The 121,896-nt window shown below is 45.4% G+C and overlaps 3 protein-coding genes and 1 pseudogene across 8 annotated transcripts in view; 1 reads left to right on the top strand and 3 right to left on the bottom strand.

Annotated features, from left to right (window-relative positions):
* Positions 1–1,019: 1,019 nt before the first annotated feature.
* Positions 1,020–21,968, bottom strand: Smim19 (small integral membrane protein 19). Of its 2 annotated transcripts, NM_001399377.1 has the most exons (4): positions 13,621–13,836; positions 10,675–10,813; positions 8,811–8,935; positions 1,020–1,798 (listed from the first exon to the last, which is right to left on the bottom strand). In NM_001399377.1, the coding sequence occupies exons 2-4, from the start codon at positions 10,806–10,808 to the stop codon at positions 1,734–1,736; spliced, it is 324 nt and encodes a 107-aa protein (NP_001386306.1). In that variant the 5' UTR covers positions 10,809–10,813; positions 13,621–13,836; the 3' UTR covers positions 1,020–1,733. The 2 variants fall into 2 exon arrangements, with proteins under 2 accessions (NP_001386306.1, XP_063131037.1); XM_063274967.1 differs by lacking the exons at positions 1,020–1,798; positions 8,811–8,935 and having other exon boundaries at positions 10,674–10,813; positions 13,621–21,968.
* Slc20a2 (solute carrier family 20 member 2) lies at positions 13,925–104,491 on the top strand. Of its 5 annotated transcripts, none has more exons than NM_017223.2 (11): positions 13,925–14,072; positions 70,713–71,267; positions 74,866–75,006; positions 76,366–76,451; positions 81,985–82,081; positions 91,335–91,451; positions 93,868–94,071; positions 94,188–94,779; positions 97,915–98,100; positions 99,515–99,599; positions 103,073–104,491. In NM_017223.2, the coding sequence occupies exons 2-11, from the start codon at positions 70,979–70,981 to the stop codon at positions 103,244–103,246; spliced, it is 1,971 nt and encodes a 656-aa protein (NP_058919.1). In that variant the 5' UTR covers positions 13,925–14,072; positions 70,713–70,978; the 3' UTR covers positions 103,247–104,491. The 5 variants fall into 5 exon arrangements, with proteins under 5 accessions (NP_058919.1, XP_038950356.1, XP_008769574.1 ...); XM_039094428.2 differs by lacking the exon at positions 13,925–14,072 and adding an exon at positions 27,623–27,851; XM_008771352.4 differs by lacking the exon at positions 13,925–14,072 and adding an exon at positions 41,110–43,623.
* LOC120097400 (uncharacterized) lies at positions 28,952–32,729 on the bottom strand (annotated as a pseudogene).
* A 9,381-nt stretch (positions 104,492–113,872) lies between the features above and the next one.
* The window catches only part of Vdac3 (voltage-dependent anion channel 3), a 16,445-nt gene continuing 8,421 nt past the window's right edge, over positions 113,873–121,896 (bottom strand). The window contains exons 4-9 of the mRNA NM_031355.2: positions 120,601–120,753; positions 119,101–119,153; positions 117,043–117,270; positions 115,750–115,900; positions 114,818–114,875; positions 113,873–114,384 (exon numbers count right to left, since the gene is read on the bottom strand). Coding sequence (NP_112645.2) covers positions 114,293–114,384; positions 114,818–114,875; positions 115,750–115,900; positions 117,043–117,270; positions 119,101–119,153; positions 120,601–120,753 — 735 coding nt within the window. The 3' untranslated portion in view covers positions 113,873–114,292. The remainder of the gene's footprint in view (positions 114,385–114,817; positions 114,876–115,749; positions 115,901–117,042; positions 117,271–119,100; positions 119,154–120,600; positions 120,754–121,896) is intronic.

Raw genomic sequence — 121,896 nt, 5'->3', positions numbered from 1 at the left:
TAAAAACAACAAAAACCACTCTTGTGGATCTGTGTCTTGTCAGCCCTCTCTGTATAGTTAATATAGGTTAGTTTCTCAAGGTGAACTGTGAGACGCAAGCATGTCTGGACGAGATCACTGATATTTAGACAGAAGTCTACCTGGTCCCAGCTCATGCTCTCAAATCTTCCATGTACCTACGGACCTCCGGGTCCCTGAGTTCTGAGACCAGAACTTCTAGGTCTTTTTATTTAACTTGGATTTTTTTAAGAAACTGCTTCTCTAATCTTTCTTATCTATGCGTGCACACACATGCTGTATGAATATGTGTGGGCAGGTGCTTCTGTCCTAAATCTCCCTCTATTTAAACCTAAAGTTAATGCTAGTACCCCTGAAGATTGCACTCCCTAGTGTCACTACATTTCTTAAGTTCCGGGATGTCACTTTAATCCTAACCTGCCATGTAGTGGCTGCTTCAGGCCTCTGCCTGTTCCTTCACAGAGGGGACATTGTGAAGCCCCATTCATATTAACTGCTTTTCCTTTTCAACATGGGCCAGCTTTTCCTCTTGACCATGGGTCTCATTCTCCTACTTGTTTCATCCAGGCCACGAAGAACACTACAGTGCAGATTCCCTTGCTCTGTTGTCTGCTGGGATACCGACTTTTGTTCTATTGGACAATCAGATTGGCAGGAATCAAACTATAATGTTGTGGTGGGCCACAGCAGAAGGCTGTTCAGCGAGTGCTTGTCTCTTAGCTGTTTGCTTCCTAACAGGCTGCAGGCAGTCTGCCTTATAGAGTCATAGTTCAGAGATCATCCGTTCACTCAGTAACACTTACAGCAGACTGTGACTGTGTCCTCCTGTGCTGTCTCCCTGTGCTCTGGTTTCTCTGGAGACTCTGGTATTCAAGGCAGTAGGACTGTGTCTTCCAGCCAGAGTTCCAACTTGCTTCTACCCCTATCTCCAACCAGCTTTACATGATTAGACACAGAACACTAGGTCTGCCACTGTATAGTGCAAAATGATGCACAGGAGCTGGGCTTTCACAAAGCTTTAAGCAGCAGAAGACACTGCTGTAACCGTCAACAGCGACAGGGAAACCATGGAAAGTAAGGGGCCAACAGCAAGACAGAGACATCTCCTTGTCTAACAGCTTGTCCTCAAGGAGCCCTAAGGAGACCAGGGGAATCTGGCATCAGAAACAAAATAACAACTTTTGGGAATACAATTAAAGGGAGACAAAGCCAGTTACACAAGGTATCCACAAGTAGGGGATGGGATGTGCTTCATGATGTAGAAGAGACTACAAGGTCCACGGTGTGTCATACAAGTCTTGAAGTAAAGGTCACTCAAGGAGCCAGTAACAGTCGTGGAAGCAACACAGATTAGACTGCTACCAGTGTTAAATATCATCACAGACCACATCCTAACAGCAAACTACCCCAACAGCTAGGATTTCAAGTTTTAACTCTGTAACATTACTCTAAAGAACAGTAACTCTAGGATTCTTGCTTCCAAAGACATGTTGAATGTTCTACTGTATCCTGGAGACACTGTTGATCCTCAACAGGGAGAGTCCCCTTCTCTAGTCACAAAGCACTTCCTTCTGAGCATGTCTGCACTCATGCAGGCTTGGGGAGGGCACAGCGGGATGAGCTTCTCTGCGGGTTTCCTAACTGCAGCGCCTGTTTTACAGAGAGCTTGTTTCTCCTTCTGCACCACATTCACTCCTGTTGCTCAGTCTGAAGTTTCACTCCAACGAGAGCTGCACGCTGTCAGCCTGGCTTTGTGGCTGTTGATACTCGTACTTTCTTGCTGTGAAAAATAATGATGGGAAAGGTGAAGCATAAAATAATTACGTGCTAATGTCATTAATCACATTAAATCACAATGCTTGGTAAGAACTTGAAATTAGAAGGTCTTAGAACATAATTAACTTCCTGTAGAGAAAAGAAAGCAGGCATTTAATTCTAATCTAACACTATAGATATATATCTTATAATTATTATTTATAATTATCATTTAAATATCAGGATCACTCTGAATTTTAAAATATAAGAAATAACTGAATAACCTATCAACATTTTTAATTTCCTTCTTTCTCACTACTTTTTAAAACTACATTTATTTATACTTTGAGACTTTCATCCATCCATCCATCCATCCATATGCATGCATACAATGTATTCTGAACACAGCTTTTTATTCCTCCACACCATCTTCTCCCAGAATCCTCCATCACTGCACACTTTCCCTTACAACTGCACGTCTTTTATTTTTAAACTCACAGAGTCCAACTAGTACTTTCAGTGTGTGCATGGTAGCGGGGCCACCCACTGAACCATAGGCAACCAACCAGGGGCCATTTCTCTGAAAGAGACTGACTCTCCCTCAGCAACCGGTAACTGTCACACCTCCTCTGCCAGAGCTGGGGTTCTGCACCCTTGACCCATCCAGCCTGGAAGTTTGACTGGCTACTTCTTGTACAGTGACTGCAGTCGCGCATGTGCGACATCCTGTCACATCTGGAAAACCGTACTTTGCAGTTCTTCTCTAGCTGGCTCCTATCATCTTTCAGACTCTTCCTTCCTTCCTCAGTGACCCTGAGCCTTGTGGGACAGAGATGTCCCCGCAGGACTGAGTTCTCGATAATAACTTTTCAGCACTTTGACATTAACCCCTTTCTTACTGCATGTAATGTAGAAGCCTGCAGACGAATGGAACATAAAGGCCTCCCTATTAACTAGAGGCCAAAACAAATACACAGTCTTCTTACTAAAAGCTGCTTAGTGAAAAGAATGATCTTAAGGTGAACCTGGAGATGATAAAGCTAAAAAGATCTGCGAATGTCATCTGACTACTTAGCTTTAAAACTTGCAATGTCTTCCTTCAAGCTCTGCTGGCCCAGAGAGACATTATTCTTGTTTATGCTATTAGGGTAAACACAGATTCTTATGCCCTGCATGTTCGGAGTACAAAAAAGGGTACTGCAGGACATAGTACCATATCTAACTTCAAATTAAACTAGGGGCATAGTAATAAAAACAGTGTGCTATCTGGGCACAAAAACAGATGCATAGACCAAGGGAACAGAACTGAGTGCACACACCTACAGCCACTGAATATTTGACAATAAATGCCAAAAATATACAACAGCTGTGGTGGTTTGTGTACGCTTGGCCCAGGGAGTGGCACTATTAGGAGGTGTGGCCTTGTTGGAGGCAGTGTGTCACTGTGGGCATGGGCTTTGAGATCCTCCTCCTAGCTGTCTGGAAGCCAGTCTTCTCCCGTCTGCCTTTGGAACAAGATGAAACTCTGCCAGGCTTCCCACCATGAGGATGGACTGAACTCAGAACTCGTAAGCCAGCCCCAGGAAATGTTGTCCTTTAGAAGAACCGCCGTGGCCCTGGTGTCTGTTCACATGGCAACCCTACCTAAGATAACGAGATCCTCTGCAGATGGCGCTGAGAAACCTAGCTTTCGATATGTAGAAAAGTAAAACTGTCCTTAATTCCGGCCCTCAGACCTTCAAGGTCCTCGGCATGAGACACGATGTCCTGAACCTGCTAGAGGAGGAGTGCGCTTCAGCTAACAGACGCAGATGGCGACTCTGAGTCGGACTCCACAGCACTAGAGAGAAGAGCAACAGTGGACAAAGGTGGCCTCATGGGACTTTTATACAGCAAAGGAAACTGCCAATCAAGTGCAAAGGCACCCCACGGAATGAGAGGAAACAACTGAAGGAACATAGAAAACATTAGGAAAATCAAGAATCCAATGTAAACACAGGGTATGAGACTGAACAGAATGCATAAAAGAATACAAATAGCTAGTAAATGTTTACTTTAAAAAGTGCTCAATATCAAGGGATTGAAAATTTAAATTACTTTAAGATTCTGTCTCACCCCAGTCAGAGTGGCCACCATCAGGGCTACCAACGACAAATGGATGTGGCTAAAGGACTCTTATACACAGTTGGCGGGAGCATAAACTATTGCCACCACTCTCAAAGAAGCTAGAAATAGAACTGTCACACGACCTAGCTACAGCCCTCCTGGGCATGCACCCAAGGGACTTTATAGCCTACTACGGACACACGATCCCATCCCTGCTACTCTACTGCGAATAGCTATGAAACAAATCTACTACACATCCATCAACAGGTGGACATGGGGACACCTACAAGGCCATGTCCATCAACAGATGGACATGGGGACACTTATCCCCAGGTTAATAGCGAAGAAAAATGAAGTCATGAAATCTCCAGGGAAATGGATAGACATGGGAAAAGTATATTCAGAGAGGGAACTCAGACGCAGTAAGACACATGTCACGTGTTCACTGTCATATGTGGAGTTCAGCTTCAAATGCTTTCCTTTGTGTGTTTACTCGGAACACAGGTAGAAGCAGTGAACCACAAAGTCTCTTCTGGGGACGACGCATTAAGGGGTGAGAGATGGGATGGAGAAGGGTTAACATAGGAAGAGAATGTGAAAAGCTGCACGGAAACCTCATGTCTCACAGTCCAAACAGGACTGGATGTAAAGCAGAACACGTAGAAAGGAGGTGGAGAAGTGGGGCAGAGCAGTGGAGGAGAGAAGGGGATGGTGGGTGGGCTGGCCAACTCTAAGGATGTGACAGACACCATGACCAAGGCAACTCCTCTAAGGACAACATTTAATCGGGGCTGCTTATAGATTTAGTCCATTACCATCATGGTGGGAACTTGGCGGCAACGGGCAACATGGTGCAGGAGGAGTTGAGAGTTCTACAACTTGTTCCAAAGGCAATGAGGAGAAGACTGGTTGACTTGTGTGAAGCAACCACTTTCTGGTTGGATTTGAGGTCTACTCGACAGGTGCCTACTTCATGCCTGGTACTGTTAACCTGATCAAAAGCCCATGGCTGTGGAGACCAAAGGCCCTAAGGAACCTGATTCTGGTTTTGCTAACTGCTCAGGGTGTCATATTGCCTTCTAACAATTTATGTCTACAGTCAGCCTTGGTTACAGAATCTTCGTGTGGCAGTAGCAGCAGACTACGAAGGAACTCACACCTGCTCAAAGAACTGAGAATGACTAACTGGCGCTTAGGTAGAACATTCTGAACATTCATCTATTTAATATGTATGGATATTTTACCTACATGTGTGTGTGAACTATGTGCGCCTGAGGCCAAAAGAACCACCATGTGGGTCCTGGGGATCAAACTTGAGTCTTCCGGAAAGAGCAGCCAGTGCTCATAACACTGTCTCTCTGGCCCCTAAATAAGACATCTTTACCAAATAACACATTTCCCATTGCTGCCAAGGCTCAGAGAACATCACAGAAGACAGAAGGAACATAAGACACAGGGGGTGGGGAGAAGCACTACCCAATACTGTCTTCTGGAAATAACATGGCCACTGAACTCATGAACTCAGTGGCAGGGGTTACCTGCCCAGAAGGTACACAGATCACATCAACTAAAATTCAAGCACACGTGGGGCAGGAGCTCTCAAGGTCCTCCATTCAGTGAAGAGCTGTTGCAGTTAACAGCCGGTTGGCTGAGGGAGAATCATTCTTTGAGAGCGTGGCCTCTGGAAGGTTACCTATGCTGTAATGGACAGCCCCAAGCCCATGTATGTGTACACAGTCAGCAGTAACTGAACTTAGTGGGGTTTGTTGGGGTTTTGTATTTGAGAGGAGAATTTGAGGCTGTAGTAGGAGGTGTTAAGGGAGATCTATGGGAGTTGGAGAGGAATGGGAGGTACACAGTGAGAGAAACTAGTTATGGTCCATTTTCAGTCTGTGGTGTGTTTAGACATCACCAGAGAACCAACACCTACCTTTCCTAGCTGCTGGCTTGCACATTTGTGTGTAGGGTTGAAAGTTATAGGGAGACTGCGGCTTGACTGAGCCCAGATACAAAAAGAGGAGAGGATTAAGAACGCCCCAAGATATTCACTAGATAAGGCTGTGCCGAGAACCAATCCAACGGGGAAGTCGGGTAGAGAGCAATAGGAAGGCACTAGGAACATCTTATTTCTCTAAAGTGCTCAGCCAATGAGAATTAAAAGGGCACAGAACCACAACACAGGACACACGCTGTTTTGTGCCAACTAGGAGCCACGGCCACCTTTGCCTTCTGTGCAGGCTGGCTCGCGGTTTCTACAAACTAAAAATAGATATGCCTTGCTTTTGCTACTGGAGATTCCACTGTCCTTATTATGGAGTACAGGAGACTGTCTCTCCCAGTGTGGGAGAGACTCCATCTCCCAGGACTGCTCCATGTGGAAAGAGAAGCCCTTGGTCTCTGGAGTAGAAGATGCATCTTGCCCCGCTTTGGGTGGACTTCTGCCATTCCTCCGCCCCTCCTCAACACTTCGAATAAGGCCTAAGAGGATTTTTAAAAGAAGTGAAGCTAAGTTAACTCCTGTGTTCCCTGGAAAAGTGACGAGGAGGATGCGGTTTAAAAGTCAGGGACACCCTTTCTTGTTTACCACCTCCCATGACAAATGAAGACTTGGAGCAGCAGTATGCAGGGTTCTGGGATTGTCTTGCGATGGCTTCCCATTGCTGCGATAAACACTATGACTAAAAGCGACTCTGTAAGGAAGGGTGTACTCAGCTTAGTCTACAGTCTATCACAGAGGAAAGTCAGGTGTGATCTTGGAGTCAGCAACTGAAAGCAGAGACCAGGGAGGTTAATTACCCTTGTCGAAGAATTAACCGAAAGCTCAGAAGTTGAAGGTCCATTACAGACTTTAGAGATAGAAAGGGTTGATGGCTTCGTTTCCAAGTTCCCTTTGTAACTGTACCTACAACCATAATTAGCTAATTATAGTTAATATGCACGAAGAAATATTAACTACAGTACAGTGATGCATTCCCTGTGTATGGGTGCTAACAAAAACCCATTAAAACAACAATTAACAAACGAATGCCCCAAAATCAGCAACATAATCTAATGCTTCACATACCAGACCAGACCATCAGTCTACGAGAGTCAAAAATGTCAGAGCAATTTAGAAAGTTAAAATAAATCTAAAAATAAGGCCAATAAATTTTTTTAAATAGGGAGAATGGAATTTAAGAAATGAATCATTATGGTCCATTTTCAGCAGAAGATGCATTTAGAGCACATCAGAGAACAGACAGGCAAAAGGCCCAAGGCCCATCTTCCCTCCCTAGCAGCTAGTGCCTGCTTGTCTAGGAGCGCCAGGGTCATCTAAGAGCTGAAATATCTGGTGGCCTGCTACATAACGGAGCCCATGAATCAAAAGAGAGGGAAGCTTGAGCCTCAGATGTTAGATATGGCTCTATGTCCTGAACTAACAGGATGGGAATTTGGTGAGGGGAACTATTCTATCCTGGAAAGACTGTACCTCCCTAAAGAATTCATCCAATAAAAACTAAAAGCACAATTGGAGACATGGAAATCTCTGTTTTGTGACAAGTCAGGGTGCCAGCCATTTCCCCTGTCTGCTCAGCCTACTACCTTGCCTCTATAGTATCAAAAGCAAGCCTGTCTCACTTCCAGTATTTACTCTGCAAGCTCAATATTCTTATAAAGTGAGGATTATTGTGTCTCATAAAATGATCACATTTCATTGTATACACAAATAAAATTCTCAAGAAAGAATTTTTAAAAAGTAAAAGAATATAAAACCACAATATACCATCCCAACAAGAAAGCAACTGTCCAGTATTTCTACATAAAACTCCAAACGGCGACCAACAGGTGTGTGAGCTCAACAGCGGGCGCACACCTCTGTGCCTGTACCACCATTGGGAGCACGGACACTGGACATACGTGTATATACTTTGGAGCACGTACATGGTACATACATGTATATACTTAGACGACATAGAGATAACAGAAGTGCTGTTTGCTTGGCTTTACAGCCATGTATCACTTCTTTGATACAGCAAACACTGGACAAAATAATGTAAGAAAAGCAGAGTTTATTTTGGTTTACAGTTCTGGGATAGGGTCCATCGAGGCAGGGAAACAGGTGAGAGTACTGACAAGCAGGGAGGCACACTGCGTCCTCAGTCTGAAATAGGTGGACGCTCCTACCCAGACAGCTTTCTCCTTCCTCACTCTGTCCTTGACTTCAGCGCATGCCCTGATACCAAGCTACCTTTAGACCAAATCTTCCCAGGTCAGTTAACCTAATCCAGAAACTCCCTCATGACCCACCCAGAGCTCTGTTTCCTTCGTGACTCTAGACTCTGTCAGGTGGACAGTTGAAAGGAACCCAGCATTCTAATATAAGCATCGTGTTGCTTCTCCTCCATAATGTACCATGGAGGCCACGCCTTCATCTCTTAAATACCACAAAAGGCTTCAATGTACATATAGTTGATTCCGGACCTATATGGCTTAAAGTCTGTTTCTTCTTTCTGGTGTACATGTTACATTAGGGAGATTTTCCATTTGTTCTGACAGTGACATAGGGTGTAGTAATAGTGTTTAACTATAACTTCTGGCCTTGCGCCTTGATTTCACAGTTCCTGAAAGCCATTTGTATGCTACTTTGGTGTTCAGTTGTTTGACCATTTCAGTGTCATCCCAAGTGAGTACACAGGAGGAAATATTAGACGAGAAAGAAGTGGAGGTAACAACTGGCGATTATAATCTCCATTACTACAAAGCTTCTAACAGTATGGTCACCTCTCGAGGCCACAGACAACAGGAAGGCAAGGATTTAACAGCCATAGTGTTGGGATAAATCTGTGTCAGAAAAGGTCTACAGTTTTCTAAACAGCCATGTTTTATAAACTTTTCTTAACTAATCTGTGTTCAACACGTTACATACACAGCTTGGTGCAGAACACACTTACAAACGGGATGCGCCTCCACTTGCTGTCTTAAGCGGATTCTGTTCATTGTGTCATAAAAGCTGGGTTCTGACAGCATCTCTCCTGCAGGAGGCACGCTGAATATTCTCATAATCTTCCTCTTATTCCTAAAACACAAAAACAAAGCGGGTTTGTTTCAATACATATATGATTATCTCCTGATCCACTAAAAGTATGAATCAAAACTTTCTTGTAAAGTACTCTAATTTTCACTAACATAGAAAGCTCTCTGTGTAGAGCTATGGCGCCATAAAGGAAGGGGGCCAGGAAATAAGGCCCTTTCCTTGTGATTCCCCTCAGCTCCTAGGGAAAATGGTGTTAAATCGGTACACAGACAAGGAGATATGCCATTTTCCTTCCTTCCACGACACCGGGGTAAAGACAAACCACTGGAGTGGGGAATATCCCTGGTGTGAGCAGACCTTACTTCGGGAAATCTGTGAATAAAAATGTTCTTTAATGGCGCGGTTTCGTGGGGTATTGTTTTAGAAACAAGAGCATCTCTGCTTTTAAGAGAAGTGAGAAGGAGGCGGCAGCTCTTTTGAGAGAAAAGTCACATGCAAGTGGATCCGTGATGACATGTGGCGCCTTCTTCCACCCACGCCACACCCACAGGCCAGCCACTGAGAGAGAGCGACACAGCAGCAAGGGCCAGCACAAGTAGGTGAGGGATAGCCAAGGCCAAACGGAAACCATTTCTGGAGTTCGAATTAATGACCATTTTAAACCTCAGTAGAGAATGTCCTGAGTATATACCCACAAACAGAATCCTGATTTTCCTCTTTAAAATACACCCTAACTGTCATCATCACCACCACCATCACCATCATCATCGCTGCCCCTATCATCACTGTCATCATCATAGTTGATCCCACTACTGTTTTGCTGGATTCGGGAGAAAGAAGCCAAGAAGAATTAAAACTGTATTTAAAGTAAGCTACACTAGAACTAAGGCAGAAAAAAAAATGTCTCTTAAGAATTTGGACTAAGTGGCATGTCAGTAATACAAAGAGAAAAGACCCATTTCTTATTCTCAAGGAACTGGCACTTTTATAAACAAAGAACAGAGAAGTAGTGTGCTGGTTTCTTGTCCACTTGATCTATAGCTGGGGCCATCAGGGAAGACAGAACCCTAGTGGAGGAAGTGGCTCTCTCAGACCGGCCCGTAGGTTAAGTCGTGGTGCATTTCCCGATCCACAGCTGATGTGAGATGGCCCAGCTTACTGTGGGCTGGCAGTCTCAGGTTGCATAAGAAAGCAAAGTGGACAAATCTTGGAGAACAAGCCAGAAGCAGTGTTCCTCATGGTCTCTGCCTCAGTTTCTGCCTCTAGGTTCCTATCTCGGGTTCCGGTGCTGTGTGCCCACTCAGACTGTGGCCTGTAGGCTGAAACTGCTGCTTTCCTCTGCAAGCTGCTTTCCGTCTTGGTCTTGATCAAAGCAACAGGACACAAATTCATACAAGCGCCATGCATAAGAAGCAAGGGAAAGGTCAAACGGGTGAGGAGAGGTTTGCTGACTACATGGGCATCAAAGTATTTTTGCACTTCAGACCCTTGGCTGAAAAATACTTTAAAGTGTGCTCATTCCAAGGGGGCAGCGTACCAAGGCTGTTACAGAGTCAGGTGTTTTAGAAGTGATAGCATCAAATTGTAGAGCAACAGCTCTGTTACTCAGAACTGAATATGGGGATTTTCAGATCAAACCTCAGTCACCAGTGCCAACCTGGACAGCACCTCTCAGTCCAGGAACAAGACTTCTGAAGAAATATTTTTATGCATTTAATTCAGCTAAAATGAAACAACGGCAAAACAGCTTCTGTGAGCAGTATCTTCTACACCCTTATTACCTCTTGGCATACATGAAGAGACCAAAGCTAACAAGGATAACTATCAAGTAAACATTGGTGGCTTCGTTCCAGGCTTCATGGACTGTGTAGTCAATAGAACCGTCGTCAGCCATCATACCATAACTTCCGGCCATGGGATCTGTAAAAAGAAGAGAAGGTGGGGTTGGCTAAGCCGTGGTCACAAACTGTTGTACGGCCTAGAGCTAAGAATACTTTTGTCTTTTTAAATAGATGCATGCTGTTCATTCCTTGCATGTATTTTTGGGCTCTGGGGGGGGGGGTGTCAAACTCGGGTTATACATACACTAAGCACGCTCTTTACCCTAAGCTAGCCTGGGGCTCCTAAATCAGCACACTAAGATCCCAAATACTTATGTGCTTCAAATTTCCTCCGTATTTATAGAGTCTAAAAAAAACACCGTCAGTTTGCCTCTTTTAGGAAAAGGTAGACTGACTCCAGATTTAGGTCCTAAAGGTACAAAACACAAGATTCCTCCCACTTTTTAGTTTGAAATACTATAGCTCTTACACAATGTTAAGGTGTAAGATTAAAAAAAAAAAAGTATTGCTGAAAACTAAATTTGAAATGCCAATACAGTTTCCAAACTGTAGCTGTCACTGAGAGGAGAACAACGGGAAACTTCAGAACATAGGCCCGAACAATGGCTGGGATTCTGAGGGCAGCCTCTCTCGTGACATCAACCTAGAAAAGAGCACGAGCACGCTAGCTGCTCCTCACGCGCCCCCCAACACCCCTGCACATCAGCGGCTGGACCAAGCTTTGCCTGTTCCCCGAATTTGGCTTTAAAAAAAAAAAGTGAGGAGATTAAAAAGTTCCTTCGCTACGTAGACATAATCATGCATTCTTTGGACATTCCCACAGAAAGCAGGGGTGATGTTCACAAGTGTATCATTCTTTGGACATTCCCACAGAAAGCAGGGGTGATGTTCACAAGTGTATCATTCTTTGGACATTCCCACAGAAAGCAGGGGTGATGTTCACAAGTGTATCATTCTTTGGACATTCCCACAGAAAGCAGGGGTGATGTTCACAAGTGTATCAAACAGTAAGCAAAAGGATAAAGGCTTCTTATTTGTGTCTGAGAACTGAATTTCCCCCTGAGGACAAAGTTCTCCCCTGTGTTGACATAAAAGGGATGTCTGAGAGCAATGCAGAAGTGTTTCAGGCAGTCTACACGTGTTGGTAAAATCTTGTAAAAATCTTTTGGTCAAGGAACAGTAAACAGAATTTAGCTATGAAAGACTTAAAACTTTAAGATCTAAATATGAGGGCAGACCTAACTCCTAAATATTAACGACTGGAGTCATGGGCTTTTGGTAGAGTGGGGAGAACAGGATAGGTGACAGAGTCACATGTTCAAATCTTATTATTTTTTAAAAATTCAATTCCAGGGGTTCTCTGAATTTTTTGATTTATAGTAAGTAGTCAGTCTATTTTAGATGGAAACTTCCGGAAGACCAAACACTAGAATTGCTTTTAATTTGTGGCATTTTAGACCAAGATACTTGGCGAATGCCAAGATACTAAGACAGCAATAGCTATGATCGTGTTTGGAAAAACATAAGCGTGTGACTGGAAACGCTACAGACTGGAAACGAGCACAGATGATAGAGCACTAACAGCCACAGTCCTCAGAACTGCGAGTTAACCAATGAGGAAGGACTCAGTGATCAATAAGGCCACTAGGATAAGGACTGCCATTTATTTACCTGACAAATTAACACAATGTTTCCTAATGCCACGTGGATCTGAACCCAATCAACTTCTTGCTAAAACTTTCGACAAGACCCTGTCCATGTGCCACCTTATGAATAACGTTACTTTTACCCAGAGCTTGATTGCTTCCTACCATGTTACTCTTTAATCGTATTTAGAAAAAGGTTTTCTAACCATTGCTGACCCAGAGTGGCAAAATGCTAACTGAGATATACAACAGATACTATAAAACCATCCATAGAACGCAATAATACTGTAACTCCACAGGTCCCGGGATGTAGGAGTTATCTTTGACCCACAGTTGTAAGGGATCTGCACTGAAGCTAGGCCTCTCCTGCTAGTCCTGACACCACCAACGCCATGCTTTCTAAGTCAGGAATGGAGAACTCAGAGTCACCGTGCAGACACGGTACTTTAACCACTCCTCCCACGCACTTGTGTAATCCAACCAAGTGTGTGGATGCGTGCCCTTCCTCTTCAGTCTAAAGTAAAATGTCCAGGAGTTCATTTCAGGAAGGTTAATGCTCCCAGGTAGATGTTGGGAATGACATTGCAGGCTCTTTTGGGAAAACCGACTCCTTCCCTCAGCTGTCCTGTGATGTAATGTTTAAACTATTATTGCATTAGAAAGACGCTAGCTAGAATGAGCTGATTTAAGCTCTTAGGTAAATACGAGCATTAAGAGATAATGCCGTCAAAAAATGCATCCATCCGGGTTTAGTTTAAGGCTGACCTACTTTTAGGTGACAAGATCAAATTAATCACGAGGCATTATCGTTAAGTTTTAAAGTTGGTCCGCTCCGTTCTAGAACTAAGCATTACCTGCCACCTCGCTTGGAATGTTATTGCTGCCTCTCATGTGGAACTTTGTTACTTTCTCACGGAAATGCAGCCTAAAATGTTAATTCCTAACAACCAAACCCCAACACCGGGAGGGGACGCTTCTTTCTCCTGACTCCGAAGCACTGCGAAGTTTGAGGTCCTAAAGCAGGAGGTAACAAGCTCACAGGCTTCCACCCTTTCCTGGAGGAAGGAGCACAGCTGAGGCCTGCGGACTGCGCAGTCCACGTTCGAGTAAAAAATTTTTTTCTTTGCACCCATTCTGTTTTGACGCACTGCAACTCTGTAACAGGTGACAGTGTGATCCCAAGGCCACAGGGACCCGGGAACGGAGGGGCAGAGGCGGCACATAGATCAGACGCCCAAACCTGGCCTCCTCCAGCCGCGTCCCCGAGCCTGTGCAATCTGCTCCAGGTGGCATACAGGACAGTCCTCCCGCGACGGGCGGTGGCACGTTCCCGCCGGCGTCTCTGCGGCCTCCCGCACCCCGGGACCCTTGGCACGCGGCAGCCGCCCCGCTCGCTCCGTTTGCAGAAGACACCCAGGCCCAGGGTACGACCCGCAGCTCGCGGCTGGGCCCGGCCGGGGCGGGGCGGGGCCGGGGGCGGGGCGGTGACGCGACCGCGCGCGGGCGGGCGGGCGAGCGGGCGGGCGCTCAGCGGCTGCTGAGGTGCGGAGGCCGCCGCGCCGCGCCGGTCCGCTCCGCTCGGACTGTTCCGGGAGTCGGGCGGGGAGCGCAGGCCGAGACCCAGCGGACCGGACGACCTCTCCTTCGTCACTTCCTGCCGGCCCGCGGTTTCCGGAGGGAACGAGAAGCCAGGTTTTGTTATTGGTTTTTCTTCCTTCCCTCTTTCGGAATCGGAGCCGGGCGCCGTGGCGGCCCGCGTGCCGCGTGTGGCGGGAGCGCGGCGCGGCGCGGCGGTGCGCCTCTCCGTGCGCCGCGACCCGGGTCGGCGCGGGCGGGAAGCGGCGGGCTCAGGCCGGAGGGCGCCGAGGCTCCTCCGCGGTGGGGCGGTCTCGGGGTGTCTGCGCGTGCTCCCGAGAGGAAGCTGGCTGGCTGGGTTCTCGGTCTCCTCATCTTCCCGGCTGCGAGGCCAAGGCGATTGCTCTCGCATCTTTGCGTGAATGGCTAGGGTATTTTTCAAAGAAGAAAAGACAACAAAAACTTTGCCTAGTGACTTGAATGGTTAAGGTTTTCCAGCGTGAGGCAGGTGATGATTGTTCTGTGGGGTTGCAGTTTCGCCATTAAACCGATCAGTCTGTCCCCAGGTTAGTGCGGCCATGCAAATAAAGCGGCCCATTGTCCACGTGCTTAAGGGCTTAGCTATTCCAGCAGGGCAAGTTCTCTGGGATCATCTGACTTCTTGTTACAGTTCTTGCTCGCAGTGTAGCGGTTCTGTTGAATTGGTATGCAGATATACGAGTAAATAATACTGTAACTTTTAGCAAGTTGTCTTGCCTTATCACAAACTCACCTTCCCCTAGGTACAGAAACATACCAGCCTACTTTATACTATCACTATATGTGCATTTACGTATATCATATACACAACCATTTATATAATGTTTAACCATTGAGTTTAAAGTTAAGAAATTAGAAACAGTAGTAGTGGGCTGTTTGCTAGGACAGTGCCAGATGTTCATAGATGTTTTATATCAGTTCATTTTCAAGGGTAGCTTCTTGCTTAAGAGAAGATTGTTCCCTTTTTTCAGCGCTTGAGTTCGGTTTGCATGCACCACTGTGTATAAAACGTTTGCTTTAAAGAGTTGTTTCTTTTGTGAAATTAAGGGTGTTGATCACAGAGTAGCTCAGCAAATTAGTGCGGCTTTAAAAGTAGAATTGCACCTAATCCATTTGGGTGTTTAGTACTTTAAAAACCCTTGTGACTCTTACTCATGAGTGCCCATTATATAACATGATTCAGAAGTTGATCAAGATAAGGTGGGCACTAAGGTACTAACAATACTTGAAGGGACCCCCTGTGTGTTTCTTAGTACAGTTCCTAACTAAAGGAAAACATGTGAAATTATTTTTTCAACACCAAACTAAGAAAATTAAAACAAACAGCAGGCTGTTAAGATTTGCTGGAGTGTGTCTTTTTTCCCTCCCTCTCATCTTTTAGATAAGGTTTCACTGACTGGCCTGGATTTATGTAGACCAGGATATCTCTGAACTCAAGAGACCTACCTGCCTCTGCTTCCTGAATGCTGGGATCACTCAGCTAGGAGTGTTGGGGTTTCACTGAGCCTTTGAATATTAAGAATGGTAGATTTTTCTGTATTGTGACTAGTTGTGCATACCTTTTAAATTAGGGTTTAAGTATTTTAAACACATATTCAATATTATATCCAGTATAAGACTAGACTATAAAGATGCCATTTAATGATTTAGGTAGCCATAACAGTTCAAAAACTGATTTGTGAGGGTGATAGAGTCTCGTATCATGAGAGAGTAGAAAGATTTGACAAACTGAGGGACATGGTTGGAAGCTTGTGCCTGTGGCTAAATTAGCATATTGGAACTTACCTATCAGATAATTCTAATGGGTACGTTACTGGGAAGAAATAAATGTTGGCAAAGCTTTGTTAGTTGGTATTTACCAAAGGGTTTCTTTCTTTACCTGAGGACATTGCCTTTGTTGAAGGAGGCAAATACAGAAGAGAAAGTTACAAATTGACTTTCTGAGTGAATATTTCTCTGTAAATAACTCTTGCTACCGCATACAGATCTCCTCAAGCACGTTGCAAGCTTTGAGATGTGCCAGTAGTTGATGGTAGATGAAAGAAAGAAAAGGGGAAGAGAGAATAGTGTTAGGAATCCCCTTCTGTCCTTTGGGAAAAATTTTGGAACTATGAACAAAATCTATCCCAATAATAGTAACAACAAGATATAAATCATACCATTTGTTATTAAGAAGTAGGGAAATATATTCCCTTAATATAATCTACACCCAATTGAGTAGATTTAAAATAACCTGTAGTACATGAAGAGTTACTAAATTATTCATATGCACCATTTCTATGTTTGTGACAGCTGTAGTGACCATAGCACAGACTTAGCTCCTGTCTGTAAGTGGTGATAGGAAGGCAAGCCTGTCTCATCTTCACTTCAAAACTGGGCTTCTGGGCTGGGGAGGCAATTCAGTGTGAGAATTTGCCTAGAATGCTTGGAGTCCTGGGTCCTGTTCCCACATTGCCAAAACTGAAATGGGAAAAGTTGTCTCTGGTGTAAGTGTCCTTTAGCCCACAGACTCCAAGTCAGTTTGTGCTGCAAGTGAGTTGTTGCTTGTCCCCAGGGCCTAGAACAGAGCCTGGGCAGGGAAAGTATCTATGAAATGAACAATGTAGCAAGTGCGTCTGTTTCCTTCTTAGGTCTGTCTTGCCCTTATTTAAGGGCTATTCCAGGCTACCTCTATAGTTTAATCCTACACTAGTTTTTCATGGAGTTTGTTTCCTCACTTCAAATGCAATGTTGGTTAAGGCTGTTCCTATTTATACAGCACTATATTTGAGAATTGCCCTGGCATCTGTTATGTCTATACACAGCTGGCTTGTGTGTACCTATTGAATAAATACTGGTTATCATGGGAAAACATCAAATGTATCTTAACCCATAGGTAATATGTTAGTTGGGCAAGCTTTGTATACATTTATGAAACATTGTAAAAACCGAGTGCCAAGAAATAATAGGGGATACTTAATGTAGCACTTAAAACATGCCAGCTGCTGGGCCCTTTGCAAGTTCATTTATTTGTGTCTCAACAGTTTTTGCTGGGGGTACTTATTATCCTATTTTTTTTAAAGATTTATTTATTTATTTATTTATTTTAAAGATTTATTTATTATATATGAGTTCACTGTCACTGTCTTCAGACACAACAGAAGAGGGCATCTGATTTACAAGTAGTTGTGAGCCACCATGTGGTTGCTGGGATTTGAACTCAGGACCTCTGTAAGAGCAGTCAGTGCTCTTAACCACTGAGCCATCTCTCCAGCCACTATTTATTTATTTTATTTTATATGAGTACACTGTCCCTGTCTTCAGACACACCAGAAGAGGGCATCTGATCCTATTACAGATGGCTGTGAGCCACTATGTGGTTCACATGTGGGATTTGAACTCAGGACCTCTGGAAGAGCAGTCAGTGCTCTTAACCACTGAGCCATCTCTCCAGCTCCTTTTGTCATGTTTTTATCTCTTTACTGAATTCCTTTTTCAGTGACAGTATTCAGCATTTCCTTCAGCTTTATGTGTGTTTCCTTGGGAGCCAGTCATGCATTTGCTCTCTTGAAGCTCTCTGTTTGATTTCATGTGTCTTTCTTAAATTCCTTGGCTATTTTTATGAAATTTATGACTTTTCTTTTAATAACCACGGAGCCATCTCTCCAACCCTATTCTATTTTTCAAGGAGGAAATGGATACACAACAAAGTTTCTAACCAAGATTATGATGTGCATAGTTAAGAAGCCAAGCTTCTCTGTGGATTGTTTGTGTGGTTGGTGTAAGGGACAGGGTCAGGGTGGGGGCGGTAGTGATGGAAGGGATGGGAGTGGGATAGAGGGGTTGGGGTGGATACAAGTACAAAGAAAGATGTCAAGTAACCTACTCTGTCACTGCCTGCCTTATTTCCTGGAGACAGGGTCTCTGAGCCTGGAGCTGTGTTGATGACTCTCGAGCCCCAATGATCCCACAGAACAGGGGCTTTTACCGTGGTACTGGGGATTAGAACTCATGTTTGTGTAGCAATTGCTTATGCTTGTGTAACACTGAGCCATCTCTGCAGCCTAGGAATATTATTGTATCATTTGAAAGAACTAGATATTCATACTTTCTTCTGTAGTTATAAGAGGTGCTCTTGGCTGGGGCGGAGGGCGGCTGGAGAGATGCTCGGTGGTTAGAGCCTTGCTGTTCTGGCAGAGAACCTGAGTGGTTCTCAGCACCCGCTTAGCAGCTTATAACCATCCACAGCATCTCCAGTTCCGGGGGTCTGCTCCTGTCTTCTGTGGCACCAAGCGTGTAAACAACCACGTGCATAAAATAAAAACAGACGCTCTATTTAGTTAATCGTGGTGCTAGTGGTCTGGGCCTCACGCATGCTAACTGAGTGGTCTGCCACATCTCCTTCCCAACCCTAAGGATGTTCCTTTTAAAAGTTTCAAGTGGGACTAGCAAGATGGCCCAGCAGGTAAAAGGTACTTGCCACCAAGCCTGTTGACCGACCCGAGTTCCATTTCTAGAATTTATGATGGAAACAGACAACCAGCTCTCAAAAGTTATCCACCGACTTATACACGAACATAAAAATGTATTATTATTTTTTTTAATCCTTAAAAGTTCAGGGTAGAAAGAACAAAGTACAGTGACTACGCTATCTTTGTGAGTTTTCCAGGTAGAGGGGGGGGTACTGAAGTGGTCAAAGACCATTACAGGGGCAGAGGATGAGGGAGAAGAAACTGAATTTTGACTCACAGCTGAGTAAAGTTTTGGTGTTGGCTGTCGGATTCTCGGATAATGATTTACCAGGACAATGACTTGTTAGTTCTTGCCCTGGGTGTTAGAACACTTTTGCCAAACAAGACAGTGCTGAGTGACACATGACAGTTCGCTGGCTACTTTTCACAAGCGCTTGTTAGATTTAAATCACTGTGTGGGAATCTCGATAGTGGTGTGGGTATGACTGACATTGCCCTTGGGTTGTCTGCCCTCCGTGGAATTCTGACCCCACTTTGTCAGCCCGTGTTGAGCAATAGATAACTCCCTTAGAAAAGGTCAGGTCCTCCTCTGACCAAGTACTTTTTTTCCCCTTCTTTTTTTAAATGGCGGACCAAGATGTAAAATTTTATGTTGATTGGGTATAAACCTGGAATAGAGTCAGAAGTGTAGGATCAGATGAGGACCTAACAAATCCAGCAATGTAAAGATAAACAGTATTCTCCCCAAATCTAGATGCTTCCCCTTTCTGTCAGCACTCGGTGGTGTTTCAGGGGCACTGGATGTCAGCAGTCTTTGAGTGTCAATCGCTGTACAGATAGGGAATTCTACCTCACCTGGCCACTCTCTAGGAACCACGAAGACGTCCCTTTAAATGAAGCATGGGCCACCAACCTGGTCAGCAGCCAGGCTGCACACACCTGTGAAGGTACAGTATTCTGTGTTATTTTCCTGGGACCTATGTCATTTATCTGAGGGTCACTTTGGGAGGCAGCGAAGGCACGTCACGTGCTGCTACTATTTTAACACTGTTCACTTCGGGACGTCCTGGGTAGTGACTTACACATTTCGCCTCACAGCTCGTGTTCTATTTAAATGTTTTAGAAACTAACTTGGGACAGTTGAGTTGAAATAATCTATATTGAAGTGCTTGCCAAGGGGCTGGCGAAATGGCTCAGAGGTTCAGGGAAGCCGGGTTTGTCTCCCAGCACCCACATGGCAGCTCACAGCTGTCTGTTACCTCCACAGTGTGCACAGCACACTGCTCTGATCTCCATGGGTGCTGGCACACCTGTGGCGCCCAGGCAGACACCCACCAAAGACAGACAGAAAGGCTTCTCCAGCCGGCGCGTTAGGCTTACTTTCAGGCTCTTCACTGAGTGGATTTTAGAGTAAGAAGTTGTGATGCACTAAGTCATTTAGTGAACCTAAGATGTGCAAAAATTAAAACGCCATCAGAACGTCCACGAGCTTTATCTGGGGCTTGTGTTCATTTCAGGGAATTATATTTACAATATTGTTATTGTATGCCCTGTGATACCCGTCTAAAAACTTGTTAAAAAAGTTGAAGTGAAAAATTAAAATTTCTTATTGACATTACTTTTCACCTTAGCTAAAATACCATTTTTGTATGAGAATTTGCACTGTGTTAAGTAAGAGCTTGGGGTTTAACCTGGTTGATTTTTAACTTCTTTTTTTAAGGACCCTTACCTTGAAAGCGGCATGACTGGCTTCCATATCATCTTTGAATATGAGCGATATTCCCAGTTTCAGCATGTCCTCACAGAGACCAGCACACCAGGTTTATTTCAGGAAGCCTCTCAACTCCGCAAGTACTGTGCTGTCTGTCTGCACATGGACTGGATTGCCCACTGACTCATACAAACATCGGGAAAATGGTGAAGGACTGATGGAAGGCGGGTTTCAGGAAGCAACTCCAGCCCACTTACAGCTTCAAGCAGCTTGAAAGAAGATAATTCTAGAACTGAGTGACGAGATCCCAGTCATTTCTACATTTGTAAAGACGTTCATCGTCTTTATTAACCCATCTGCTTGGGGAATGGTATTTGAGCCATTGTCCATCACTGTAGCAGCTACAATCTACTTGTGATCAGAGTTTTATCTGTGGGTACAGAAATCTCATCAGTAGTATATGGAATAGAAACCGTTCATCAGGACAGTGAGGCACACCCCTCCCTCCCCCTCCCACACACACTGGTGGAAGTTCACCTTCATTAAACAGTCACTGAAGAGTGTGGTGCCCACTGAGTGTCAGTTGTTTCTAATCCACAGTTTCAGTGGGAGTTCTGGTTTTCTTTGTCTACTCAGGGCATTCTCGAACAAGTTATAGCACTGAAGAGCTGATAATCATATTTGGAGGTGTTAAAATAAGAATTGAGCTGGGTGAGGTGGGTACACCTTTAATCCCAAAATTCAGGAAGCAGAGACAGGTGGATCTCTGAGTTCGAAGCCATCCTGGTCTACAGAGTGAGCTCCAGGACAGCCAGGACTACACAGAGAAACCCTGTCTGGGGTGGAGGGGCAAGGGGTCCATCTTTGTAAATAGAATTTTAATATACTTACTCTTCTACCTTATGTTTTCTAGAATGAACAACAATTTCTAATGATGCTGACACACGCCAGTAATCTTAGCACGTGGGAGGGGGAGGCAGGAGAATCACGAATTTAAAGTCATCTTCTGCTTTGTAGTTAGCTGAAGCCATTCTAAGCTAAGTAAGACCCTGCCTCCTAACATTAGGACGGGAAAAAGTAGCTTCCGTTCTTTTCAGGATTGGTCTTCTTTTTTCTTATCCACTGTTTAGTTGTTACTCTCATTCATTGGTGCTACTTGGTAACCTGAGTGTCCTGGAAGTAGCAGACAGTAGAACTTTCTAATCTTAAACTTCGTGTTACGTTTCAGACCAGTTTTTAGTCTGTTGCTATGACATCGCCCTCTTACCCTTCCCACATAGTATATTGGGAAAGGCATGCAAAAGAAAGAAAACACATTCGTGTAGATATCTAAGTGAAAATCAGTCTTGAGGTCATTAATGCCCCGTATGCATTCAGATAGGAATTAGTTTGTTGTTTAGAATTAAGACCCTTGGTGCTGTAAGTTGTATTTTCAGCTCTTTCTATTATGACCCTATCCTAACTGAAGATGACTTGATTTCTTAAGTACATTCTTGTAACTTAAGGGACATTTTTGTGCTTACAATTCATGTTTTACCCAACAAGGACAAATAAAAGAAAAAGAACAAGTTTTTAATGTAGTGAAGCAAAATTCCATAAAGCATTTGGTTCACTTTAATATTTTCCCCTGTGGGAGGCCTGCTTTCCTTTCTTCCTCTTCTGCCTGATATCCATCAGCCACTTATTCTCAGTCATACATTCTTTTTACCACCTATCACCATCTATTTAATTTCTAGGTGTTTTGTCTCTCCCATGGGTCAACTTTCTGTTTTAAATCTTTGTGGGTTTTTTTTTTTTAATTAAAACATTTATTTCAATTATGCGTGTAGATGTATCTGTGTGTATGTGCACATGAGTACAGTACTGTTGGAGGCCAGAAGAGGGCAGCACATCCTCAAGCTGGAGTCATGGGCAATTGTGGACTGTTAGGAACCACACAGGTTCTCTGCAAGAGCAGCATAAGCAATTAACTGCAGAGTCTCTAGTCCCTTTCTCTGTTTTCTCCCTCTTTACCTGGCTGTGCCTTCCTCCTAGTCTGCCACCAGCAGACTAGCTTCCTCCCTTGTTCATCTTGTCAGTATTTTGGTCCAGTCTGGTATTTTGGCATTTGGTCTGTGTTTCAGCTCCAAACAAATGCTGTTTCTGTTTGCTCCAGGGGCCCTTGCTTCTTTGTTCTTAGGAGACAGGCATTACTAGATATATTTGCTATCAGGCTTTGCCCAGAACACAGACCCTCTTTATGTGTTTTCTGAGTATTTTAGATAAATCAGTTACCGACTTTTCCTGGGAACATTGAGGTTTCTGTGTTCTTCGAGTCCAAGAGTTAAGATTGGTGCTTTAGATAACCAATGTTACTTCAGAATTAGTCAACATAGACGAATGGAGCTGTGACTCTTAACTAGTCACAGGTGTCGACATTTATTACTCCTTTGCCTTAAAGGTTTTGTCATAAGCACACCATATCAGAACCATAGACAAATATGTGTGTGTCTTTCCACGGTGACGGAACTAATTTCCAAGGCACTGCCGTTTCTCTGGCAGCAGTTTCCAGATGATTCCATTTTCCTTGGTAATTTGCTGAGGTGACCAGCAAATTACCTTTTTTTTAAAAAAGACTGATTAATTTGTGGGTAAATAAAAATGAATCCATGTGCTCTGTTGTGCATAGAACCCCTTACACTCTTGCCCAGATAAGGAGACCAGTCGAAATGCCTGAAATTCCTAGTACAGGCAGGTGTGAGTCCCCAGTGTAGGTGCTGGGAACCAAACCCAGGTCCTCTGCAAGATCAGGGTCCCTAAGCTCAGAGGCCCCTCTCCCATCTTAATCTAATCTTTACTAAAACTAACTCATTGTTACAGAGGTTAGAACAAAAAAATGCACGGTTGGGAAAAGCTGACTTGAAGTTCTTCCTCAGAATGAGCTTTGCTAGGAGAGAGGGAGAACACAAACAAGTGCTTCAGGACCATGGGGTAGCAGGGTGCACATCAGGCCTTGAAGTGAAACAGCAGTTAGAGTCATGATGGGTTCGGGAGGGAGGGAGGGAGGGAGGATGGGAGGGAGATCTGAGGAGGAAGAGCAAGCCTTGAGGTCTGGAACAGAGTAACAGGAGAGATAGCTGCCCTATATAGTGAGAAGGAAAGCTCGAACTCAGCAGTTTCAAAACTAAGTGTGTGAGCCTTTCAAGTGGGGAGGGCGTGGGGTGTTCCCCATCACCTTAGCATCTTTAGCAGGGAGCCAAGCACTAGATAGGACCATAATCTTAACAGTCGCCTGTGTGTGTGTGTGTGTGTGTGAGTGGGGGGGGGGTGTAGTCATCTTAGCAGGGGCTAAGTAGGGCAAGAGATGCGGCCTGATAGACTGGAAGACAAAGGCCAGCAGAGAGGGTCACAGAGTAGAGGCTTCTCTGTCTGCAGATTACAGAACGGATACAAAAGGCTGAGTTCCTGGAGATTTCAAAAGTAAGCTGATAGAAAGCACAAGTGGATCTACACTGGTAATAACGGACCCAGATCAGCTGCAGCTTCCTCCCTGCAGCTATGGAGCCAGACCTCTGCCTTATGGGGCGGGAAGGGGAGGCTGCAGAGCTGACTCCAGTCACAGTGGTTCCGGCACAGGAAAGGTCAGAAGGGTGGGAGTCAGCAGTCAGTAGGTTGTCTGAATGGGAGGTGCTGAGCTAAGTGGAAGCCCAGAGACAGTCATTCCTGTTGGTCTTGATTTGTACAGGAGGTGCCAGGAGATGGATAGAGGTCACTGTCATTGCATGCTGACCTCTCCGGGGTCCTCAGTCTGGTATGTACAATAAGTTCTTGGACCTGGTAGGGGTTTTTGTTGTTCTTTCGTTTTTTGCTTTTTGTTTCAGTCAGGGTTTCTCTGTGTATAGCCTTGCTGGAACTCTGATACGTAGACCAGGCTGGCCTCGAACTCACAGAGATCCGCCTACCTTTGCCTCCTGAGTGCTGGGATTAAAGGAGTGCAACTGGCTTCCAGGTTGAATTTTAAAAGAGCCCACTTTCCCATATAATCACAATTCACTCAGATAGTGTGGCACCCATTTTCTCTTCAGGAATAAGTCATTTTGTTAGTCTGGGCAACTTGGGTGGTACTGGACGGACTGTGATGTTTGTGAAACCATCCAAGAGTTGCCAAGGAAACTGAATTTCCCTACTGGGGCTTTTAGTCTTCTTAATAAAACCAATTAGAAATGGAAGGTAACTTGAGACCAGTTTTACTAAAGTTTGAAAAGCGTAGTAGAAGGGAGGTGACAACCCTGGTTGCCACAGGGAGGAGAGATGGAGAAAAAGCCATTCCCTTTAAGTCCAGCACGGAACAGAAATGGGATCGCTCATTAAGCGAGAAGAAAACATCCCCTAGAACGGAAGAATAAAGCTTATCTGAGGGATAATGGAGGCTCCCAGTCACACCAAATTTTGTTTTGTAGCCCTCGCCCAGCTCCTGTGGGCCTCTCAGGGGCTGTGCTGTCTTGTGTACTCTGTTCATATGCTCTGAGAGAGAGCGCTTTCTGGGCTCTCTCTTGATGTATCTTTTCCCAGTTGTTACTCTAGATAAGATAGAGTCCCTCAGCATACCGCCCAGTCGAAAGGGTACCATTTCACACACTATGGAGTAAGTTAGAACGAGGCACAGCGTGAGCACAACAATTTTACAGCAAAAACATGAGTGAAGTCAACACGGAGTCAGGAAGAGAAAGTAAATATTATTGAAAAGGACTTGCATAAGCAGTCAGTTTCTAGAAATGGAGAGAGTGAACTCAACAGATTTCAACATTTATTAGATAGAAGCCCTGCACCCAAATAAAAGTATCTATAATTTTAGTAGCTAGATTTACTAGTGCATTGTGGGTATTTTTTCATCTCCTTTTTAAAGCTCTAAAACTGTTTATTTTTTTTAACTTACTGGTTCTTTGTGAATTTCATGTCATGCACCCCAATCCCAGTCATCTCTCCCTCCTCTCATACACACCCTCCACCCTTGACACCACCCCTCCCTCCAAGAAGAAAAGAAATCTTGTTGTGGAAGCTGTAGTGTGTCTCAGGATATACCAATTTTTTTCACACTTCTTTGCTTACACACACTCATTGCAATGACACCTTGGTCTGGTTTGAGGCCTCTGCTACTCTTTCAATACTAGAACCTCACTGAGACTCTTCTAGAATAGGCTATTGTTACCCTGTGACGTGGAGATCATGTAGTCTTAGATCTGTAGGACTGGCCCCTTTTTATACTCCCAATAGTTCATCCATTGATGGGGTAGATATTAGGGTAAGCCAACTCAAAAGCCCTGGCGTCTGGACCTGAGAGGTATCTACAGATATTTTATTTTGAAAGACCACTTGTCTCCTTAAAATTAGCCTAGGTTAGTTTGTAACTACATTGTAACATTATGCAAATGTTTTGAACAATTGACACATTAGTTTCTTATATAGGAAAGTTTATAAATTGTGTGGTCTGCCACTCTAGTTGCATTATAACAGAACCATGGCTTATAGCTAGCTAAACTTTATCTTAAATGCTAGGCACACCCCTTAATCCCAGCACTCAGGAGGCAGGGGCAAGCAGCTCTCTGGGACATCCAAGATAGCCTGGTTTACAGAGTGAGTTCCAGACCAGCCTGGTTTACATAGCTCCAGGCCAGCCAGGAACAAGACAAAACTCTGTCTCAGGAAGGGAGGGAGGGAAGGAGGAAACGGATGGAAAGAAAGGTAGTTTGTTGTTATTAATTACAAAAGAAAATGGGCTTCATTATGATGTTTTTATACAGGCATAGAATGTACAGGAAAAGCCCGTGTATCACATGTGGTGGTGTGAAACTAGGAACAACCCCATAATGTGGGATTTGTCTCACTGATTGTTTTTCTGCCTGAGCCCTTTCTGACCACAATGGTGGTTGTTCGGTATTTTAGAGCTGAAGAAACTTTAATGGCCACTAGTAAAAAGTGGTCCCAACGCTATAATTGGGCTGCTAACAAGGAATTTACATAAATATGCTGTTATAATTGAGTAGGGAATATTAGTAAGCAATGGGTTATGGTACATTGTGGCAAATAGCAAAATACAAGCATGAGGCAGAGAGAGCATGGACTGTTGAAACCTCAAAGCCACACCCAGCAACACTTGCTCAAACAAGGCCACACTTCCTAATCCTTCCCAAGCAGTTCTGCCAACTGAGGATCAAGCATTCAAATATATTAGCTTTTGGAGGCCATTCTCATTAAAACTAGCACATAGTTCTTTAGACTAAGGGAGAGTTAAGATTTAGAAACTCTTTGTGTGTGTGTGTGTGTGTGTGTGTGTGTGTACACATATATAATAGGTGTTATATGTATGTATATATGTTTATGTATATATTCAGATACTCTATATATAAATTCTAACTACGGTAATTTGTCTCTTTTCTACCTATATGAACTGGGCAAGTTATAAGACATTCAGCAGCTTTCATTTCTTTGCCTATGAAATGTTAATAATATCTAGGATTTATATAAATTAAATTTATTGCTATATAAGATTCCTGTATGTCCCTGTTTTTTATTGTTGGTTTTTTATTTTTGAGACAGATTGGCCTTGACCTCATAAGAGAAGAGATCTAACCCTGTCTCTCAAGGGCAGGGATTAAAAGCACAAACCATCATAACCAGTACAGCTTCTTACTGGGTAGGAGAAATGAGAGTTTATTTGGATTTTAGCTTCAGGCCACAGTCAGGGACTGACATTTTTCCATTTTGAAAGATAATTTTGATAAGTATAGTATTCTTGCTTCATGCTTATTTATTTTCAGGGTTTAAAATATTTTACTCTGAGTTTCTCTGGCTTGTATGTGCATTGACATTTTCTCATGCCCCTTCTAGTGCTGGGCAAAAGTCTTTATTCTGTATTTTAACATCCTGACTGTGCTGTGTTGTGGAAAGCTTCTTCCCTGGTCATGTCTTTTGGAGTTCTGTATGCCTCTGGTGTTCGAGTTTTCCAAATTGACTCTAGATCCTCTGGGAGAGCAGCACTGATCATTCTTTTAAAAAATGAGACTGAATTCTTTTCAGACACTTCAGCATCCTCTGATTCTGGAACCCGCTGGAGGGAGTCAGCCAGCTGTGTTCGGGTCATAGCTGATAGTTAGGTCCTATTCTTTGAGTTACTTTGTCTTATTTTGCACTTCTATCGAAGTGGACCTGCTTTCAGGTTTTGACTTCCCCTTCCAAAACCACACGAATGCCTCGTTTTCTCTGAATCTTTTTCTCTGAATGGCTGTCTGCATGAAGTTCAACCTCGGGGACTTGTGAAAATTAGAGTTGATTGTAAAGTAAAATCATTGAGGTGGTCTGTATGAGGCAGGAACGGAACTTAAAGAAAAAATATATATATATATATTCATTCATTCGTTCACTCATTCATTCGTTCACTCATTCATTCATTCACTCATTCATTCATCAGAATGGATTAAAGGCTATGATCTCGCTAGTTCATCAGTGGCTGTTTACCAACAGAAGGTCTAGCAATCCAGTATTGCATGTCAGAAGAAGTAGGCTCTAATGCCAGTGAAGGAATGGACTTGCCAGTGAGCACCAGCAAGCAGACAAAGAGCAAGCCTCCTTCTTGCGTGCCCTTTATCTAGGCTACCAGCAGAAAGTGTTGCCCGGTTTAAAGATGGCTCTTCCCACCTCAAAAGATCTGGATTAAAGGTGGGTCTTCCTATTTCAAATGGTTTGATTAAGAAAGAATCTGCTGGGTGGTGGTGGCATACACTTTTGATCCCAGCACTGCAGGGGTAGAGACAAGCGGATCTCTGAGTTCAAGACCAGTCTGGCTTACTGAGTTCCAGGACAGTGCTACACAGAGAAAACCCTGTCACAACCTCCCACCCTATTCCATCCCCCAAGCCCCCAGAAAGAGAGAGAGACAGAGACAGAGACAGACACAGAGAGATATAGAGAGACAGACAGAGACAGACAGAGACACACACAGAGAGGGGGAGTGTGTGGGGAGAGATCCCTCACAGCCATATCCACCTGCTTGGGTTTTAGTTAACTCCAGATACAGTAAGTTGACATCACAAGTCTACCCCTTGTCACCTTGGCACACAATCCTATCTCCTTAGGTCATTCCTAATTTCCAAACGAAAACAATAACCAGGCCGTAATCACACCTAACATAATATAGCTATCCCATGTACAGTCACAAACATTATATATTTAACCAGGTCATAATCATGTCTAACATGATTTAACCCTCATACAACCACAAATGCATTATACATTTTAGAATAGGTGGCAATATCCCTTGAGGGACGTTCTTTTGGTATCTCAAATATGGTGACCACCTATACTCTCCTAATTGATACCACATTGCATGAAAAAGAAACCCACAAATACCCGTGCCAGTGCATTCTTACCAGAGTATGACACAAATGCTCGTGTCAGTATAACCCTTGTTTCTGTGACTGGTCATGTGGCTTTAGCTGGTATTTATAACTGTCCCCCACTACCTACCCACTCTGTATTTGATCCACCCTCAGCAAGCACTTAAGCAGGTCTTGGGTTTTTTCCTGGAGGAGTGACTCATCCCTCCATTCCTGAGGGGTCTGTGCCCTTTGTCATCCTGCCTGGATTAGGATGTTGCAGTTTCCTGTTGACTAATCGCAGGGCGTGGTCACACCAGGAGACTGCACTAAAGGGTCTCACGCACTCCAGATTGTAATCTCTCTTAACCTCCATTGGAAGAAGCGATCTAATTTCCCCTGGCCATCTGGGATCAGCCACTCCTCCTAACACTGTTACTCCTTTCTTAGCCTCTTAGTTTAAGGGCATCCGAAGCCCAAAGAGGACTGGGAATAGTCTGAGCTCCCAGCTCAATGGAATGTGTGCTCTGACTCGGGGCAGAAGCACTCCCCCATCTGGAACCAGCAAAATTTAAGGTCATGGAAACAGGAAGCAAAACTTTTCCTAATGGATCACTAGGGGTGACAGTAAGTGGAGCCATTACCTTTTCCACCCCTTGATTCCTGCATCTGTGGGTCCTGGCTGAGAAACCATACCATATATTAAACACTGATTCAAAGTCTATAGCATCTTTTGTAGAACCGTGCCCCAGCCCTGCAGGCTGCTGCCACCTGACTTGAGCTGTAACTGTGTCCTCAGAAGGCCACTACATCTTTGTGTTAGGCTGCCTGCTTCTGGATAGAAGCACATGTTAATATCAGTGGATTTCACAATTGTGGGCCCACTGTCACACGTCTCTGGCTGTGAAGTGAGTTACTTGGTCAGAAGCAATGCTGTGTGGAATACCATCACAATGGATACAGCATTTTCTAAGTCCATGGATGGTAGTCTTGCAGAAACATGTTCAGGAAAGAAAAACCACAACCAGAATAACTACTCTAGCCTGCCACCAGGTCACTGGCATGTCACCCCCAGGAATGATGCCATATATGGGGCTCAGCATTGGTCTCTGCTGTTGGCAGATCTGGCACTCACCAACAACTGTAGCCAAGTGGCAGTCCATGTTGTCCCGCCCATGTATAACCTCTGTCTCCACCATCATGGCCCATTGAGCAATGACAGGAACGACTGGGAAAAGAGGCGGACTGTCCACAGAACAGTTCACCCTATCTACTTAATTATTGAGCTCCTCTGCTGGTCTCTTCTTGATGAGCATTTACGTGGGACACAGGTATCTTCACGTCCTTTACCATTCGCAGCAATCTGCCCACACTCCTTCCTGAGAGGTCTTTCTCTCCAATCACGCTCATTCCACATCCCTGACCATCCAGCCGACCCACTGGCTGCAGCCCATCAGCAACCGTATTATCCGGCCATCTCTCCTTCAGGACAAAATGCACGTCCGTGTGTGCTGCCTGAAGTTCTGCCCACTGTGAAGTTTTCCTCTCACTGGTATTTCTCAGGGCTGTCCCGGAGACAGGTTGTAACGCTGCAGCTGTCCACTTCTGGGTGGCGTCTGTGTAGCATGCAGAAGCATTGGTAAAGCAAGCCCTCGTCTTCTCTTCCAATCGCAAGGTGCACCCCATGAGGCTGTAGGCGCATGCTTCGCAGCGCATGGCATTGAAACAGGAGTAGAAGACATAGATAGGCATTTAGACAACTTCTTCATGTAACTAGGTCGTGCCTTCAGGACCTGCTTGGGCCTGAGTCTGTGTATACCACTTCCATTTGATAATGGATTGCCACTGTGTACGTAGTACTTGACTTGGTGGGTCAGAGAACACTTAGCTCGTGATGGGCAGCTCAGGTCACATGACTGATGGCTTGGTGGCCTGTTGTCAAACATTCAGTTTCCACTGAGGCCCAAGAGCAGGCCAAGATGGGTCTCCCAAAAGGAGAATAATTGTATGCAGACTATGGAAGAGCCTTGCTGCAGAAGGCTCCAAACAGCCTTCCTCTCTGCTGCTGACACCTCAGGTAGTGAGTCTGCTGGGTCATACGGTCCAGTGTTCGAGCAGCTGGGACTCGTTGAAGAGCCTCCTCCTGTTCCTGGCTCCACTTAAACCTGGTCACTTGGTATAAGGGCTGGAGTCACACTCCAGTAAAGAATGTGCTGGCTACTAAACATAGTGCTTCTTTCCTGGTGGTGAAAGGGGCCAAATGCTTTAACTTACCTTTCACATTAAAAGGAATATCTTTGCATACGCCACACCACTATCAATTTTATGGACGTAGCTTGAATTTTGGTTGCATTTATTTCCAGTCCTCTGAGTTACAAGTTACCTGGTAACATATGAGTTACTAACAAGTCCAGAATGGTTGCTGTCTCCTGCTAACTTGATCCAGTCAGCATAATGTCATCAATATGTGAACCAATGTGATATTCTGGGGAAGAGACAGATAATCAAGATCCCTTCGAACTAAGTTATGACAGAGTGCTGGAGACCTGATATATCCTTATATGTTTCTCCAGGAGTGCCTCTGGTATCGAAATGTATATAAGTCAGGGTTCTCTAGAAAACCAACCTAGAGTGTGTGTGTGTGTGTGTGTGTGTGTGTGTGTGTGTGTGTGTGTGCAACTCCTATATATTTTATCTATCTGTCTGTCTATGTATCTATGTATCTATCTATATCTTTATATCTATGTATCTATCTCTATCCATCCATCCGTCCATCCATCCATCCATACATACATTCATCCATCAGAATAGCTTATAGACTAAAAAGACCTGGATTACAGGTATATCTTACCACCTCAGAAGATCCATATTAAAAGTTGGTCTCCCCACTTCAAATGGTTTAATTAAGAAAACCCTCCTGGGTGTACCTAGCAGCTTGGATTTTAGTTAATTCTAGATGGAGTCTTGTTGACAACTTAGAACAGCCATCACAGGATTCCGTCATGGCTAGACTAGGTGCCAACACAGCACCTAGGGTGAGTGGTACACTGCACACAAAGGTAACCAGGGGGAGCAAAAACCTGGTCCCGTTTTGAGTTGTGTGAATCTTCGAAGGGCTCTGGTCAGAATTTCTGGTCTCGTTTGACCCGTGGGAACACTGGAGTAGAACATGGTGGCCCCAAGGAGCCAGAGTCAGGCAAAGCCTGGTACCAAGTTACTCCCTGGATCCACCAGAGACTGCCACTGGGATTTGTGTTAATTGTGTATCCTGGCCTTCAGGGGAGGTGTTTTCAGATGTCAGAGTTTTCTGGTCAGTCTTTATGGTCTCTTGTCTGTACAGTCCTAACATCTACAAATAAGGACACTTCTTTTCCTATCTGTGTTCAACTCATGTCTTATTACTGCTCCAGCTAAGACTAGACTGAATAGCACTGAACAAAGGGGACACCATTCATGTCTCACTTGGAGGAAATGTTTGAGTTTTGCCTTCTTCAGTGTGGTATTGGCTGTACGTTTGTGATGTGGAGCCCTTACTATATGAGATGTTCTCTTCCTATTTCTGCTGTCTTCAAGGGTTTTTGTCAAAAGCCTCGTCACATCTAATAAGATGATCATGTGATTTCCGTTCTGGAATCCATTTACCAGATGGGTTTACTGATTTGCTTATATTGAACTATCCCTGCATCTCTAGAATAAAGCCAACTTGGTGGTGGTGAAATTGGTAAGCATTTTATTGAATTTTTTTTGTTGGTGATGGTGGTATATGTGTGCGTAGTGTATGGTGTAGGTGTGTGTGTGTGTTCATCAGAAAAATTGCTCTATAATTTTTTAAATTATTGTTCTTTTATCTGGCTTAGGTATCAGGATAATAAATAACTAGCTTCGCAAGAGGAGTTTGGCAATACTCTTCCCTTTCTGTTTTATAGAACTGTTTTAGAGATATTGATGGTAATTCATCTCAAAAGGCATCAGTTCAGACAAGGGACTAATATCTAAAATTTACAAAGAATTGCAGAAATTAAATACCAAGGGAATAAAACCACTAATCAACCAATGAACAGTTGTATTGAAATAGGCAGTTTTCCAAAAACCAAAGTGCAAATGGCCAATGACTGGCTTGAAGGTATGTGTTATCCCTAGACACCAGGGAAATGCAAAATTAAAACTACTTCAAATACTACCTTACCCCATTCTGAATGGCTGTCATCAAGAAATCTGCCATCGATGTTAGAGAGAATAGAAAGAGAGAGGAACCTTATTCATGATTGCAGGAGGTAAAAATTAATACAGCCATTGTGGTCTTCAGTTTGGGGATTTCCTCAAAAATTCAAGATAGAACTACTGTGTGCCCCAGCTATTTCCCTCCAGGGCATGAACCAGAGATCTCCATTTCCTGCCATAGAGATAACTGGACCTCTGTGATTGTTGCTGTAGTCACCATAGCAAACAATTGGGATCAACCTATTTGGAAATGAAGTTTTGGTGTATATGAGTACTGTTCAGCCCTAAGGAATGAAGTTTAAAAGTCTGTAGTAAAATGGTTACACTTAGACTTTATACCACTGAAGCTGCAAGGCTCAAAGTGAGTCTTAACTACTGGGAGACCCCCCAAGTAAGACACGAGAACGGAGTTTGATGCAAACGCAAGAGGTTTATTTTCTGGTACGTAGGGGTTGACCTTCAACTCCCTCTTGGTGAGTGTAAGGCAACCCCGAATGGCTATAACAAGCAGTTTTTATACTTTTTAGGGGTACAGGTTACATCAGCAGCAAGGTTACAGTTCAAACGTATCGGCTTAGCATATTGACCTTTGAATCTATTGGTTAGCAAGCATATGACATGCATTCGAACTCCATCTGGGACCAGAGGGTCAGGTGACTATCAGTCAGTATATTCTGTGGTTTTTCAAGAATGTCCCTGTTCTTCCTGAGAACTGTGGGTGGAGAATGGAACTTGGCCTACCCTTGACCCATGGCAGGAGGTAGGTATTTGGCCTAATCTTAACCTGAGGGGGTGGGTGTAAAGCTGACAAAACCCCTTGGGTCCTCAAAACCTACCTAGTTTCTACCAGGCCAAGCCTCTTAATAGCTCTTACACTTCAGTAAGAACTAGGGTCCTTCAGAGCCAAACTCTTTCAGTAGATGCCTTTAGTGAGTATTACCTGTCCCTTGCATATTCCCTCCTTACCCTTTCCCCACACCCTCCTATGTTGCTACTTTCCCCTTTACTTCTCCATGATACTATATTCTAGTTTCCCTTCCTTGGTAGATCCTCTCCTCTAACCCCCACCCCCAAGTGCCTGTACTAGGTATCTAACCTCCGTGGGTATTTGAATTGTAGCACAATTGAAAGCTTAAATGTGTCGACCTCTCTCAGGATGATTGTTTCTAATTTCATCCATTTACTTGCAAATAAACTCACTTTTCTTAACAGCTGAATACTATTCTATTGTGTAGATGCACCACATTTTCATTATCTGTTCATCTGTTGAACTGTTTCCAGTTTTTGGCTGTTATGATTAGAGTAAGAAAGTATCTCTGTAGGACGATGTTCCTTGGGAATATCCCTGACTTAGTCAGGGTTCTGTTGCTGTGAAAAGACACCGTGGCCATGGCAACTCATTAAAAAGGAAGCATTTAATGGGGCTGGCTTACTGTTTAAGTCTTAGTTCACTGTCATCATGGTGGGAAGCATGGTGGCATGAACATAGGTGTTAGAGTGGCATCAGAGACCTTTACATCCTGATTCAGAGGCAGAAGTGAGTGGGGAGCGTGGGTAGGGAGGTAGGGGGAAGAGTTTAAGCCTAGGCCTGGGCTTTTATAACCTCAAAGCCAACCCGAAAAGACACTTCCTCCAACAAAGCCACACCTACTTCAACAAGGCCACAACTTGTAACCTTTCTAATCTTTTCAAACACAGGTTTCTCTCCCGGTGGAACTGTTCATCTAAATAGATAATATTAGGCCCTATGGGGGCCATTATTATTCAAACCACTGCAACACCTAAGACTGCCATAGCTGGATCTTGAGGCAGAGCAAGTCACAGTTTTGTGAGGAAGCTCCACACTGATTTCTGTAAAATTTGAACTATTACACTCCTGCCAGCAGTGAATAAGTGTTCCCCTTTCACTGTGTCCTCACCAGCGCCTGCTCTGTCATTGGTTTTACTGATCTTGGCCGTGAGTAGTTTAGTTTGTAATTCCCTCGTGGCTAAGGATTTTTTTTTAAGTGTTTCTCCACTATTTATGCCTATACTTTTGAAATCTCTCTGTTTGGATCAATACCCCCATTTTTAATTGAATTATTTGTTTGAATTTTGCTTTTTAGTTCTTTATTCTAGGTACAAACACTCCTATCAGATAGGTAATTGGTAAAGATATTTCTGCATTCTTTAGCCTGCTTTGTTTGCTGCCTGAATCATGGTGTCCTTTGCCTACAGAAGGTTTTGAGCTTTGCAACGTCACGTTTATGAATTGGTAGCCTTAGTGCCTTCTGTGTGCCAGCGAGTCCCAGCGCTTCCCCAGTGTTTGCGGAGGGGGCGGGGGTTACGTTAAGGTCCTCGGTCCATTTGGAATTGAGTTGTGTGCATGCACGGTGATAGATACTATGGAGCTGTAGACGATGGAATGGCAGTGGACGGAGAGGTACACAGGCTCATCATAAGGACTGCTGTGGTGTGCACTTACCCAGCTGACACATCAGTCCTTTACTGACGTGAGGCTCTGCAAGGGGTGCCTGTTAAAAGCTCCTGGGAAACCGTCCCCAGAACACAGTCTCCTGCCTCAGCCTTTACCTGGACTAACAGCTCTTCCAGAATGCCTTCCACTTCCTCTTTTATCTGAGAATTTGTGATGCCCTCTCCACACTGTGGAGAGAGTTGCATCCCTTACTTTGGCTCTGTATTAATACTTACTCATTTCCCTGGTGGGCACATAAATGAGAAAAGGAACAGGCAGCATCTGGCCTGGAGTGGAGGAAGATGCATGTGTGTGAGAGTAAATACAGGAAGTGGAGCAGGCCCAGAGTCTTCTGTTATTTTTCATCCTTCTGCAAAAAGGGAAGACCAGGGCCCATAAGGTGACTCAGCGGGCAACAGTGCTAGCCCCGTGCCAGCCTCATGACCTGAGTTTGAGCTCTAGAACCATCTCCTAATTCTCCTCTGACTACACACACGCACAGGCATGTACATGCAAATAAATAAATAAATAATAATAATAATAATAATAATTTTTCAATTAGGAAGGATCAAAGTATATGAAGTTTATTATCTGTGACTAAAACAATTAAGACAGTGTCCCAAGGATTGTGAGCTAGGGAATCTAAAAGCAGAGTCATACTTCCTGAGACTCTCAGAGGGTTTTGAATGTGATCAGGATACTGCCAGCTGTTTCCTTGGCTCAGCAGAGTAGTCCAATTTAGTTACTGGGGTAGCCAAATATAGACAGGCTGTAGATGTGCGTTGGGAATTTTAATCTCATCCCTGGCCTTTGTGACTGTTGTTTAATCCTTGGCTGTTTCTAATTCCCTTTTTTCTATGTATTCTAAAAAATTAGTAGCTTAAATGTGATTTTTTTCTTCCATTTTTTTTTCAGAACCCATGATTAGTTTAAGTTGATTTTGAAAGAAATTGCCTTCTGGGATGTCTGGAGTTGTTATTTTCCCATCATCTTACTTCTTTGTCATGAGCACTAACCACCACAAAACGCTTATGAGAGGCCATATTGATTCAGAACTGATACAGCAGTGACTTCCAGCTTTGATTCGATCCTCACACCCACAGCCCTGAGGGGGCTCTTCAACAAGTGTCTCTGCTTGTTCCTCCTAAGTAGCTGTATTCTCTTAATGCTCACGAATAAGAGGGACAGAATTTTTCCGTTTTTGTTTTAAGTTAATTTATTTTTATGATTTATTATGTGTACATATTATATGCTGTCGCTGTCTTCAGACACACCAGAAGAGGGCATCAGATCCCATTACAGATGGTTGTGAGCCACCACGTGGTTGCTGGGAATTGAACTCAGGACCTCTGGAAGAGCAACAGACTGCTCTCAATCGAAATAATGGTTGGAATTTATGGGTGTTACTCTTACATTCCCATCTATCTTTTAAACACAGAATTTTTTTTTAGCTTTAAAGGAATCTGTTTTTTTAAAGAGCTGCTTTTTTTCAACACAATTTACATGAAAGGTTTTCAACTGAGGAGATCAGAAAGGATAATTTTCAGTCATTGTCGAAGAGCTTTCTGATAACAGAATCAAAGAACCGGGAAATATGTCCTCTCCTGGCAATTTGAGGAATGTGATGTCAAAGAAAAGTAGAAACCAACTCTCACAGTGAAAACAAGAAGGTCTAAAATAGATAATTGTCTATTATTTTGTAGTATACAGCAAGCAAGCCTGTCTAGGACTCTTTGTCTGCTCTTCTTGAGAACCAGTGCTTGTTAGAGAACCCATTTCTGTGTTTATGAGAACAGTCTCCTGGATTATTATCTTTGAGTTATTATAGTTCTTAGAGCTCAGTTGCATATCCTTCTGATTCTGGGTTTTTAGTACTTTGTTTTTGTCTCTTGTTACTTTAAGAAATGAGTAGCCCTCAGAGTACTTTCAACATGAAGTACAGTATTTCTAAGGATACACTAACGTACGTCGCTGGCAATCACCATCTGTTGGATTATAGCCAGATATAACCGGAACATTCCATCCTCATGATTTCCAGTTAGTTCTCAACTGCCATCCCTCAACTTCTCAGCTTATCCGGTTGGAAACAGATCATGTCTGATCACAACAAAAAGAAGGGGAAATTAGAAATGAAATGCTTAGCCAGGCATGGTAGTAACACTCTTAATCCCAGCATCTGAGAGGCAGAGGAAGGTGGAGCTCTGTGAGTTTCAGGTCAGTCTGATCTACAAAGGAAGTTCCAGGACAGCCAGAGCTTTACAGAGAGGACAGAAAAAAGAAAGTTCTCAAAAGCAAACAGACAAAAACACAAACAAACAAACAAATAAACAAACCCTGGTAAATCAGTTGTTCGTTGCCTGGTTCTTATATTTTCCTGTAATGGAATGAGGTAAACTGAGAAATGGACACATGATTCGCAGTCTAGCACAACTCATTAATTCAGTTTTATCTAACAGAAACTAAGCAGTGGAGTTTGATTTGTGATCAGTAAAGTTTACTTTTCAATGTTTCTGAAAAAGAAGTTTCAAAGCAAATAAGTGACACATATATGATTACAAGAAAGTATTTTGACACAGTGGGACAGGGGGTGGTTTTGACATGAAGTACAGTATTTTTAGTATAACGATAATCATCTTTTATTACTTTTATTACCTGAAAGTCTCTGTTTTGAAGATGAAAAAACTAAAGTACACTTAAAATTATCTTTAAGGCAAAAGGATAAAATTAGAAGCTATAACTATTTCAAGTAAAATTAGTCTGAAACTAATAAGCCTTTGTTAATCTGCTTTTTTAATTACTGTGACTTTAAATCTAATATCTGACTTTGCTTCTGATTCTCAAATAATGGTACATTGAAGATTTAGGTTTCTTGTTTTACATTTGCTCACACAACAATGAATTTTAGAAATGAAGATTACACGAAATAAGCCTATGTTTATCTTTCCATTCATTAACCTTCCTTTGAAGCTGGTGGCCATGCTGTGTCTGTGTGGCAGTGTCAGGCACAGCCTCACTTTTCCTAACCGAAGGAGCTGGTGTGAGAAACAGAAAGACATGTTTGGCCCTTGTACTCCAGTTTAAGTAGCATCTGTGAGTGCAAGGCAAAAGAGAAGAGGGGAATATTAAAATGCAGGCAGCGCGTTCTACTCCACCGTAGTGGTCTGGTGAGACTGTATCAGGATGGGGCTGGAGAGAAGGCTCCGTGGCTGAGAACATTTGCTGCTCTATCAAAGGACCCAGGTTCCATCCCCAGCACCATTACATGGAGGCTCACAACTGCATGTGATTCCAGTTCCAGGGGACCTAACGCTCTTCCTGGCTTCTGTGGACTCCTGCACATACGTGGTACAAATACATACCATCAGTCACATATGCATATACTCAGGTGTACACACACATACACATGAAATAAATACATAAAAAATTTAATCTACACATTTAGATCCATATTTATCTCTATCTGTCTATGACTTGGGATGTAACTCAGTGGTAGAACCTTAGCCTAGCGTACACAAGGCCCTGGATTCACGCCCAAGTATTACACACACACACACACACACACACACACACACACACACACACACACACACACACACCACGGGTGGGGGGTGGAGAATATATCCATCTATCCATAGTCCATACCCTCATCTGTCTCCTCTCCATCTCATTGTGCGTGTGTAAGCATGTATTTGTGCGTGTGTAAGCATGTATTTGACAAAATGCTTACCCCAGGCACTCTTCTGCACACAGACAGCTCATTCTACTTCATAATCATACTGTAGGCGTCTCTAATTAGGATCCTCATTTAGGGATGATGAGGCTGAGGCACTCGCCGACCCCGTCCTCTCATTGGCTACGTCATGGTGCACATTTGGAGATCTCAGGTGACACCAGTGGTCCAGTCCAGCTGTCATTACTCCTTCTGTTGCCTCGCTGGCTCTAACTTCTGTATAATGGTCCTTATTACTTTGCTGCTGAAAACTTGAGGCTTGTAGAAGCCTCAGTTCAAATGTCATTTCCTCCAAGACGCCCTTTTTAGTTAGCATACCTGGAAGCTTCTTTTCTCACATCCCTGTGAGCGATTCTTACCCTTGTGGATGCTTACTTCTTCATAAGGTAAAAGATCATGCACCCTGCCCTGATTCAGACTGTACGCTTCTTAAATGTACATAGGCGGCTTGCTGTTCAGACCCTTCTTGAAAACGCTTGGAAGTTTCAAAGTAGTAAGAATCAGTCATTTAAAAACATTAAGTGCATGACTATTTATAGTATAAATATAATGAAAATATTTTATAGCATATAGTCTTTGTAGGGAAATTAGGAATCATAATAAAGCTTTTTGTCAATTGCTATGAGAGCTTTAACAACAGATGAAACAGCTATTCAGGTACAGCAGGACTAGTGCTGCCTTCGCTCTCAAAAACCTGATGCAAATTATATCAAACAGTATGATGAAGTAGCTGTTTATCAGAGGTTCCTTTTTTAAAAAAGTGTCTTGAGTTTGAAAAAAAACTGACAGAAAATGAATAGTGAAGAGAGGCTGATTAGTCTTTTGGATCTGCATATATATATATATATATATGTAATATATTACTAAAGTGTATATTTATTACTTAATTTACTACTAAAGTCTTCCGTGGATAGCTCCAGTGAGATCCTTTGGAAGTAAGACAGAGGTGCCTGTGTTAGCGAGTGTTTGCTGAATGATGAGACACCTAATACACTGTTGCCTGGTGATGCCACCACTTGGGAGGCTGAGACACCAGGGTTATGAGTTCGAGGCCAACCTGGACTACAGAGTGATATTCCCTCTCAACAGCCAGGGCTGGGTACTGTTTGCTACTGTCGTTGTGGCCAAGCCAGAGTCAGCATGGGAAGGGACTGCCCAACGGTGAATGGGAACACTATGGCAACAGTCTACAGCTTGGTGTCCCTGGGAAATCCTAGCCAGTATCCCAAATTCTAATCCCACCCAGCACTAGGCATGTCAGGTGATGTAATAGGGGAAAATTAAAAAGATTATTGCAATAACACGGTTTTAAGAGCATTTGCACACCCAGGTCTCTTTGGAATGCTTAGCAGTTGTTTGAAATTCCTTTCAACTTTTCATATTTTGAAGCTTCGAGCTTTGAAAGGGATCTTTTGATCCTCACTCATTAAATACCCAATTGATCTTCGTCAGGTGCTGCATTGCTGTGACCGCCACCGCGCAGCCATTTATTGAGAGCACCTGAGGGCCAGTGCGGAAGCCATCTCATGGGGCTCTCAACTGTCCTTTGATGTCAGCATTATTGTCACCATTTAACATATGAGGAAGCAGGCACACAAAGCCAGCAAAGCCCCTGACGTCACATAGTCCATAGGTGCTGCCCTACATCTAAGCCTGCAGCTTCCAGCCAGTGAATTTCTTCCCGAATGGAACTTTTTTTTTCTTAAACATTCGCTTTGTTAAGGCTTTGAATGTTTTGTATAATCCTCAGAAAGAACTGGGAACCATTGTCAATGAACCCTGAAATTTCCCCGGTTCTACCACTTTCATTATTTGGATCAACTATAAAGAAACTCAGAATCCAAACCTCATTGCTGTGTCTAGGTGGAATTTTTATATGATTTGGACCACTTCCGCTCTCTCCTCACCACCCATGACTCTTCTAGGACTCCAAGATAAAATATGGAGTGCTCATTTACTCTGGACCCTAAATAGCTCCATCAGGAAATAATCTTCGTTTAAGAACCAAGCTTTGTGTGTTCTTGGCTGTCGGCAGCATCACGTGGTACTGAGATGAACTCCTTCACTACCTAGGTCTTGGTTCTCATCCCTATCCTTTGCCAACTTAGGGCTGGAGCTGACCAGGGCCGCTCCACAACATCGTAACCAGCGCATGCCTAGGAGAAGCCCTTCCTTTGGCTTCTTTACCGGGTTTTTTTTTTTTTTTTTTTATTATATGTAAGTACACACTGTAGCTGTCTTCAGACACACCAGAAGAGGGCATCGGATCTCTTTACAGATGGTTGTGAGCCACCATGTGGTTGCTGGGAATTGAACTCATAACCTCTGGAAGAGCAGTCAGGTGCTCTTAACCGCTGAGCCATCTCTCCAGCCCTCTTTACCAGGTTTTAATCCTTTCTCGGTGTTCGTCCTCTGCCTTCTGACTGTCCAGTTCCTTGGTTTACCTTAGCTTTCGATTTCTCTCTCAGTACCACCAGGCTAGTTCCTTACTCACTGGGATCACGGACGGACCCTTTTTTGATAAAAATAAAAATAAAAGTTAGTATTCCAGAAAAATATGCAGGGAACACCAGCCGTTTTGTTTATTTTAGAGGTCGAGGATGCAAAAATCTTCGGTCTTTGAATCCTTGAGGACGAATGTACCCCAAGGATCTCTATGAATATGACCCAATGCAAAGTTGTAAACTCATTAAAAATATGAGATTTTTTTTATGGAAAAATATAACTAGATTGCACATTGTCCAGCTTGAACTTTGTGGTATCAGGGGTTCGATACACATATTCTAGACCTAGAAGAAAAGCAGCTTCATTAATAAAGAGGAAGCAACCAAGTGTCTGAAATATGTTAGGGGCGTGCTATTTTCTCTGCAGGTTTTGTTCCTCTGTTTTTAAGCAGGTGTGGCTGCTGTTAAAGAAACATTAGCCCTCACTTCGTGTGTTTGACATAAGAGGAACTAGAGAATGCTCGGAGTTTCTTGTTTCAAAGTAGACCTTACAGTGCAGTCAGGATCATCTGTGGTGCAAACCTGATGCATAGGTCAATTTAGCTTTTCTTGCTAGATTAGAACAGAGAACATGTTTTGCTAGACCTTTCTACTGAACACAATCATGTTGGGATAATAATAATTCTGTCAAAATTAGCCTCTTTTGGCATTAAGGATTCTAGAGTGACTTTGCTGGAAATCGTTGTGTTAACCAGAGTTTGGCCTCCTGATTAGTATAACTTACTAACTTCCATCACAGGATGACAGTGCCCACTTCCAGGAGCTTTGGCTGCGGCGACATAGAGCGCACACCAGCTGCTGTTACAGAGAGGCGTGTGTGTACTCTCTGCAGAATCTAGGTTGGACATGGGGCAGAGTGTCGGGTGTGCAGCCAGCAGTCTTTATAAACAACGTGAGGAGTTACCAGTTACTAGCAGTTACCAGCTTCTGCCAGTGAGAGCTCGGCCTCGGCAACGTTTGGCATGCTTAGCACAGACGGGCCGCGCTCTTTAAGAGTCTGGTTGTGTTTTAATGATCTGTGCCGTAGACACAATGCTATAGAGCAGTGGTTCTTAGCCTGTGGGTCGTGACCCTTTGGGGGCCATAAATCAGATACCGTGCACATCAGATATTACATTACGATTTATAACAGCAGCACAACTACATTTATGAAGTAGCAACAAAGTGAGTTTATGGTTGGAGGCCCCCATGACATGGGGACCTGTAATAAAGAGTCACAGCATTAGGAAGGTTGTTAACCACAGTTCTAGAGGGAGATGCTGAAGACCCAGAACCAGGGTGTGAGGTGTTGACTACAATAAATCACTAGAAGTCTAAGCTAATATGACATTTTTTGTTGTACATTTTTTATTTACATTTCAAATGTTATTCCCTTTCCCGGTTTCCTGGCCATAACCCCCTATCCCACTCCCCTCCCCTTCTTCTATAAGGATGTTCCCCCTCCTCATCTACCCCCATCCCCAACAGGATATTTTTAAGCTAGGAAAACAAGTAGCTCTGAAAAGACATGTAGGATTTTAGGTATCTGCCAATACCGAGTCTGTCATAGAGGGTTTGGGAGAAAAATGGTATAATCCAAAAATGGTGCTGTCCAACCATTGAATTACTTTGTAACTGTTGGAAGTGGGGGTAACTGGAGGTTTGATTAATGAAGTATCTGCTCACGGTGAAGTTTGCCATCAGAACTGAAATGCCTAAAGCAAACCAGTCTGAATGATCCATGTTGGACGCTACAGTCTGTGCCTTTGTTCAACATTGTCGTTAGTGAGAGCATTTGTGTTTTTCAAACAGTGCATTGTGCTCTAGTTTTCCTTTAAATATTGGCCGTGTTCGTGGAGTCTTGAACTGTCCACTTGGGTTTCAATATGCTTTGAGAATGATCATGTGTTCCAATGGAGGACTTACCAATTGTAGCCAGCCATGCAGTGAGATGCACGGTAAAATGCATTTGGTAAGTCGGAGATGTCTGTTGTCAGTTGTGGGTTTTGTTTTCTAAGTGAACGTGTGTCCTCACGGCACCTCCTTGGGAAGTACAGAAGGAAAGCAGAAAGCTAGTGGCTGATCTCACCAGACGTGCTGCGAAGAGCGGGCAGCACTGCCACCTTGTTGCCAGAGTTGTCCGAAGTGAATGTGCTTGAACATCAAGTCTGTCCCCGCGGAGACTGCACTGCACGCTCTCTGTCGGCACTTGCAGAACCGATTTAAAGTGAGTTAGTACTGTTCAACTGAATTCACTAATTAGCGTCATCACGATGCTGTGCTGTTCAGCAGGGCACACCCCTTGGCTGGCTTCCTATTAAAGAGGACACCAGTGTTGTCCTAGTGAATAAATCCCGGCCCACATGATGCAAACCAGCGTGTTCCTGCCTGCTGCTCTGCTGTAGTTAATTTTAGCCAGCGTTTGTTCTATGAGTTGTAAAACTGTTCGCCCAAGTAGAAGTTAGTAAGCTGAAATGTGACTTCTGGGCCTGTGCGCTAGCTAGCTATTTCAGACTTCAGATTGTGTTTATGATCCGGAGAGCAGGCATCTGAAGAATCGTGGGTCAGATTTCTTTTCAAACTACTTGTGAGTACCCTGGGAATTTTTAAGAGTTTGCTTTGTTCTTCGTACCTTAACTCTTACTAAAGTGACTATCACAGTAATTGTAGATGCCTTGGGAAAACTGGTGTTGATGCTGTAACCCGGCCGTGTCAGAATGGTGGCAGAGTGTTTTCTTCACATGTGCAGTGCCCTGAGCACCTCAATGTATTCAGCTTTTCCTGGAGAAACTATTTGATTCTTAATTTTTATTTTTAAAATGTAGATTAGCTCTTATTTTGAGTGTAAAAATGTTAGATTGGTGGAAATGGTTACAATGTATCTCTAAGCTTCATTTTCTGTGGTAGTAACTGTTGGGGGAAACATGTTAAAAGTTAATACCCTCTCAAGTGGATACACTGCAGAAACAAGAGAATATCAAGTGTTACCTTGCTAAATGTATACGTGGAAAGCATTTCTTAAAAGGAAAAGCTTATACTCAGAAAATAGACCTTTATTCTCCTAAAGAAAATAACTTTATAAGGAAGGTTTTAGAGGGTGATTTAAAGGATGTTCTGGTTTGACTTTGTTATCCACCATATCTAAAGCTCTTAGATGCTTCCCAGGCTGGTCAGTCCCAACTTCTATCTGGAAGATTTCAGTTTTCTTTAAATTAAACACAAGCCACTTTGCTTAGTTTGAACTGTGTTTACACTTAAAGTAGAATGACTTTAGGTCAAGCAGCTTGTTTATATCAGAGCCAGAAAGAAATTCCTTTATCAGTTAACATGTACATTACACCTGCTTTAGGAACGTTGATTTTTAATGAAACGGCTGTGCTCCCACGTCTCTATCTATAAGCACGACAGAGACAAACCCAGGGTTAGTATCGTGACTGCCATGTCCCTATTTTGCCAAACTGTATGTAAAGGCTTCTTTGAGGTTCTGTGTTGCCTGATTTTAAATACAAATGACATAAGGTGTCAACAATGAGAGGAAACTTTCAGTGGTGCATTCAGTAGGAAAAATATGTAAGAATTGAAAATAGAACTGAATTCCTAGGCTATTTTTAGAGAGAAACATTTTTTGAAGCTTAGCTTTCTGAGCAGATGAGAAATCTGTAAGTATAACCGAGAAGTCACTCATGTCATCTTTAGCAGGAGAGATTCTGTCCCAGCAGATGCTTCATGATGTGCCCGTCCTCACACGAGTGCTCTAGCTCTCGCCCTTACCATTGCCCTTCCTCAGAAGCCCCGCAGGCCCCTGGGAACGGTTTGCAATGGTGTACTCTAGTCGTGCTAGTTTTCAAGCTAAAATTAATTTGACCATTGTAGTTTTTAATCCTGTCCCAAAGAAAAGCTGATTAGTATTTATCCATTTTTAATGTAACAGAAAGAGGTTTATCTGTTAGAGGGAAGCATGTGTTCTAGGGTGAATTGTTAAATGCTCATAGACACTTCCAGAGTGTGTGTTGGTGATTTCTGTTTGGTGAGGATGATTAGGAGAGTGAAGAGGTCTTCAACGTGGAGTTCTGAGGGCAGTATTGGCTTCCAGGTGTTGGCTGGTTCCGTGATTCTCTTCAGTACTCCTCTGTGCCCCATGAAGGGGCACTTGTCAGAGACCCCTCATGAGTGGAAGCTCTGTTGGCTTGTTGTGCCTTAGAATGTAACAGATCACAGGGAGCTCAGCTGTGTGGTCACAGATTCGAGGTCACATGCTAAGAAACACAGTTCGCCTCCTAACCGCAGGAAGAGCCCAGCTTTGACCCATGTGTGTGGCTGCCTCTCTACTCCAGATCTGGCCCTCTGGTCCTGTAGGAGCTGCTCTCACTGGCTGCCTGCCTGCCCTCTTCCTCCTTGCTTCTTTAGATCCTGCTCTCCAAAGGCCTTTGACCTGACAGCTGCTGAGGCAGTAGGTATACTTTGATTCCTTTAATTACAGAGTATAACCTTCTGCGCTGAGGAGCCTAGCAGGAAACCTTTTATCTGGCTCCCCTTTATTCATAGCCTGTTTACCTGGTTGGGTGGTTGGGTGGTTGGTCTGTGTGGGGCTGTGAACAGAATCTGAGACCTCAAATCCTCACAAGCACTGAGTTACTTCTCCAGAGCCCGCATGAGGGCTTTGTCAGTATGGATGCAGGCGCTGTGTTCCGTAGCATGATGCCTTTGCTCAGTGATCACATCCCCGAATATTCTCTTTGTAAAGGCAATCTGTCAGAAAAGCCCTGCTGTACCTCGTTTCAACTGTGTTGTGTGTGGTGTGAGGAGAATGGGCCGAGAGAAGCCTTCTGTTGTGCCTGTGTTGACTACGGTTAATAGCTGGCTGCGGGGAAGAATGCTGATGTTTCTGGGAAATACTGGGAGTGCCGTTGTTATTCAGCATGTGCTGAGTACCTCCACAGCGCACACAATACACAAAGAGAGCATAGTTCCTACTGCACAGAGCTCACGTGCTAAACAGCAGCAGTGCCAAAGTGGGGGCCGACACACAGTAAACAAATGGGCAAAAAGACAATATGGAGGGAGATGTGGGAGGTGAAAGCATGGGGCGTGTAGAGGGCACAGTGGAGTTCAGTTTATCTGGGCATTTGTGACACAGGATTGGGACTGGCATTTGTGTCCTGGCTGCTTTGTCCTAGGCAGCAGCTGTGGATACATGGGGCAGCCCAGAGCCCACTCCCAGGCCTTGTCACCTTCCTCCCACAAAGGAGCCACCGAAAGTTCACTTCCCCTGAAGCTATCGCTGGGTGGTGGCCAAAGACCTACCTGAGAAATGGCAAGCAGCCTCCTCTACGAAACTGTTTAGAGAGACCTTGAGTTCTAGGTTATATTCTCTCACCTGACCCTGCTCTGTCTTAAAACCATGGGTCATCTATCTAATTTTTTAAGTCTTGAGTTTCTCAGAAAATGGTAACATGAAGGTGTGTGAAACATCATTACTGTAGCTCACACAGTCAGACATTACTGCAGCTCACACAGAGGGAGTCAGACATTTCTGCAGCTCACAGAGACTCAGACATTACTGCAGCTCACAGAGACTCAGACATTTCTGCAGCTCACAGAGACTCAGACATTACTGCAGCTCACAGAGACTCAGACATTACTGCAGCTCACACAGAGGGAGTCAGACATTTCTGCAGCTCACAGAGACTCAGACATTTCTGCAGCTCACACAGAGGGAGTCAGACATTTCTGCAGCTCACACAGACAGGGTCAGACATTACTGCAGCTCACAGAGAGTCAGACATTACTGCAGCTCACAGAGAAGGATTCAGACATCACTGCAGCTCACACAGACAGGGTCAGACATTACTGCAGCTCACACAGAGAGAGTCAGAAGCACCTGACACAGGAAAGGTACCAGGACAGGCATGGATCCACACAGCTGATGAGTGTGTGCACAAGGAATTGGTCTGAATCATTCGGTCTTTCACCCCAGTATGACAGCTCTCTGACTCAGGTTCTGGGTCTTGCTTATGGCTCAACATCTGAAAGAAACTGGGAGAGATTCAACGAAGAACCTCAAGAAAGGGGAGGAACTCAAATGTTAGAAATTATAGCTGCAATAGGAGGCTAGGGAACTTGTGTTATTTAGCCTGGAAGGGATTCTTCCATTTTTGTTCACACACGTCTGTGCGTCCACCCCAAGGGTAACGATGGACAGGTGGTATGTGCTGCAGTATAAAGGGTCAGGTACAGTGACTGCCAAGGTGTGACTATGACCTATCAGCCCCGCCTGGGAACTCACAGGTCCTCAGGCCCACCAAGGCCCGCTGGTTCCAAGTAGCAAGGCTGGAGTGCAAGGCCGTTGTTCTAACAACCCACTAAGGCAATTCTGGTGTCCACTGTGTGGGGTGTTAGGAATAAAATGATCACAAACGGACGAGATGCTGGAAACTATCAACTTTTCTTCCTAGAGTTATATAAACCTGGTTTATATTTATTTGCAATGTTTTTAGTATTCTCTCTGAAGTCAGGAGACAGATGACCTCTCAAAGTCCTTCTAACCCTGCCTTGGCTCTGGATTTCTTTTGGTCACTTAGTATTTAACCTGGAAAATACTTCACTGACTTATCTGGATTCAGTAACTAAGACAGTGCCTATCTTTGTTTTGTTTGTTTGGGGTTTTGGTGTCTGTGCTAGAAGTGGAACCCAGGGCCTCACAGCACAGTAGAAGCAAGTACTCTACCACTGAAGCACATCCTTGCCCTGATAGTACTTTTTAAAAAGATTCTATTTTTATTCATGTGTACGTATGTATGTGTGAGTGTATGTACGTGTGTACGTATGTATGTGTGAGTGTATGCCATGTAGGTGCTAAGCACGGAATCCAGGACCTCTAGAATAGCAAGTGCAGCTGCTGAACCATCGCTCCAGCCCCAGCAGCAGTCTAAAATGAAGATAAGGGCTGGAGAGATGGCTCAGAGGCTGAGAGCACCGACTGCTCTTCCAGAAGTCCTGAGTTCAATTCCCAGCAACCACACAGTCGCTCACAACCATCTGCAGTGCGATCTGGTGCCCTCTTCTGACATGCAGATATATATGCAGAACACTGTGTGTATAATAAATAGTCTTTTTAAAAAATAAAATAAAATGAAGATACAAAGAAATGAGGCAAGAGTGGTAATATGGGCTATCACAGTACAGTAGTGGATTTTAGCAGAGTTCCCCCTTCCCGGTTGATGTCACCACAGCCACCTGAATGCTAACCCATGGCCACTGTGTCACAGACTGTTGACTAGAGCACTCACTGTTTTCATGAAGTCTCTGTCCGAAGAGAGGTAGCTGTGGGCAAAGTGTGGCCCGTTTCCCAGCTTTTCCTCCTCCACTGGAAGAGAGAAGTCAGTGGGTAACAAGTTGCCATCAGAAGTAGACAGCGACTAGAAAGACCTGAAGACTGCATGAGTACAGCGGACCAAGCCTCCTAGGAGAGGCACCATAAGGACGTGTCTCAGCTGACACTCCTTTGTGTAGCAATCATCCAGTGTCCACATAGGTGGCACTTGGAGATGGATTATTCAATCAGCACGTCCAGAGCCACCTAGGCTCTGCCCTCTTGGGTTTCAGGAGTTCTGCTGACTTGAACAAGTAGCAGTTCGTGCCTTACTCAAGCCAGTTATTGTGTCCTAGAAGTCCCCCTGGCGATCCCGGGCCTGTTTATGGGTCATGTAAATGCATCTTAATTTAGTGATCACTTTGCCCTTTCTTAGACCCTCCTTTGCAGTTTTTGCTTGAGGGAATTGTCTCTGTTTGAAAGCATAAACACCCCGTATAGCCTTTAGTACAAAGCTTTTGTGGCTATGGTGAAGAAAGGGCTTTGTGAGGGCATGATTTCCAGTGTTGTTTTAAAAGTATCAGATGAGCAACACCACCGTAGCCAAAAGAACATCCCCTTCCTTAGCCAGGGAACGACGGCCTGAGGGTTTTAGCTCTTGAAAGAGGATAGGCAGAATCCTTGTCTTTTGTAGATAGAATTAATTACATATTTTCAGATGATTAAAATGTCCTTAAAGTGAAAAGGACAGGTACAGACACTTTAGCTCAAACTCTGCCTTTCCTTTTCCCTGCGGAGGGACATAGAGGGACAGCAGGAAGTGTATATAATGGTAGAATTGCTGTCAATAAGAGGTGTGGCCTCTTCTTATATTTGGGAAAGCCTCAGGCATCAAGTTGCAAAAGTAGTTTTGTTTGGTTTTGTACATCTGTGTCAGTGTCAGAATATATGAAGCCCTGGGAACACGGTGGTCTCACACTAACAAGTGTCCCACCAATCCCGAAGTCACAAAGAAGTGATTTCTAACATCCTGCGTGAGTCTTAGCAGTCTCCTTTAAACACACAAAGTCTCAACTGCAGGCCCAGTAGGTTTTAAAAAAACCAAATATATCATTAACTTCTTAATGATAGAACTCAAAAGGCTGTTATTGGAACGAGGGGCTCAGACTGCAGCATGTGATTATGAGCTGTGTCTCCAGATCTGGTCCAATCATGCCTCCCTCAAAACAAGGCTATTTCCATTCTGCACAAGAGGGGCTACTGAACAGTCATTCTTCTTTGGCATTTCTTTCTTGGAAAAATAAAGTTGTTTCAAAAACCAGTTCAAATCCAGTTCGTGACATGCCGTTAAAAGTAACCGTGTGGTTTGGAATAGTACGCCTTGGCTCCATAGAGTTGCCTCTAAAGGACTTAAACTTGAACAGAGAGGCTTGGGGGAGAAGCAGTGTAAAACTGTATAGCATTTGAAATGGTGATATTCTAGGTATAGGGACTAAAATAGCAGGTTATTATGACCCTGTTCCTGTACAGCTGACTGAACAGTGCCCCGCCCTGACCCCCTGACTTTATTTTGCAGGTCGGTAAATGCACCTTAACTTAGTGATGTCTTTGCCCTTTCTTACACCCTCTTTACAGTTTTTTGCTTGAAGGAATTGTCTTGGGTAGAAAACACAAACTTTTGAGATTATCTGTTACACTTAGTTTAACTTTTAGTACAATCAAAGCTTTTCATGATTATACTGAAAAAAGGCAAAGTGTGTGTGGGGTGTGTGTGTGTGTGTGTGTGTGTGTGTGTGTGTGTGTGACAGAGACAGAGACAGAGACAGACAGAGAGAGAGAGAGAGAGAGAGAGAGAGAGAGAGAGAGAGAGAGATAGGGATGGTTAGGGATGGAAGCTTATGCCCACTCCCTCCTCTGAAGGCTGGGGCCCTGTCTGTCTTGAACTCATGCAGGAGCCATGCATGCTCCCACAGTCTGTGGGTTCGCAGAGGTGTCAGTCTTGTAACGGCTCCTCCCCGTCTCCTCCCAGATCCTCCCACCTCCCATTCATCCAGCTCCATGTCTTCCCTCTTTGTAGAAAGCAAGGACTGTTTGAAAAGAAAGAAAGAAAAAGCATAAGAAACACGCTCAATCAACAGCAAACAGTAACACACAAGCAAAACGAGTAAGGTTTTCTAAATGTTAAAACAAAGCATGTGAGACAAAAAAAAAAATCTATAAAAGTACCACTGAGTTCTCTTGTACTGGTGCATTGGCCTTTTACTTGGGGCATGGGTTTCTGTGCCCAGTGAGACTCTGTTGGAGACAACTAACTTCCCCTTTGCTAATGGTTTTCAATTGGTTAGGGATGGAAGGCCATTTCCCTTGGCTTGAACCTGTGAAGCCTCAGTTTTGCTGCCACTGTCTCTGTGAGTTCACATGTGTGTCAGCCCCATTTTGTCTGGAAAATACCTTTTTTCTTGGGATCACCCATCCCCTCTGGCTCTGACAATCTTTCTGCCTCCTTTTCCACAGAGCTCCCTGATCCCTGAGGTGGGAGAAGTTTGATGGAGACATCCATCCCATTTAGGATTGGGTGCTCCAAGGTACCTCTCTCTCTCTGCCTATTGTCCAGTTGTGGGTCACTGTGTTACTTCCCACCTCCTTCCAGAGGAAGCTTCTCAGGGGTGTAGCAGATTGTCATCTGCAGTCTTCTATTAACAATGTATCTTCAGCGAAACACAAGTATTTGGTTTTCCTCTAGGCCCATGACTTAGCTAGTCTCAGACTCTCAGCCACTTAAGCAGTGTCGGGCATGGGTTTGTTTTGCGATGTTCTTAAACCCAAACCCACAGTGGTTGGTCACGCCACAACGTTTGTGCCACTATTGGACCAGTGTGTGGGGCGAGACACATCTAGTTGGGGCTTCGTCTCTCCCATTTTCGTGACTTTATATGCGTATATATTTTTTTTTTCTTTTCTTTTTTTTCCGGAGGTGGGGACTGAACCCAGGGCCCACTGAGCTAAATCCCCAACCCCATGCGTATATATTTTAAGAAGCGTCTACTGTGGTAGGTTTCCACGTGGCCCCTCGAATGACCCGTAGTGCTAATTGTACCTTTTCATATTCCCTCCCTTAATGCCCGGCTTCCTGTTTAACTCCCCTGCTTCAGTTCCCACCCCCACTCTAACTATATGCTCTATTTAACCCTCCTTGGGTGAGCCTCTCGTACCCCTACTTCCTTACTTTATACCTAGCCTCTCTGGTTATACAGACTGTAGCATGTCTAGACAACTGTTAGGAGCTTATGTAAGTAGGGCCTTGGCCAGCTGACAAAGCTAGTACGCTGAACACAAGCTTTAATGATGGCTGTTTGCAGTAGTGAGCTGGAAACATCCTTCATTATTTTCCTTTCTATAAGTACATATTATTTTCATCACCAAAAATTTGACCTATCTTTAAAATTGTTTTATATTTGAGGTTATAATTTAATTGCAGTATTTCACTTTTTGGTTCCTCCTTCCAAATCCTCCCAAATTCCCCTCCTGGCCCTCCTTCAAATTCTTGACCTGCTTTTAAGGCAGAAACTCCGCTGACCCCTGAGAAGAGGCCTGCCACACAAATGGGTGTGTGGTCCTGGCTGCCTGTGCGGCACCAGAGGCGGCTAGCAAGGCTCTTGTCTGACTCAGGCTGCTGTGGGTCTCACTCAGGTCAACTCCAGCCCCACCTCACATGGTCCAGGATGTCACATTCAGTAGCCTTTGGAGAGCAAGAGAAAGAAGGTGGGACCCAGCACATTTTTAAACCAGTCAAAATAGTAGTTCTGCTCTTAGATTATCCATTTAAATCTGGCAAAGCACCACAGTTCAGGGTAAGGATTAAAGTGTGAAGTGTCGATCCTTGTATCGGCCTGTCTCACCAGTGCTTACCGGCAGTCCCGGCTGGCAATTTCCAGAGAGTACCACTTCCCCCAATTGTTCTGATGCAGCCAGAAGCATCCCCTCACCGTGGGCAGCTCCAGAACTCACCTGTGTCTGTACACATGGCTGCAGTGAATACGGGTTTTAAATATGGAGAGGGGGGGGGAGGGAGAGAGAGAGAGAGAGAGAGAGAGAGAGAGAGAGAGAGAGAGAGAGAGAGAGAGGAACATTTTGCTCTTCAAGATGGACAGAGCAGCCAAGCATGCTTGGGAGCTGTCAAGTGAGGAGGAGGAGGAGGAGGAAGAGGAGGAAGAGGAGGAAGAGGAGGAGGAAGAAGAGAAGGAAGAGGAGGAGAAGGAAGAGGAGGAGGAGGAAGAGGAGGAGGAAGAGGAGGAGATAGAGGAGGAGGAGGAAGAGGAGGAGGAAGAGGAAGAGGAGGAGGAGGGCATAGATGTTAGTTTGGCTTTTTCCTTATCTGTCCATCTGAGTTTGTTTGTTTTTGCCTCACTCTGAAGACTGGTGAGTAGAAGCAAGAGCTATGGATGTAGTAAACGCACTACATTTAGGAGTCCCAGCTGAGCCCATCCAGTGCAAATGTCTTTACCGGGACTGCCTACAGTGGACCTGACCTGTAATTGAAGTGGCGAGTGGAGCAGGGACAGAGAGTCTTAAGTCATGTTGCGTTCTGCAGGCCGGGCAGAGCTGGGGCTGAGAAGGGAGAGCATCCAGCTAAGTGCCTTTTCAGTCAGGCCTGTTTTGACCGGCTCCTCTGTTGATTGCATTTCTTTGGGGTTTCCTTGTTCTTTACTTCATAGCAGTCTGCTAGACTGGCAAGTAACAGACAAACCTGGAGTCCCACGCCGCCATCAAGCCTGAGAGTTTGGCCCACCTGTATTCACTACTGAGCGTTAGGATAATTTCTAAGTTAACTCTTTGTACTCTGAAGAGGCAGTGGTATAATGGTATAGTAAGCTGAAAGGTTTCGTTGTCTACTTCCCTGGGGAATATTAAATACTCAGCTTCTGGGAATTCAGTAATGAAGGAATCTAGCTCTTAATAGCAGCACCGCTTCAAAAGTCTCTCTAAATACAAATACTGACCACTTTTTCATTTGCACATAGAAAATGCCCTTTTCCATCTATAACCTTTTGCACAGGCATATTTTTAGAGCCATTACCACACATGGACGACACAGTAGTTCCATCTCCCCAAAGAACACCATTGGGCGACCCTTCAAATTTGTTTTTATAGTTATTTATTTCTATTTTATGTGTATCAGTGCTTTACCTGCATGTGTTTCTATGCACCATGAGTATGCCTGGTGCCCACAAAGACCAGACCTTTGTTACAGATCCTTGTTAGCTGCCACGTGAGCACTGGGAATGAAACGTGGGTCTTGTGAAGCTGCAGTGGTGGGTGCTGTTGACCACTGAGCTCTCCAGCTTGCTGCTGCCCTTGCTAGTCAGGCCTCTCCTGCACCCCAGCATGCATGACAGCTCACAAAGCTGGGAACCTAGAACATACAGGATAACCCTGCAGACAACTCAACAGGTCTGAGTTTGTCCTTTCCCTGTGACTCAGATGGGATAAGCCTCTTCCTGGCAGCTCGGCTATTTTCTGCTTCTTGCAGCCAGTTGATCTGGTGTTAGAGTCTTCTTTACACCTTGGCTTGTCTTAAGAGTGGCCCTCAGCTGTCTTTACTGTTTATTCTGGAAGGAAGGGGCCTAGTTAATCTGTTCAGTTTCATGGACTTCCTGAGGTTATTTTGAGTTGTTTACCTTGCTGACAAAGAAGCTTCCCTGCTGAATGGAATATTTCAGCCTCAGAGGAAACAGCTACACGATAGCAAACGTTTGACTAAAAGGTGTATTCTGATGCCCCACGACCAATACAAAAATAAAGGGCAGAAAGTGAACAGAGATATCAGTGCGTATATACTGTGGGGAGTAGATTTCACAGAAGTAGTTCAGCCAAATACACAAAAAGCTTTAGTACCCAGAGTTGAAATTCATATTATCTGAAAGGGCCAGTTTTCAACAAAAAACACTGTGAGATAAAAGGAATTTGGACAGTGTAAGTCTAGGGTCAGTAAAGACTGTTTTTGAGGGGTTGGGGATTTAGCTCAGTGGTAGAGCGCTTGCCTAGGAAGCGCAAGGCCCTGGATTCGGTCCCCAGATCCGAAAAAAAGAAAAAAAGAAAAGAAAAAAAGACTGTTTTTGAGGGAGCTCCAAAACTGAATTTTGTAAACAAGACTTTCTAATTAACCATTATGAATATGTTTTTTAACAAAATAAAATTATGTATGGAGAGTTCTTTTAAAGATAGGGTGACATTGGCATGCCATACACACACACACACACACACACACACACACACACACACACACTGTACCTGTAAATTAATTGCTTTCCCATTACCGTGATAAACACAATGACCAAAGCCGCTCATAGAAGAAAGTTCTTATTTGTGCTTACAACTCCAGTGCAGTAAGAGTTCATGTCAGCAGAGCCACCCTGATGTCTGGAGCTGGAAACTGAGGGCTCTCATCTTAAGCCACAGTAGTAAGTACTAGGAATGACTCGTGAGCCCACCCTGGTGGCACACTTCCCCCAGCGAAGCTAAACCTTGTATCCAAACAGTGACACCAACGGGGACCAAAGTCGTTCTGATGAGGGTAGGGGTGGGCAGTCTCATTTACTTCACAATTAAGTATTTATATACCCAGTATATATACAAATATATGAACCAAATCTGAGACTGAAAGCACAGGCAACATTATTAGACTACATAAACACTAAAGCCATCTATACATCAAAGGACACCCTATAGAATGGAAGAAAATATTGCCACTCACGGATCTGATGATGAGCTTAGTATTCAGAATATATTATTTTTAAATACAATTCAACCATTAAAAGTAATAAAACGACAAAGGACCTGACCTTGAAAAGGACCTGGTGGGACAGCCCTCCGAGTAAACAAAGGGCCAGCAAACATCCGAAACTGTTCGCCACCACTGAGCGTTGAAGAGTGGAGAGTTAAAGCCACAGTAATGTGTCTGCTTACCCGATCAGGGTAGCTGTGTATCTATGAAAAGGGGAACTGAAGGAAAAGTAGCAGGCACCGGCAAGGATCTGGAGAAGCTGGTATGTGAGGCTGCTAGAAAACAGTATGGCAGTTTCTCAAAAATACGAAAATAGAGCTGTAAGTATCCCAGCAGTTCACTCCTAGGCATAAGAAAGCCTGGTACCAAACAAGCATGTGTCTGCCCACTTTACTGGCAGTAATGCTCTGAAAGCCCAGAGGCAAAGCAGCGCAAGAGTCCCTTGGTAGTGACTAGCGAAATATAGTTGGTATACACACGCAAGGAATTGTTCAGCCTTCAGAAGGAAACCCTGCCGTGTCCTCTGGAGCCCATGGGGACCAGCGTTGGAGACCCTGTGGTGAGTGAGACAGTATGAGCGCAGGTGAGAAGTGTGGGCCTCACTCACAGCAAGCGTATAGCTCAGCAGTCGGGCACACAGGCCACACTGACTGCTCCGTGAAGCGCTAAGTGGTGAGAGTCCTAGAGGTAGAACGTGGAGTATCTATTGTGAAGGACTGAGCCGGGAAGAGAGCGGAGAGCAGGCTAATGGGTTAGGATTTCAGCTTTACAGCCATGAGTGGTGAGGATGGTCGTGCACCTCAGTGAACTGTATGTTTAAACATTATTAAGTCAGTAGGTTTAATGCTGTATGTAGTCAGCCACCATTCAGGGCTTGAACAGTAATCAAACGGGAATTTAATTAGAAGGATTGATTCCACGGTGAACTTAAGTTGGCATAATAGTCAGCAGATTTGACGTAGAGCAATGGTCATTATGCAGAATAAAAAGAATGAAGAAAAGTAAGCAGAAGGGTTGAGAAATGTAGGCCACTATGGAACACAGCAGTCGTAACATCCAAAGTAGAAACAGGCCCGGTTATTAACACATTTGCAGATGTGACTTCCCTAATTCAGATCTCACATAAGAAGGCGGGTGTGGTAGCATGTGCTTGATATCCCAGTGAAAGCACAGTGAGGGGAGGAGGGCAGATCCCTGGAATTCGCTGGCTGGCCAATGTAGCCTGCCCAGGAAACTTCTAGAGCAACCAGAGGGAGACACTGTCTCAGAGTCAAGGTGGGCCATACCTGGGGAATAGCACTTGACATTGTCCTCTGAACACACACACACACACACACACACACACACACACACACACACTACATGTGCTCCTACATACATACACACAGAGTGGAGGGGCAGAAAACATTTTAAATTTTTCAAAAATAATTAATGATAACTGAAAATAGTTCATCCTTTCACATTTGATGAAAAATGCTGACCTGTACATCCAAGAAGCTTAACAACTCCAATTTCAAAACAGAAAGAGGTAGACATCCAGACATGTGACTTCAGTCAGAAGACTGAAAAACAAAAGAGAAAATCTTGAAAGGACCAGGAGGGAAGCAGCCATTGCACACAGGAGACCTTCAGTAAGGACAACTGGTCATGTTTTCAGAAACACCGAGCCCACAAGGCAGGAGGCAAGATGACAGAAAGGGTTCACAGCCAGCAGAACTGTCTTTAAAAACAATAATGGCAAAATGATGTGTCTATACCATACAGGCTGAGAGAATTCATTGCTGGCAGACTTGCCTTACAAGAAATAATGAAGTCTCTCAGGCTAAAACAGGGACCCTAGACAGTGACCCTGCTCAGACGTGTACAGATGCTCTGGCACAGGCCATGATAAGCACAAAATAATCATATATTCTTTCTTCTTTCTCTGTTTGAACTGACATAAGATGTCGCAAAAACGTTGCTTATATCTGGCTACTTCCTAACTATATTTTCGCCAGAGCATCCTCTCTTGGTCCAAGTCAGCCAAAGGGAGGATGAAGCCAGGGAATTGGTTCTTGTCCATGTCTCAAGTGCCAGCATCCTCTCAGAGAAATGGTCCTCAAAGGCATCTTATCAATGGTCCGATCCCTTTTGTGTCTTCAGCTGGTATGTAAGGTCCATGTTTCTCCAAAGGCACTATCAAACAAGCTCTTAGGATTTCTTATTTTGGTTAAAAAAAAAAATCAAATTAGGTACTCTCTGTGGAAGAAAACGAAGAACTACTAAATTTCCACCGGATCCCTCAATCACATGAGCAACATCACAAAACCTATTGTGTTGTTTAGGCTCTCTGCACTGCTAGCTTGGCACGATGTTGGGAATGTTTGATAAAAACACCACATGGTAATGAAGTGCTTCTCAAACTTGGCCAGACTCTTTCTGTGCTACACAATCTGAATCCATATCATAATTGTTTGTCCTCTCCTTACTTGTTCTGCTGCCCAGCAACCTGAGCTCAAAAATCTCAGGAATGGGCTGGAGGCATGGCTCAGTGCAACACTGGCTTCTCTCTAGAGGACCTGGGTTCAATTCCCAGCACCCACATGACAGCTCACAAGCATCCGTAACTCCAGGTCCATCCCCCTCTTCTGGCTCCTGGAGGCACTGGGCACACATGATGCAGAAACATACATGCAGAGGAAACACTCCTACATGTAAAACATAGTAGTAAATCATCTATAAAGGGAAATAATCTCAGGAGCGAGGGCAACAAGCAGGGAGCTATAAATTGAACATGAAATATATAGTCATTTGTTAGCTCTATTCACATTGTGTTGAATTAGTAGAAAAATATGCAGTGTCCCAGGAGTCCCAAGGGTCAGTGTCTGTGCCTGTGAGGGAACCCACAGTGGCTAGACGCAGAACTGGAAAGTAAAGGTATCTGTGAGTTCCCCAGCATGGATGCTGGGGTCCAACACCAGTTTCCTGTGAGAACTCCTAACCACTCATCCTTCCCCGTAACAGCTCCAGGTCAGAGTTCTACCATCCGTATTTTTCCTGAGCCCCCAAACCCATCAGAACAGAACTAACTAGCAAATCCATATGTAAGAGCCAAGGTATCTATTTATATACACAGTGCCATTTTAAATGCAGCTGGAGGACAGCACCTCCTTAATATAGTTCTTGGAACCTGGCCAGTAGCCCAACACTTCAGGCACAGAATTAGAGCAAGCCATCCCAGACCTGCCAGTTGATAAAACTTTCTTGTGATAAGTGATTTATTTCCTCACAGGCGCTGGGGGTCCCATCCCAGTACGTACAGAAAGCATGCAAAGGGGAAATGCTTAGACTTTTTTCATCTTCCATGGGCATGAATTCATAAAGCCCTGCCATTTGTCCTTGTCAAACACTAGTCTGCCACAGTGGTGATGGGTTTGTAATACTCAGTCCACTACAGACGTTCCTGCTGTTCAGTAGGAGCTGGTCTCAGGGTACACAGCATCCACTCAGTCTTTCCACCTGCCCAGCTGTAGTCTCTCTTAGATGAAAGGTGGCTGCTTCCTTATGCTCCAGTGTCTTCAGATTTTAATCGATGATACATCCTTACTTGTAAAAACTTTTTAATCAGTTCACTGAGATACAAATTCAAGCTTATTTATAACAACCCACCATACAGTCATTCCAATTCCATTCAGATTATCTCTAAGGAAATAACTGCTACCCCTTCTTTTGACTTTCAACTTCTCCATGAGACTCACATTGAACCTTCTAAATTCTTCTTCAGCCACCTCGACTTAACTCCTTGAATTTATCCCATTTTAATTGTCTTTGCTATTTATTTATTTATCCTTTAAGAATTATTTGGCTAGGCATGATGGTACATGCCTTTGGTTCCAGCATTGAAGAAGGACAAAGACAGGGGATCTAAGTTCAGAACTGCCTTGGTCTACATAATGAGACCCTGTTTCAGTGTGTGTGTGTGTGTGTGTGTGTGTGTGTGTGTGTGTGTGTGTGTGTATTCAGAGAGATTAAGTTAGATTTCTATAATGCTTCCCAAGAGAGAAAAGTCCTTGTGAGAAACATTTAAATAACAATGACAATGACAAAGAGAGCTGGAGAGAACTTAAAATGCCAATAGAGAAAGCTATGAGAGAGAGAGATAAAGCAGGAATAGGGTCTGTGGGGATGAAACGGGGGAGAAAGCCAGAGCCCCGGCCCTGAAGTGGAAACTCTAGGTGGAGCAAAGTGAGTTGGTTCCTGTGCTGTAAGGTCAGAAAGACTCTGCATTGTCCTGCTTGGGAATGGGTCTGAAAGCTCCACCCACCTCATCCCACAAAACAATCCTGTGGTTCTCAGTTCTAGGCAAGACTGCCTCTTTCCAATCCTGTGGTCTCGGGTTAATGCAGAATTACAGAGCTGAACAGGGCTTGGAGGGATCAAGTGACCTTGACAACTTCCAAGGACAAAGCCTTGGCTGCATTCCTTGTCCTCTCCTCACCCCAGCTCTACCCTCCCAGGACCACAGGGACCAACCGTGCCCCAGATACGGCCACCAAGAAGGCTGATAAGCATGGCCCAGCAATCCACTCTGTAGGTCCTCTGTACTGGTGCATCTGAGGGTCTCCTGCTGTAATGCTGACTCCTACCAGTCCCTCCTGAGGGACTCCTCACAGTCACCCTCTCTTACACCAGTCACATCCTAAAGTCCCCTCAGACTCTAGTGTCCTGAGATTCTCTAGCTCTGGAGTTCAGTACAGGAAGATATAGTAGTTATAAGCTCTTCGTGTAAACGTTAACCTCCATTACTACAGCAGTGAGAACACATGCCGAGAGCTTGGCACCGGGAGGGCAGTTTGATTCAGTGCAGCCTGGATGGTCAAAGGAAGCACACGGAAGATAAGGGGAGGGTGTGAGAGGGATCCAGAGTCTAAACAAATCCTGTAGAGTGGCACCTAGAAAGACACCAAGACTGCGGGCCCCTCCTCCTAAGTCCTTAGCCACCAGAATGACAGATAGCCTCGAAATAGTCTCAAAAGTAAACCACAAGCGCATGAAGGAATGTCAGAAGTATACTGTGCTTTCAGTAGTTAGCCTGAGCTAACTGAAAGTCCCCAGACGATTAATACAGTCACAGAAGATTATTTTGTCTGCTAAAGAGATACAAGTGTATGCTGGTGGTGCATTAAAAAAAATTAATTGCCTTGCGGTATTTTGAAGTCTTCCAGGGATAAAAATGATAATTGCGTATAGTAGAAAATTTCAGTAATGTCAGAAAGGGTTGGGGTGAAGAAGGGCTGGACTTGTAGCTCCCTAAGAGAGCGGTTACCTAGTGCCCTATTTGCAGGAGCCTAGAATTGCTGGGTTGGAGGAATAAATGCCACCTAGAGAGCTCACTGTCGACAGCAAGCATGCTTCTCCAGTCTTAGCATGGGTTGAATTCAGATGGTGTAACCATTATGTACACTGAGTCACTTAGCTGTCACATGTCGTGTACACTGGCTCACTTAGCTGTCTTGTGTGCCAGCACCAGGGAACTGAAAGCCTCCTGTCTCCACCTCCCCAGTACTGGGGTTATAAGCAGAAACCACTGTGCCCAGCCTTTTACACAGGTGTTGGGGATGGAAGTGCAGATCCTCAGGCACTGTCTCCCCATCCCTAACTGGCCCGTTCTTATGGTGTCTCTATGGAAGTGTCTCCTTTCCAATAAGAAGGAAGAACTACCTTTTATGTTTGTTTAGCACAGAGGAACTGGGAGTAGACAAATACCTACAGAGTGGGAAAGAAAACTGTCAAAAGTGTGTGTGTGTGTGTGTGTGTGTGTGTGTGTGTGTGTGTGTGTGTGTGAGACCTGGATTATATTGGACTAGATCTACTTTGTATACAGTAATGCTCATCAATTTTAAGTATATACTTTAGTGAGTTCTAAAAAGTGTGCAGTGATGTAACTGCTACCATAGGTAAAATTTAAGCCAAATATTCCCAGTGTAGACAAGTGTATTCATGCCCTTCAGCTAAATGCCCCCAAGATGAATTCACTGTCATTTGATCAGCACACGTGTACCTGGCTCTGTAAGTAATTGCCAAACTACCTGGTGGCCTATCTTTGTTTGTTTGTTACTGTCTTTGAGACAGGGTCTTAGGGTGTCCCCTGACTGGCTGCCCCAGAGCCACGCCCCAGCTATGGCTTTACCATTTTGAGTCATTTTTGTCCCTTAGGCCTTCCAGCTTTTCCATATTTTTTAAAGGTTTATTTACTATATATGTATATAAGTACACTGTAGCTGTCTTCAGACACAACAAAGAGGGCATCAAATCCCATTACAGATGCTTGTGAGCTACCAAGTGGCTGATGGGATTTGAACTCAGGCCCTCTGGAAGAGCAGTCAGTGCTCTTAACCACTGAGCCATCTCTCCAGGCTCTCCCTCCCTGCCCCCACATATATTTTTAATATCTCTCTTTACTTCCCTTCACCCCGCCGCAACCCCAGGAAGTCCCTGTCCCTCACATTGTGTGTATCACTCTAACCAAAGAAGATCCATGGTTTGGAACTGCAAGAAGGGCTTTCTAGGATTTGAGATCCTGGGCTAACCACAGGACTCCCTCAGGGGCAAGGGGCAGGGCAGGGGCAAGGAGCAGCACTGAATGAGAACGATCTTGCTAGAAGGGTTTGCATCTTTACACTGCACTTCTTCCTTTGCCTTTAGCGAAGCCAGGTCCTTCAAGTTACTTGAAGCACACACCACAATTACAAAATACTTTATATCGTTAGATTTAGCGTCACGCTAATTTTGTAAGATGTAGGGTTCTGGCGCCGGGGTGCTCTCCCACGGAGATCTCTGGCCGACTAGGTGCTCAGGTTCGGGCGAGGTGGGGGAGAGAACTCAGGCAGGGAGGGGGAACAGCCTCCACCGCCCCTAGCTGCTATTCTTTCTCCTTTCTGCTTGCTGCTTTGGTTGCTTCAGCCTATCTGAGCCAGCAGGAGACTGACTAGTCGGCCAGGGATGCAGGGAAGCTTCTGGCATGATTTCGGGGAGGGCAGATCTCTTCCCTAAGCAGTGGTGTTACGACTCCTAAGACAGAAGCTCCTGGGCTGGAGAAATGACTCAGTGGTTAAGAGCTCCGACTGTTTTTCCAGAGGTCCTGAGTTCAATTCCCAGCAACCACAGAAGCTCTTAGCCTTCTGTAATGGAATCTGATGCCCTCTTCTGGTGTCTGAAGGTAGCTACAGTGTACTCATATGAATAACATAAATAAATCTTAAAAAAAAAAAAACGACAGAAGCTCTCAGATGATGGAATAATTCCTACACATCTTTAATTCTGAACATAGCTTAAATACAGTTTTTTTGGATGGGTCAGATCTCATTTACATATTGGGGGCGTGGTCCTGTCTCTATGACTGATCTGTCTTGAGCCTAGGTGACCTGTGTTCATCTCCTCGCCTGTGGAGGAGGGATATGGGGTATCGTCCTCTGTGACTGATCTGTCTTTAGCCTATGATACCTGTGGTCACGTGCTCACCTGTGGAGGAAGGGCTTGGGGCATTGCTCTACGTGACTTGGTCTGTCTCTCTACAGGGGTTTTTAGGGGTCTGCATCTAGTGACACCCTGATCTGGGAGGCTGAGAATGTGCCTGCCATCCCTTTTATGGTCTCCCAGGGATTCAACCTGTCTCGACCAGGAATCAGGGTACTTTTCACTGTCTGCCGCCCCACAGTAAGAGACGTGGATATTATCATCGTTCAAATTTTGTAGAAGACCGAACTGGTTTAGAATGTACATGGGAGTCAGCCAAGGTCCACTGCCATTACGAACACAAGTAGGGTTAGACCTAAGTGTCCATGGCCCCAAGTCTTACCTGCTAATGATGCTAACAGTGTTGTGGCTTCTATGTTGTTGTAATCAGTAGCCATGTACCAACTTCCCTGCTTCCCAGCTAGTCTCTGAGATGACTTACCAGAGGGGTGTAACTAGTAGCTAACTGGACAGGAATGGGGATGGAGCCCCATGACGGAGCAGGTCATGTGCTCTTTCCCTTCTCCACAGGAGAGAGACAAATGTTCCCTTTTACAGCCTGGAAAGGAAAAGAGGTGGGGGGTGTCAGCACACTGTCCCACCCGTCCCCGTCCCCGTCCAGAGTCAGTCTTCTGCCAGGTGCCATCTGCATCTGCAGGCTGTTCATGCTCTTGGCTCCCACTGAGGACGCATTCCACCTTCCTGCCTGTTTTCCCTGTGCCCAGCCCCTTCTCACATTTGACTAAGTAGCCCTGCCCCTTCTGTCAAGATGGTCTGCAGGCTCCTTTGTGCCCAGACTGCTTTGCATGTTTGTTTTAATATGCTGTTTTAAAGATGGCTTGAGGGGGCTGAGGATGGGCCAGTAGGTAAGCACTCACAGGGAAGGCTGGGCAGGGAGGCCTACATCTGTAACCTAGGTGGGCGTGGGAGCTGAAAGGGGGAGATAGAGGGTCCCAGGGCTAGCTCGCCACCGATCTAGACAATCACTGTGTTCCAGGTCCAGTGAGTATCTGTCTATTTGTCTGTGTGTGTGTGTGTGTCTGTCTCTGTCTGTCACTGTCTTTCATATATCTATGTATATATTATGTATATATTCACACACACATGCATGGGCACACATGCATGCACACACACACACACACACACACACACACACACAAAATCTCAGGGCTATTCTAGCAACACCTCCATTCTTACCATGAACATATAAAATTACTTTCACAAATATACCATTACATTTTAAGGGTGTATTTTTTATATATTAGATTTATTTATTGTATGTGTATGAGTGTTTTGCCTGCATGCATGTATATGCATCTTGTGTGTGCCTGTTGCCCATGAAAGTCAGAAAGGGCATCACATCCCCTGAAACTAGAGTTATGGACGGTTACAAGACTCCGTGTGGGTGCTGGGAACTGAACCACCGTGCAAGTGCAGCAAGTACGCTAAACTGCCACGCCATCTCTCCAGCCCCCGTGTTGACTTTTCAAGACCGATTGGCTATGTAGCCCACAAAACCCTTGAACTTCTTAAGTAGCCCAAGATGGTCTCAAATTCATTACCCTCCTCCATCAGCCTCCCAAGGGCTGGGTTCCATGTGCCAGCTTTTCCTGTTACTGTCAATCACTTTAAAGTGTAATGTGAATGCTTTCGCGTGTCATTCAAGAGTGGTATAAATAGAAACTCCTCATGACAAGATCTGTGTGTGAAATGTTAAAAGAGACGCTTTCTTCTGCTGTGCTGTTGTACAAAGAGTGAAAAACCTTTCAGAGGAAATAGGTGGTAACTGTTAGGGAGAGGGCGCGATGCATCTGGGTCCTTACAGAAAGAAAGTGGAAACTCAGCTAAGGCTCTTCAGTCTGGGGGCCTTATCATCTTTGGAGACATAAGACCATAATGCAGAACAAAACTGTCTGGATTGATATATTTAAAAAATAAAACCTGAGTATAGTGACTCACCCCACAATTCCTGCATTCAAGGCCATTCTGGTGTACACAGTGAATCCCAGGCCAACCAGGGCCATAGTGAGACCCTGCCTCAAAGATAAAATTAAATAAACAATATATGTGTAATATATATGTACCTAGAACCTATAAAATAGATAAATATATGTGATGTATGTGTGCCTATAACCTATAAAATTTAAATTGTATGTGGTACATATGTACATAAAACCTGCAGATTATAATTATATATATATATGTATGTATATATATGTATATGTATATATATATATATATATATATATATATATATATATATATGTCATGCATGTGTACATGGAAACCACAAAGCCTCTAGCAGCAGTCCTCAGCAGGGACCTTTTTCCGTAAATACGTTTGGGACCACAATTCCTTCACATTCCCAGCTTAAAATAGTTATAAGTCCAAGAATAGTCTGAGAATGTTTGTTTTCACTCACATACATGCAGGCCAAACACTCACGCACATAAAATCATTTTATAAAAAGGTGGCTGTCTTCATCTATCATTTTTATAAACTCCACTCGTTTATCGCTTCGTGTTGTATCTAAGCCTCCCCATCCCAGGATTAAATAGACGTTTACGTGTGTCTTTTCTGACTCTCTTTGGGCTTCAGATTTTACTTTTAAAACTCATTTGTTTCGGTGTGGGGCAGGGAATCTAGCGTTTAAGAAAAGATTTATTATTTCCCATGTGCAGGTATTTTGCCAGTGTGCATGTCTGTGCGTGACATTTATGCAGTGCCCTTGAAAGCCAAAAAAAGGAATCAGGTCCCCCGGGACTGAAGTGACAATTGCGAGCAACAGGTGGGGTTGAATGAGTCCATGTGTGCTCATCTTCAGAGCCCTGCGCTCCTGTCAGTCAGCACCCTCGTGTAACACGTCGCTGACTCGAACCTCTTCAGCTCTTGGAGAGTTAACATTGTGGTTTCTACATGGCATCATCTAGCTTTTCAAGCTCTGAGCTGAAGAAAGCTGTTTCTACCTTTTCCTGTGATTCAGATTCTGTGGATTTTTAAGGCTCATTCATTCATTCATTCATTCATTTTCACATAGACCTTTTTCAGGTAGTTAAATAATTGTTATATTACCTCTGGCTTGTTAGGAAGCGGTACCCCAAGGTCACCTCATCTAATAATTGATTACTTTGCAATCCACCCCAGATATATCCTGATAGTAAATCTGACACTTGGGAACGAATCTCAGACTATAAGCCTACATAATTTTTTTGAGAGAAGGTCTTACTCTGTAGCCTAGGCTGGCCTTGAGTGGGAGGGCCTTACTCTGTAGCCCAGGCTGGCCTTGAGAGGGAGGGTCTTACTCTGTAGCCCAGGCTGGCCTTGAGAGGGAGGGTCTTACTCTGTAGCCCAGGCTGGCCTTGAGCTATTGCTGATCATCTGCCTTCCAGGCTGGAAATTACAGCCACCATTCCTGGCCTACGGTTTCATGGCTTATTTTATTATCTCACTGATCAGTAACTTCAGTTTTGGATGACTATGTTTAGAACCACTTATCTGAAATACTCGAGACCACAGGTTTTTTTTGTTTGTTTGTTTGTTTTTCTTTTTTTTTTTTGTTTTTCTTTTTTTTTTCCAGGGCTGGGGATCGAACCCAGGACCTTGCGCTTCCTAGGCAAGCGCTCTACCACTGAGCCAAATCCCCAACCCCGAGACCACAGTTTTTTAAGGCTTATTTTTAATATTATATTTAATACGTTATCTGTACGGGGGTTTGTACCTGAGGGGACCAGAAGAGGGCGTCCAGTCCTCCAGAGTGGAGTCACAAACAGTTGTGAGCCACCTCACATGAGTGCTGGGAACCAAACTCATGTCCTCTGCCAAAGCAGTGCGGACTCTCAGCCGTGGGCAGCCTCTCCAGTGTGCTCCGCCTTTTGTGTGTACACCTTGTTATGTTTCACCTGAGCTTAATGTAAATGGCAGAGATGGGTGCATGATGGGGAAGGGAGAAACCAATGTGTTTGTCTTTTTTTTTTTTTTTTTAAGTGCTTCAGAGCCAGAGAAAGAAATCGTTTAGATTGCAGAAGAGTAGCTGTTGTTTCTCCTCAGTCCAGCACTGTTGGACATGAGTCCAGTGGTTAGAGCCCATAAAAGGCATCAGATCAAATCTCTGGGCTGGCTGCCAGAGGTAATATTTAAAAATGACTAATTCTCACCCAAGCAAAGGACACAATAGTTTCGTGTGTCACCAGCTGCTCTCCATGATGTTCTGCTGACTTTTACGTGCAGCTTGTCACCAACCCCTCTCTTGTCACTAAATACAAACAGCCCAACAAGAAAGAAGGAAAGCCCACTTGGATGTTTGTCCGTCCAGTCCCTCTTAGCCCAGAACTGTGAGATGAAGCCTCTTTCCCTCCAACTGCTACTGTTGTGACTCTAGTCCAGGGTCCTCGTGGCGTGCCTAGCACACAGTCTGGCTACATTCACACTCGTCCCCTGGGCAGTTTGGGGCCTTTAGCATTCAGTTTAAAACCACTGCATCTCAGCTGGCAAGACCTTCGCAAGTAACCTTCCTCGCCCCTAAGCCTGGTGACCTAAGTGTGGTCTCTAGGACCCACACAGTAGGGACTCTGACTAGTTGTCCTCCGACCTCCTACTTCCATCCTGAACTTACACATCACCAATGAGTAAATATATAAACACACATGCACACATACCAGGTCTGATCATGCCGGCTCCCTGTAATAAACACTGTCCACATGTGGCCCAGTTTCAGTTTCCCCTCATCCTTGCCTTTCCCGAGTCTCCTGTCCTTCCCCACCATGAGAAGTGAGTGGTATCAATGCCTCCCACGACCAGAGGTGATTTTCCCTCCTGAGATCTCCCTAAGCCCTTCCCTGGCCTCAGCTGAGGTCATACTCCATTTTCTGCCCCATGTGGTACTGGCCAGCAGTTTAGAGTCTCTATTTATGTTGTCGTTTGATGTAGTCTGTTTCCGACACTGGTGTAAGCCCCAGTGGAGCCATAATGAATCCATTTCACTCATTATACTGCCAACAAAGGAGCTTTCCAGTAAATACTTATTTTTTTGTTTTACAGCCTACCCTAGGGAGAAAAACAATTTCATTAAAAAAAAAAAAACACATTTTAAGAGAAAGAGCAGTGGTCCCAGTTTTTTTTCCCTGTGTGTGTATGAATGTGTAGGTATGTGGTGTATGTGTGTGTGTGTGTGAGAGAGAGAGAGAGAGAGAGAGAGAGAGAGAGAGAGAGAGAGAGAGAGAGCGCATGTGCATATACATGCACATGAATTGCAGATGCCCACAGAGGGCAGAGAGGGCATTAGATATCCTGAGGCTCAAGTTACATTGCCTCATAGCTGCCTAGTAAGGTCCTCAGAACTGAACTTAAGTCGTCTGGAAGAGCAACATGTGAGCCATCACTCCGACCCCTCCGAAATAGCTTTAGATTTTCATCTACATATTGATACTAGTCATATTAATAACCCTTCTGCAGCTGGGCCGTGGTAGTGCACACCTTTAATCCCAGCACCCAGGAGGCAGATCTCTGTGAGTTGACTGAATTCCAGGACAGCCAGAGCTTCACCGAGAAACCCTGTCTTGAAAAATCAAAATCAAATCAAATCAAATCAAATAAACCCTCCTTCAGTGGAACGTTATCTTGTCCCTTGAAAACAGCCTACCATTTGTCTCCCGTGGAGCCTGAGGAGAATGAACATCTTAAAAATGATAGGCTCTATCAGTCTATGTTTTGTTTAATCTTATAATGATTGCATTTCATATATATATATATATATATATTTATAGACTTACTGTATATTTTTTATTTTGGAAAGAAAAGTTAAAAAAAAATCATAGATTTTCTACCATTTCAGTTAATGGCCCAGCTCTTGTCATCCCCTACCCTCAGGGCTAGAGATTCAACCCAGGACCTCATGTGTGCTAAGTGAGTTGAACTCATTCTCAGGCCTCTTTTTGGTCTTCTTATGTTAGCTTTTTATACTGCCGTAATCATAGTGATTATGACATTTTGTACTCCCCTTTCTTAACTGTTGACTGACCCAAGTATTACGCTGCATTTGATATGGATGGTTAGCCTTCTTCAGTCTGCTCAGTGCAGTAAGCACTTATGAAGGAACACACTACTGGCCCTGTTCTTTATTGCTTGGACCATCCAGAACAACAGCAAGTCTGGTTGATTGACAGTTAGTAACAGAACACAGATACAAGGCTCCCAGCACTGCCCAGGTGTATCCCTTGTAGGACACAAACGTTATCTCCACTTCCTTACTATCTTCTTTGTCTATTCAGTAACTCAATCACTTACTACCTCCTAGAATTACAGCAGTGGATTAAGGTCTGTCTTCTAGTAGGAGAACACAGGCCGTGCCTCCTAAAGGATGAGGGATGGATGGATGGATGGATGGATGGATGGATGGATGGATGGATGGATGGATGGAACAGGTGATAAGTTGAAGTCTTTTAAGAACAACAGGGATGAATAAGGGCTTAGGGAAAGGACTGCTATCCTCCAGGATCAGGAAAACACCTGAGTCATGACATTGGAGCAGATTCCTAAATGGAGTGAGGAGGGAGCTCGGGAGCTGATAGGGAGAGGGTTTGTTCCTGGCGGGAGATCATCAGGTTCTGTATTAGTTACTTTCCAGTTGCTGTGACAAAACACCACAACCCAGGCAACTTACAAAAGAGAGCATTTAATTGGGCTTATAGTTTCAGAGGGTTAGAGTCCATAATAGTGGCACAAGGGCATGGCAGCAGATCCAGCTGAGAATTCACCCGATCTGACAGGTGGAGGAGGCTGCAAACCAAGCCTGGAATGCTGCAAAGCTTTGGAATCCTGAAAGCCCACCCCAGTGGCCCACCTCCTCCAACAAGGCCACGCCTTCTCATCCTTCCCAAACAGTTCCACCAACTGGGGCCCAAGCATTTAAACAGGAGCGGGGGTGGTGTGTGTGTGTGTGTGTGTGTGTGTGTGTGTTCTCACTCAGAGACACAGAGACCAAAGCCCTGGTGTTGGCTGACCTTCATGATTTCAGGTTGTGTAGACCTAGAGTGAGGGGTGACCAGGAGCCAAGGCGATGGGGTGGGTGGTAATCTTACTCTGCCCAGTGCAGTAAGTACTTATGAAATGGTAGCATCCAGGCCTCTGACTTTTCCGGGAAAGGGAGAGAGACAGTAGAGAGGTAGCAGATAGTGACCAGCCTGCTCTGCCTGCCGCATCCTCTGTCTTCTGCCCTTCCCCTGAGGCCCAATAGTTCTTCCTTTGTTACTCCCTTGAGCATCGGCCTTGTTCCAGAATTGGAAGACACATCATTCCCACACATAGATGTAAATGAGCTTCACCCCATGGTGTCACAGTTGGGTTCTGTAACCAGAGCCAGGCACATTCCAAGCATTTGGGAAACTGCAACTTTGATGTCTTATTTCCTTACCTGTTGCTCATTGGAGGAAATGGTTCTCTGAAAACAGTGACCAGAAACATTTTTGGACCTGCATATGACACTTCACCTACTATGGCACCCTGTGGCTCTGTGGTTATTAAACACTCTAGAGGCCAGCTTTCTGTTTATTTTTGGATGGTTTGGAGGGAAAGGTTGATTATAATGTTCCTCAAATCCCCCTGTGGTCAGACCTGTCAAATGCCAGAGACGGATCCCACAAGCAGGCTTTAAGCAGTGCACTTGGTGGGACAATTACCTGTCACAGGTATTCATACTGATTGACTTCTTTTGTTTTTCTTCTCATTACAGAAAGAAAGATCACAGCTTTCCCAGACTGGGAGAAAAAATATGGAATGTGGTGTACCACTGACTGACCATAACCAAATGAACTGTAGTGACAGTAGTCTAAAAGCCAGCGGTTAACAATTTCTTCAGACTTCAACACTATCCATCGCTTTCCAGAGCAGACTCGCTGTTTACAAGAACTCTTGGCCTCCCGAAGATAGCAACCTCAAATTTTGTTTATTTAAAATATTTCTGCAAAAGGAAAAGTACCCCAGAGCCCATTTTCCAAAATGGCCATGGATGGGTATCTGTGGATGGTCATTTTGGGTTTCATTATTGCTTTCATCCTGGCATTTTCAGTTGGTGCCAATGATGTTGCCAACTCCTTTGGAACCGCGGTGGGCTCTGGCGTGGTGACCCTGAGACAGGCATGCATTCTGGCTTCGATATTTGAAACCACCGGCTCTGTGCTTTTGGGAGCGAAAGTGGGAGAGACTATCCGGAAGGGCATCATTGACGTGAACCTCTACAATGAGACTGTGGAAACGCTCATGGCTGGGGAAGTGAGTGCAATGGTCGGTGAGTAGCCTCAGTCTGCACCCATGGGATGTGTGTGCACACAAGTGTGTGCACTTGTCTCCATTGCTCCCGTGGCCATTTCTACGAGTGCGGCCCTTAACTGTTCAGAAGCTGGCCATGTTCTTTGTGTCTACCACACAGTTTTCATTGCGTGTACTTTGTGACTTTTGCAAGCAGGTGTCGGGTCTCTCAACTTTTTAGCCGTTTTAAAGTAAGCCTGGGCCTCAGGTTACCACTCATAGGATATTGTTTTAGGGATATGTTAAAGTTATTAGAGAATACACACATTCTTTAACATATCACTATTTTCGATTTTTACCTATAACCGATCTTGAAAGTTGACTTATATTTTTCTATCATGTATGATTTTGAATATTTCAAAAGTGTCAATGTTATAAGACAATATTCAGGGGGTGGGTGCGCCTCTGGACTAGGCTGCTTGCCTTGCATGCATGAGGCCCTAAGGGCAACCTCCACTACTAGAAAAAGCAATGGCAGTATACTTGGGGAACTGGGCGTGTGGCTTACCAGCAGGATCTATTCTTAGCACAAGACCCCGGCATTCTCTAGTACCAGGGACAAAAGATTGATTAATTTAGCTTTTACGGTTTTACAACTTAATCTATAATTTCATTATAATCAATTAAAATTGAAATTTTTCTCATTAAGGCAGTAGTTTTTAGCCTGTGGCTCTCGACCCCCTTGGGGATCAACCCTTTCATGGAGGTCACCTAAGACCGCTGAAAAACACAGGCACTTTCGTTATGATTCATAACAGCAACAACATTACAGTTACGGAGTAGCGACGAAATGATTCCGTGGTTTGAGTTCAGCAGAACATGTGCAACTGCACTAGAGGCTTGACGCCATTAGGGAGACTGAGACTCGCTGCTGTGAGGTATTGTGAGAAGGAGGTGTTGAACCTATGGGGGATAAAGAGAAACCCGGACAGACAGAGTCCTCAGTGGGGGCCCTTCCTCCTGCTGAGCCTTGGGCCGAGGCTCTGCTTCTCTAAGAGGCGCTCTGTGCCCTGCACCGAGAACTCTTGGTGGAGCTTGGAGTCGCTGCTGACCTCGGTCAGCGTCGATCCCAGTCTCTACTTTCCCGTCCTTGGCCTTTGGCTCCTTTCTCAAACAGTACAAGGTTTTGGTTTTGTTTTGTTTTCAAACCTCAAGTAGAATTTGGGTTTACCAAGGCAATTTGAGGGTTTGTCTGAGTACCACGATGGCTTCGGTTTCTCTCCTCTCTGGGTTTGTTTGGGGGTGGCAGTTGCTGTCCTTGTTTCCTTTTTGGATTGCGGTTAGATGGATTTCAAAGCTTGTCTGGTTGGGAGTTTGTATGCCTTGTCTAGAGTTCAAAAACTGGATTCCTTAGAGTGGGATCCGTGTGAATTTAAGACATCAGCGTCACAATTACTGATCCTCTTGAGAATCCTGAACCTCACTGTCTCGTGCTCCTGATTCCACCTCCATGGTCTCCCCCCTCTCTCGCTGTCTCTCCTCTTCCCTCTCCCTGCATTCTATTCATTCCTTCCCCTCTGTTCTGTTCTAACTAGACCTGGCGCCTCCGTGCTGCCCACAGGCCAGCTGTCAGGTCGAGTAGAATCCACTGGCTGCCACCTAAGCCTCCCCAACAGGTTATCTTTTAAGGCCTTCGCTGAGCCCTATAAAAAACCAACCCACTGCACGTGAGGCCACTAATGCTTCCAGCCCTGAGGACTCCAGTGTGGGCATCCCCTCCAGTAAATACCCACACTGGCGGACACACCTTGCTTTATGCCACCACAAGAAGCTCACTAAGAGCTGGCGAGCCTCCTCCCCTTCACTTCCTGTCCTCACTTAGCACCTACCTTCCTCAGATCTCCCCTCATTGTGACCTCTACCTAATCATCCAGACACTGCCTAGCACCCCGAGGAAGCCTGCCTCCCGTCTCTTCCAGTTCATGCGGTATCTTTTCCCCATAGTTCGTCCCTTTCTGCTCTGTAGGATGTCTTTATCTCGTGTTAGAGTATCTTCAGTTTTCTTTGGGCATGCCTATGACCTGATACCCTTCGGCCGTCCCAAGGAGTGAGGTGGCTCCTGCCCGCTGCCTGACGCCCATGCAGACATGCCTCGTGCTGCTCCTTCACTCTGTCCCTCTGTCATTACTCCTTCACTCTGTCCCCTGACAGTCCTTCTTCCTGCCTCACTGTAATTTATCAAGTCAGCAAGAAAGATGGTGGCGACTCTCAGGGAGGAAAAAGGAGTCTAAGCGTGACAGGGTATGTTCAGAGCATCCGCTGCATGACCAGGTTAACTTTATAGGACCGTTATAAAACCATAAAGTTAACACTCTTACACTACAGTTCTAGGCTGGGAAAGATGATCCTAACTGTGGCTTTCTGTGGAAGACAGCCAGTTGCTGCTGGCCCAGGTCACAGAGGTAGGGCCTAGGGAACTGTCCAATACCCCGAAGACTTGCCACCTTATGGTAGCGCGTGGCTGATACTTTCTTCACTGCACACACTCTTCAGAGATGTACGTAGCACCCCGCCCAACCTTGGCTCAACGGCCAGCACACCTGGCCTTCGCTGAAGCAGCAGTCCACTTACGCTAGGACCTGTGTGACCTTAGGTGACTCTCCTGCTGCTCAGATATCTTTGAAGAAAAGGCCAGGGCGGGTGCTTAAGGACATTGGCACTGTCAGGAAACCTGATTTTCAGAGTTAACATTTGGGATTAACAGTCTACTTTATCAGCCCAACCCTTTTGTCCTATGTTCTGTTTGCCCTTTTCAGCAACTGCTGAAAGGGATTTCTCTCAGTTGTCAGTCAGAGCTCCCTGCCCAGTTGACACTCAGTGCTCCCTGCCCAGCTGACACTCAGTGCTCCCTGCCCAGCTGACACTCAGTGCTCCCTGCCCAGATGACACTCAGTGCTCCCTGCCCAGCTGACACTCAGTGCTCCCTGCCCAGCTGACACTCAGTGCTCCCTGCCCAGCTGACACTCAGTGCTCCCTGCCCAGCTGACACTCAGTGCTCCCTGCCCAGCTGACACTCAGTGCTCCCTGCCAAGCTGACACTCAGTGCTTCCTGCCCAGCTGACACTCAGTGCTCCCTACCATATATGCATTGCTTATGAAAATGTCTGCAGTGACCATAGCCTAGAAAAACATCAAGCCTAGAACACAAGGCCAGACTCAGAGCTCCCTGTATTGCCAGCAAGATCTGAGAGCAGACGCCAGCTTCAGTTAACCGTCTCAGTTCCTTTTCACAGCTGAGGCAAAAATCGAAGTGCAGTACAGCCTGTTACTCCGGCCTATATGGCACGGTCATCTCTAGCTTATCTGCATATGGACTGTGTGGCAGAACAAACCCCTCCCTACACTCTCAAAGGTGCTCTTGTGGAAAGTGTCTTTTCACTCCCTCCTGGTGGGTCAGGCTTCACGGCCCAACAGCTCGTCACTGACACCCTCAGCCTCAAGGGAGAGCTGTCAGTCACTTGAGCTTTGTAAGCAAACCGTTGTAGGAAGTCAAACCCAGCGGCGTGTGGTAGCTCTCTCCCTGCCAGGTAACTGAGATGCACCGCAGAGCTGTGTTTAATGGACCTCTCCCTCCACAGGCTCAGCGGTCTGGCAGTTGATCGCGTCCTTCCTGAGACTCCCAATCTCAGGGACACACTGCATCGTGGGCTCTACCATTGGCTTCTCGCTCGTGGCCATCGGCCCAAAGGGAGTGCAGTGGATGGAACTCGTCAAGATCGGTAATGGCCGTAGGCTTCAGCTTTGCTAGAGGGAGTTTTACGAAGACTTACTCGTGTAATGTTCTCCCCGGGATGTTAAGGTGTAGGCCTGGGTTACACAGCGTGGAGCAAGTCCACTGTCACATGGCTGTTTCAATGCCACACTGTCAAAACACGACAGCATCATCTGGCTGTGAAAATCAGTATCGTCTTCGTCCCGGCCAAGAAAAGAAACTTATCTCATTGAAATCAGCACAGTGGTCTGAGAAAGACTAAGCCTAGGCCCACGTGAGGAAAAGCCTTACATCCAGGTGTCTGTGTTCATGGTCATGGGGAAGCTCAGAATGAAGCCAGCGACCTCACCTCGCTGGGTCACAAGCTGCCCAGCTCCGCCCTCTGGAGGAAGCACAGCCAGGTTCCTTTGGTTGTAGGCCCAACTACACTTAGCAGTGATGAGTCCTCACTGAGTGTACCAGTCCACTCAGAATAAAAACGGCCACCTCTATCCTGCGTGCTGTTGAGTGTTTCCTAGAACCATCGTAGCCTGAGGAGCTATGGGTCATAATGGGCCCCTGGCCTGCCAGTTAGGGGCGCAGGCCACCACGAATATCACCTGTCTCAAGCTTTTGGAGAAACAGCTCTCAACTCTAGCCCCTTAGAACTACTGGAAGGAGCAATTAAAGTCCCCGCACCCTGATTGTCTTCTGCACCTCCAGAATAAGGGGCCGGGGCAGAGCATCGCCAGTGTTGCCAGACTCCCAGGTAGTTTCTGGGAGTAGCACCAACTTGGAAGCACCCGGTAGAGGCTAACACGGGATTTCTAGCCATTAGAGATCAGAAATGAAAGCAGCAAACGGGATGTAGTTAAAGGAACATAATCCACCCTATCCTATATGTAACCTTGCTGTTGGGACATCAGACTCAAAAACAATCGAGAGACAGCACAGTTGCTCTCCACCCCCCTGATGCTGAGACCCTTTAATACAGTTCCTCATGTTGTGGTGACCCCAAGTCATAAAACTGTCTTTGTTGATACTCCACAACCATTGTGCTACTGTTGTAAATCATAACGCAAACATCTGATGTTCCGGATAACTGATTCGAGATCCCCAAAGGAGTCTCAACCCACAAGTTGAGAGCCGCTTGCCTAGTGGGAACTAATCTGTAAGCTCTTGGTGGATGGAAACCTCAGTAATAGCAGCATAGCCAGCGATGTGTGATGTTTGCTCCAGAGGAGAGCGAGGGATTCCTGAGCTCTGACCCATGGCAAAGGGCTCTGGCGATAGGTGTTAATTTATGTGATATATGGCCTCTCGGTGCGTTGCTTAAATAGACTGAGTGGAAATCTTAGCATTCACGGAGTTCTTTCTAACCGTTCAGTTGCCTCCTGGTTCATATCCCCACTTCTGTCTGGCTTCATGTCTGGTGTGCTGTTCATCCTGATCAGAATGTTCATCCTAACCAAGGTAAGTGTGGCTGCTGCTTTCGTTTCTCTTTTGCACTAAATTTTAGAACCGATTTTGGTTCTCCTCAGTAGAAGCTAGTAACGTAGTAGGTGGGAGACCTGTACTGTCATTGCCAAGACACACCTGGAGTTTGAGTCACGGGCTGTCAGGAGGGGTCAGAAGCCTCAGGGAATGGCCAAGACTCTCCAGGGCCTAGCACACAAATGGGGCTTCCGTCTGGGCTCTATAATTTACTTCATTAGCCCACACTCCCAGAAATTGGGCTTAGACCTCAAAAATGAGAGGGATTGTCTCCCGGTTATCAAACAGAATATAATAAAATAGGTGTTAAGATTTTGAAATTGAATCAATAATTAGAGTCAGCTGTATACATCTCCTTACTCAGTGTAAAGGTGCTGTTCTAGTCAGGCTGACTACAGCTGTGACAGACCCTGATGGACCCGTGACCATAGCAGCTGGGAGGAAGGGTTTATCACTCTTAGACTTCCCAGTCACCATCCATCACGGAGAAGTCAGGACAGGACTCAAGCAGGGCAGGAACCTGGAGGCAGGAGCTGAAGCAGAGGCCATGGAGGGTGCTGCTTACTGGCTTGCTTCCCCTGCCTTGCTCAGCTTGCTTTCTGATAGAACCCAGGACCACCAGCCCAGGGATGGCACCACCCACATGGGCTGAACTCCTCCCACCAATAACTAATTAAGAAAATGTCCTACAGGCTTGCCTACAGTCTGACCCAACAGGTTCCCTTCTCTCGGGTAACCATAGCTTGGTCAAGTTGATGTAAAATTAGCCAACACTGGTGCTTTTACTAAATATTTCGATGGAGGAATACTGGGTTAATTTAAGGGAATTTAAAAAAAGAAAAAAAAAGAAACACAGAGATTCACTCTGTCTGAAAAAATAAAAGCCAAAACATTGAAATCAAATTTGCTGGGCATGGTGGCGCATGCCTTTAATCCCAGCACCCTGAAGATAGAGGTGGGCAGGTTTCTATGGAGTCAAGGCCAGCCCGATCTGCATAGTGAGCTCCATTAGAAGTGTTCGTGGCTCCCCCATCACTGTGAGGAAATACCTACAATAAACAACTCACGAGGAAGAATGTTATTCCGACCCACAGTTTCTGCCTCCCTTGCCTTGAGCCAGTGGCAGCCCAGTCCACCCTGCAGAGGAGGCTCATTCGCCTGGGCCCTGCTGTGTATCTCTACTCTGTCTGGTCTCAGGGCCCTCCTCTCACAGCCTACTGTCCTCCCACTGTGCCCGGTCTCTGAGAAGCTTACAGGATCCAAGTTAGAGCAGACCGCTTCCCCGATAACTGTAGTTCTGTAGCCGTTACCCTGTTTCCTTCATTCTTCCCTCTTTTGTCCCTCCCTGTCTTTGAGACCGTCACTCTACCCTGTGCTTGTCCGTGATCAGCTTTCCTTCTGCAGCTAAATCCACTGCAGCGCTCTCCTCTCTGTGCCCAGCCTACTTCACATTACATAGTGTCCTCCAGTTCTATCCATCGAACTTGGACCCTTTTATGGATGAGTGATGTGTCTCTACCATCGATACATTACAATGATAGAGATACAGTATGTAAGATATACCTATATATCTATAGTATTCTATATTATCTATATATATAGTATTCTTTATTATCTATATATCTATAGTATTCTATATTATATGTGGATCCCTTCCTGTCTTTAGGACTGTCTCTCTACCCTGTGCTTGTCCATGATCACATTTTTAGCTCTTTATTTTATCCTTGGATATTTGGTTGACTGTTGAAATATTTGATAAGCTATAAAGCCTACCATTTTTAACTTTATTTCATTTATTATACGTGTGTGTGTGTGTGAGTGTGTGTGTGTGAGTGTACATGTGTGTGTATGCATTTGTGTATGTGAGTGTGCATTTGTGTGTGCATGTGTGTGTGTGTGTACGCGTGTGTGTGTATAGAAGAGCTGCTTCTGCTCACTCAGTATACTGAGGACGGCCTTCCTTCCTCCGTGTCATCATTAGTGTGTCTCAGCCCTTTCTCTGGGCTAGGATTGGCCACATTGAGCTAGGTTACATCTTGGTTACCAGCCTTCACTGTTTCCTCTACCTAGACTTTATCCTATCTAGCTTCCTGATGTCATTTTGCAGAACACCTCTCCTATCCCAGAGTTGGCAGTTTTCTCCTTTTTGCTCTCAAGTGTTCTGCCCTCTCTTTGCACTTGGTAGTGTGTGCTGTGCTATCTCTTCCCTCCTTCCTGCCTGCTTGCCCCGTGACTGTGATCTGGGGTGGAGACCATGAGTGTCTTAGTCGCTTTGAATTCCAGTGCCCTCTCATGTGCTTATCACCTTTAAAGATAACAGTTTGATGGGAGAGGACAGTGTGTGCCGAGCACCTCTAGCCAAACCAGACTCTAGCTCTACTGGAGACCCCTGGGGTCTCTGTTCAGTGAGAGGCAAGTCCTGAACTCAAAACCTCTGGTGTCTTGTGGTTCTCTCTCCATCTCCTCTCTCCTTCTCCCTCTCTCCATCTCCCTCTCTCCATCTCCCTCTCTCCATCTCCCTCTCTCCATCTCCCTCTCTCCTTCTCTCCCCCTCTCCTCCCTCTCTCCTCTCCCTCTCTCCTCCCTCTCTCCTTCTCTCCCTCTCTCTTCCTCCCTCTCTCCTTCTCTCCCTCTCCTTCTCTCCCTCCCTCCTCTCCCTCCCTACTTCCTTGCCTTTCTTTCTTTTCCCTCCCCATTTCTCTCTATAATTCACACTACCATGAGGGCTCATTCCAAGAAACCAGATACAAATCTATTGGGCCAGGAAAGTGTGTTTGTAAAGAATAGTAAAAGAAAAGAACAGGAAAATGACCGTTTTCCTGAGATAAGATTCAAATCAGTTCTTTCTAAAAGATGATGTTTTAGAATAATTATCTCTTCCTGGGCCTTTCAGAATTTCCACAGATAATGCTACAACAGAACTGTGGTGTTAACACTTCCCTGGCACACGAGACACAACACACACCACCCCAGAGCACTACCCCACCCACCACTCAGGCGCACCCCACCCCAGCCACCACTATCCATCCAACCCCGGCCCACTCCACCCCAGTCCAAAGAACCTCATCTCACCTCAAGCCACCCCAGCCCAGTCCATGCACCTCACCCTAGCCAACTCCACCTCCCTTCCCCCAAATCCCACTCCTCCCGAAATGGACCCAACGCCCAATTTCAATACAGAGAGCTCAGTTTTTCTGCAGACACCATCCGCAGGTCGAGCCAGCTTGTTTAAAACAGCCCATTCCACTTCCTTTCCCTCTCCTTCTCCCTCTCTCCTTCTCCCTCTCTCCTTCTCCCTCTCTCCTTCTCCCTCTCTCCTTCTCCCTCTCTCCTTCTCCCTCTCTCCTTCTCCCTCTCTCCTTCTCCCTCTCTCCTTCTCCCTCTCTCCTTCTCCCTCTCTCCTCCCTCTTTCCCTCTCTCCTTCTTCCTCTCTCCTTCTCCCTCTCTCCTTCCTATTTACTCGCACAGATGCTCTGTGTTGTTCTCAGCAAAAACAAAATGTCAGGGAGATTGAGAGAATATGTTGGATTTTTGGATGAGTGACAATGACAACTGGGTAGATAGGAAGGGAGAGAGAAAAGGAACAGGAGCAGGAAAGGGAGAGCGGTCTCAAGGAGAGCTTTTCCTCCTGCCATCCTCCTTCAGAAGTTCTCGGCTAGGAGTCCTTGCCAGCCATGGCTCCCAAGAAAACACTGCTTTTTTCTAAAGCCAGTGACAGGAGGCACCTGTGTGGCCTCTGTGTGGTCCATCTCAGGTGCCAGCTTTGTGTGTCACCCCTCCTCCAGCTCAGCCATTCATCCGCTTTCCTGTTTGCCCCTCTCATGCCTCCCTGCCTGGTCTGGGCAGAGCTCTCACACAGCAGGAGCCTTTTCAGTCCCTCTTTTACATTCTTTGCGCTTCACTACCTTCAACACAAGCCTTTGGACCAGTGCCTGTGCAGACTTGAGGCATTCCAGAGGATCTTGCTGAGCCGTGCTCCGCCGGCGGCATCCTCCCTGCGGGTACGTCTCTGAAGTAGTCTTCACCTTCCCTTGCTACACAGCTCTCCTCAGAGTTTGCACCTCCTTTCCTTTGATCTTGACAGGTGGCCTCTGCTCCCAAGTGTGTCAGGGTGTATTTTAGAGATCAGTCTCGTAAGTAGAGGCTATGCACTAGTACATCTTTAATATGTTTCTAGCCTGCATTATTCCTTCAAAGATGGTTTATAGAGCTGCTTAAGACAGCATTTTTAGAGGCTGGAGAGATGGCTCAGCAGGTAGGAGCACTTGCTGTTCTTGCAGAAGATCCAGGGTCCGTTCCCAGCATCCACATGACAGCCCGAGGCCATCTGGAACTCCAGTCCGTGCCCTCTTCTGGTCCATGTGAGCACTGCATCCCTGTGGTGCACATAGACACATTTAGGCAAAACACCCATCCATACCCATAAAGTAGAAATAAGTAAATCTTTTTTTAAAAAATAGCATCCTACTAACTTCACATATGTAGCTTCATCTAAGCACAAACAGTGCCACTCTTGCGGGTTTACTGAGAGAGAAGATCAGAGCTGAAGCCCAGAATTACAAATTACATCCATCACACAGAGATCCCACCATTCTTACTAACATTCAGTAGACGAAGGTTAAGTCCTATACCTTATAAAAGATTTTGAAAATCTTAGCACATGTGAAAATGGTCACTTTACACGATCGATTTATTATTATGGGGGGCGGGGCACACATGCCAGAGCATGTGGAGGTCAGAGGGCAACTCCCAGGTGTCAGTTCTCTCCTGCGTTCCACATTCACATGAGCTCTAGAGATTGAAGTCAGAGCGTCGTCACTGAACATCCAGTATCCTGCTCCTGAGCCGTCTTGCTGTCCCCGAGGTGAACATATACTTTTTCTTCCTAAGTGTAATGTTTATGGGTAATTTGCCTACAAGTATGTCTGGGTAGCACATGTGTGTCTGGTATCCACACAGGGTATTAGATCTCCTTGAACTGGAGTTAGAGAGGACTGTGAGCCACCATGTGGGGGCTGGGAATCAAACCCAGGTCTTGGAAGAGTGGCCAGTGCTCTTAACTGCTGAGCCATCTCTCCAGCCCCTCTTTATGTATTTTAGTATAGCTAAAAGCATGTCTAGCCGTAGTGTCATATAAAGTGTACCGTCAATGCAAACAGTGGCTGTCACTTGACTCTAGAATCCTCAGAGGGTAGAGAGTCTGAAAATAGTTGTCAAAGATGATCTTAGCCAGAGGAGAAAGCACTCAGGAGAAGTCGTGGCCAAACGCTGGGCTTGGGACCTCAGACATGGGCCTCCCAGTTTTCTGTGTCTCTGTGATGTCAGCTCGTGCGGCTCTAGCACTCTCTTACGATGCTGGCCCCACATTCGGGCTTGCTGAACCTGCGTCTGTGCAGACGATGCCTGAGCCGGAGCAGCTCGGTGGGGCGGCACACCATACTGCTTCCCTATAACCTGTTGTGGTGATTGTGCTGCTACCACATGTTCACCTGCTTTACTCATTGTCACACAGGAGGACCCTGTTCCAAACGGTCTCCAGGCACTTCCTCTGTTTTATGCTGCCACTATAGCAATAAACGTCTTCTCCATCATGTACACAGGAGCACCAGGTAAGACCCCTCTGTGGAGTCCTCAGTCTACGGGAAGGTATTATAATTTAGCAGCATTAGAACTAGTACTGGTATTGGCTAAGAGTAAAAGGCATTGTTCATGGTTGTTATGGGGTAATAATAATAATAATAATAATAACAACAACAACAATAAATGTACTAAATACCAAGAAGATACATGAAATACAAACCTTTCAGCTTTCCAGTTAAACCCCACTCATCCACGGCGCAGCCGTCTTGTCCCAGCAGCCGCTGACAGCTCTGGAGTCTTAGAGCATGTTCCTAGGTCATGGGGACGGAAGGGCCTCAGAAGATATGTGCATCACACATACGGTCCAGTTGTCAAGGAGGGAGAGGCGGGTCAGAAGTGGTCTGCAGCCACAAGCTGCAAACTTCCAGGGCATTATCAAACCATTAGTCCCGGGCCTGGCCATGATTGTGCCTGTTTTCCTTCCCGGTTTAGGGGTGGGGTGGGGAGCAGAGAGATGTGTACCTGTAGTCCCAGCACTTGGGAGACTGAGGCCGAAATGTCGCTGGAGTCACCAGATCCAGGAAAGCCTGGTAATACAATCATATAATGTCAAAAATTATATAATATAATGTCTCTGTGTGTGGCTGGTCCAATGGAGTCGTGAGCACCCACTTCTCTTCTGTGTGAGTTCTATAAAACCCGGAGTGAGAATATTTTCATACAAATGTAGGGAAATTAGAAGACAGGATGTCACAGGACTTGCTGTCAAATTGTAGCTCAAAAAAACAAGGCTAATAAAATGTCTTGTTGGTGCACTGTGGGGCGAGCCCTGCCCTCTGTGTGTCCCCTTAAGAGACAGACTGCAATTTTCCTTACCTACTCATGGATGCTTTTCCTGTTAGGTTGGTTTTGGTTTTGTTTTTTTAGGACAGGTTATCTCCACATAACCCTGGCTGTCCTGGAACTCACTGTATAGACTGGCCTGGCCTCCCAAGTACCGGGATCAAAGGTGTGCACTACTACACCAGGCCACTAGGTAGATTCTTGCCAGAACAGTTGCCCACCCTGAGTATCAGCTCTGGGTGATATCAGCTCCTGGGACTACTGAATAATAACCTGCAGAGTCCTTGTATGACTTTCAATATTTCTAATTGTGGAAGTGACTCTGAACACTCAGTGCATAGTAAATAGAGATAAGCCGTCACAAATACTGGAAGATAGCTAAGAGGATTTAGAGATAGAATTTACTATATTCCACATGTCATACATATCAGCAAGTACCATAACTGAGACACTGGGTCCTAGACTAGTGCCTGGTGGGGATTCTGGTCCTTCACTTTGCTGGTCACACTAACTAATACTGACCTGATAGATCCATCTAAAGATCAGCTCCAAGGATTTCCGTGATCTTTTCCTCACAGTGTCTGTAGTGTGTCGCCACCATGAACTTTCATTTCCCCAGAATGATTCCCTCCACCAGCAAGATGTTTGTCTTAGCAAATGTGCAGAACACAATGTAGTAAAACGGCAGATTAGAGATCAGGGAGACAGGCGCTGTAAACAGTGGACGGTTTATAATAAAATCATGGCTGCCTCCTGACACTTGGAAAAACTAGGACGCAATAGTAGAGGGCAGGAGAGGGACACCGCACAGTGACCTACAACTAAGTCAGCATGAGGACAACAGGCTGGGTGCAGCCGCGTCGCATGTGGTGACATGAGAAGCAGGTTGTCTGGTCTAGCGCTGGGCCTAGTCCTCTGCAGTCTTCTGCTCCAGAGTTTCTGTTGACAGATCTCCTGAGTAGCTGGTTCCACAGATGTGAAGCACCCCTGACGTCACTGCTCTGCCATGAGCATTTCTTCTTTATATTGTTTTCATGTGAGGGTGATCTTAAAACATTCTGATTAGGGGTCGTCACTCCATTTGTGAAGTGTGTGTGTGTGTGTGTGTGTGTGTGTGTGTGTGTGTGTGTGTGCGTGCGCGGGCGCATGTACAGGGACACACATGGCACAGCACATACATTGAAGGTCAGAGGACAGCGTGCAGGAGTCACCATCCAAGGCCTCTTGTTTCTGCTTTTACATGGCTGCCCCAGGCTCACTGGGAGCTACAGGACTGTGGGATCTCAGATGCTTGTCACTACAGGCTGGATTTTGTTTTGCTTTTTTTAAAATGTGGGTTCCAGCAGGGGATGCAGGTTGCACAGTGGGTACCTTTATACCCACCCCTCCCTGAGCCCTAGCCCTGTCCCCACTCACTCCTTTCTATCAGACACAGCCCAGCCTGGTTTCCAGCTTTTCTAGGTGAAACCAGTTCTCCAGGCATAGCTACCACAGCAGCACCACTCCTCACTCCCTCCCCCTCCTCCTCAGCACCCTTTTTCTCCTCCTCCTTCCCTCCTCCTCCTCCTCCTCCTCCATCTCCTCCTCCTCCTCCTTCCCTCCTCCTCCTCCTCCTCCATCTCCTCCTCCTCCTCCTCCATCTCCTCCTCCATATCCTCCTCCTCCTCCTTCCCTCCTCCTCCTCCTCCATCTCCTCCTCCTCCATCTCTTCCTCCTCCTCCATCTCTTCCTCCTCCTCCATCTCCTCCTCCATCTCCTCCTCCATCTCCTCCTCCTCCTCCATCTCCTCCATCTCCTCCTCCTCCATCTCCTCCTCCATCTCCTCCATCTCCTCCTCCTCCTCCTCCATCTCCTCCTCCTCCTCCATCTCCTCCTCCTCCATCTCCTCCTCCTCCTCCTCCTCCATCTCCTCCTCCTCCATCTCCTCCTCTTCCTCCTCCATCTCCTCCTCCATCTCCTCCTCCTCCATCTCCTCTTCCTCCTCCTCCATCTCCTCCTCCTCCTCCATCTCCTCCTCCTCCATCTCCTCCTCCTCCATCTCCTCCTCCTCCTCCATCTCCTCCTCCTCCATCTCCTCCTCCTCCTCCATCTCCTCCTTCTCCATCTCCTCCTCCTCCTCCATCTCCTCCTCCATCTCCTCCTCCTCCATCTCCTCCTCCATCTCCTCCTCCTCCATCTCCTCCTCCTCCTCCATCTCCTCCTCCATCTCCTCCTCCTCCATCTCCTCCTCCATCTCCTCCTCCTCCATCTCCTCCTCCATCTCCTCCTCCTCCATCTCCTCCTCCTCCTCCATCTCCTCCTCCATCTCCTCCTCCTCCATCTCCTCCTCCTCCATCTCCTCCTCCTCCATCTCCTCCTCCATCTCCTCCTCCATCTCCTCCTCCATCATCTCCTCCTCCATCTCCTCCTCCATCTCCTCCTCCATCTCCTCCTCCATCTCCTCCTCCATCTCCTCCTCCATCATCTCCTCCTCCATCTCCTCCTCCTCCATCTCCTCCTCCATCTCCTCCTCCATCTCCTCCTCCTCCATCTCCTCCTCCATCTCCTCCTCCATCTCCTCCTCCATCTCCTCCTCCTCCATCTCCTCCTCCATCATCTCCTCCTCCATCTCCTCCTCCTCCATCTCCTCCTCCATCTCCTCCTCCATCTCCTCCTCCATCTCCTCCTCCATCTCCTCCTCCATCTCCTCCTCCATCTTTGTTTTGTTCTCTTCCCTATCCTCTGTCTTCGCCATCTCTCTCTCCTATTCCTTCTCTGCTCTCTTTTCTCCCCTCTCTCCTCCATCTCTTTCAGTTCTAGCTGCTTCTCACCCTAGCCCCAGGACATCAGCTCAGGAGACCCCATCAGGCTTCACAGCCTCTGTAAGAGGCGGTGTCCTCTTCCGGGTCGCACGGGTGACTGTAGCACCCAAGCTGTGGAGGGACAGTCCTGGAGGTGCGGCTGTCTGCAGTTGCCACCAAGGGCAGATTCAAAACAGAGCTCTTTAAGCTTACTCTTTTTCCTAAGTATTTACAAGCGCAGCCTGGTTTGAGAACACTGCTGCTGTATATTTAAAACTCCAACTATACAACAAATGAAAAAGAACCATATTCATCTCAAAAGCATGACTCACTTCCTTAAATCCAGCATTCTTTTTATATACAGGGCTCTTCTAATGCTTTGAAAATGTTGATCTAAAATAAAACGACACATAATAGCTTCTTTCACCATTTGATCAGGCAAACGTGCATATGCACATGTGTGTACACATATGTGTATGCGTGTGTATTGCTGCGGGACGGTGTCCACGCTGAATAAATGAAAGCACAGAATACAGCATGTCATATAATTACGATTCTGTTAAGTCAACAAACATTTATAGCCCTGGCTGGCCTGGAACTCACTGTGTAGACCAGACTGGCATCTAACACACCGAGGTCTCCCCCTTCTGCCTCCCGAATGCTAGAATTAAAGGTGTGGTGTCCATTCCCAATGAAAATGAACTCTTTTTTTTTTCTAAATTGAAATCATTTGCAGATAATATATTCCCATCATGGTTTCCTCTCCCTTGTCTCCCAACGCCTCCCTGCTTCCCCATTCATCCAACACCAAGCCTTCTCCTCTCTCTTTAGAAAACAAACAGGCGAACAAACAAACCAGAGTTGAAAAAAAAAAAGCACAGGAAACACAGATACACACAGGTGCACTTGCACACATACACATGCACACACAAACACAAAATAGGAAACCATAAGCAAAGGACGGATGAGATTAAAAACTGCCCAGACAAAGCAGTGTTCTGACTACAGAGACGCGATTGAGTTGGCTTTAGTTGGGCATCTCCTGCTGGACACGGAGCCTCCCTTAAGTGCGATTTGTGTACCCAGTGAGACACATGTCTTTGTTGTTTTGACAATGGGAGGAGCATGAGTGGTGTGAGCCGAAAACAAGCCCCAGGCCTGCACTGCCAGGCCTGGCAGCCGCTGCTGGCTGAGTGAGCGCACGCCATTCAAGCTGTGCCCTACTTTGTCCGTCCGCAGTGGGAAACAGCACAGTGCCTCAGAGCCCCCCTGAACCTGTGACTGTTTGAAACGGTTTGAAAGCCTCTCCGGGAAGACAGCCCAACGCAGAGAATTTGCCGCACATTTTGCTGTCTGTGAAGCAGCCTGAAGTTTTGTATTTAGAAGAAATTTCACTCAACATGTGCACATTGGTTCAAGGGTTTTCACTGAGACAGCGTCACCCCATGATAGTTCCCTTGTATGGTTTATTGAGCTGCTCTAGGATCAGGTTCAGGGTCAGAGCTGGAGAGGAACTGGGCTGGGCTGTGTGTGGAGTTAGCACAGCACAGCCTGAGGAGGCCCCATGTCCAGGGCTCCCCACTGTCCCTGGAGTTTGGGAGTGGATCCATGAAGTATCTGACCCCAGCAGCCACCTGCCAACCGTGAGCAAGCCAGGGAGGTGCAGGGTTTGTTTTTAACGTCTGTGAGCATTCACTCTGACCTCCCGTGTCTGTTTCTCCTCTTTTAGCCTCTTACTGCTACAAAGATGAATAGTGATGCTTTGAGCTGACTTGTTTTACAAAATAGTTAAGGCAGCATTAGTAAAACTGTGCAGCTCCTTGGAAACTTACGACCAGCTCAACACTACTACTGTCTGTTTCCAAGCATAAGTAGAGGAACAGTGCAGCCAGCTTGGGAAACACTGGGTCTCGCCTCTCCAGAACCCATCCTAACCACAGATGGCTTCCTTGTGTGCAGGACTGGATGCTATAGCTATTTTACCTCTCTGTGACGATCCATGTATGGGCTGGTCTAAGAATTCTCACTGTTAGAAATAGTGCCAACCCCTCCTGTCTTAGTCGGGGCTTCTACTGCTTCAGTGAAACACTGACCCACAAATACGTCGGGAGGAAAGGGTTAATTGAGCTTACACTTCCACTGCACTGTTCATCTCAAAAGGAAGTCAGGACAGGACTCCAGCAGGGCAGGAACCTGGAGGCAGGAGCTGATGCAGAGGCCATGGAGGGGTACTGCTTACTCCCCATGGCTCGCTGAGTCTGCTTTCTTTTTTTTTTTCGCTTTCACAAGACTTTTATTATTTTTTTATTCTACCTTATTTTATCTTGCAGGGAGGTTTCAAGGGTGGAGAGCAGATATGAAGGGACAGGGAGATGAGTGGGATTGGGGTACATGATGGGAAATTCACAAAGAACCAATACAAAGTTAACCAAAATATGGCTAAGAAGCCAGTACAATACCTCTGGAAATAAAAGAAGTTCTAAGAAATATCTTTAATTAATTGTAAAGAGTCCAGCTGGCATGGTGGCTCAACACCTTTATTCCCAACACTCAAGCAGATCTCCGTGAGCTCCAGGGCAGCCACGTCTCCATCCGTGAGCCCCTGTCTCAAAAACAAACAAACAAACAAACAAACAAAAAAAAAAAAAACCAACCAAACAGTCCATCATGTTTCTATATACCAATAGACCAGAAGTGACCAATAGTCCAGAAGAAAACAGTGCTATTTCCTGAGAAGGATAATATACCTAGGAACAGGCTGATAAGTGGAAACTTGGTTCTGAAAATGACCCACACATTTTTTGGAGGGGGATATGGAGAGAGAGACAAGTAAAGGGAAAACCATCCTCTTCAAAGGCCAGGGGCAATGTTGTGGAGATGATAATACTCCCCAAACAATAAAAAGACAAAAAAAAAAAAAAAAAAAAGCTGAACTACTCCCTAGTCTCCCTGATTACGAACGGACATCAGCATTGTCTGACCTTTCTAACAGCTGGCCACCTTAGCACATCCACAAGCTGGTGAGTTGGCTCAATGGATAAAGTGCTTGCTATGCAAACCCGAGGATCTGAGTTCAGATCTCTAGAGCTAACATAAAAAGCCTGGTGTGTCAGTGCACACCAAGGCACAACCATAGAGCTGGAGAGGGAGAGACTGCATGATCTCAGAGGCTCATCTAGGCCTAGGTGAAACTCGGAATTCCCTGAGGTGGAATCAGAAGGAATGTGGAGGTGTGCGCCCAATACAGGCAGATTTCTGAGAGTAAGGCCAGCCTGGTCTACATGGTGACTTCTAGACTAGCTGGTACCAAAGTGGAGTGACAACGTTAGACACCTGGTGCCCTTTGGTTTCCAGATGTGCACACATTGGTAAGTGCATCCCCACACCACACACATGTCAAGAGCTCCAGTTTAGCAAAAACAATATTGAAAAAGGATGATTTATTTTAGGATCTATGTTCCCAGATACTCAGAAAAGAGAGACAGAAGTTCAAGGCCAACCTGGACTACAAACTGTGACTCTGTCTCAAAAAACAAGCAAGACAGTTTGAGGATTCCATATTTGATTTTAAAATGTAAATGGGACAGAATTCAAGAAGGCATGGTACTGGGGCACAGTTAGATACACAGGTCAGTGAAGTAGAATTAAGAGTTCAAAAATGGGGGGCTGGAGAGATGGCTCAGTGGTTAAGAGCACTGACTGCTCTTCCAGAGGTCCCAAGTGCAAATCCCAGCAACCACATGGTGGCTCACAACCATCTGTAATGGGATGCTCTCTTCTGAAGTGTCTGAAGAGAACTACAGTATACTAACATATAAATAAAATAAATAAATCTTTTAAAAAAAAAGAGAGTGCTTTAAGAAAAAAGTGTATCCTCACCTAAACAAGGTGTTAAAATGATGCAGAGGTCAGGAGACAGGAGAACCCCCACATCCTTGACAGACACAGTAAAACCTGTTACATGAACAACCAAAACCATGTCACCCAGATTGACTAAAACTTAGAACCCAAGTGCTTCACAAGGCATCACCAAGTGACGGTGAGGGAGGAAGCACAGTGAGGCATGGCCGTGGTCTCAGCTACTCAGAAGGCTGAGGCAGGAGACTTGCTGGAGCCCAGGAGCTAAAGGGCATCCTGGGCAATGTAGCAAGATGCCACTGTTCAGAGATGATTATGTCAAGTGTGGTGGCTTACCTGGAACCCCAGGACTCAAGAGGTGAGACCGGTGAAGGAAACTTGCTGTGAACTTGAGGGCAGCCTGAACTACATTGGTTTTATCTGCCATCTTGTCCTGCCACGGCTTCCTGAGTCTGCTTTCTTATAGAACCCAGGACCCCCAGCCCAGGGACGGCCCCGCCCACCCTCAGTCACTGATTAAGAAAATGCCTTACAGCTGGCTCTTGCAGAGGCATTTTCTCAATTGAGCTTCCTTCCTTCCAACTAACACTTGAGTCATGGTTTACATAAAAGCTTACAAGTGTCAAGTTTATATAAAACTAGCCTGCACACTCCTGTAATTCCAGCTCCAGGAGTGTCCAACAACACCTCTGACTTTTACCAGCAACCACAGTCACATGAGTCACACACACACACTCTCTCTCTCTCCCTCTCTCTCTCTCTCTCTCTCTCTCTCTCTCTCTCTCTCTCTCTCTCTCTCTGTCTGTCTCTCTGTCTCTCTCTGTGTCTCTCTCTCTGTCTCTCTCTCTCTCACAAAACTTTAAAAAAATAGAGCTGGGGTAAGGTATTCAATATTCAAGTCTGTATGTGTATGTTCATGTGTTAGCATACATGTTTAAGTTCTCTATCTGTAGATATTTGAAAGGTACCTGTCGTCCCCAGGGACAGAAACTAGATACAGCTCAGGGCTGAGCTACAAGGACTCAGGTGCTAAGCACCGGTCCTGTCACTGAGCCACCTGCAGCCACGCCCTAACTGCTCCTCACTGCACTACTGGTTCGTGTTGGGAGGGTTTTCTGGGTTGTGATTCCTAAATCTGACATTTTGAGGAAAGGTCACATTTGAGGGGTGATATCCTTTAAACAAACTTTTACTTGTGTAAGGTCTTTGTTTGGTTTGGGGTTTTTGCTTGTTTGTCTCGTTTGGGGTGTTTTGTTTCATGAGATTTAACACAATGGCCCCCCGTTTCTTGGATTACAGGCATGTGCCGTACCCTGGGTTCTATTTATTTCTAAGCCAACCAGAGTGTAACAGCAACTTTGTATGAATGAACCTTCTTACATCCACTGGGTGTAACACCAGAGCTGCCCAGAAAGGCAGCACAAGCCTGCAGGGTCCACAGAGCCACCATTTCCATAGCAGGAACCACAGTCTGTGAGGACAGAAGCCTGGGAGCGCCACATTTGTCCAGTCAGCTTAGATACTGACACAACATAGACAGAAAGCGTCATGCCAAACTCCTAGGCTGACAATGCCAGAATGGTAGCATTTTAACGATCAATTCCTAAGAAGCAGAAACCCACCAGACATGACGTGTCTGACACAGCCCTGCGGTCTGCCCCAGGTGCGGAACACATGTGGTTTGGTTTCATTTGCTCGAGGTTTTCTTTACGTACAAACCGAGGTGGCTGGTTTTAGCGGGAGGAGTGGAAGAGAGCTGCTTTGTGGTACCAACCCTGCGCTCGCTCTGTCCTGTCCGCAGTGCTGGGCCTGTCGCTCCCCATCTGGGCAATAGCGCTCATCTCCTTCGGCGTTGCCCTGCTGTTCGCCTTCTTCGTGTGGCTGTTCGTGTGTCCGTGGATGAAGAGGAAAATAGCGGGTGAGCAGTCTGACTCTTCCACATTACAAAGCTGTGTGGCTCCCGAGACTGCCCATGTAACAAACAGGTATCTTTAAGAACAGAGGAACCAGAGGTGGCAGTGGTCACCAGAGCAGCACTGAGATGCAAGCTCTGGCCTCTGGCTCACATTTCTGTGTCTGGCTCCTGTAGTTCTTGGTCATTTGTGATGTGCGCAAAGATCATCACTTGTTCCCAAGCATAACCCTAAGTTAACAAATACAGCCGGGTTCTGCCGGGTGGATGGGAAGCATCCATCTTTGGGGAAATGCAACAATTGCCATAAAAGGTAGTGTGTTGTGGCAGGAATGGCTGAAATTAAAAGACCAGGTCGTCCAGGTGAAGTAACTTGAATGCTTATAGAGTCCTGGTGTACTGGCCGCAGGGTGGCCTGGGGACATATCATTTTGAAAATCTGTGTGACGAGCTCTAAGCTACATGAGGAGTGAGGCAGAAGGCAGGGTAGCCAAGGGGTAGGGTTTTCCCAAACTGACTTGCAGACAGAACATAAATGTAATTAAAACCCCAGCTACGGGCTGGAGAGATGGCTCAGGGTTAAGAGCACTTTAGAAGGTCCTGAGTTCAAGTCCCAGCACCTACACGGCAGGTCACAACTGTCTGATGCCGTCTCCTGGTGTGCAGATGTACGCACAGACAAAGTACCCATGTACAGAACTAAAAAAAAAATCCCAGCTACATAGTAAGTTTGAAGCCAACCTGGGCTACCCCATCTCAAAAAGAAATAAGTAAAGTTAGTTATTTAGTTAATTAAAACAACAATTGAAAGAGTCTTACTATAAATGCCATGCCCTACTTAAAAATTAACTGAAATGTGCATAAATCTAAATGTTAAAAAAAAAAACTAAAAAACAGTTTTTGTGGGTAAGAACTTTCATGAGCTTTGTCTGACACCAAACATGGCCCATAGGAGTAGTTTACAAATTCTACAACGTGAATTTTGGAAACTCGCTCTGTGAAATATGATTAAGGGAAACTTTTTATCATGAAAATGCGTTAAGAATTTTCAAAGAACAAGCTAGAACATGAACAAATACTTTAAATTTATTTTTATTATTTTTGGTTGGGGATTTAGCTCAGTGGTAGAGCGCTTGCCTAGGAAGCGCAAGGCCCTGGGTTCGGTCCCCAGCTCCAAAAAAAAGAACAAAAAAAATGTATTTTTATTATTTTTAATCGTATATCCACATGCATCTCCACATGGGGGTTTGTGCATGTGAGCACAGGTGCCCATAGTGGCCAAGGGTGTCCAGACCCCTGCAGCTGAAGCCAGAGGCTGTTTGTGAATGCTGGGAATCAAAACGGGGCCCCTCTGGAAAAGCAGAGCTGACGCTAGGCTGGCTGTTCAGATAGAGCAAAATATTCAAAGACACAGTTCGCCCGAGGAAAGATGCCGATGGACCCATGCAAGGTCCAGTGTCACTAGCAATCGAGGAGTATAAAATGAAATGATCGTCTGAGGTGTCACTTCACACCTATTTGCATGGCTTTCTAACACACTAGCATCGTGCTAGCTGGGAGAAGGGAACCAACCAGCCTTCGGTGCCAGTAACACACGGAACAGGAGACAGTTTGGCGGTTCTCAGGTTTCACATGCACCGCCGTAAACATTCTTAGAACCATTCCTAGGTATTTCCCCAGAGAAATAAAAACCTAAGGTCACACAAAACTATGTTTAAAACATCTTTATTGAAGTCACCCAGGATAGAACCCCCACCACACACGCACACACACACATGTAAATAGAAATAGTAAAAGGTCTGGAAGAGATGGGTTAGAGGTTAGGAGCACGTGCTGCTCTTGCAGAGGACAAAGGTTTGGTTCGCACACCAACATGAAATCCCACAACCGTCCAGAACTACAGGTGCAGAGGATGTGACCCCAGCTTCCTTATTTCTTTTGGAGTAAATGGGATCTCTTTGTTTCTTTTGAACAAAATAAGGTTTACTTGTTTCATAGAATCTGATATGATAAAAGAAGTCTGAGACCAAGAGTTACTGAGGACAAAAGAACAAAGACACTAGATAAATGCCTTTGAAGACAAGCACGACAAGCATTTCGGTAACTCGGAGGCTAGTCTTCTAGAAGAGCTGTGGATTTGTAGACTGCCAGCCCTGGGAGAGACCTGGGCCATCACGCTTAACTGTCTTTTGTTGGTTTTGGATGTAGTCATAACTCAGGCATAAGTACCAACCATTTACTCAGGAACTGCCTTCAAGATCATTGTTTGAAGTTTCTATTTTATTTCCCCAATAGAGCTGTAACATTCTGTTTCTGAGGTAAATATTAAAGTATAAAGAGAGGTGCTCACATTCTCAATATTCATTTGAAAGAGAAAAAGAATGCATTTCCCAAACCTGGACTTCCTTCTTCTTCTCTCCAGGCAGGTTAGAGAAGGAGAGTGCTCTGTCCCGCGCGTCTGACGAAAGCCTCAGGAAGGTACAGGAAGCTGAGTCCCCTGTCTTTAAGGAGCTTCCTGGTGCCAAAGCCAGTGATGACAGCGCTGTCCCCCTCACCAGTCTGGCTGGGGAGGCTGCGGGGGCCTCAGAAGGCACGTCAGCAGGGAACCACCCCCGGGCTTCCTACGGTAAGGCTGACCCAGAGAGCTGGGATACAACCCAGAGCCTTGTGCATGCTTAGCATGTGATCTGCCACCAAGGGTGTCCCCCCACCCCACACGAGCATCTTCTACATCCTTTTCAGGCCGAGCACTTTCCATGACTCACGGCTCTGCAAAGTCACCCATCTCCAATGGAACCTTTGGCTTCGAAGGCCACATGAGGAATGACGGTCACGTTTATCATACTGTACACAAAGACTCGGGACTCTACAAAGACTTGCTGCACAAAATCCATGTAGACAAGGGCCCCGAGGAGAAACCAGCTCAGGAAAACAACTACAGGCTGCTCCGGAGGAACAACAGCTACACGTGCTACACGGCAGCCATCTGCGGCATGCCGGTGCACGCCACCTTCAGGGCCTCGGACACCTCCTCCGCCCCCGAGGATAGCGAGAAGCTGGTGGGTGACACCGTGTCCTATTCCAAGAAGAGGCTCCGCTACGACAGCTACTCCAGCTACTGCAACGCGGTGGCCGAGGCGGAGATCGAGGCCGAAGAGGGCGGCGTGGAAATGAGGCTGGCCTCTGAGCTGACCGATCCTGACCAGCCTCACGAGGATCCTGCGGAAGACGAGAAGGAGGAGAAGGACTCCGCAGAGGTCCACCTGCTCTTCCACTTCCTGCAAGTCCTCACTGCCTGCTTTGGGTCCTTTGCTCACGGTGGCAACGATGTGAGGTGAGTGTCTTTATTCATTCAGCAGACAGGGTCTACCCTGTGCTGCGATACCAGTCCCTACCACTGGACAGCGGGGAGAACAGACCAGTTTGCAAGCATGTAAGGACCCACAGAATGCCTAGAGAGCAGGAAGGGAGCACCCAGCTGCACAGGGAAGCACACTGAGCTGGGGCTGACAGAGGCGAGGGAGCCAGCCACGTCACCATTGCAGGAAGAGCAAACAGGAGGCACAGAGGGTGAAGTGGATCAGGCCTGGACTGCTCGGCAAAGAGCAGGAGAGCCTGGACAGAAGAAAGTGGAAACTGTGAATCGTGTCATGGTACAGCCAGGGTACTGTACAGCTGGAGTTCGGGGGACTCTGAAGGCTGAGGCAGTGTCTGCCTGATCCCAGGAACTCACTACTAGTCCAGACAATGCAGCCAAACCCTGTCTTAAAAATTAGTTGTTCAGGGCCCAGAGAGATGGCTCAGCAGTTAAGAGAACGTGCTGCTCTCGTAGAGGGACCGTGTTCAGTTCCCAGCACTCACATGGTGTCTCGCAACCATCCTTAACCCCAGTCGCTGGAGATCCAGTGCCCTCTCCTGGCCTCCATGGGCACCAGGCATGCATATGGTGCACAGGCACACATATTAAGAAAAATATAGACTCAAAATATATAAGTACTTTTAAACTCTTAAGGAAGTAAGTTTTCGGAAGAAGGACTTTCACTGTGAGAGCTGAGGGAACCATTGTAAGGGCTGACAGACCCTACCATTTAACAGGCTGCCTCTGACTTATTCTGCGGCTGTCATGAGGGGTGGAGAATAGTTAGGATGTTACTAACAGTGACTCAAGAAAAGACAGCAAGCCTTTGGGGCAGAGAGATGGTACAGTAGCCAGGGTCTGGATAGTTTATTTTGAATATGGGACCAATTGAATTGATAAGCAGTTAAGACCAGCAGTTCTCAACCTTCCTAATACTGCCACCCCTTAATATATCTCCTCTTTTTGGGTAACCACAAGCCATAACATTATTTTGTTGCCACCTCATAACTGTAATTTTCCTACTGTTAAGAATCATAATATCTGATATATAAATGGTCTTAGGTGACCCTGTGAAAGACCCACTGGTTGAGAACAGCTGACTTAGACCCATACGAAAGAAGGAAGCATGGTCCAACAAGTTTGGCTCTGGCAAATCTGAGGATGGGTTGCCATGATAGCAAGTACAACCCAGAAAGGGCTGGTTCAGGGCTAAGCAGTTAGAGCTCAGATTAGACCTAGACCTGTCACATGCAAGTGACAGCCAAGTCAGCAGCCAGCGGACATGCCTGAGGTCGGGACGATCAGGATGAGGACCTGATGCCCAAAAGGCAGTGGGAAGGTAAGGGAAGGAAAGAAGCAGAGCGCACACCCTGAGCCCTGTAGCGTCACAGAGAGAGACGGGAAGCATCAGGAAGATGTGTCAAGCATGCAGTCAGAAGAACTTTCCCTTTGTGGGTGTTGAGCAGTGACCTGGCAGCACTCCTGCCTCGTAAGTCTCTGCTGGCTTTAATAGTTGGTCTCAAAGAGGTTTCCAAACAGAAGACCGAGTGCCTGTTACTCCTTGATGTAAGTTTCCAAGCCTAGAGTGATGAACACAATGGTGTGCTGAGCACAGAGAGAAGGGCAGGCATATCGCAGTGAGGAGGAAATGCTGTGTACTTAGCTCCTATGGGATGGGGCCTGAGTTCCGTGAGCCTCGCTTGCCTGGAATGTGGGAAGCTATGTCAGAACAGCACTGCAGTTACTACAGCAAAGAATACCTTGCTGTTTTGGCTCTAGGCCCCTGAAAGACAGGCAAGACAGAGCCCACCCCCACCCCTTATAAGATCGTCCCAGCGGCACATGGTCCCCATCCATCACCTGCCACTGTCCCAGAAACACGAATGCAGCAGCAGCATAGCATTCTGTGGATCTGGGCAAGGGCTCTGTGGGGACTTCGGCCCTTGGGGAACCTGCCTTGGAGGGCCTCTTGTGCAGGGTAGCCTGGAGGTCTTCCCAGGGCTGCCTGGCAGGACACAGAGTGGTACTTAGGGATAGACGCCGCTAGGTCCAGTGCTCTGACCAGCCAGCTCTGCCGCTTTCAATGCGGCAAAGCAGCGGGCACTCCCTCTGTGCACAAAGCTTTGGGAGTTCAAACTCACCTTAGAGAGATCAGAAAAACACACACGGAAATTACTGTTCCTGACACACAGTAACTGCTTAAGGTGACAGAGCAATTGCTTCCAACTCAGGAGCTGTCGTTGAGGCTTTGAAACAGTGTCATCTGATTTTTTTTTTTTTAAAAAGGCCAGATTCAGAAATAATCTGACAACAGAGTCACCTGGGGAAAGGCTTATCAAGTTCCTGTCAGGACACAGTACAGAACCATTTGTAATTTACCATGATGCTCTTTTGGACAACCCTCTGAGCAAGGCAGCTCACCAGAGTCACACAGAGCAGGGCTGACTTGGAAGTCAATCCAGGCCACCCCTCAACACACTGTCTACACAGCTGTGCCAGCCAGGGCAGGGACCCTGAAACCCCTGGAGAGACCCCTGAAACCCAAGTCAAAGCTCTGACCAGACTGTGAGAGGCCTGGGGAGTGGGGAGGAGGGACGGACATGATGGTCTAAGCAGTGTCCATAGGAGCACCGTGAACTTGGCATTCCCGGGTGAAGCTGAGGACAGTGCCTGGCTTCCAGGACAGCTGTAGGAATCCATGTCATCAATGGCGGCCGTGACCCCACAGTGTGAGGACTGACTTGCTGTCCTCACTAGCAGCTAGAGTCAGAAGCAGTAGAGATGGCAGTGGAGATGGAGAGGGATCGAGGGAGAGGAAAGAGAGAAAACTTGGTGGTCAGCAGTACTCTGAGTGGTTTGTTTCTAAGTACTTTTCACAGCCATGTAACGGTGCTGAGCACACTTAACTCTGCCCAAAATGGTTAAGATGCCCGCTTTCTGGTGTGCTATTTATATTCAATGAAAGTCACTTATCACCCTAGAGTACATAAGCTACAAATACAATATGACTAGATAGTTTTAAAGACCGAGAAGTCACTGTATACTGTGTCTAGTGCTGTGCCTATGTATAGCTATTTACAGCTAACCTTTTTTATTTATTTATTCTGCCAGCAATGCTATCGGTCCCCTTGTGGCCCTGTGGCTGATATATAAACAAGGCGGAGTTACACAAGAAGCTGCTACTCCAGTCTGGCTGCTGTTTTATGGGGGCGTTGGCATCTGCACAGGTCTCTGGGTTTGGGGCAGAAGAGTGATCCAGACCATGGGGAAGGATCTCACACCCATCACACCGTCCAGGTGAGGCACAGATGAGGCCTGAGGCAACGCTTTGTGGGTGGGCCTCATGCAGAAGTCAGCCTTTGGGTGACAACCTTTGGGTGCGGGTCTCTGGTCGTCAGGTGAGCAAGAGCAGAGGGATCACTCCCGACCTCATTCCCACCAGGAAGCCTCTTCCTCATCCTCCCTGTCTGAGGCCATGGACACTGGCACCAGGACGAAGACAGGAAGGAAAAGAGGGAGACGCTGAAGTGGAGCAGGAGGGCCAACTGGGGGCTGCTGTCCCCAGCCATTCTAATGCAGTGTGACACAGTGTGACGTAGGTGCCAACTGGAGCCTGAGGCCTGCCTAGTCCAGGATGCCCTGGCCACGCCCACTTTCCTACTCTAGGACCCATCTGGTGTCTTTCCGGCGTTGGTTGGCTTTCTGTGGCCAACACAAAGTCCCGGGGTTAGCAGTTTTCAAAGAGGAAAGGTTCCTTGTGGCTCACACTTTGACAGGTCCGTTTCAGTTTGTCCTCATCCTTCAGGTAGATGAAAAAGTGTACAGCATTGTGGGAGCCTGTGTCACAGAAAGAACAGAACAAACAAAGCAAAATCCACCTCACAGCCAGCAAGCAAGAGCGGACAACAGAAGAGCCAGAGTCCCAACCCTCAAGGATACGCCCCAGTGACCCAGACATCCCCACTTAGAGATTTCGTCACCTCCCAAAGTATCTAGCACCATCCTAGGGACCGAGCTTTGACATATGAGCATTTGTGGGGCATAAACTCCAAAACGTGGCACCTGCCTATCCCCAAACATTCAAGCCCTGAGATCTGTCATCCTCCAGAGTCTAGGACATGCACACGTGAGTGTCGCCTTTAGTCATTCTGGGGGGGCCTGTGGATGTGCTGTTGAGGGTTAAGTAGCAGACCTCAGCTTACAGAACACAGCTAAACTTCAGAACTACTGTTGTAGGAAATCTTCTTTTCTCTGTGTTTCCCTCTTAAACATATTAGGGATTTGTTTCCTTTTGTTTCTAATTTTCAGTTCCCTGTCCTTAAAATACATCCTAACAAAAGGTTGTCTTAGAAGACTAGCTCGAATTAGACTGCTCTTTGTAATACGTTCACGCGTTGTTTGAGGTGTGAACCTAGTTTCTCCTTTGCCCCTTTAGAAACGAGTAATTTATCATCTTATGCACAGCAGGAATTTCTGACCCAGTTCCACACTTCAGGTTGGAAAACATGTTAGGAAAACAAGGTCACTGGGCGTCAGCTGCACGGCCCAATCGATGCCCTGCTGCGAGCAAGCGTCCTGTTCTCCAACTGGTCATCTGGCTCAGTCTGCAACCAGCTTACAGAATGTTCTGGCAAGACTTCTGCGGCCACAGGGTGTCGGCAAGGCCACACAAAGAGCTCCTGTGACGTTGTCTTCCTGTTCTCCCCCACAGTGGCTTCACTATTGAGCTGGCCTCTGCCTTCACCGTGGTGATCGCCTCCAACATTGGGCTTCCCGTCAGCACCACACACTGCAAGGTAGGCCACTGACAGCCAGAGCCGCCATCTGAGCGGTGCTGCCCCGAATGCATCTGCGAAGTGGTTGGCGTGGGACAGCCAGGACTGTTTGTTTCCTTGGAATCGCCCTCCTAATCCTCCTGACCCCAGCGGGACCTGCTGCTGAGTCTGTGCTTTCTCAGCACCAGTGGGGGAGCTCCCACTTGGCCTGCGCCCGCCCGCACTGCTCCCACCTGCGAGTGTCTTTTGAAGCCACATGTGCACTGTGCCCACGGGACATGCCCTCCAGTTCCTGCCACTGCGCAGAACTGACCTCAGAGTAGGGCAGAGACACAAGTGAGCAAAAAGCATTTTAGAGCAACTTTAAGATGTGGCTACTTCTGGTTTTCCCCTTCCATGGTGCTCAGGCTGACTGTTTTCTCAGAGTGGATTCCAGATGAGGGGCAGGAGGTAGCTCGAGATGCCGGCATGGCGTTATAATGTCCAGTTATTCACAGGGTTCAAGTCTCCACCCAGTGTTCTCTCCCTCCTAATTGTACAATCAGTAGACATCACCATAACAACCAACCTGACTCCGATGTATGCGACAGATCCCCACTGGGCACTGTCAGAAGTGCAGTGCTAACCCACTGACCTCACTCACTCACTCACTCACTCACTCACTCACTCACTCACTCACGGCAAGAAGACTAGCATTTTTCCCATCTCACAGATGAGGGAGTGGAAGCAGAGAGAGGTTAAGGGGCATTCCCCTGCAGGAGCTGGCATGGTGCTCTGCCCTTCCCCTCCCTAGTACAAGGGAGGAAGGCAAGGAGAGACTGTACCCCTGCTGCTCACCCACGGGGACCGCTCCAGTTTTGGTTGTTTTTAAAATAATGAAAGGTTATTATTGGGAGGCTCATAATGATAGTGTGCCTGGCACAACTGGGACCCCGAGGTCAGCCCCAGTGCCACGAAAAATAAAGTACAAATTGTCAAAGAGGCACGGGTTCACTGAAACACTTTCACAGACACACGGTTGCCTGGGAAAATAAGCAGCTTCCTGCTCACCACTGCTGCTCTGCTGTGGGACTCCCGCCAAGGAAGCGCTCAGATACATGCTCTCCCGAGAAAAAGGCAGCTAGCGTCTCACCTTCCCGTTACAGTTATTCATTCATTCACTTGTGTGTGAGCGTGTGTGTGTGTGAGTGTGTGTGTATGTGTGTGTGAGTGTGTGTGTATGTGTGTGTGAGCGTGTGTGTGTGTGAGTGTATGTGTGAGTGAGTGTGTGTGTGAGTGTGTGTGTGTGTGTGTGAATGTGTGTATGTGTGAGTGTGTGCGTATGTGAGAGTATGAATGTGTGTGTGTGTGAGTGTGTGTGTGTGTGTGTATGTGTGAGTGTGTGAGTGTGTGTGTGTGTGTATGTGTGAGTGAATGTGTGTATGTGTGAGTGAGTGTGTGTATGTGTGAATGTGTGTGTATGTGTGAGTGAGTGTGTGTATGTGAGTGTGTGTGTATGTGAGAGTATGAATGTGTGTGCGTGTGTGTGTATGTGTGAATGTGTGTGCATATGTGAGTGTGTGTGTGTGAATGTGTGTGTATGTGTGAGTGTGTGTGCATGTGTGTGAGTGTGTGTATGTGTGTGTGAGTGTGTGTATGTGTGAGTGAGTGTGTGTATGTGAGTGTGTGTATGTGAGAGTATGAATGTGTGTGCGTGTGTGTGAGTGTGTGTGTATGTGTGAATGTGTGTGTATGTGAGTGTGTGTGTGAGTGTGAATATGTGTGAATGTGTGTGCGTGTGTGTGAGTGTGTGTGTATGTGTGAATGTGTGTATGTGAGTGTGTGTGAGTGTGAATGTGTGTGGATGTGTGTGCGTGTGTGTGAGTGTGTGTGTGTGTGAATGTGTGTGTATGTGTGTGTGTGTGAATGTGTGTGTGTGTGAGTGAGTGCGTATGTGAGAGTATGAATGTGTGTGCATGTGTGTGTATGTGTGAGTGTGTGTGTGTGAGTGTGTGTGTGTGTGTGTGAGAGAGAGAGAGAGAGAGAGAGAGAGAGAGAGAGAGAGAGAGAGAGAGATTCATGTGGCTGTCAGAGGGAGAACAGCTTGCAGCTTGCAGGACTCTGTTCTCCCTTCCACCGTGTAGGTCCCAGGGTTGAACTCAGTTCGTCAGCCTTAGATGACAGTGGGGTGGGCGAGCATCTTCACCCCCTGAGCCACCTCAGCGGCCCACCCACTTTCTGCCATTGCGTGGGCATAAACAGTCAGTCCTGCCCGGCTTCCCCACAGTAACGGAAAGTGCTAGAATGTAAGTCACAGCCATAGAGGAAAACTACTGCCTTGCGATTCTAACCTCTCTAGAAGGGGGCTTCATCAGGAGTATGGAGGCTGGTGAGAGACTATCAGAGAACATGAATGTCCCGTGTTGTATGGAAATGTCTCAGTGAACCCATCGTGTGCACTCACTGATTTTAAAACTAAACTCTCAAGTCCGGTGTGCTTGTGCACGCCTTTAGTCCCAGGGTTCAGGAACCAGAAGTAGGTCAGAATCTCTTGAGTGTGAGGCCAGCCTAGTCTATATAGCAAGTTCCAGGGGCTACCTACTGAGACCCTGTCTTAAAAAAAAAAATTTAAGTAGCTATTAACTAAAGTGAAATAAAATCAGACTTTAATTTTCAGCTTGAGGTATAACTTGCCTGATACTTGTACCATAATAGGGACATTTTATTAAGATATTTATATCTAATTTGTTCAAGACCTTAACAAACAGTGACGTGTCACTGTCACCAAGGTGTCTACACTAAGCACATGATCAGCCTTGTTTCCTTGGGACAATAAGTACTCTAAGGATAAGCCATTGACATGAGCAGGTCCTACACGTGGGACCACCATGGGATGGTGCAGAAAGGCCAGTCAAAGCCGACGGTAACACTGCCCACATCTGAGGTGAAATTGCAGAACCCTCGAGCTAGATTATCAACAATAGCCGGAGAGAAAGTGTGGCAAACTCATGCAACCTAAGTAGTTGCCGGGAACACGGTGCTTTTACAGTAATTCTAGTAGGAATCAAGGCCGTTGGGGTGGCTTTGTGGAGGGAAAGTGCTTGCCACCAGGCGGGACCCTGAGGGCTAACCCTGGGACGCACATGGTGGAAGAAGAGAGGTGAGTCCCCGAAGCGGTCCTCTGGTCTCCACACATGTGCTGTGGCGTGCACTCACCCACACGAGTCAAATAGGAAATGTAAGGAATGTGTACGGTGAGGACAAGCATGTGGCCACAGGAAGAAAGGAAGGTGGGGTGGGGGCGGGGCATGCCTCGAGACTGGAGAAGAGTTACACTCCTCAAATACAGCCGGGCAGAAATGTTCTCGCAACTTTACCGAGTGAAACTATGTCACGAACATGAATTATGAAAACTGTAAAATGATCCCCACAGAAAACTAATGGGCTCAGGTCACATGATGCGGGCTGATGCGGTCATAAACAACTAAAGGTCTCCTCTCCTCTGTGTCCTCCAGGTGGGCTCAGTGGTAGCCGTGGGCTGGATCCGCTCCCGGAAGGCTGTGGACTGGCGCCTCTTCCGGAACATATTTATTGCCTGGTTCGTGACCGTGCCGGTGGCCGGACTTTTCAGTGCTGCTATCATGGCTCTCCTCATGTATATATGTGGTTTTGTTTCTTCCAGTCGGTAAATGGCCACAGGGATGCTCTGACACGGATATGGTCCTCACACCTCCCACCCCTGCTTTCTCTGACACTTGCACACCCCTTCCACACACCTTCCTGATGGTGTCATATCACCCCTGCTTACCCAGGCCACAGTTCATCTTCCAGAATTAACCTACCTGCTGTACATAGTAGTCTACATCAAGCTGATGTCGTGATGACACAATGTGGTGCGGTTACTTATATGAAATATATATTGTGTACCTAGAACAGGTAGCATTTATTTCAAACAAACTCAGAATGAACGTGGAGGGTATTGCCTAGAATGCAATATTCTGTTAACTGTACATAATGATTTCAGTGGCAGTAAGCGTAGAGTATCAAATCCTTTTTTAAATACACTGTATATAGCGGGATACAGTATACTTCATACAAACCCGGGCAGGCGGGTGGGCGGGTGAGTTCCGGCCCTTGTGTGATTGCCCAGTGCTGGGACAGGTTTTCACAAGTGCTTTCTCTGAAGAGTGTGTTCGTGAGCGGAGTCCGAGTTACTGTGTAATGTACCACGATTGCTTCTGTAAATACTTTCAACTGTAATTTTAATGCTAAGCTTCCCTCATACTTTTTTGATCGGAGAATTTTGGAAAGTACCAAAGAACGAGAGGATAACTCGCCAGTGTTACACCTTCCCACTGCTTGTCTCCCTTCCCACCGGCCCTGACAGTGGACCTGGTTACTTCAGCCAGGCGAGCTTAGAACTCAGCCACCCACCAGCAGCAGCCAGGAGGCTGCCACACCAGATACTGGAAAGCTTGTTCAGTGGCCTTTCACTGTCACCAGCGCGGATGACATACAGCAGTGGGGGTGTAGAATTAAACACTACATACATATCAAGTCCAACTCCAGGGTCCCTCCCCGTCGCACCCAGTGGCCTGAAAAGCAGGAATCTCGTTGCAGACATTAAAGCCAGTGAGGCTCTTGATGGGCTCGGATGCTGCCAACTCAGGGCTTAGCCGGAAGTATGGGCGGGGACACTGGGCTTGGGGATCTTTGAGGCCTTTTCTGTGGAGAACATCCGAGGTTCTCCTGTGGAGCCGCTGTTCTCTTCTGATGGCGGCGGGAGAGCGTCGGTGTCACTAAAATGTTAAGAGCCTGAAACCATGGAAACGCTGCTAATATTTTTATATTGACATACATTTTCACGGTACTTCATTGTAATTTTTTCATTAATCAAGCATATTAAATTTATAATAAAAAAGTGCCCCTCAAAAGTTCACTTCTGAAGTCTTTTTCTTTCAGAGTTCTCAAAAAAATAAAAACTATACAATTCGGCCACTCGTAGTTTTCAAATGCTTTCTGTTGGCCCTTCCCCTACATCTTACCACTACTGCCCCTGTGTGTGCAGAACCAGTCCCCAAAACTAGACCGGGAAGGAATGACCCGCACCTCTGTCTGTGGGCGGGGACATAGTGATCCGTCCACTGTGATGCTCATCTGGTCAGGACCGTGGTACAGGAAGAGCACATTCCCTGGCAGAGCTCACCTGCTTGGTTCTTTTCTGCAGGCTCCCACTGGGGCCTGAGCTTTTCTCGAGCTGGGACACTCAGGGAAATCCCTCACGTCTGCACCGTGGCAGCAATGCCGCCGCAGAGCTGGATGGGTAATGGATGAGAACACCATCCGGGTGTGCTGGCTTCATGGCCACTCCAAGTCTGAAACCCTCTCCTAAAGTGGCACCTTCCTCTCTGTGTTTGATAAAGCCCCAGGAAACTCAGTCTCTTCTCAGATTTATTGGTGAGAAAACAGTCTCGCGTGTATGAGCAAACACTCTGCAGGCCAGATGTCCTGCTGCTCTCGGGCAGTGGTCTGTGCCCTAGAAGGGACACCTGTGCCCTAGCACGCACACTGCAGAAGCTGAGTCCGGGTCAGTGAAGGCATCTGGCGAGGTCATGCTCCCCCAACGACAGAAAGAGACCTGGCCCTGGAGCTCTTCCCCTGGGCCTGTTGTCTGACAGGGAGATGGCTACTTTGTATGTTCCAGGAGAAGGGAAAATCCCACCCCAACAGATAATAACCTTAACGCCAGTGTCCAGAAAAGGGTTAGGGACCCAGACAAAGGGACCCCCTAAGTCCCTGACATCTTTGTGTATGGTCAAACTTCCCATGCAAAGGAAAACCGCCCATGAACAAGAGAGCCATGCTCAGAGGAAGAACCTCATGCCTTGTTTATTCTGTCTGCCCTTTCCTGAGAGTCTGAACTGCTAACTACCCCAGTGGGTCTTAGACACAGATGCAACCCCTTGGGGAGAGAGTAAACAACCCCCCTTTTTCACAGGGATCGCCTAAGACCGTAGGTAAACACAGATACTGTTTACATTATGATTCGTAACACTTAATTACAGTTAAGTAGCAACAAAACTAACGTTATGGCTGGGGGTCACCACACACAGGATCTGTATTAGAGCCGCAGCGTTGGGAAGACTGAGACCCACTACTCTAAACACATACTCATCTTTAACAGGTAATTTTTAAGTCCTCTCAAGAAATCGAAGAATCCATCCCAGAAGCTGGGTATGGAGACCCACAGTTTTGAATCCAGCTCTCAGGAGGCTAACATGGGTAGATCTAAGTTCCGGGCCAGCACAATCTACATAGCAGGAAGCCAGATGAGGGAACCATCACAATTGTACTTGCTTAGTATTAACTCTGTGGAGCACAGATCCACTGGCCCTTTGTTGAGGCCTCTCAAGGGAAAACTACTTCCTCTAGATCCAAAGAATAGAATTGAGTTCCACTTCCGATCTGTCCCCCAGCAATTAAACGTCACAGGCTGTTGTCTCCTGTAAGAGATAACCAAGCTGGACCTGCCAATCACCTGACCAAGAGGCCCTCAGGAGAGCTGACTTTCCAGACGGTTTCTGTGGGGCTTTGAATGAAAATGGCCTCATAGGCTCTTAGGGAGATGTGACCTTTTGGGAAGAAGTACTTCCCTGAGGGTGGCTTTGAGGTTTCAAAAGCCCATACCATACCCAATGTCATTCTCTCTTCCTGCTAACTCCCAATCCAGATGTAGGACTCTCAGCCTCTTCTCCGGCACATCTGCCTGCATGCCGCCATGATAACCGACTAAGCCTCTGAGTTGTGAGCCAGCCCCAGTTAAATGCTCTCCTTTATCAGAGTTGCTGTGGTCATGATGTCTCTCCACAGCAATGGATGAGATGCTATTCCTCTCAGAAGTTTCTCTCCCAATGCAGTCCCTTTCAGATCTTCACTTCTCTGCGTTCTGACTCAAAACATCATTTTCTCTTTTTCTCAGATGCCGGCTAAAGGCCTTATTAAAATGATTCACAAGCTCCCTTCCGAGTCTATTTTAAAATTAATTTATTGGAAGTCTAAGAAACCATAAAAAGGAAGCCAAATTTCCCCGGTAACATTTCTATACCAGGGCACTCGGTTATAATAGACTTGAGGCAAGGAACTAAGACAACAAGAATAAGAGACTAGTTTTTGCTCAGTGTCCTTGTAAACCTAAAACTACTACTACTACTACAAAAACAACAACAACAAAAATTAAAATCAGGTGCTACAGAGATGGCTCTGCTGCTAATCATCCTCACCAATCTATCAGAGGGCCGAGTTGGATCCTAGTATCTGCATTAGGCAGACCACAAATGCCTCTAATTCCAGCTCCAAGGGAAGCACTCTAGCTTCCATAGAAACCTGTGCATACATCTTTTAAAAATCAAGTCAATTTGGGTTTTTTTGTTTGTTTGATTGATTAATTTTTGGCTTTTGGGGTTTTTTTTAATTATTTACATTCTAGCCGTTGCTCACCCCCTCTGGCCCCCATCCTATTCCTCCTCCCCCTTGCCTCTGAGAGGGTGCTCCCCCTTCCCCCACCAGGCATCTCCTTCCATGGGTCCTCAGGTATCTCTAGGATTAAGAACGTCATCTCCGCTGAGGCCCGACCAGGCAGAGCTCTGCTATATCCGTGCCAGGAGCTTCAGACTGATCTGTGTATGCTTCTGGTTGGTGGCTCGGTCTCTAGGAGCTCCCTGAGGTCTATCTGGGTCGGTAGAGACTGCTGGTCTTCCTGTAAGGTTGCCCTCCCCTTCTGCTTCTGCAATCCTTCCCCTAATTCAACCATAGGGGTCCCCGACTTCAGGCCTATGGCTGGCTGTGAGAATCTGCATCTGACTCAGTCAGCTGCTGGTGGGGCCTCTCAGAGGACAGCCACACCAGGCTCTTGTCTGTAAGCACATTTGAGCATCAGTAATAGTGTCAGGCCTTGGTGTCCCCTATGAGATGGACCCCAAGTTGGGTCGGTCATTGGACTGCCTTTCCTTCAGTGTGTCCTTCATTCTTCTCCCTGCAGTTCTTTTAGATGGCAACAATTCTGGGTCAGAATTTTTGACTATGGGTTAGTAACTCTGTCCCTCTGCTTAAGGTACTGTCTATCTACTGGAGGTTCCCTCTCAATGATGTTAGGCATTTTGGCTAAGGTCACCCCGTTGAGCCCTTAAAGTCTCTCACCTCCAGAGTCTCTGGTAGTTTCTAGAGGGTCCCCCCACCTCCCACTGTTTTTAAGATCTTTATAACAAAATAAAGACATCGTTTAGCTACAGCCAGGCAAGGTAGCTTGCTAGCCTGGTCTACAATAGAGAATTCCAGGACAGTCAGGCCCAATTTAAAAAAAAAAAAACAAAAAACAAAAAACAAAAAACCACCACAACAACAAAAGACTGTAACTGTCTGTGGTGGTGGCACACACCTTTAATCCCAGCACTTGGGAGGCAGAGGCAGGCCATTCCGGTCTACACAGAAGCTCCAGGCCAGCCAAAGGTACCTAGTGAGACTCTTTGTTTCAAAAAAAAGAAATATAATTTCTTTTCTTCAGAAAGGTAAAGGACTTCACAGGAGACCTAGGAATAAGACTACAGGTGTTTAAGAATATGGAGGGAAGGGCTGGAGAGATGCTCAGCGGTTAGAGCACCCGACTGCTCTTCCAGAGGTCCTGAGTTCAATTCCCAGCAACCACATGGTGGCTCACAACCATCTGTAAAGAGATCTGATGCCCTCTTCTGGTGTGTCTGAAGACAGCTACAGCATACTTATATATAATAAAATGAATAAATAAAAAAAAATTTAAAAAAAAAGAATATGGAGGGAAGGTCCAAGAAGAAAAGGGTGGTTGGTTCCGTAAGCCTCTACAAAGGAAGCATGTGAGATTCTAAGTCAGTGGTTCTCAACCTTTGGGTCATGATCCCTTCTGGGTTAAATGGCCCTTTCTTCCACAGGGTCTACAATCAGATATCTTGCCTACCCAATATTTACATTATGATTAATAAAAACAGCAAAATTATAGTTCTGAAGTAGCGAGGAAAATAATTTTATGGTTGGGGGTCATCACCACACGAGGAACTGCATTAAAGAGCCGAAGCATTAGAAAGGGTGAGCACCACTAATGTTCGAAGGAATGTGCTTCAGACACAATTGAGGACCAAGAGTTCTTGTTGGAGACTGAAACCTGCTTAAACAGCAAAAGGAATTTTGCTTAGAGTGGGATGGAGAATTTCTCCTTCCCAATTCGCCATTTGTTAACCAATCCCTGAATTCGGAAATTTGAAAGTTCACGGAGTAGGGGATGGGGAGTAAGGGCAGAAGAGGGGTCCGAGAAAGCAGACTGGGTAGCAGGAAGGGCTAGGACAGCAGGTGTTTACCTTTGGCTGGTGCCACAGCGGCACCCAGTGGCGTCAAGTTTAATTGTAATTACATCTCTTTAGACCCTTTAAGCTTCATCATAGACATCGCTGCAAAATGTTCATTCTCTCAGAGTTCAGAGTTGCATGCGACAACAGGAATTATGCTTCTTTGGTGATCACAGGGGATTATGGCTGATTTCAGAAATTCTCTTTACTGAGAAGCCAAGCCAAATAAAGGCTTGTCTTGGTTTACCTTTAAGCTAACATCCAGTGCTATCAAGTGCCAAGTCTTCAATGACTTGGCCACTCAAGGCAGAAAGACAAAGGCTTCTACAGACCAAGAAGCTTTAGAAAGAGAATGTAAGGCTGTTTTCATCTGAGCAGGAGCTCTGGGGAAAAGCCGCCCAGTGGGTGGTGAGGTCAGAGAAGTTTGCAAAGGGTAGAAATTTGGCCCAAACTCCAAGTAATATATGGATACGGGAGGATTGATTCAGTTTGGGGAAATGGTAACGCGATGCTCACATAAGATCCAAGGAGAAAGTTCTGCCAGGCACTTTGAAACAAAGGTCTGGAGTGTTCGATTGGAGTTCCTTCCTGTAGTGTGTGTGTGTGTGGGGGGGTGTATGTATATGTATATGCATGCATATAATTTACACGCAACACCTTCCAGAAAGACAAGCATCTACGTGGCATCTCATAATCACCTGCAGCTCCAGTTCCAGGGGATCCGGTCCCTCTTCCAACTCCTGTTGGCATCAGGCACGCACATGTAGAGTACAGACATGCGCAGGCAAAACACCCATACGCAAAAAAATGCTAACACCAGTGAGAAACCTCCCATGCAAACTTTGTGAATCCCTGATGAGTCCTCAAAGGAAACCCTAAGCAGAGGTACAGGATAAATGGGCCACCGCAGAGAAATGCACACTCGAGGGTTGGCTTTCCCAGGTGCCAGACTCAGGCTGTGGTGACATCTAGAATTAAGACACAAAAATCAACGCAAACCCAAATGGTGGCCAAGTGGCCTGCATGGCTGTATTGTGACGCAAGGCATAGAGTAGGCCTCGAGTGGCACGGGAAGAGCCTATGCCTCTGCTGCTTCGGGGCAGGAGAGACTGAGAACTCATGCCAACCGCTCGACCTGGGATGGCTCTTGGCTCTTCCTTCTGGACTACAGGACTCCGAGATGGTGACTGTGCAGTTTGAATGGTTCATCTCATATGACATGACCAGCAACATATCAGTGTATGAAGCCATCTGCGTCCTGTCCACACAACTTGGAGAGAATGGTATTTGGCGTGTGAGCCAGCCCCTATTAAATGTTTTCCTTTGTAAGAGTTGCTGGGTCATAGTGTTTCTTCACAGCAATGGAATCCCTAAGGCCTGGCCATGCTTTTGTTTGGAAGGATGTGGATTTTGGAACTTTGGATTAGCAAAGCAGTGGAATGTTTCAAGTGGAGCTTAATAGGCCATACTAGTAGAAGCATGAAAGACGCTGATGCTGAGGGTGATTTGAATTGTGAGGCCCTGGCTCAGGAGGTCTCAGAGAATTTTAGTATGTAGCCAAGAGATCGTTCTTGTGATATTCTGGTGAGGAATGTGGTTGGTTTTTGCACTTGTCTGAAGAGTACCTCAGGCTAAAGTAAAGAGATTCTGATAAATTGCATTTACAAATGAAGTTTCAAAAAAAAAAATCCCCAAAAACCCTAGCAGACTCTGTTTTGTTGTTCACTCTTTTAAAGAGCGTTTTAATCAAGCATAGCAAATTCAGAAAGGCAAAATATGAAATGTGTGGTTCGAGTGTTAAAGGGCCACCAGGAAGCAGAATGGAGCCAAACCCTTGTGTTGGAAGATGAAATTAAGGGAGTGGTGACCTTGGAGCAAGATCCCACCCAGCTAAGCTTACTGTTTGTGCCTTTGTAGTTTGGCAAGGGATAGCATCATGCTAGGCAGAAATACCACCCGGATATTTTTCATTTGGACATAAAGAGGTGACTGTGTGTCAGATTGTGTTGGCTGTTCTTAGCTGTCAACCTGACTACTGCTGGAATGAACTACAATCTAGAACTTAAGATCTTGGGAAAAGGAATTAAAGAAAAGCGTAGGTCCAGGCACAGTGGTACAAACCTTAAATCCACTCAGAAGACAGGCATGCAGATCTCTGAGTTCAAGGTCAATCTACAGGGCAGGCTCCATGACAGCCAACCATAGGTAGTGAAGGGAACCATGAAAACAGAAAGCTGTCGAATATGTAATTGAACAAGGGGCCATGTTTCAGTCCTACCAAGCAGCAGAATTGGGAGGCTCTGGCCACATGATCCTGGCTTTAGAATCAAGGATGGAGTTTTCCTGAGACTAAGAAAAAGCTGTTGAGGCCATGTGTGAGGCTGCCAAGGTTGTACCTCGTGCTGGCAATGTGTAAGAGTCACCCAGGTGGTACTTGTTATGAAGGGGTCATGGAGAGCAGCCGAGGCTGGACACTGAGAGGTCAGGAGAGGCCATTGTGATAATGTGTATCCTGTCAGAAGTATGTGATGTTTGGTTTGATTTTATAAAGAATCACAGTTAAGAGACTGCATAAATTTCAGAAGACTTTTAACTTTGGACTTTTCAACATTGTTGAGACTGTGATAAACTATGGGGGGACTTTAGAAATTGGATTCAATGCATTTTGCGATAAGAATGGTTACAAGCCGGGGTTGGGGATTTAGCTCAGTGGTAGAGCGCTTGCCTAGCGAGCGCAAGCCTCTGGGTTCGGTCCCCAGCTCCTGGGGGGAGAGGGGGGATGGTTACAAGCCTATGGGAGCCCGGGAGTGGAATATGGTGATTTGAATAGGTTTGGCCCCCATAGTCTCATGTTTGAATGCTTGGCCCATGGGGGGTGGCACTGTGGGGTGTGGCCTTGGTGGAGGAAGTGTTAGTATGGGGGTGGGCTCCTCCTATGCCTTCCAAGCACCATGTCCGCCTGCACCCTGCCGTGCTTGCTACCATGATAATGGACTGAACCTATGAAACTAAGCCAGCTCCCATTAAATGCTGTCCTTTATAAGACTGTCATGGTGTCTCTTCACAGCAATGGACACCTTAAGACAGTACTTTTACTCCTCATACGGCCCAACCAGCCACAATTTGATAAAATCCCTGAATAAGGGTTAAATTTAAACTTTGCACTACATATTTGGATGACCTTATCAATACCCTTTGGCTCTCTTGATCTGCCTATCACTAATTTAAAAGACACAATACTGACTAATGGAGGACATGAACATATGAACCATGAAATAACAGAAATAAGCAAGGGTGCAGCTTACCAGCTCTTCCCTCAAGGACGTCACTGCTCCAGCTCTGGCCGACTGGCCAGTCGCTTACACTCTCCTCACACTAGACCCAGCAGTGACCTTGCAGAACAACCCTCAGACACACTGTGACAGCTGCTTTCTCATTACGCCATGACTTGTGACAGCTTCCTCCTCCGCCCACACCAGGATACAGCCAGTCCACACAAGTGTCCACTCACACCACACGAGTTGTACGTGGGCTTTTACGATTTGGGATTAGAATCACTGGCATCAACTGTTTATAGTTTGTCTTCTTTACTGTTTTACTTTCTCTTGTAATGGTAGCTCAATCCACAGAGATGATATTCAAGAACATAACATTTTACCATATGATTGCGAGAGCACCCAACTAGCCCTAAGTGTGCAGACTTGCCTGGCGGCTTCAGGACAGGCCTGTCAGTGTTAAGTACTGTCTTACACTGGAGTTTTTCGAAGAGAAAATGCTATCTAGTTATTTTAAGACAGCCCACTTAGAAACAGCAAGGAATCCTAATGGGTATTTAGAATGTAAATGACCAGTAAATATGTGAAAACAGCCCTCTCACTTGCCACTGAAAGTATAAATCAAAAGCAGATACAACCGTTCACCTACTAAATAAATATTTGAAAGTGTGGCAACAGTGTTAATGCGCACGTAAGGGCGTGGACAAGCACCCATGATAGAAATATAACTTGATACCAAACATCTGAAGGGCAAATTCGTGCTACCTATTAAATGCCTACCCCCTGCAACTCCTGTCACTCCTAGAAATCTTACAGAATATACTGTTCAACTCAGCAGCCGCTGCTACATGTAATCATTTAAATTTAAAGTAATTAAAATTAAATCTCAAATTCTGTGGCTCGGGTGTGCTTATACTAATTTTAACAGCCATATACAGCTAGTATATACATAGACCACACACACACACACACACACACACACACACACACACACACACACACACACACACACACACGAGACTGTGGTAGTTTGGGATGTCCTCCATAGGCTTGAGTTTGAATATTTGGTCCCCTGTTTCTAGAACTGTTCGGGGAGCATTAGGAGGTGTCTGGGGTAGACTTAGAGATTTCAAATTTCCAAGATGTCTCTCTGCTTCCTACTTGCAAGATGTGCTCTAGGCTGCCACCATGCCTTTGCTACAACTTTATCCTAACCTCTGAAACATGGGCTTGCTTTTGTGAGTAGCCTTGCTCAGTGTTCTGTCACTGTGACATAAGAGAGGGCAGCAAGTAAATATTAAAGTAATTTTTAAAAAGAAAAGACATTTAAAAAATAAAGTGTACCCTAAAAGGAGATAAGTACTCTGGCCTTTATAAACATACCTATGAGCTGTCTTAAAAGGCTAACAACATACACAGGAAGTAAGTCAAAGTGCAGCAGTGAAGGAGGAGGGTTGTGAGGAATCCGAGTCCCTGCTATTGATTGCCCGAGCTCGAGCAGGGCTTCCTCCACAGCAGAGCACAGGCACCGTTTCATCCCTCTAGGGGTGCAGTGAGAACCAGAAGTCAAAGGGAGGATGAAAACACATTTACCTTTTAGACACACCACTTTAGAAATAACTCCACTTTCGAAAACCAACCAACCACTACTAATAAATCAGATAAACAATTATGTTCCAAATGTGATGGGTTTATTTTACTCTGATGCAAACCAAAGGTCTCACTAGAGCAGAGACTGATGTAACAAAAGGTCATGGAAAGTGGAGTTGGGACATGCAGGACTCGATGTACAGACCGGGCAGATCACTTCCTTTAACGTGACACTACGTTGTTGCTGAGGAACATATTTAAATTAACTCTGCAGAACTCAACTGAAATGTGGCACAAACATGACAATTTCCAGGCATTGCCTTCAAGGAACTCCCACTGGATGGATCTGTAATCTCTAGACTTCGGTGTGGGAAGAATTACAATTCTTTGGAAGAATAAAAAGTTCACTTTTGAAATTTCACAGAATTTTAAGGCCAAAACATAGTGGGTTCATTTCTCTTCATTTCCAGGGACAATTGATACTCTACTCAAAACCCCATTAAGCTTCCAGTTCAAATCCCAAGCCAACCTTGTGGCCTCCTGCATTGAAGTTCTTTCCATCCACTAAAGCTGACAGGGTCAGTTTGACTCCTAAGGAGAAGAAAACACCATAATTACTTGTACCTAGTACTATACTCAGACCTAAATTTTCTAGAAATAATGGATCTAAGTGAATAGGATAGAGTACAGGTAGGCGTAAGCTAGACTGAAATGGCCCAGTTGTCTAGGCTGACTGATGCATGATGACTACTTGGAGTTCAATATTTAGAATAATGAGGGATGAGCCAAGTTCAAAAGCTAGTGATTAATCATAGTTCTCAACTAATTAGAAATTTACATTATAGTTAGAAATCACAGTTAGAAACTTATAACAAAAGCACCTGCTCTCTTCTACTTTGTAAAGTACGCAAAGCTATCACAGAAAGCCTGAGTTAACCCATAGTGATTATTTTAGTGGTGGCAAAGATTATTCTTTTCGGAACTTTCTGTCCTGGCCCTCCACTAACTAATGCCTTTTACTTACCCGGTCGGAGACTCTGCGTATAACCCAGTCCAATTAAACTGGCATTGTTTACTTTGGCCTAAGATTAAGAGATGAAGAAGCAGCAGTTAGAAAACAAGTTCACAACGTGCCAGTTCAATGCAGAAACTACTTCATGTACAAGGTTTCTAAAGCTAAAAGTAACCGGACAAACTTAGAAGTATTAACACTGAAAAAATAAAAAGATCAAGAGGACTGATGGGAATTGTGGGTAATAAAAATGTATGCTTTAACGTTCTTGAAAGATTTTTCAAGCACACTGTGTTACCAAACATCTCTATAAATGAATTTCTTGTTTTAAGACAGAGACTCTCTTCAGAGCCCTGACTATCCTGGAGAAAACATAGAGGTCTGCCAGGCTCTGCCTCCCTAGTGCTGGGATTACAGGCATGGAGCACCATGCCTGACCTATAATAAATTCCTGAAGATGCCAGTTTAAACCTCGGACAATGATGAAGCAGTTAGAGTTTATGACAACATGACCTCAGGTGTCATAAGGCAGATCTGGATTCCTAGTCTGACACTGCCGCTTAGTAGGACCCTGACTTAGTTTCCAGGTTGTGAAACAGAAAGAAGGATACTGCCTTTCACCACACTAAACAGTTATGAGACTTACATGGGGTAATACAAGTAAAGCCTTACACCTAAGGGCTCAATTTCTGTTAGTGTTACTACTCTAAGAAACTACTAGTAGTAAAAATAGTAATCTACTCCCATGAATTTACACGTAAGAATATATTGAGGTCAAGGCCACACAGCAGCTGAGAAATCAGAACTCGAACCCAAACTTCCTGCCTTAGATATAATGACCTTTTCACCGCAGCAGTGAGGCCATGCGGTTAATAAAGAGCATGCAAACTACGACGGTACTACAGCACTCATTTACAAGCAGGGTCCAATCTGACAGCACTCACAGACAGAGAAGTTCTACAATCCAGCCTATACTTAGCAGCGATGCCAAAACGAGTGTTGTTGCTGCCAGCTGTCCATGCCAGGTTTATTGATGTTTCGATCTTCTCATTAACTCTCTGGTAGATGGAGCCTCCAAATTCAGTGCCATCGTTTCTGTTTTCATGGTATGAAAAACAAGTAAGACTCATTCATTTACTGCTAAGATGTAGGAACAAATGCGATTTTGCAACTATGAAGTCTAGCAAATTTCTAGTACAAATGACTATTACACAAGACAAAACTAAAGTATGTAAGAAACCAGTTAAAGCACAGGAGCTCCTGACTGATTTGCTTGGCTCTTCAATGTAATAAAAATTTTTAAGACAGAATTCAACTATGCTCAACGGCAAGCACCTCAGGTAAATATGTAATCTATAGGTATCTTTCATAAAATTTAGAAACTATAACCTCTAAGTCGCTCTCATAGGATCTAGGTCCATAAATACTGCAAAGAGAGATAAACGGAGGAATAAAGACAATACTAGCTTTACTTCCTGTGCACCCAGAGTGAGAACACTTTACAATGTCTAGACTCTTTGACGCATACAACAGTGTTTGAAGACCACTTTCTACACTGAGTGTACTGAGGTATTAGAGCAATACCTCAGGAACACACAGCTCGCTCCTGCCTATGACCTCAGCACTGCAAAGTGTGGGCAAGAGGATCAGCTCAAGGTCAGTCAAGGCTAACGTGAGTTTGAGGGCAGCCTGATCTACATAAGATCTTGTCTTAAAACACCGAAACCTAACTATATTGTAAATACAAGTTGAGGATGACTCAGCCAACACTGAAACCCAGGATTACCTTGCGATCCCTATTACTTCTGGATGCAACAGAGGTACTAACGAGGCTCTAACCAAAGACATGAAAATCTCCAGACACAATTACCAGAGTAGTTCTAGTTCGCTCAAATTATTTGGTGGTTGTTCTTAGTGTTCCAAACATGTTTCCAGATACAGTCAAAAGAAGTCAAAAGTAACAGTGAAGTAAGTATATACATGCTCTGTGGGGTCTGCACTCAGTGGTTTACAGATGCTAAAACATCCCACGGTTTGGGGTGAGAGCTGACAGCAGAAACAAACAGCAGCACAGCCCGACACACTCGTGTGCAGACTTCCTGACCGTGCAGCAGGACTGAGACTGTGCAGCAGAACTGGCGCCCACCAAACAGTATTACATCGCTTTTAACTTAGCATTAAAAACCCCCACCTCTCAGAGCAATGACACTGGCACTAAAGACAGAATGAACACTTACACATGAGTATGCAGTTGGAAGTCTTCAGCCTTGTAACCAAGAGCAAAATTATTCTGACACAGTTTGGATTTGGCTGTGTCAAAACTCATCTGGTAGCCAGCAAGCCAACCTTCAAAGGCCAACACGGCCCAGCCATAGATGGTCGGTCCAGAAAAATCTATGTCAACGTTACTGCCCACACTAAAACAATCCCGTCTATAGGAGGCCTTTAATTTCCCACTCTTCTTCCTGTAAAAACAAACAACATAAGAACCATGAGTTCACATTTCCAGTGAGGTGTAAAGTCAGACCCTCCCCAAAGTAGATGGCATAATGTGTGGTTAAAAGGCTACAAGTGAGGGGTTGGGGATTTAGCTCAGTGGTAGAGCGCTTGCCCTGGGTTCAGTCCTCAGCTCCGAAAAAAAGAAAAAAGAAAAAAAAATGCTGCAAGTGACTTAGCTCCACAACTGTTAGGATTCATCTCTGTCAGTGGGGACTGAGAGACACACGCCTTTAACCCAGCACTTTAATCCTAGGAGGTACAGTGAGGTGGAGCTCTGAGCTCCAGGAGAGGCCAGGGCTACACAAAAAAAACTCTACTCAAAAAACCAACAAACAAAGTTCACACACACACACACACACACACACACACACACACACACACACACACACAGAAATGTGTATGTCATTATATAAAATAACAGAGCATTTCATGATTGACTCTGTAAGGCATGAATGAGCATATCAACAGACACTGTTAGAGAGGAAAGCGTTCTGTTGCTCTCTGCTGCACAGCAGGTACAACATAAAGTACACATCTCAAAAACAAATGCAGGGGCTGGAGAGATGGCTCAGTGGTTAGGAGCACTGACTGCTTTTCCAGAGGTCCTGAGTTCAAATCCCAGCAACCACATGGTGGCTCACAACCATCCGTAATGAGATCTGATGCACTCTGCATCTGTGTCTGAAAACAGCTACAGTGTACTTATAATAAATAAACAAACAAATAAGTCTTTAAAAAAAAAAAAAAAACAAATGCAATGATTTAAATTTGCTTTCAACTCAAAGAAATGATGTTTGAGGTGACAGATATACGTACCCTACTTGATTATACAATATATACACATATTCAAACACCACACAGAGCGCCACAGATACAAACATTTGTCAAAAAATATAAAGTCGGGGTTGGGGATTTAGCTCAGTGGTAGAGCGCTTGCCTAGGAAGCGCAAGGCCCTGGGTTCAGTCCCCAGCTCCGAAAAAAAGAACCAAAAAAAAAAAAAAAATATATATATATATATATATATATTCCATAAGTAGTATGATATTTAAGTGCCAAATTAATAATATGTTGACACGTGAGAAATAAATGATCTTCAAGTATTTTCAAGTGCTAAAATGTTACATCAAAACGAATAACTAACCTGTTAGGAGAAATGCACAAGTTTGTTGCTTGTTTTAGACAGGTTCTCACTGTAGCCCTGGCTGGCCTGGAACTACAGAGATCTGCCCGCCCGCCTTCATAGTGCTGGGATTAAAGGCGTGCACCAACACACCCGGTCACAATATATTTTTAATAGCAATGCTGAACATTCAGAATTAGTTTTGCCTTACAAGTCTTTTAAGAGATTATTTATTCTAAACATAATTAAGGCATGTGACAGGGAGGACAGACCCCTTGTCACAGCTACAACCAAATTTCACTGTGCATTTATCTAGCCTCCCTGCCTTCGGACTGCAGAGAGCAGGTTAAGCAGATAAGAAATGAAACAAGGGCAAACAGACTAAGCCTGAGGACTTCCAAGGCTCAGAAACCAAGACGGCAGCACAACAAGCACCCCGTTCGTTCTCTTACACTCTTAGATTACACTCTTGCCAGTCTCATCCGTCTTCAGGATACAGATGACTAGCGTCTCAGGCCCTTCTAATTCCTAATGGCATAGATGTGCCTGTTTTAATTTCCTTTTAGTGTACATGTTATGCTGCCTTGAGGATAAAGACACAAGAATTCTAGCATTGCTAAAACAACCTCCCCTTTCTCCCTGCTCCTACAGAAAAAAATGGGTTTGGATAATTACCCTGTGTTTGGTACAAATATGGTATCAACCGTCAGTTTCAACCCTTCAGCCAACTGTAAAACAAAAATTTGTCAATTAACAATTAATTTTTAATTCTTTAACTCAAAACACCAATGCTAAGGCTCCTTCCCACGTCCTTTAATAACAAAGTCATTAAAGAAAGCCAGATAGTAAATTATATAATAAATTACCTCCCCCATCTTTTCTTTCTTTCTTTTTTTCCAAGACAAGGTTTCTCTGTTTAGCCCTGGCTCCCTCTGTAAATCAGGTTAGCCTTGAACTCAGACCTCCCTGTCTCCCACTCCACACACCCACCCCAGTGCATTGGGATTAGAGGTGCACACCACCACTCCCAGCTTTTACCTCCCACCTTTCTTTCTCCCCTTAACCCTCTTCCCCTCAAACCCAGCCCTCAGTTCTCTCATCAAAATATAAATGAAGCTGGTTATGGTGGCAAGCCCCTATCGTCCCAGCTCCTCAGGAGGCTGAGGCAGAAAACCTTAAGCCCAGAAGTTTACAGTCAGCCTAGGTGACATAATGAGAACACCATCTCAAAACCTTTAAACATTAAATGTAACAAGCCAAATCCTGATTAAATAACCAAAATTACTGATGAAAATTGTTCCAATGTAACAAAATAATCTTGTTGTTCTCCTGAAATGACTATAAGATAACCTGACGTTACTAGAAACAACTTCGTCAGCTATACCATTCCATATGTGCTAATATAGATGCACCTTGAAAACTCAGCTGGGCACGGTGGCACACTCCTGTAATCTCTGCACCACTTGGAACGTACGGGCACCAAAGTCAGGAGTTCAAGGTTAACTTCAAAGAAAGTCTGAGGCTCGCCTGGACTACAAGAGATCCATTCTCCAAAAGAAAATTACAGTACCCTGAAGACAGTGAGTGTCTTGACAAAAATCAGCTAATCAACTTTCTCCTTGAAACATTTCTGCACAGATGATTTTGTAGATTACAAAAGTAATCTAAATTAGAAAGTCTGCTCTATTTAGGAAAGGACTGACTGTGTAACATAATTAACTAATCAGAACAAAGATACAGTGCAGGTTCCTAGAAAAGTTAAGACACACCAAGAAAGGAAATAAAAATGCAAAAATGCTCTATAAAAAAGAAAAAAAGAAAGAGAAAGAAAGAAAGAAAGAAAGAGAGAAAGAAAGAAGGAAAGAAAACATGTTAAAATCCCACTCAGATTCTATTTTGTGTCTGTTCAATTTTTTGACAATTATTTTTATTGTTTTTGCTCATGTATTCAGGTGCACTTGTGCAGGTACTGGTGAGGGTAGGAGGTATTAGATCCCCCTGGAGCTGGAGTTATGGGTGGCTGTGAGCACAAGGCACTGAGAATTGAACTCAGGTCCTCTGTAAGAGCAGAGTTTGCTCTTAACAGCTCAGCCATCTCTCCAGTCCTAGTTATTATTTTTATAATGACATTATGAGTTATTAAACCTACAAATAACTTCTAGTGCCTTTTCTTACCTTATTCTCCCAAGAGATTTCTGTCCCAAGAGTATTGTCTGTATTCCACTTTTGGGTGAAGATGAGCCCGTAGTTACAGACCTTATATTTGGTCTCTAGGTTGCCTGATGCTTTCCCTGTATCAGTATAAGCATGACCAGAAGTAGAAAATTCCTTTTAAAAAAAGAAAAAATAATTATTTTAAAATGATTTCACCAAAACAGAAACCATTCATTCCTGAAAACAGAACTTTAAACTCATCAGAAACAATACAATTTACTTTTTACCAAAACCCTATCTTTCATCAACATACCTTCTACTTTCTTTCTGTCTCTAACCAGGTTTGGAACTTTCCATTACTCCTCTCTTCTTATTGATATTTATTATTCCACATATTCTTTTTAATAAGCATATTAAATTCTTAACTTTAAAAGAAAAATATTTCTCATGGAAATAAATGCCTTTATTAGAAAGGCAAAAATACTGAATTTTGAGAATTTCACTTTCATGGTCTAAGATGACTATCAATTCTCTATAATCCTTGTCAAACAGTAAATTTAGAGGTGATTAAGAACCTAAACACCAGCTTCCACTTTCTCTTTATAGTCAACAGTTTAGTACTTTGTAGCCAGGGGTGAAGTGGAGTGAGGGGTGGGGGTGTGTGTGCTGGGGTTGGAACCCAAGGCCCTGCTTACATCTCTATCACTGAGCTGTATCATCAGCCTATTGCTTTAGTTATGATCTACTTCGTTTTATTTTATGTGTCTATATGAATGTCTGTCTGTCTGTATTCTATGTGTATACCTGGTGCCCATAAAGACCAGAAAGTCATGCCCAGTGAAAGGAGAATCGTAGGCAGTGTGAACTGTATGTGAGTGCTAGGAACCAAATCTGGGTCCTCTGCAAGTACAGCAAATACGTTTACCTGCTGAGCCATCTCTCCAGCCCCAACTACTGCTTTTTAAAATGTACTTTTATAGGTGAGTGAAGTAGCTTAAAGGTAAAGTGCTTGCCTAGTATGCTCAAGACCCTTTGGGTTCCATCCCAGCACTAGAAAAGAAAAAACATTGTGAAAAAATACACTTAAGGGGTTAGGGATTTAGCTCAGTGGTAGAGTGCTCACCCAGAAGCGCAAGGCCCTGGGTTCGGTCCTCAGCTCCAAAAACAAAACAAAATAAAAAATACACTTAACGTAAATGTGGTCTTTTTCAATTATATACTGACATAGCATTAAAGTATGTATAGTGTTGTGAAACATGAATGCTTCAACCACAAAACTGTCTGTAAAACTTTCACCATAAACATTTTCAAACAACA

Source organism: Rattus norvegicus, chromosome 16 (genome assembly GCF_036323735.1).
Source record: "Rattus norvegicus strain BN/NHsdMcwi chromosome 16, GRCr8, whole genome shotgun sequence".
NCBI classification, from domain to species: domain Eukaryota; kingdom Metazoa; phylum Chordata; class Mammalia; order Rodentia; family Muridae; genus Rattus; species Rattus norvegicus.
This window is presented reverse-complemented; position numbering and strand designations above follow the sequence as displayed.

Coding starts and splice junctions, on each gene's coding strand:
- Slc20a2 (NM_017223.2), top strand. CDS start 70,979: ATGGCCATGGATGGGTATCTGTGGATGGTCATTTTGGGTTTCATTATT. Junction 98,101..99,514: donor ACACCCATCACACCGTCCAG/GTGAGGCACAGA, acceptor TCTCCCCCACAG/TGGCTTCACTATTGAGCTGG. Junction 99,600..103,072: donor TCAGCACCACACACTGCAAG/GTAGGCCACTGA, acceptor TGTGTCCTCCAG/GTGGGCTCAGTGGTAGCCGT.
- Smim19 (XM_063274967.1), bottom strand. CDS start 14,367: ATGCGAGAGCAATCGCCTTGGCCTCGCAGCCGGGAAGATGAGGAGACC. Junction 10,814..13,620: donor ACGCGGCTGGAGGAGGCCAG/GTTTGGGCGTCT, acceptor TTCTTTTTACAG/ATCCCATGGCCGGAAGTTAT.